Source organism: Pristiophorus japonicus, unplaced genomic scaffold (genome assembly GCF_044704955.1).
Source record: "Pristiophorus japonicus isolate sPriJap1 unplaced genomic scaffold, sPriJap1.hap1 HAP1_SCAFFOLD_389, whole genome shotgun sequence".
Taxonomy (NCBI): Eukaryota; Metazoa; Chordata; class Chondrichthyes; family Pristiophoridae; genus Pristiophorus; species Pristiophorus japonicus.
In genome coordinates, this window is record NW_027253750.1 from 520,290 (window position 1) to 649,366 (window position 129,077).

Genomic DNA, 129,077 nt, shown 5'->3' on the forward strand with positions numbered 1-129,077 from the left:
ACTCACCTTACCTATCCAAGTCACTCTGCAGCCTCATAGCATCCTCCTCGCAGCTCACACTGCCACCCAACTTAGTGTCATCCGCAAATTTGGAGATACATTTAATCCCCTTGTCTAAATCATTAATGTACAATGTAAACAGCTGGGGCCGCAGCACAGAACCTTGCGGTACCCCACTAGTCACTGTCTGCCATTCTGAAAAGTACCCATTTACTCCTACTCTTTGCTTCCTGTCTGCCAACCAGTTCTCAATCCACGTCAACATACTACCCCCAATCCCATGTGCTTTAACTTTGCACATTAATCTCTTGTGTGGGACTTTGTCGAAAGCCTTCTGAAAGTTCAAATACACCACATCAACTAGTTCTCCCTTGTCCACTCTACTGGAAACATCCTCAAAAAATTACAGAAGATTTGTCAAGCATGATTTCCCTTTCACAAATCCATGCTGACTTGGACCTATCATGTCACCTCTTTCCAAATGCGCTGCTATGACATCCTTAATAATTGATTCCATCATTTTACCCACTACCGATGTCACCTTGGGATTGGCTTGGAATTTCCCAGGTATTTTTCCCTGATTGGCCATGGGTTTTTATCTGGTTTATCCTCTTCCAGGAAAGTGTATGAACCTGGGAGGATAGGGAATATCTTAATTGTGAATAAGGCGCATGACTGTGTAGAACAGGCTGGATAGACCAGCTGGTCTTTTTCTGTCTGGTATTTTTCATATGTTCATAGAAGAACGCAGATCATAGGGCTATACAAGTGTTTAACATTATGAAAGGATGGGACAGGGTGCTGAGAAGCCGTTTGTTTCCAATAGTTGAGGGCCTAGAACGAGGGTCCATTGATACAAGATTAAATGTAAGAGACTGAGAATAGAGGGCAGGAGAAACTTCCTGGGTTAGTGGTGGAGGCAAAAACGATGTCAACATTCAAGACTAGACTGGAGCGGTGGATGAGGAAACATAGGCTGAAGGAATATGGAAACACGGTGAGTCAATGTGATTTCAAGTATTTGCTTGCATGGATGGTTAATGCCAACATGGACTGGTTGGGCCGAATGGCCCATTTCAATGTTGTAACTTCTATGTATGTATTTCTAAGTACAATGTTAAAATATAGCTTTGGAGCTGCACAGTAGTGTCAGCTCCCCTCGATCTGCTTTCAGGTCTTGAGCCTGAATTCCAGTAGCGTATCTGAGTTTAAAACACCCTCTCCTCTTGGTGCTGACCCTTGCAGGAGTACAAGCTCCACAGGCATGTCATAGAAACACAGAAATTTACAGCGCAGAAGGAGGCCATTTTGGCCCATCGTGTCCGCGTCGGCATAGTCATTCTTCATGTGTAAGCCTGTCCTTATGCAAAATGCCCACACATGCACATTCCAGCAGGGGTCACTGGATGACAAGGATGGTTTTCTCTCACGAGCCCAGCAATTGGTATTACAATGAGATTGAACATCTTTCATCCCATTATCTCTTGAATAGTGAACTTGAGTCAAGACTAAATGTCCCCATCACATGTCAAACGATAAGGTGGTGGTTTTTGGGTATCCAGATGTCATCATTGAGAACTTATTGCTGTTGTTCAAAGGTTTAGTCACTTGGATGTATCAGGCATGGCCACAAGACTGTTAAATATTTGGTGGTTTGCAAAGTATGGGACTTTTTATGAGTTTGCAGAGTTCATTCCAGTAACCCGCCTTCCAGATTTCTACCCTCCTCTCTTGAAGGTGCTGGCTTTTGCTGGGCTACGATTCCACAAGCAACTGGCAGTCTCTGCTACTTCACACGGTGACAATTATTGATATGCATAGCCTGGACACTGTCAGTTGACTATTCAACCATCGGGTCATGCCTGATCATGTCATCATCGATGTCCAGACAGGGGTCACAAGATAGTGATTTGAATTGGGAATCACTCCTGAACCCAAGGGTACTGAGGCTAATTGTAACAACCCTACGGTGACCTGGTTAAGGTCAGCTAAGGACTCAACTGTAACAACTTGCATTTATATAGTGCCCCTAACATAGCAAATGCCCAAAACACTTCACAGCAGAAAAAACGGCACCGAGCAATAATACCTCTTGTCTCTTGTACTCCATGCCCTTATTTATAAAACCCAAAATGCTACCGGTCTTTAATCTGCCATGGTTATATGGTTTTATTCAGCCATACTCAAATTTGGCTCTGGTCTTGAAGTCAGAAGGTTGTGAGTTTAAGTCCCTCTCTAGACTTGAGCACAGAATCTCAGCTGATACTTCAGTGTTGCACTGTCAGCGGCACTGTCTTTCGGATGAGACTTTAAACCGAGGTCCCATCTGTTGCTCAGGTGGAGGTGAAAGATCCCAAGGCACTATTCTCAGAACAGGTGGCCGGACCAACATTCATCCCTCAACCAACATCACCAAAACCAAATTATATGATCATTTATCTCATTGCTGTTTGTGGTACCTTCGTGTGCACAAATTGGTTGCTACATCACAACAGTGACTGGTTGTGAAGCACTTTGGGTCGCCTTGAGATGTGAAATGCACTATAAAAATACAAAATCCCTTTTCATAGAAACATAGAAAATAGGTGCAGGAGGAGGCCATTCGGCCCTTCTAGCCTGCACCGCCATTCAATGAGTTCATGGCTGAACATGCAACTTCAGTATCCCATTCCTGCTTTCTCGCCCTAGTAGTAAGGACTTCATCTAACTCCTTTTTGAATATATTTAGTGAATTGGCCTCAACAACTTTCTGTGGTAGAGAATTCCACAGGTTCACCACTCTCTGGGTGAAGAAGTTCCTCCTCATCTCGGTCCTAAATGGCTTACCCCTTATCCTTAGACTGTGTCCCCTGGTTCTGGACTTCCCCAACATTGGGAACATTCTTCCTGCATCTATCCTGTCTAACCCCGTCAGAATTTTAAACGTTTCTATGAGGTCCCCTCTCATTCTTCTGAACTCCAGTGAATACAAGCCCAGTTGATCCAGTCTTTCTTGACAGGTCAGTCCCGCCATCCCGGGAATCAGTCTGGTGAACCTTCGCTGCACTCCCTCAATAGCAAGAATGTCCTTCCTCAGGTTAGGAGACCAAAACTGTACACAATACTCCAGGTGTGGCCTCACCAAGGCCCTGTACAACTGCAGCAACACCTCCCTGCCCCTGTACTCAAATCCCCTCGCTATGAAGGCCAACATGCCATTTGCTTTCTTAACCGCCTGCTGTACTTGTACTTTCAAACAATTATATTATTTGAACCCCAGGTCCCTCTGTTCATTTGCACCCTTCCAAGTCTAGATTCTCCAAATGTAAATTGAAACTTAAATGGAAGAAAATCAAAATAGTTTTGTGCTGACAATTAGTGCAGAGGTACAGCTTGGGGCCATTAGTAGCTTGCCTCTCATTCATCTGTGGCCCTTGGCTGCTCCATGTAGCTCTGGTCTTCCTTTTATGGCCTTACTGGCCTGTGCTGTTGCCTGAGCTGGAGGATAAGTGCTGTTCTCTCTCCTTTTCATGCTCTCCAGCAAAGAAAAAACGACAGGGGAGTGTTATTCTTTCCTCTGACTGAAAAGATCTGATCACAAGTGATCTTTACAGTGAGTAAAGCTATTCTGTCTCTCTTAATATAGTCATCCAGAACAACATTAACAATTAGTTCACCTAACAGGTTTTTTAAATGATTCCAGAATTTTTGTCTCTGCCCAAGTGTTGATCACTCGCTGGGTCAAGATGAATTCCAGTCCTAAAGTTTCCCTTTACTAGTTTGAATCTGTGTCCACCTGTCCTCCTCCCACTATGTATTTTAAAGTAGTGTTCAGCATTAACCTAATCCATACCATTTACAATCTTGTATACTTCTATCAGATCACCTTTCAGATGCCTTTTTTTCTCGGCTGAAAAACCTAAGCCTCAGAACATAAGAATTAGGAACAGGAGCAGGCCATCTAGCCCCTCGAGCCTGCTCTGCCATTTAACAAGATCATGGCTGATCTGGCCGTGGACTCAGCTCCACTTACCCGCCCGCTCCCCGTAACCCTTAATTCCCTTATTGGTTAAAAATCTATCTATTTGTGACTTGAATACATTCAATGAGCTAGCCTCAACTGCTTCCTTGGGCAGAAAATTCCACAGATTCACAACCCTCTGGGAGAAGAAATTCCTTCTCAACTCGGTTTTAAATTGGCTCCCCCGTATTTTGAGGCTGTGCCCCCTAGTTCTAGTCTCCCTTACCAGTGGAAACAACCTCTCTGCCTCTATCTTATCTATCCCTTTCATTATTTTAAATGTTTCTCTAAGATCACCCCTCATCCTTCTGAACTCCAACGAGTAAAGACCCAATCTACTCAATCTATCATCATAAGGTAACCCCCTCATCTCCGGAATCAGCCTCGTGAATTGTCTCTGTACCCCCTCCAAAGCTAGTATATCCTTCCTTAAGTAAGGTGACCAAAACTGCACGCAGTACTCCAGGTGTGGCCTCACCAATACCCTGTACAGTTGCAGCAGGACCTCCCTGCTTTTGTACTCCATCAACCCCTGACCCCTGACACTTGGGGATCACCCCCATAGCTCTTCTCTGAACCATGTCCAGTGGTTGAATGTCTCCCTTGTTTCTCGGTGACCAGAACTAAACAGTGCTCAAGGTGTGGTCTGGCTAGAGCATAACTTGGTCTGCGTTGTATTTTACGGTTTTGGCTATCCAGTTCAACATTCGATTGCCTTTGGGACAGTCTGAGTGACACTGGGCTCTTTTCAATCAGCAAGAGAATGAGTGACTGCCGGATGGAATAGCAGTACAGCAGGCAGCACAAGGCTGCATTTCTCTTACAGCTGATGGCAAACATGACTTGAGCCCCACATGGCATGCTTGGCTCTGAATACCACCAGGGTAACTCGGGATGGGCAATAAATGCTGCCTCGTCAGTGTCGCACACATTCCATGCGCAAATAAAGAAAGCACACAGTTCTCCCTGCACTTTACAAAGGCGCTGATTAACCTCCTTTCAGTGTCAATTCAGACCCTTTTTTGAACTGCTGCCAGCTCTCTTTCTGGCCAGTATATGGAAAAGTAAATGGGGCCACAGATGTCAAGAACCCAGTACAGCATTACTTTCCTGAAACTGGCGCAGCAACATTAAAGTGCTTTACCTTGCTAAACAGGTAACTGCACGTGTGCTGTACCCGCTTCAGTTATACTGTGACTGACAAGGAAATGTTGGTGAGAGACCATTTTGAGATTTGTCCTTATACGTACTGACACAGGTGAGATGGTTAAGAGTCGCAGGGGCACTATTGTGCACTTCTACAGTTGGACTGAAAGAAACAGCACAGCATTCGTCCAAACCTTCACGCGAGTATCCAGCCAGTTACTCTATGACTCTAAGTGAGGGGTTGGTCTCTGCCTGATCTGTGCATCATTCATTCTGTGTGAAGGGTTGGTTCAGTCTTTGCCTGACCTGTGTGTTTCATTAACTGTGTGTGAAGGTGGTGTTACTCTACTCTATCTCCTTCGAAGTTCCTACAAACCTTGAATGCCTATTTCCAAGAATCAAGATCTGTTCTCTGGTTTCCATAATACCACATTCTCAGCTCTAAGCACTTGGTCCAAGAAATGACTGAATACAATAATCAGTATGAAGAGCTTCCTGTTTATAGTTACACACAAACAAAATATAATTTGTGAATTGATTAAATGGTTAGTTTCCGTGTTGCCAGTCCTTAAATGGATGGCGTTGAGTTTCCATCCTGACAAGGTCCAAATTCCTGGAAATGAAAATGAAAAGGGTAAAATGTACCATCAGTGTAATGTATTTGCTTTGTGGGTTCTTTGCTTAAGAATTCATAGCAACACATTGCTATTAAGAACTAGTTGGTTTATTAGCAAAAGGTTTAACAATCACACTACACATTACCGGTTCATCCACCGGGCTCACAACCACCTGCCTCATCCTCTATCTCACAGGTGCATACGTTACAATCAGCATCAGAATCTTTTTTTGGCCAATTTTCTCCCTTTCCTCTCCTGACAAAGGTTAATAGAGGCCAGGAACTTTCTGGTATCTCATTTCAGTGGCCATTCTTCATATCTGAGCCTGGACAATTAGTGTTGGCAGACTATTCCAAGGTGGGGAACATGACAGCCAATCCTGTCCTCAACTGACACGCACTTTCCAGCAGGGTTCAAGGAGATGATTATTATTTGAATGGGGAGAAACTACAACATGCTGCGGTGCAGAGGGACCTGGGGGTCCTTGTGCATGAATCCCAAAAAGTTAGTTTGCAGGTGCAGCAGGTAATCAGGAAGGCGAATGGAATGTTGGCCTTCATTGCGAGAGGGATGGAGTACAAAAGCAGGGAGGTCCTGCTGCAACTGTATAGGGTATTGGTGAGGCCGCACCTGGAGTACTGCGTGCAGTTTTGGTCACCTTACTTAAGGAAGGATATACTAGCCTTGGAGGGGGTACAGAGACGATTCACTAGGCTGATTCCGGAGATGAGGGGGTTACCTTATGATGATAGATTGAGTAGACTGGGTCTTTACTCCTTGGAGTTCAGAAGGATGAGGGGTGATCTTATAGAAACATTTAAAATAATGAAAGGGATAGACAAGATAGAGGCAGAGAGGTTGTTTCCACTAGTCGGGGAGACTAGAACTAGGGGGCACAGCCTCAAAATACGGGGGAGCCAATTTAAAACCGAGTTGAGAAGGAATTTCTTCTCCCAGAGGGTTGTGAATCTGTGGAATTCTCTGCCCAAGGAAGCAGTTGAGGCTGGCTCATTGAATGTATTCAAATCCCAGATAGATAGTTTTTTAACCAATAAGGGAATTAAGGGTTATGGGGAGCGGGCGGGTAAGTGGAGCTGAGTCCACGGCCAGATCAGCCATGATCTTTTTAAATGGCAGAGCAGGCTCGAGGGGCTAGATGGCCTACTCCTGTTCCTAATTCTTATGTTCTTATGACTCCTAACCTAGGGTTAATGAAACAAATTGTAGCACTCCAACTACTGCCCTCGCTGAGATCAGCTAACTATGCACAAACCAGGAATGGAACCATGGACCCACTGCTCTATGGCTCAGTTAACCAGCTGAGCAGATTGGAACCCTTAATGACAAATGGAGATATGTGTAGGGGAAGTGGCTATGAATGATGCAGTAATTCAAATCGCACCATTAACATTGCAAAGAGTTCCAGGGTGTTTCACAGTTGGGTGTTAGATTCGAGCAGGACTAGAAGGGAAGTCAGGGAGGTGACTAAATGCTCAGTCGATAAATTAGGTTTTAAGGAGAATTTTGAAGATGGGCAAGGAAGAAATAAGATGGGGGGGAAGAGAAGAGTTACAAAGTGCGTGGGAGAGATATCTGAGGGCTGTTACAGATGGTGATAGGTGGGCGGGATTTGATGGAGGATAGGATGTAGACAGTAGAGTTCTGGATTAATTTAAGCTCATGTGCAGCGGAACTTGGATCAAACCTTCCTCACAAGCAGTGGACAACCATCAACCGCCTCAGAACCGGTCAGTCGATGCTGCCATCTTCTCCACAGGTGGACGATTAAAGCCTCCACATCCTGCGACTGTGGAGCTCCTAATCAGACCCTGGAGCATTGAGCACTGCCCTCAAAGTGAATTTGCAGGCAGCCTACAAGATATCCATGTTGTTACACTGGAAGATTTGGCCTGGATATCCAACTTGGATATTGACGTTTGATTTGCTTTGCTACTACCAAACGAAAGAAGTGGAAGTGAGAATAGTTAAGTATGCATAGTGATGGATAGGATCGAGGGTTTGAAGTTAAGTTCTTGGGTCTAGGAGAACATTGAGGTTGTTCACCATCGACTTGAGCTTCAAGGACAGGAATGGGAATGTGTAGAGGCTCAGGGTGTGGAGTTACTGGCTGAACAGGTTAGAATCGGTCTTTCCAATGTTAACTGCAAAAAGATGTTGGACAGGATTTTCTGGTCCTTTGCGCTCTGGCTTTCGCCCTGCGGTGTGAAAGGCGGTGTTCAGGTCTCCTGCGCCCCGCTGTGATCCTCGGGTCCGGTTTTGTGGCAGCGCGGAGCAGCACCGCCGGGAAGAGCTGCACCGGGTGTGCAACGCCTCTCGTTGCGACATCGGCAGGAGTTTGGACTTTTCCCCGATCTGTCCGGCCAGAAGTGCGCCCACAATGACCCCTGGGAAATCAGTGCGGTTCAGCATAGCCGGCGGCAGAGAGGAAGGTAAAGTGCTCCGAAGGTAAGTGCCAGTGTTTGTTCTTTTAATTTTTTAGCGATTTGTGTTGTGGTGGTGTGGGCAATGTTTTGGGAATGTTTTTGTGCTTTTCTTTTTAAGGCTCCAACGCCTTCCTTGGTACTGCACACCCTTACCAAACGCAAACTATTCCCGGCCGGTAACTTTCTCGCCCCGAAAACAGAAAAGCCTAAAATCCAGCCTGTTGTTTATCCACTACTTTAGTAAGTATCGGCAATCAGACGGCACAGCGACAGTTATCGAATCGCGGCTGATGGGAAGAGGTAAAACAGTGTATCATTGGCCCATATATGAAAACTTACCTCAAGCTTAGGGGCAACATATGGATGAGAATTAAGATAAGGCCCAGGGTAGAACCGGCGCCTAGGGTAATTGTTCGCCAATATCTCTGTGACGTGGATCACTCACCTCATTTTATGCAGTCACTTTTTGCTACGTCTAAAATGAAACAGAAATATGAATTAGAGTGAACAGTTGCTGTCGGAATTTGTTAAATTAAACTTCAAAAATTTAGAAAACAGAATCAGTGTTTAGATACTGCATAATGCATAAGCCAGCATGAACACAACAGACAAGATTGGTCTTGAAAACATTGGATGCAGTTTATGTTCCTCCCGAATTAATGTTTTTAATTAAAAATTAATCCAAATGAATTCACTGCAGTCTGAATTAAAAGTAACAGAAAAGCTCAACTGCTGCTGAAGCTCGAACTGGCAGCAACTGGTGACGTGCTCCCCTCAGCTGCTGAGAAGTTAAGATTCCTTCTCTGAGTTATACTCGGAAGGTCCCAAGCTTGATCCCAATCTGTATTGAGTGAGCTGTTCTCAGCCAAGGCAGCAATTGGGTGCTACGAATGGCTTCAGCAGTTATCTTCTGCACGTGTGATTATTGGCTGAAGAGAGCATGAGGTTTGTTTGTAATCTCTTTCACAACCTCACGACGTACCAAAGCGCTTTACAGCCAATGAAGTACTTCTGAAGTGTAGTAACTTGGGTGATGTAGGAAATATGGCCCCCCAGTTGCACAAACAGCAATGTGATAATGAGTGCTCTCTCAGTACTGCACTGGCAGTGTCATCCAAGATTTTGCTGTTGGACTTGAACCCACAGCTTTCTGACTCAGAGGTGACTGTGCTGCCCCACTGAGCCACTCGCTGCCTGGATTTGTAAATGAAAAATGGCAATTCTGGTGAGGTACCCAGGAGCAGCCACTGCCCATGGTACCTTACCTCAGTAAGGGAGTGAATGCCTTCAGAATAGAAGGGGGGGAAAGGAATGACCGAAGCTGCAGATGCCTCGTTGCAGTGTCTCTGATCTCCTAATCAAAGGATAGCTTTTGCATGGAGGAAGGAACAATGGAAAAATAACCCAAATAAATAAGTAATTAAATAAATAAAGCACGCCTCATTTAGTAGCACTCCTACCAGAGTTCAGAAAGCTGTGGGTTTGAGTCTACTCCAGGAGTTTGAGCTCATAATCGTGACAGACACTCCAGTGCTATACTGACAAGAGTCCTGCAGTGTTGGAGGTGCTGTCCTTTGGAAGAGATAAAGTGAGATCCCGACTACCTGTACTGATGGTTCATGTGAGTTTAAAGGTTCCATGATACTATTCAAAGATAAGCTGGGGAGTTCTCTTGGTGTCCTGGACAACATTCCTCCCATAACCAACACCACCAAAAACAGATTAACTGATCATTCATCTCACTATTGTTTGTGGGATCTTACTGTGTGCTTAACGACTACCGCACATACAGAACAGCCACTGCAATTCATTGTATGTGAAGCACTTTGAGAATTTCTGAGAGATGTGATAAGGTGCGATATCAATGCAACTCTTTTTCTAATATACAAATGGTATGATCAGAGTATTGAAGCCGAGCTCTGAAACTGCAACTTCACATCTGTCATTTCCTCCAAGAATGTACATAATCAGTTGAGTTTGAAAAAAATTCCCATTTCCTTAGGGATCATGGCAATGCTTGCATCTTATAAATCAGACATTCCCACCTAACGTGGTGTGTACAATGTTTCTGCATAAAACTTACATTTTCTTTACAAACTTTCTCGGGCAAAAGAACCAGGCCAGTATCAGTAATATAATAATACCCACGATAACAGCTAAAATAACTGGAAAGAAAGGAAGAAAAAGGAGTTACCACAGCAGGAATTATAACTGGAGTTGTGTCAGTCCTGTGATCTATATAGCACCTGGCAGCTGCACAGTGCAGACACGTTAATAAACAACAGAATACTAAAAATACCCTTAATGAGGGGATGTTCGATTCATGAACTGTGCTTTATATACTCTACGAGTGCTACACTCCATTATGTAACAGGATTGACCCCCTTATCCTGATGGGGTGATAAGACACACAAATTTAGGCATTGGAATAAGGAAGCTGGTTTTGGTTATGTAGTCATGGGAAGATGGTTTGTACGGAGACCAGCTCCCCACTCTTAGTGTAGAAGTGAAAGAATGGGGCACGGACACACTGTCTAAAACTAGGTGACGTAAACATGCAGGTATAAATGCACACTACGTTGATGGATTGGGCCTGTATTCCAAACCTGTCTGTTGTAATCTATAACTGTATCCCTAATACATAACAGTTATGTGAAAAGAATATTCGTATTTAACTTGCCCCGGGTAGCTCACGTCCCATCAGCAACATGCAAGCAGTACTCGTGTTGGCAACAGCATGTTCTCTAATATAAAGGAGGTGAACTCTCTGAGCTTCGAACAGTATCCCAGTCCCGTCACCCTGTTGAAGAAAACGGGAGAGTTGGCACTGGGAAACTGCAGATCTCTATTTTAGTGCCACTCATCAGTAGCCCAGCTCTGCACCTTTGCATGTTAAAATTGCAAAGTGCTTGTTCCCAGGTATTTACCAATACTATCCCTTAACCAGCTCCTCTGCGTTGCTTCAGATTAAAGCTGCAACATTAGAAAGCAAGGGTAAGATCTCCTCACCACCCATGGTGCGAATTTATGGGACAGTGTGTTTGGTGATTTCTCCCATGGGATGACAGAAATTTCTAATTGTATGTGGAGACTGAATGAATCAGGAAGGGGCAGATATCTTTGAGTCCAAGATCCAATGCCAAGGTTGTGCTGAGTTTGCTAATGTCACCCAGGTCAGTGGTAGGGGAGCCACACTGTCTGTTGAAGCCCTGGGGTTAGGGAGCGGAAAGTCAGCAATGGTTCATTATACTGAGAGTGTGTGTGGAACCTGGGCGAATTCAAGATTGGGTTCGACTGTCATCTCCACCACAATCTGATGGTTTACTGACACTCGCCATCAAGGCTACACATGAAGAATGGCTACTGGGGTGAGGTCTGCTGGCGACGGGTGCCCAAAAAGGCCCAGCATCCTCAGGAGGAGGGGAGAAAATAAATAAGTTTAAACGAGGAAGAATGATCAAATACAACGCTGACACTGCAATCAGTGAACGATGTCCCTTTCCTAATGCTACTGTTTCCTCGAATATCCATTGATTATAGGAGCCATGACTGCACAAGCCAAACTGCTTACCTTTTCCAAGAATCTCACCCATTTTGTGTAGCATGTGACAAGATGCATCTAACATCTAACTTAAATGGCAAATGTAGGCTGAAGTTAGCCTCCGAGTGCCAACATGAACTCTTCCTGTAGAAATTACAATGCAGAAAGAGGCCATTTGGTCTTTTGTACCTGTGCTGGTGCTAGGTGTTCAACTGAAGCAGACAACTCTAATCCCATTTCTCTGTCCTTTTCCTGTATCCTTTCAAGTTCATCCTTTTCAAATACTTATACAATATTACCGTCTATGCCTGGGTTTCTGATAAAGGATTTCATGTTCTAATAATACTGTGTGAAAAAAAAAATCTTCTTTTACCCTTGACCTGATAAAAATAATCTTGCGCTTGTGTTTCTATTTGAGTTTTATTTATATCTGTAACCTCTCCTTCCTGGTATCATTCTATTGCGTCTTTGCTTACTCTTTCCATGGCTCTATCCCCTTCCTATAATAGGGTGCCCATAACAGCCTGTAATAGAACAGCTGTAGTACAACCAATGCTTTGTACAAGTTCAACATCACCTTCTTGCTCCTTCTATAAAGCTCAGAATCCCATTTACCTTTTCAACTTGCTCCCTCAATTTCTTCAAACTGTCAAGGACGTTGGCCTGGATTTTCCCATGGAGTGCATTGCCAGCAGGGTGGTACGTCCACCCTCCATGGAGAGGTTCCCACCCCTGGAGTCATTTGCACGTGGAAGGTGGGCAGCCGGCTCCGCTGGGGAGATGTGCCAGATTGGGGATTGACATTTGCAGCAGCAGGCCCCGGGAACTGGTGTAGTGGGAGGAACAGGCAGCCATTCAATTGCCTGCAAAAATATTTACATTTCCTTGATGATGGCTTGAGAGCATTTGCACTAGCCCGTCTTCATTGGAACCTGAGCCCTGTTAAATGACCTTACAATACTGGATGCTGGGGGGCTAACAATGTTCAATTGGAATTCAAACCTCGGTCCCGCCTGCTCTATAATGGTCAGCTACTTGCTAAATAAACATAAGCATTGGTGGAGCTGTATGGAGTGTTCATAGTTTCCAGCCACTTCACTACTCACTGATTATGATCATTCTGAAGCGTCTTTGGCCGACTATCCAATAATTATTATGCTCAATAACAGGCTCAATTACTTTATGGTTATGTGCATGATGGTGTGCATGACCAGTGTTGGTGTGGTGCTTATCAGCCTGCCTTATCTTTTCATCTTGTAGGTCTGGAAAAAAGAGAGAAAGGTTAGGTTGAACAACAATTAAAACTAGAATGACGCACTGTAATATTATCAAGCAGGTATGGGAATATGGACAAAAAGCCAAGAAAATGAAGATGGTGGATATCTGAAACAAAAACAGAAAATGCTGGAATCACGCAGCATGTGAGCATAGAGCGGTATCGACATTAACGCCTCTGTTCTCTCCACAGATGCTGTCTGACCTGCTCTGTGTTTCCAGCATTTTATGTTTTTGTTTTATGTATGTGAATACGTGTGTGCGTTTGAGTTCTGACTTACATTGAGTAAAGTCAGTGATTGGAAGATTTAGAATTTTGGGGACACTTTGATAAAATCTAACAATTTGAATACGAAACAAACCTTTTTTTTGACAAGTATCCTATCCCATACCACAGCTGACCATTTTGCAAGCAATTTTCACATCATTTTGGTAACTGAATTAGATCAAATAACAGCAGCTTCCCCCTGATAATGTATGATTTTATGTCCTCTTGTCTGCATCACTTCGATGTGTTCAGCTGATGCCCCCTGTGGGCCACAGCGCTGACCAATAAGCAGCAGGATGCCGGCACTTAATGAACCGATAAGTGGAAAATTGTGCTTGTTGTCAGCTCAAAACAATCTTTCTGTCTCTTAAATTCTTTGATCTTGGATCTCAAAGAAATGTTTTTTCTTTTTTACCCAATTTTCTCCTCTCCTGAAGGCGTTGACTAGTGATGGAGTACAGTTCCATGGGCACTTGCAGCTTTCCAGTACCTCGAACAAATTTCCTTTCTTTATGTGTGAGGCTGGACAGTGAGTGTCGGCAGGACATTTGATCAGTGGGCAGCACAGTCAAACCAGCTCCTGCTCCATACGCACACACACACACACACACACACACATTTTCTAGCAGGTGTCCCTGGATATTGATCAGAAGTGGCACCAATGCCAATAGTTGCATCCCTACTGCTGCGGAGCGGAGATTCACCAACTCAGCATAGACAAGGGATTGACCCCGAGAACATCTCATCTGTGTCACTAGCTATCACAGTGGGTACTGCATTTAGCCACTGTGCCATTGGGCGACTCAAAACCACCTGTATGTCTGTCTGGCACCCTCCCTCCACTTCCACCAACACAATGATTCGGGTCTGAATGATATGTACCTGTGATTTCCAATGATCAACTTGCAGTTCGGTTCATTTGTTTCAACTTCCTGAAGATGCCAGGAATCTAACAGCAACGTCCACTTAGTTTTTGTATAACTTGGCTGTTTTCTCTTTCATTAATACTATGCTGAGGTGCAATATTAATCAGTGAGGCAAAATGAGACACACTGGGGAGAAGAACTGCTGTACACAGAGTGATATTGTAAATATGCTCATGGTGATTTACTCTGGTTTGTACTTTTTTCTCAACACATTGACAATATCGTTGTACATAGGTCTTTCCCATTTACCCCCATGTGGTAAATATTCCATCCTGTTTATGGTATACAGGATCTCTTCCAAATAAGGCACCGAACAGCTAATTACTCAGCACTAGCCAACTGTAACAATCAGAACTCATTCCAAAAAATGACCTACTTCATAGTACTCCACGCTGTACAAGAAAGCCCACCATAACAAGACTAAAGGCTGGATTTTCGGGTGCATTGCGACCGTGTTTTCGCCGTGTTTTGACCCTCCGCGGCGAAAACCCAGTCACTAAGCCCAGTGGGGATCCCCGGTTCCTTGTTTGCGATGGCGATGGGAAGTGCCGCTGGGGAGAGCTGCGCCAGGGGTGTAACGACTCTGATTGCGTTACAGTCGGTACAGCCCTGCCAGCAGCAGTAAGATAGAAAACCTGAATAAAAAGGTAAGTTCATGTTTTTATTTTTTTTGCAGCGATTCATTAGGTAAGAGTCTTGGTAATGTTTTTTGAATGATTTTTTGAATGTTTTTTCCCCTCCCAAGGCCTTTCATGCAGCGCTCCCAACCCTGCACTAAGGTTGGCGAGGATCGCGTTTTGCGCCACAAATAAATGTGCAACGTCTTGGAGACCCCAAAGGCGGAAAGTTCGGCCCAAAATTGGTAATGCAGCGAAAACAGTAATTTTCACATATCGCTTACGTTTTCACCCAAAAACCCGAAAATCCAGCCCAAAAGCTTCCCTACTAAAAGCGCAAAAGTGGTTTACATTTTGCATAAAATAACATGAAGTTCAAACCTGCAGTTGTAGAATGCGTCAGCTGTGGCTCAGTGGGTAGCACTCTTACCACTGAATTAGAAGGTCGTGCGTTCAAGTCCCACTCCAGAAACTTGAGCACATTATCTAGGCTGACACTCGAGTGCAGTACTGAGGGAGTGCTGCATTGTTGGAGGTCTGCCCTCTCAGGTGGACTTAAAAGATCCCATAGCACTATTTCAAAGAAAAGCAGGAGACTTCTCTCTGGTGTGCTGGCCAATATTTATCCCTCAACCAACACCACTACAACACATTATCTGGTCATCATCACATTGCTGTTTGTGGGACCTTGCTATCTGCAAATTAGCTGCCACGTTTCCTACATTATAACAGTGACAACATTTCAAAAGTACTTAACTGGCTGTAAAAGTGCTTTGGGACATCCTGAGATCATGAAAGGCGCTCTATAAATGGAAGTCTTTCTTTGTTCTTAGAATATATTTATCTCTGTATGGAAGAGACGGCTGACAGTAGTATTTATTTATTCATAGGTTACGTGATTTTTTTCCCCTCTTACGGAATAAGACTGCCAGCCTATATGTGTTGATGGATGTTACACAAGGACAGAACTGGGCTTGATTGAGTAACAGCTTCCTGGCCGGTTGAGTAATTAATCTGCTGACACTTACTGTTTAGGCTCGCATATTAAGGATAGTACCAGAGATGCCTGTGGAACCATGTTCTAGTAAGGAAAGAGCCAAGAAAAGGGGAGAAAAAGGTTACTGCCAAAGGGACGATCCTACTGCAAAGGGTACAAGCCATGGGAGAACTGCAGGTTTGGGTTTGGGCTACAAAGTACCATGTGCAATTGCCCAGCCAGGAGAAAAGGCTTAAGATTATAGACCGCTGCCAATGATGCTCTATAACTGGCCATTAGGAGGAGTGTTACAGCAGTTTGCAGTGAGCCTGTTCACTGAACTTCCCTCCTCCTTTGAAAGTGCCTTATCTAATGAGTGCAATAAAATAATTTAACACTATGCTATCAACGGCTGTTACACTTTTTGGGCTAGAATTTTGGTCGTCAGCGGAAACGGTAGTTTTACGCCAAAGTGACCATTTTCTATGCGCTACCGTTTTTAGGCCTGCTCTTCGGTTTTTAATTGCATCTGTTAAAATCGGCGTTGCACGACGATTCGCGGTGCAAACCGCGAATTTCAGCAACTTTAGTCTGGGGCTGATAGCTGATAGAGGCCTTGGGAAGGGGTAAAAATACCCCTCCAAAATTTGCAAAAAACAAAAAACATTCACAAAACCCTTACCTACTAAATCGCTGAAAAATAATTTAAAAATAAAAACTTTAACTTACCTTTTTTGCAGGTCTTCATACTTGCTGCTGCTGGCAGGGCTGCACCGCAGGCTTGACCTTGTCGGTATTAGAAAATAGGTGCAGGAGTAGGCCATTCAGCCTTTCGAGCCTGCACCACCATTCAATATGATCATGGCTGATCATGCAACTTCAGTACCCCACTCCCGCCTTCTCGCCATACCTCCTGATCCCTTTAGCCGTAAGGGCCACATCTAACTCCCTTTTGAATATATTCAACGAACTGGCCTCAACAACTTTCTGTGTTGGAGAATTCCACAGGTTCACAACTCTCTGGGTGAAAAAGTTTCTCCTCATCTCAGTCCTATATGGCTGACCCCTTATCCTTAGACTGTGACCCCTGGTTCTGGACTTCCCCAACATCGGGAACATTTTTCCTGTATTTAACCTGTCTAATCCCGTCAGAATTTTATATGCTTCTATGAGATTCCCTCTCATTCTTCTAAATTCCAGTGAATATAAGCCTAGTCAATCAAGTCTTTCTTCATATGTCAGTCCTGCCATCCCAGGAATCAGTCTGGTGAATTTTCGCTGCACTCCCTCAATAGCAAGAATGTCCTTCCTCAGACTAGGAGACCAAAACTGCACACAATACTCAAGGTGTGGTCTCACCAAGGCTCTGTACAACTGCAGCAAGACCTCTCTGCTCCTATACTCAAATCCTCTCGCTATGAAGGCCAACATGCCATTGCTTTCTTAACTGCCTGCTGTACCTGCATGCCTACTTTCAATGACTGATGGAGAGAAAGCAGGAAAGGGGTACTGAGGTGATCAGCCATGATCTTATTGAATGGTGGTGCAGGCTCGAAGGGCCAAATGGCCTACTCCTGCACCTAGTTTCTATGTTACCATGACACCCAGGTCTCGTTGCACCTCGCCTTTTACTAATCTGTCACCATTCAGGACACCATACGGGTCCCCGAGAGATCCAAAATTTGATTGCAAATGCTATTTGTGAAGTTGCAAGTCAGCACTCCACTCCCCGGCAGTCATGGAAGCGTTGCTGCAAAAAGGTACCCTGAGGATCTCACCGACCGGGTTTTCGCCACGGAGGGTCAAATCACGGCGAAAACCCGGTCGCAAAGCCATCGAAATTCTAGCCCATTAGGTGAGGGTTGACAAATAGTTGTTCTCTCACTTTTCACCCAGCGGCACGTTCCATTTTATTGTCTTTCCTAAAGAATTGTGGTAATGAAATGAACAAGGGGCAATAGCACTGAGGGCCCCAAGTGCCAGACACCATCTAAAGATATCAGGCTCAATTTTCCCCAGTGATTTGTGTCGGTTTTTTTGGAACTGGTTGCTCTTTTTGGCCTAATTTGAAAAATCAGTTTCCTCAATCAATTTGCACCATTGTAACTCAGTTACGATTTTATTAGGTCAGTTTTTTTTCGGCCAAAGGGGGCGTCATCAGCCACGTACGCCAATTCTGGCCATTTCGGGAAGTTTGGCGAGCTGAGAGTTACTCCAGTTCTGCTTAGGCCAGCGTATGTGGCCTCTCCAGAAAAACCTTCTGGAGAGTTAAGGAAATTGACACAGGTATTGAAATCGGCGCAGCAGATGCCCAGACACACTAAAAGAATTGAAAAATACATAGCAGCAACTTACCTCCAACCCCGTGGTCAGGTCCCATTCTCGGTCCCCAGTTTAGACATACACAGAGCAGAGAGAGAGAGAGAGAGAGAGAGAGAGAGAGAGAGAGAGAGAGAGTGAGTGAGTCCGAGGACCTAAAATTGGACCGGACCGGGAGAATGGGGACCGAGAATGGGACCAGACCGGCAAGCCCTTCGGGGTTGGAGGTAAGTTGCTGCTATGTGTTTTTCAATTCTTTTAATGTGTTAGGAGCTGGCTGTGTGCTTCACTTTGCAGCCTCAGCTCATATTGTGACCCTGGTTACCATGGCAGATCAAGGCTCCACCCCCAAAACTAAAGGTTGGGTTACGCCACGCCAAAATGAAGAAATCATAGAAACATAGAAAATAGGTGCAGGAGTAGGCCATTCGGCCCTTCGAGCCTGCACCACCATTCAATAAGATCATGGCTGATCCTTCACCTCAGTACCCCTTTCCCACTTTCTCTCCATACTCCTTGATCCCTTTAGCCGTAAGGGCCATATCTAACTCCCTCTTGAATACATCCAATGAACTGGCATCAACAACTCTCTGCGGCAGGGAATTCCACCGGTTAACAACTCTCTGAGTGAAGAAGTTTCTCCTCATCTCAGTCCTAAATGGCCTACCCCTTATCCTAAAACTGTTTCCCCTGGTTCTGACATTTATCCACATTATACTGCATCAGCCATGCATTTGCCCACTCAACTAACCTGTCCAAGTCACCCTGCAGCCTCTTAGCATCCTCCTCACAGCTCACACTGCCACCCAGTTTAGTGTCATCTGCAAACTTGAAGATATTACACTCAATTCCTTCACCAAATCATTGATGTATATTGTAAAGAGCTGGGGTCCCAGCACTGAGTCCTGCGGCACTCCACTAGTCACTGCCTCCCATTCTGAAAAGGATCCGTTTATCCCGACTCTCTGCTTCCTGTCTGCCAACCAATTCTGTAGCCACGCCAGTAATTACTCCCAATGCCATGTGCTTTGATTTTGCACATCAATCTATTATGTGGGACCTTGTCAAAGGCCTTTTGAAAGTCCAAATACACCCCATCCACTGGTTCTCCCTTGTCCACTCTACTAGTTACATCCCAAAAAAATTCCAGAAGATTTGTCAAGCATGATTTCCCTTTCATAAATCCATGCTGACTTGGACCGATCCTGTCACTGCTTTCCAAATGCATTGCTATTTCATCCTTAATAATTGATTCCAACATTTTCCCCACTACTGATGTCAGGCTAACCGGTCTATAATTACCCGTTTCCTCTCTCCCACCTTTTTAAAAAGTGGTGTTACATTAACTACCCTCCAGTCCATAGGAACTGATCCAGAGTTGATAGACTGTTGGAAAATGATCACCAATGCATCCACTATTTCTAGGGCCACTTCCTTAAGTACTCTGGGATGCAGACAATCAGGCCCCGGGGATTTATAGGCCTTCAATCCCATCAATTTCCCCAACACAATTTCCCACCTAATTAGGATATCCTTCAATTCTCCTTCTCACTAGACCCTCGGTTCCCTAGTACATCTGGAAGGTTATTTGTGTCTTTCTTCGTGAAGACAGAACCAAAGTATTTGTTCAATTCGTCTGCCATTTCTTTGTTCCCCATTATAAATTCACCCGAGTCCGACTGCAAGGGACCTACGTTTGTCTTCACTACTCTTTTTCTCTTCACATATCTATAGAAGCTTTTGCTGTCAGTTTTTATGTTCCCGGCAAGCTTGCTCTCGTACTCTATTTTCCCCCTCCTAATTAAACCCTTGGTCCTCCTCTGCTGAATTCTAAAATTCTCCCAGTCCTCTGGTTTGCTGCTTTTTATTGGCCAATTTATATGCCTCTTCCTTGGATCTAACACTATCCTTCATTTCCCTTGTTAGCCACGGTTGAGCCACCTTCCCTGTTTTATTTTTACTCCAGACAGGGATGTACAATTGTTGAAGTTCATCCATGTGATCTATAAATGTTTGCCATTGCCTATCCACCATCAACCCTTTAAGTATCACTCGTCAGTCTATTCTAGCCAATTCACGCCTCATGCCGTCGAAGTTAGCTTTCCTTAAGTTCAGGACCCTAGTTTTTGATTTAACTGTGTCACTCTTCATCTTAATAAAGAATTCTACCATATTAGAAGTATTCCTGGGTTTCCACTTCGTACGCCAGACCTCCATCCTCAACAATCACCACACAAATCTCACATTTTAATTTTTTTTTAACTTGCTGAGAGATTTACTGTTGACTATAATTGTTTTTCACACCTGTAAACATCTCTTCAAATGACTCATAATGTGGCATTCTGTTGTAGCTTCTGCTTTCACCATTCATGTCCAATACAAGGTCTTCCGTTAGATGATTAGGACCTGAAAAGAAATATTTGATAACTGTACCATCAAGATTTGTTACACTTATCAAGGTGAGAGATCAGTTTCCTCTCACACATTGCTCCCAATGTCACTACCCAAGGGATTACTGTATTTCTCAGTACATCGAGACAAGCTGAATAGAAGAGCAGGTTACAGTCTCAACTGATGTTTGTGTTTACAGTGAGCTGGTTTGTCTTTGGCATGTCACCTGGGGCAAGGCAAACTTTCCGGGAAACAATCCCTTTGATTTCCATTTAAGTTGACTCAAGGAATGGCATGAATACTGTTTGTGGAGATGTCCACGGGCTGGATAGTTCCACTGCCGTGACCAGGACAAACAGGCATCAGGGGAAAGATATAACAGACAAAGAAAGAGAAAGATGGAGACCGAAAAGAAACTGTGTGTGTGTTATGGGGCAAGAGGTAGAAAATAGGCAGAAATAAAATGTAGAGAAAAGTCTCGTATGATGTTGTAAAATCCGTGAAAGATAATAGCAGAGTAAGACAACAGCAGCTGAACGGGTCTCACTATAGTCAACTTGTACCTTGCAACAGAGTAACCAGAAGCTAAATCCTATGGTTCAACATCTTTATGGAATGGTTTAGATCAACATCGTGAGGTTTTGTCCCCCCCCCCCCCCCCCGTCTCCTGAGAAGCATTTCATATTGACATACACGCTAGCAGCTACCTCACTAAAGTGGCCATTCTTCATGTGGGAACTTAGATAATGAGCATCAGCTGTGGTGGGCATCAGAGCCGAGTCCAATGCTGTGTTCACCTGATATATGTGCACTTTCCTGCAGTGGTCACTGGATAGCAACCAGAAACAGGGACCCTGACTCAATTTCCCCTCCTTGGCCACAGGGTGTTGAGCCTAATCGTAGTGTCCCTACTTCCACTGCACCTGAGACCATCCAGACCAGGAATCGAATGGGGCATCTTCTGGTTTGTGTGGTTCACTTACATGCTGTGCTTACCAACTGTGCTATTGAGAGTCTACCACCCAGAAGTTGACTCTGGCAGTACCTACCCAATGGTTTCAATTGCCATTATAAGATTAACATTAGCAGTACGCTGGGCCTAATTGTCTTTGTGGAGCATGAATAATGCAGTTACCACTGAGTGAAAACAATGCTACATTTTGTGATTACGTATGATATAGTGCTGCAGATCGTAAGCAAAACTATCCAATGAAGCAGACTGAAAAAAATCAGACAAACTAACTAGCTTAATAATAAGACCCGAATCACTTGATTTTTGTTAATGATTTTGGCCCATTGTTGAGGGGGACGACTCAAATTCCAAACAAAGAAATAACAGACTGTAATACGACGAGAAAGGCTTTGTCAGCAGGGAGCTTTGTATGTTCAGAGTGAACTCCTTGCAAACAATGAGGAAGATCACACTTACTGTAGACAATCTAACATTCCTTCTTCTTCTTTAAACCTTCACGTATGATCAACAGTATACCAAAGTAATGAAGGAACTGATCCGGGACTCTTTAAGACTTACATGTTCAGGCTGTTTTTAGCATAATTACTAAATACTTGATGTTCTGAGCCACCAGATAATAATGCATACAATCCAGCTGCCTTGATAGCAGCTTTCCGCATGTCAGTCCAAGAGTTGGTAGCTGCATAGTGGAATGACCCCACTTTCCTCAGTGGGGTCTGCCCTGCCAGACAGTAACACAAGGAGATGCGCTCTACTACCCAATTTGCTAACCTGCTCAATGATTAGTTTACTCAGAGAGTTTTTTTCTCCTTAGGAAACAAAATTGCTTAGATTAACATAAACTTTGAATCCATCTACATCGAAGTCAAAGGCCCGATTGTAACCCTGCACAACTGACGTGAAAGGAATGGGCAGGTGGCTAAAATAGCGGTCGAGTACTTACCGTTGCATTCCCGATTTGCTCAAACATGCTGCTATCTTAACTGCACTGTTTTCGGAGTCAGACGAGGGTCCTATAGTATACGTAGTCACCTTTAGTAATGACTCCACAAGGATACTTAAACTGTGCAGACCTGTAGTTCTTTATTTGCAGCTCCTGAGTGACGAGAAGCTGTGAGTTCCCTTTTACATTGGGTTACCTGCCGTGTGCAGGCAACCCTTAGGTCTCCTGCAGCAGCACCCTCTGGTGTACAGGCAAGGTGTGTACAGTGTAAGGGTACATTCAGTGTTGCCTAACAGTGTTACAGACATCACACAGTAAACAGGCATGCATACACAACACTACCCCACTAAGCATTTTTCATATCCTTATTGTCATGCCCAGGGGAGGTGATCAGTGGTGGGCTATGGGAGGTTGTGGTGAGGGTTGTGTGGTTGCCAGGTATGACCCCTGTGCTTGAGGCTGGCCTTGTACGTTTCCCCTCCCTCACACACAGACCATGTGGGTGTTACTGTTGTGGGATCCCTGCGGGGGGGTGGGGCGGTAACCACGGCAGCAGTGGGTGGTGTGTATACACTGTGATGTGGGTAGTTGTGGGCAGGGCCACAAGACTGGGTGGGCTCCTTGTCCACCAATTGGGATGAGGGTCAGGGCATCCCAGGGAAGCTGGAGGGTATTGGCCTCATGCTCCTGGTATTGGCCCTGGTGGCCAGGGGCTGTAGGGCTGGTCTGGTGCAGGTTGCCATTGGTGGTGGTTGGGCTGCCCATTGACCACTGTCCCTGTAGTGGGTCTGCTCCCACTGCCTGTGTGTGTGTCCTGCAAGGGGCATCACATTTGTTCCAAAGGTCTAGGCTACATGGTCAGGTAGCCTGCTGGACCTGGGGGTCTCCCACAGGGGGATTCCATTGGCATCAGCATGGTCCCTGTGGGACCCAATGTCCTTTGGCAGTGTCCTACTGGTATACATGACACCTTGGCTCTGATCACACATAGTCGAGCCTTCATTATACATTCTAGCATTCGCATCACTTTTGGGTGTCCTGGTTTCAACAGACATGGTTACATTAGGCATTTCACAGTCTCTATCATTACTGTTAAGCATAATAAACTTGTTCTTAACCTTACTGACACCTGCATTCATATCATTAGTCACATTAGTTAAACCAGCATCACAATTCATGGTTACATTGCATACATTTTCATTTTCATACTTGCACCCTTTAATTGCATCTTTAGCTTTAAAGTCCGTGCACTCAAATAGTTGAAACTTCCACTTTAAATTTTTTTGGTTACCGGTCTCCTTTAAGGGAGGCTTCAAATCAGATTGACTGCTCGATGTCACATGATGCTTCTCCATGTTCACTCGTGGCATGGCGGAGGCCATTTTGATTACAGGTTCTGCTGCTTGTGGTGCTGCAGCCATTTTCTGGTCTTGCTGCAGGTAGGCTGTAGTACTCTTTTCTTCCACAGGTTCGACTCTGGACATCGGGAATCCATTTCTTTCGATGCCATTCACCTCTTGTAGTGCTGCCCCAGCCTGGAAAGTGGAGTTTGGATCCTCAGTCTCAGAGATTTTGCAGAGGTGCTGTGGGCAGTTGAGTTGGACAGTGGAATCTCTGGATGCTGCGATGGATCCATGTTCGAGGTCGAGTGCCGGAGCCCAGAGGCCTGGGAGCAGCTTCGCTTGGACAGGCTGCTGTTGTGGTCGATTGGTGGGATTCATCCAAAGTTCTTCAAAGGTCGCTTGGCTCATCACAGATTGGCTCACCCCTGTGTCGCTCGCCATAGAAAGTGGGATCCCGTCGACGTCTACTTTCATCGCCCACGGAGAACTTTTGGTGGAGCAGGTATGAGTTCCATACTCTTCTTCCAGGGGCTGAGCAACTTCACCTTCCTCTGTGTCGGAGCCCCGGTGATCAGCCAACTCATCAGCGACGCGGTGAGTAAAGCCTTTTCTGCACATTCTCTGAAGGTGCCCTTTCTCTTTGCAGCCTTTGCATGCATAGTCTTTGTAGTGGCATTGGTGGGCCCTGTGATTTCCTCCACAGCGCCAGCACGGGGCCATCCGGTTTGCCCCATGTGGCGGACTCAGGGTTGCGGGACCCGGGGCAGCATTTCTGCCTTTAGAAGTATCCATGCAATGCACTGCGCTCACCGGTTTAGAGTCCTGGGTCAGTATTCGCCTGGAGTCGCTGGCCGAAACCATGTAGGCCTGGTTCACTTGAATTGCTTTCCGCAGGGTGACCGTGATGTCAGCCGAGAGCGATTTGTGTAGGAGGCCTTCGTGGCCGATTCCGATGACGAATATGTCTCTTAGTGCTTCATTAAGGTAGTCGCCAAAACCACACGGTGCAGCTAGTCTTCTTAAGTGTGCAGCATACTTGGCAATTTCTTTGCCCTCAGGTCGCCGGTAATTGTAGAACCAGTACCTGGCTGTGAGGATGATTTCTTTCGGTTTTAGTTGTTCCTGTATGATTGTTACAAGTTGCTCATAGCTCTTGGTGGTTGTCTTTTCCGGGGCTAGTAAGTCTCTGACGAGACCGTAGATGGTGGGCCCACAACTGCTAAGCAGGATGGCCCTGCGTTTGTTCGGTAGTGTGGCCGGTGTGTCCCCGTCCAGGTCGTTGGCTATAAAGAAGTGTTCCAATCTTTCCACAAAAGCGTCCCAATCTTCTCCCTCTGTAAATTGCTGAAAGTTGCTGAGGTTAGACATGTTGAGCGTGTAGTTCGTGACCTCGTATTCCCGTCGCCAGTTATAGTATATGTAGGCACCTTTAGTAATGACCCGATGAGGCAGGGTATGATACTTAAACTGTGCAGACCTGTAGTCCTTTATTTGCAGCTCCTGAATGACGATAACAAGCTGTGAGTTCCCTTTTATACTGGGTTACCTGCCGTGTGCAGACAACCCTTAGGTCTCCCGCAGCAGCACCCTCTGGTGTACAGGCAAGGTGTGTACAGTGTAAGGATACATTCAGTGTTGCATAACAGTGTTACAGACATCACACAGTAAACAGGCACGCATACACAACAGGTCCCACAAGAGGCAGGTGGGGGCCTCATAAATACATGTAAATAAGAGCCCTCTGATACAATTAGCTCTGCATCAGCTGTGGCTCAGTGGATAGCACTCTCGTCTTTGAGTCAAAAGGTTGTGATTTCAAGTCCCACTCCAGGGAATTGAGCACAAAAAAATGAGACATTAAATCTCGTAAAAGATCCCATGGCACTATTTTGACGAAGAGCAGGGGAGTTATACCTAGCCAATACTTATCCCTCAATCAACATAACAAAAAAAACAGGTTATCTGGTCAATATCACATTGCTGTTTGTGGGAGCTTGGCTGCCGCATTTCCCACATTACAGCAGTGACAACACTCCATAAGTACTTCATTGGCTATAAGGCGTCTGGTGGTCGTGAAAGGCGCTATATAAATCCAAGTCTTTCTTTCTTGGATGCCATTTTAATGCAACATTATGAAAGTCCCATCCAGTGCCCAACCGATCAGTAAAGTCCCTCAGTGGCACTGAAGTAGTATTTAATGGGGTACAGACTTAACAGGAAATTAGATTAGAGGATCTCTGTGCTGCCTGGATTGCTAGGGGAACTTCCAGATTACTTCTTTCTCATATTTATCACTGTATCGTACCCTCAGTAACTTTTATCTGTTCATCATGGGTACTATTACTGCCAGTTTCATTTGGAAGAGGAGCAACAATCAGCCTGAGCAACCAGCAACAGCTGTGCCTGTTATAGGACAGCAGGTGAGGGGAGCTGCTCGAAGGAGACCATAACCAGCACACATGGAGTACAGGATCTCTCTGAGGAGCAGTGCATCGGGAGGCTGCCCTTCTCCAGACAGGCCGTTTCAGACCTCTGCAGCCTCCTGCAATGTCTTCAGCAAAAGCCTTTCACAATAATCCTCTTCAGATAAGGTGCAGTTCAAAGTCGTATATCCATGAGTCTTACGTTCATATTTATACAGGTCATTCATCGACATCCCAAACCGAGGGTATAATCTTGCCTTAAGGTGAACAAAACAACTTGGAAGATGCGAAGGAAGCGAAAGGGATGGAATTTTGCAGTTTTGGAGATTCAACAATCAAAGGGAAAAAACAAATCGCCAAAAAACTGCAGGGACAGCATCATCCACTGAACCACCTTGCAAAAGATTGAGAACATGTAAAGAAATATCTCAAAACTGTAAAGAAACAAAAGAGCCTCTACTCACTCTCCTCAGAAATTGAGAGCGGGAAACAGGAAATGCCTCAAGAACTGAAAATATTATGGATGTTCCGCATGGATGGTTTACACCAGCTATATCGGGATATTTTATCCTACCATAACAGCACACAGCTTGAACAGTTAGCCAATTAAAGATTTGTTCCATTGTCAACCTGCTAACTACACTGGCCCACAACCAGTGTTGTTGGAACATCCTCCAATGCCAGTTTACTTGGAAGCTGTGCAATGGAGCAAATCATACCCTCAGACTGTACTTTGAGTCGTTTGACAAGAGCGATAATCAGTAGTGAAGTTAAACCTGTTTTTTCAACCATTGAAAATTCTAGATTTTTAAAAAATACGACCTTTTTTGTCACTTGTGCTTCTAATTCTTCAATGATGGAAAACTAGTTCCAGCTCAAATAGTATGTACTGAGAGGTGTTCTTGTATATCCTTCATTTTGAGATCCTGCGGCCCTTTTTTATTCTCTGGGTCCCCACTGCCATTTACATACATATGTAAAAGACAGCTTGCTTCTTTGCCAGCTGATTCAATGAAAAAAAATCAACTGTGCAGAGTCCAATTTCGATTAATGCCACACTTTCTGACCTTTAAGTCAACCCTGAAATATGTAATCATCATAAGCTTGGGGCAACCTCGCAAAATGCGATAAAATGTGAATTTCTAAAAAGCAACAAAAATCAAAGCTCAACACAGCAAGCTTTATTTCCCTAAATTTTGTACATCATCTTACAACAAAGGTATCACATCTTAAAGATTACAGCAAATGGGTCTCCTGGGCTTTATGTATGCTGCAGAGAATGCAGTGATTTTTTGGGGGCAACGATCAGAAGCCGTCAGCCTTTGCACTTACCCTTCCAATGCATAAAATTCATCAACTGTTTCACTGTCCTGACTCGATGAATTGAAGCAAACCACAATGAGTGCAGAATATACCTCTCTAACTTTGGGAATTTCCAGCTCTGGCAAGTCTTGATTTACATCCTCTGCAGCCTCCGTTTCAGAGAAGAAATTATTTCAGCATCAGTCATCTCTCCACGCTTTCCACACCGAGGTCTCTGGTAAGGTCATTAGCTTTAGCTTTCAACAGGCAGCCCTCGTGAGATTTTCTGAGTTCTTTTGTGATTAAAGCACCCAAGCAACGCCTCATCAATATTGGCCATCTTACCGTCACGCTTTCGTTTCCTATCCTGGATCTCATTTATTTTCCAATCCTTCAAGGTGCTGCTTTTTGTTTCAGAATTCTAGAAACCTGAGATTCCAAAATGTCATGCTTGTGTGTGACTATCTTTTGAATCCTCAAACATTCACTTGCTAGCACAGTGACAAGTCGCAATGCTTTCTTTATTGAGCCATCTAGAAAATGACTTTCACTCCTCCCTCACCCACACAACACTAACAGTGAAACCAGGTCAATCGGGGCCTGGGCACATTGACCACCAACATCAGATTGAGCGGTGAAAGTGTCCGGTTCAAAGTTGACGATGACAACTTGTATTTATATAACGCCTTTAACGTAGTGAAATGTCCCTAGGCGCTTCATAAGTCTTGTTAAAGCTGGCTTCCTGTGCGCCACCCTTGCAGATAAGCGGGAATTACAATAAAACAAACTTTTCACAATTGGAAATATAGGGGAGCAAACAGGACTTTACAAATGGTTGTGTTAAAGCGAGAATTGCAATGAAGGGATTTGCAAATATGTACATCTGTAGCTTAAAAATATATTTTTGAGATCCTAACATTCCTCTAAGATTGCACCATTTTGAAGGTTAGTGACTCATGTTAAAGTCAAGGAGATTTAGACCGTACTTCACAGCATGCATGTTTAGCATGAAATGCAGCGTAACTTATTGTTGTCAGTACTACCCCTCAATAATCAGCTTTTTTGTCTTTTACTCATCACTGGGTGGAAGTTATGCTACAGAATTGGCAAAGGAACTGTTATGTATGTAAACCTTACCAATGTGTAAGACTTGCCACCAGGGGGCGCACCTGTGGGAGACCCAAGGGTCACCTGCACACCCTGGGCAAGCAGGTATAAAAGGCAGTCTACCATGCTGCTTCCTCACTCTGGAGCCACATTAAAGAGACCAAGGTCATAACAGTTTGAGCTTACAGCATACAGTCTTGCGGAGTTATTCTGAACATAACAATTGACAACGAGTAACAGATCACAAATTTTCACGCGGTTATGGCTGCCGTTGGTATTCTTGAGAGATTTGTTGAGGGTAATGATTGGGAAGCCTTCGTTGAGCATCTTGACCAGTACTTCGTGGCCAACGAGCTGGATACGGAAGAGACCACGGTCAAGCGCAGGGCGATTCTCCTCACCGTTTGCAGGTCCACGATATATGACCTCTTCAAAAATCTGCTAGCACCAACAAAACCAACAGAGAAGACATATGAAGAATTGTGCACGCTGGTTTGGGAACACCTCAAGCCAAAGGAGAGCATCTTAATGGCCAGGTATTGCTTTTATACGCACCACCGCTCCAAGGGTCAGGACGTGGTGAGCTGTGTCGCCGACCTAAGATGCCTTGCAGGCCGTGTGTATTTGCTGGATTTTTGGGGGAAATGCGCAAGGAAGCAGTTGAGGCTAGCTCATTGAATGTATTCAAGTCACAGATAGATAGGTTTTTAACCAATAAGGGAATTAAGGGTTACGATGAGTGGGCGGGTAAGTGGAGCTGAGTCCACGGCCAGATCAGCAATGATCTTGTTGAATGGCGGAGCAGGCTCGAGGGGCTAGATGGCCTACTCCTGTCCTAATTTTTATGTTCTTATGTTGCGAGACTTTTTCGTGTTTGGAATCGGCCAAGAGGTCATTCTTCGCAAACTGCTGACTGCCGAATCCCTAGGTCTGAGCAAGGCCATCACGATAGCCCAGGCTTTTATGTCCACGAACAATAGCACTAAACAGATATCTTTGCAGCATTGAAGCTCACCGGCAAGTACTGTGCATAAAATAACGCCTTCAGCAGGCAGAACTGTATATGGCAGGACCTACACGCCTGCAGAGGTCAGACCTAGGATGACTCAAGAGTCCGCCGTGGGGTGTGAATGCGAATCCATTAACACCATGTTGGTGCTGCAGGGGTAATCATCGGGCCCAACAATGTTGATTGAAGTACTGTGTGTGCAAAGGCTGCGGAACAATGGGGCACCTCCAGTGAATGTGCAGACGTGCTGCGACTCACCACGTGGCAGAGTCGGCAGAAGATGACTGATCCGGCGCGGATCACGCTGAACGAGTAAGAGAGGCAACTCAACCCGAGGCTGAAGAGGAAGTGTATGGGGTACACACCTTCACCACCAAAAGCCCTCCGGTAATGTTAAAAGTCAAATTAAACGGCATTCCAGTTTCCATGGAATTGGACACGGGGGCGAGTCAGTCAATTATGAGGCAGAAGGCTTTTGAGAAACTGTGGGGCAACAAGGCACAAAGACGAAAACTAAGCCCGATCCACAGCAAGCTGCCCACTTACACCAAAGAGCTCATACCAGTCATTGGCAGTGCGGCAGTGAAGGTATCGTACGATGGAGCTGTGCATGATTTACCACTATGGATTGTACCAGGCGATGGCCCAACACTGTTCGGCAGAAGCTGGCTAGGAAAGATCCGATGGAACTGGGACATCAAAGCACTGTCTTCGATGGATGACGCCTTGTGCGCCCAGGTGCTAAACAAATTCCCGTCGTTATTTGAGCCAGGCATCGGCAACTTCACAGGCGCCAAAGTGCAGATCCATCTAGTCCCTGATGCACGACCCGTTCATCATAAGGCCCGTGTGGTTCCATACATGATGCGAGAGAAAGTTGAGATAGAGCTGGACAGACATCATCGAGAGGGGATCATATCGCCAGTCGAGTTCAACGAGTGGGCCAGTCCAATTGCTCCGGTGTTGAAAAGTGATGGGACGGTCAGAATCTGCAGGGACTACAAGGTAACGATCAACCGAGTCTCGTTACAGGACCAGTACCCACTACCAAAAGCAGATGACCTGTTCGCAACGTTAGCAGGGGGGAAGTCGTTCACCAAGTTGGATCTAACCTCTGCTTACATGACACAGGAACTGGCTGAACTGTCAAAAAAATTGACGAGCATCAACACGCACAAAGGATTCGCTTGGCTGCGGCCATCTTCCAGAGGAACATGGAGAGTCTTCTGAAATCAGTTCCGCGCACCGTCGTGTTTCAAGACGACATCCTGATCACTGGTCTCAACACCACTGAATATTTGCACAACCTGGAAGACGTTCTAAAGTGACTGGACAGAGTGGGACTCAGGTTGAAAAGCTCCAAGTGTGTTTTCCTGGCACCAGAGGTCGAATTTCAGGGGAGAAAGATTGCGGCGGACAGCATCAGACCCACGGACTCCAAGACAGAGGCCATCAAGAATGCACCCAGACTACAGAATGTGACGGAGCTGCGTTCGTTGCTGGGACTCCTCAACTGTTTTGGTAACTTTCTACTGGGGTTGAGCACTTTGCTGGAACCTTTGCATTTATTGCTACACAAGGGTGACGACTGGGTTTGGGGTAAATCTCAAGAGACAGCCTTTAATAAGGCCAGAAACCTGCTATGTTCCAACAAGTTACTTGTGTTGAATGACCCGTGTAAATGTTTAGTATAAGCTTGTGATGAATCCCGAAGGCAAATGGTATGTTGGCCTTCATAACTAGGGGTTTTTGAGTATAGGAGCAGGGAGGTCTTACTGCAGTTGTACAGGGCCTTAGTGAGGCCTCACCTGGAATATTGTGTTCAGTTTTGGTCTCCTAATCTGAGGAAGGACGTTCTTGCTATTGAGGGAGTGCAGCGAAGGTTCACCAGACTGATTCCTGGGATGGCTGGACTGACATATGAGGAGAGACTGGATCGACTGGGCCTTTATTCATTGGAGTTTAAAAGGATGAGAGGGGATCTCACAGAAACATATAAAATTCTGACGGGACTGGACAGGTTAGATGCAGGAAGAATGTTCCCGATGTTGGGGACACAGTCTAAGGATAAGGGGTAAGCCATTTAGGACTGAGATGAGGCGAAACTTCTTCAGAGTTGTTAACCTGTGGAATTCCCTACCGCAGAGAGTTGTTGATGCCAGTTCATTGGATATATTCAAGAGGGAGTTAAATATGGCCCTTACGGCTAAAGGGGTCAAGGGGTATGGAGAGAAAGCAGGAAAGGGGTACTGAGGTGGATGATCGGCCATGATCTTATTGAATGGTGGTGCAGGCTCGAAGGGCCAAATGGCCTGCTCCTGCACCTATTTTCTATGTTTCTATCTTCGTACGTGGTCGGTTGTGTGTTACAGCAAGCCAATGTGTCAGACAAACTGCAACCGATTGCATATGCATCCAGAAATTTATCTAAGACTGAAAGAGCCGAGAGTATGGTTGAGAAAGAAGCATTAGCATGCATATACGGGGTTAAGAAAATGCACCAATACCGATTTAGACTCCGGTTCGAGCTCGAAACCGACCACAAACCGCTCATTTCGCTGTTCTCAGAAAGCAAAGGTATTAACACCAATGCTTCGTCCCGCATCCAAAGATGGGCACTAACGTTATCTGCGTATGACTATGTAATCCGCCAAAGATCAGGCACTGAGAACTGTGCCGATGCCCTCAGTCGGCTACCATTGCCCACCACCGAGGTGGAAATGGCGCAACCCGCAGACTTGCTTCTTGCAATGGATATTTTTGAGAGCAAGGGGTCACTCGTCACGGCTCGCCAGATCAGGACCTGGTCTAGCCAGGATCCTGTGCTATCACTAGTAAAAAGCTGCATCCTCAATGGGAGCTGGTCGGCGGTTCCCGGGGAAATGCAAGATGAAATTAAGCTGTTGCACCGATGCAAGGATGAAATGTCCATTCATTCGGATTGTCTCCTATGGGGGAATCGTGTAGTTTTGCCAAAAAAAGGCAGGGAAACGTTTATACACGACCTTCACAGTACCCACCCAGGCATGGTTATATGATGAAGGCTATCACCAGGTCGCATGTTTGGTGGCCCGGCATTGACTTGGAATTGGAGTCATGTGTACACCAATGTAACAATTGCTCACAGTTGAGCAATGCACCAAGGGAGACTCCACTGAGTCTGTGGTCATGGCCCTCCAAACCGTCGTCCAGGGTCCAGGTAGATTTCGCTGGCCCCTTTCTATGAAAGATGTTCCTAGTAGCAGTGGACGCTTACTCTAAATGGATTGAATGTATAATAATGTCATCATGTACGTCCAGTGCCACTATTGAAAGCCTCCGGGCTATGTTCGCCACCCATGGTTTACCCGACGCCCTTGTTAGTGACAATGGACCATGTTTCACCAGCTTGGAATTCAACGAGTTCATGACTCGCAATGGCATCAAGCATGTCAAGTCTGCACCATTTAAGCCCGAATCCAATGGTCAAGCAGAACGGGCAGTCCAAACTATCAAGCAGAGCTTGAAACACATGTCAGAAGGTTCCCTGCAGACCCGGTTATCTCGGATTCTACTCAGCTACCCCACACACTTACTGGAGTTCCCCCTGCAGAATTGCTAATAAAGAGAGCACTCAAAACCAGGCTCTCCTTAGTCCAGCCGGATCTCAACGATCATGTAGAAACCCAGCGTCACCGGCATAACATGTACCTCGATCGTGCGGCTGTATCGCGTGGCATTGAGGTTAATAACCCTGTGTTTGTTCTTAATTGTGGTCATGGTCTCAAATGGGTTGTTGGCACTGTTTTAGCCAAGGAGGAGAATAGAGTGTTTGTTGTCAAACTTTTGAATGGACAAACGTGCAGAAAGCACTTGGATCAGACCAAACTGCGGTTCATTGACAACCAAGAACAGGATCACTGATCCACCTACACACACCCAACCAGCAATCGACCTCGCGGTCAACCACGAGGATGAACCCACCATGCCCGACCGTCTGATCAGACCAACCACGCCGCAGTGCAGCAATGATCCGACCGACTCACCCATGCCAGGACTTCAACTCAAGCGATCATCCCGGGAACGCAGAACCTCCTATTGACTCAGCTTGTAAATAACTTGTATCCAAGACTTTGGGGGCGGGGGGAGGAGTGATGTTATGTATGGAAACTTTACCAATGTGTAAGACTTACCACCAGAGGGCGCACCTGTGGGAGACCCAAGGGTCACCTGCACACCCTGGGTAAGCAGGTATAAAAGGCAGTCTACCATGCTGCTTCCTCACTCTGGAGTCACATTAAAGAGACCAAGGTCATAACAGTTTGAGCTTACAGCATACAGTCTTGTGGAGTTATTCTGAACATAACAGGAACCATAGTGCTATAAGCAGTAAATGTCTACAAACAATACCAAACACATTGCAGTTAGACATTATCTTTTGCAAAGTCCTCCATCTTCCTTTTGTGCCTTCTTTATATATAAACTTTTCAGATGCTCTGTATTTCTTCTTTGCTCTTTATTATCTCTTTCTAATTTATTCTATTGTCATCTATGTCTCCCCTTAATTTCTCATTGTTTGCTTAACTACACATCATTATGTATTGTATGTTATCCTTCCTCGCACACCTGCAATGACTCATTCTCTTTTCATATTTCAGCTCACCTCTCTCTTCCCTTTTCTCTCAGTCTCATTTGATTTAAGCCTTCAGAACGGAGACATTTCTGCTAGATTTTCTAGAACATCCATCACCCCAACTACTCATTGAATTTACTCAAAGAACTATTAGGGAGTGTAACTCAACATGTATTGATCAACCGTAAAATAAATAAAACATAGCTACTTCATTGCAATTCTACAGAGCAAACACAACTGTGTACAGAGAGGGGCTGAAGGTGGAGAACTCATTCGGCAAGGGGACCAAGCTCATTTTCCCCGCCCTAGTCAGATGATGTTGAGATCAACTGAAGTGCTCCCCTCCTCTTGCCCCATTTGAGATCAGATAAAAACATGGATTGAACTTAATATCGTCCGTATGGCTTCAGTGTCTAACTGAAAGGTGCATTTCCCTTATGAGCCCTTGGACAGTATTCCATCTGGTCCACAGTGGACGGAGGTCTGCAGAATAAACTGTCTTTAACTTGTGGCTTCATTCAGAAATTCCACAATGATGCTCACCAATAGCTCAATGAGTAAATGCACCAACTGGTGTGGTACTGAGCGATACAGACCACATGTCTCAGGTTCAATTACCATGCTGCGCTAAGTAATCTCAGCATAGTTGGGGCAACAGTAAGTACGCTACAATTGGACCTAGTGGGAATGATAATCAGGTAGGTTCCATATTGGGTAGCCGATCTGCAACAGCAGTTTTATGCCGAGGCGGTAAGCCCATGTCGCTGGGCTCAGAAGATGAAAAGCCGTCGGGGATTCTGTACCCGATCACTATCCAGTGAATTTTTCTGAAAAGTGGGTGTATTGGGGCTAACAACCGAGAACTGAATCAGGTTCAGCTGTGATATCCTTCATAATCACTGCCTGGGCTCACACATAATGATGGTCGTTAACATGAGGTATTTTAAGGCAGCTAGTATCCATGGAAAAAGTCAGCACTTTCAGGTGAGGCCGAGAAGAAATACATTGAATTCTTGTTATGAGTAACGATATATATCTTTGGGACCACCTTTCCTTTCAGTGACAAAGTCAGTCATTTCTTTTTTTCATCTTATTCAAAAATACATGTGTACATTTAAAGTTATTTCCCACCCTTTTTTAAGTCTGCATTTTCCCAAGAGCCACACACTTTTTTCTAGAAAAAGCTACAATCAGGATTTATGTTTTGGAAAGAGGCAATTTATTCATTCCCCATTTCTGCTTCATAAGAAATAGGAGCAAGAGTAGGCCATACGGCCCCTCGAGCCTGCTCTGCCACGTAATACGATCATGGCTGTTCAGGTCCACTTCCCCGCCCGCTCCCCATAATCCCTTATCGGTTAAGAAACTGTCTATCTCTGTCTTAAATTTATTCAATGTCCCAGCTTCCACAGCTCTCTGAGGCAGTGAATTCCAGAGATTTACAACCTTCAATTCCTCCTCATCTCAGTTTTCTTGCTCAGATTCCCCCTGCATCACAGGCCTGCACTGCTGAGGCCAGCATTCCCAATCCAGAGCTTGCTATCAATTTTTATCAAGTAATTTTAAAAGTTTCATTATTTAGAGGATGTTGCTTTTCAAACCTTGATATATATGTGGAGTGACTCCAAATGAAGATTCAGGAATTATAACTTCTCTGGGTCCTCCTCTGATATGTTCCTCTTCGTGATAGATAGGGTCTAAAATTAAATATTTTAAAACTCTCATCAGAACTTTTGTGCAATTTACTTATTTTTCTCCTCTATTTTGCTCTTTTATCTACAAACTAAAGGAGGGACCCAGGTGTTGACTATTAAGGTATCTGTTAGGCAATATCTGCTCAACTGCTACCTACATGCTTTTTCCAGTGAATAACAGCATGACTTCCAGCCAGCGTTCAGCTACCCAATCAGAGCTCAGCCATGATCATAGATTGGTTACAACACAGGAGGCAATTCAGCCCGTCGAGCCTGTGCTGGCTCTCTGCAAGAGAATTTCAACTAGTCCCACTCCCTCGTCTTTTCCCCGTAGTCCTGCAATTTTTTTTCCTTCAAATACTTATCCAATTCCCTTTTGAAAGCCACAATTGAATCTGCCTCCACCACCCTCTCAGGCAGTGCATTCCAGATCCTAACTACTCGGTGCATAAAAAAGTTTTTCCTCATGTCGCCTTTGGTTCTTCTGCCAATCACCTTAAATTTGTGTCCTCTGGTTCTCGACCCTTGTATCAACAGGAACAGTTTCTCTCTATCTACACTCCTCATAATTTTGAACACCTCTATCAAATCTCCTCTCAATCTTCTATGCTCTATGGAGAGCAACTCCAGCTTCTCCAGTCTAACCACTTAGCCGAATTCCCTCATCCCTGGAACCATTCTTGTAAGTCTTTTCTGCACCCTCTACAAGGCTTTCACATCCTTCCCAAAGTGTGGTGTCCAGAACTGGACACAATAATCCAGTTGAGGCCGAAACAGTGTTTTCTGAAGGTCCATTGTAACTTCCTTGCTTTTCTAATCAATGCCTCTATTTATGAAGCCCAGGATCCCATATGCTTTTTTAACCGCTTTCTCAACCAGCCCTGCCACCTTCAACGATTTGTGCATATACCCCCAGGTCTCTGTTCATGCACCCCCTTTTGAATTGTACCCGTTAGTTTATATTTCCTCTCCTTCCTTCCAAAATGTATCCCTTTGCACGTTTCTGCATTAAATTTCATCTACCACGTGTTTGTCTATTCCACCAGCCTGTCTAGGTCTTCTTGAAGTCTATCACAATCCTCACTGTTCACTATACTTCCAGGTTTTGTGTCATCTGCAAATTTTGAAAATGTGCCCTGTACACCTAAGTCTAAATCATTAATAAATATAAAGAAAAGCAGTTGTCCTAGTACCTACCCCCGGGGAACACCACTGTATATGTTCCTCCAGTCTGATGTCTCGCCCGCAGCTGTTAACGCCTCCCGCGGAAGTTAACGAAGGTGCAAACCGGCAGCGCCCCAGGCCGCTGATGATGTAATCGCCGTGCGCAGCGACTCGATTTCGCCCCGGAGTTGAAATTCGCTAATGCCGTGAGGTCGCACAGGTGATGTTCGCACCATCCTTGCTGGTTGAGAACCGGGCCGCACTCTACTTGCAGGGAGAAAATTAAAGGGGAGGTGCTTGGTGCCATTTTGTTTCGTTGGCCGACTTACCGGTCGCGGCCTTGCGTTGACGATTTCATGAGGTCTGTGCCGCCATGTTGCAGCCTGACACTCCACTTCTTGTGCCCCTTGTGGCTCCTCGGCACATTGCAGAGCTCGCAGCGTCCCCTCCCCTTTAACGGAAGGGGAGGGCCCTGCGCTCCCATCAGCGCTACCCAGGGCTCTGCATAGTGCTGGAAAATTCCCGCTCTTAGTGTCCCGGTCCCGCTGAGAATGGAGCGGCTGACATTGCCCTGCACCTTCTCTCGGGGGCGGTAACCCCAATTTCGTGCCGGGCGCAGGAAGCCCCGCCTTGCCTTGGTTATCGCCCACCGAATTTAGGCCCCTAAGAGTCTTAAAAGTCAGGCTTTATCTCCAGCCGCTCTCTTAATCAAGTGATTATTTACAGATATATTAATTTGTTTATCTAGTTACATTAGAGCCATTAAACATCACATCACAGGCGGTCCCTCGAAACGAGGATGATTTGCTTCCACGCCAAAAAGGGATGAGTTCACAGGTGTTTCAATGAAGGACCTAATATTCCAGATCCCGAACTACATCCTGAAGGGTGGAAGATGCCTGTGCGTGGATATTTTTAACGTGTGGTGACCGTTGCACACCAGCCACCACACGGGCTTGACAGAGCTAGGTCTTGGCAAGGATTACCCAAGACGACTGGAGACCAGTTCTGCTGCACGGACCCAGTGCGCACATATATCGCAGTGTGGGCTGGCCCGTGCTGCCACTGGGCCCTTGGCTCCGAACTCACGCCTCACCTGGGCCCCATTCATGTCCCTCTACAATCTCTCGCCACTCCTTCGCTGGGGCATATAACTCATTGCTGTGTGTGGGATCTTGCTCTACCTGACATGTTTGCAGAGAGCCGGGAGAAGGGCCTCACCTGAGAACGCTGCAGCTGTCGCCGCAACGGCAGACGTCGAGGGATGCCCCGCCACCCAAAGCATGGCTGACGTCAGCGGGGGAGGGAGCGAACATGCCGGGGTGGTGCGGGTGGGAGGAGGGCCGCAAGGCCGGGGCGAAGCTGTGGCTGGTCAGGGTCAGTGGGAGAGACGACGCTCATACTCTCCCTCCTAAAACAAGCTGGTATATTACACAGCAAAGTCAACTTCGGTCATCTGAGCCATGTAATGTTATTACTTTTCAGCAATGTCTCTACTTGCTCCAAAAATGAACCTCCATTTTATAAGTATCTCGAACAGTTTTACCCACAGTAAGAAAGCAAAGCCTAAAATAACACATCAGCTGAGCTTGTGCACGATTTCCTGCATTAAAGACCACACCCATCAGTTTCAAATTAATGGCTGAGTTTCCAAAAATTGTAATGATCCTGCCAATAAGAAATACATTTCAATAATTTTTGATAAACAATATTACTTGTAGTATGCTCAGCGATATTGTAAATTGTAAAAAAGTTTGCATTACACAGGGTGGTGAGACCTACTACTGCCTACGGACCCCGATCTCAATTTTCCTAACCCCGATAAAATTGTCAGATAAAATTTAATTTTCAGCTTTGTTAATCTTTAATGCCAGGAATACAGCAAGCCTCTTCCCTGCCTGCCACATTTCTTTGGTACCATTGGCGTGCTCCTTCTTGGCGGTGGGAATAATGCTACATTTAGGACATGAGCTGCAGATTACTGCAGTAGTTTAATGCTTATGACCAGAGTGGTCCTTTATTGTAGCAGTGTGGCAGCCTATTTATATGAACAGGTAGGTTGAATGAATGCTCTTGGTTTTGACTCAATGTTGAATGTTAATCAGCAATACATTTAAGTTTATATACAGTCGTGTATGTAAGAGCCATTAAAACGCTAATACTCACTCACCAATCACCTACCTGCAGTCCTGTGATGTCATGCCTTGCTTTTGCTGTTCTTTTGGAATTGGGTGGATTTGTGTATGCCGCCTCTGCTGCCTCGTACTCTTTATCCTGTACTGCCGACTCCTTTATAGCTTGCTCTAGGTTTATAACAATTCAGCTGACATTGTCCATCTAGGTGTTTAAATAAGCTCACTGTATTTAATTCTTTGCTATGAACTCATGTGGATTGGTTAGAGTTAAAGAATAATCTGAGGGATATCCTACTAGTAAGTATAGATATATAATTTGCTTATACTTAATAAAACCAACAAGTTTATTTATATCTGCCTTCTGAACCTATACTCTGTATTCCAGCTGAAATGCCATCTACATTGTATCCAGAATGAAGTACATGTGGTGCAACAGTGCCATCTACTGTGGGGTAGCATCTGACACACAAGGATCACTTGACAATAATCTCAGAATTGATAGGTTCAGATGTTGCTTCGAAACTGTTCCTCGAAATGTACACGTTTAGTAGTTTTTTGCTATTCCGCATTGAGAACTCACCTAGATTGATTAGTAATTCACAGGTCTCGATAGTTAGCCTACATGTAAGTATATAGACTTGCTGCACTTTCTGTTGATATTAATAAAGCCATCAAGTTGATTTATCATGGCATCCAAATCTATATAATTTGGATTAATCTATTCGGTTGATCAATGTCCCTTCGACATGAATGGCATTATATAAATGCAAGATCTTGCTTTCTTTCTTGCACTTATGCCCCACAAGTTAGTGAATTAATAATACAATGGGCATTCACAAATTACGAAGAATGTCGCATTTGCACAGGTTGCAAAATATTGAAGTTGAGGAGAGTTCAGCATGTCCACTGTTATGGGAAAAAGAGAGTTGAAAGAGAATTCCTGTGGGTTTGGGAACGAAGAAACATGCCTGTAGATCTTTAAAAAAAAATTATTTGTTCATGGAATGTGGGCGTCGCTGGCAAGGCCGGCATTTATTGCGCATTCCTAATTACCCTTGAGAAGGTGGTGGTGAGCTGCTTTCTGGAACCGCTGCAGTCCTTGTGTACTCCCACAGTGCTGACTTTGTCGGCAGTAGTAGGCAGAGCACAAGTCTGTGGGTGTGGGAAGAAAAGGGAGTATATCTGTGGGTTTAGAAGTAAGTGTTAATATGTCTGCTGGTTCAGGTGAGAGGCAGAGTATATTTGGCCTGTACTTGTTTCCTGACAGTTTCCTGTTGATTTCTTCCCATATGATAGAACTTCCCAATTGTGCTTCATAGCCCCATTACACATAAGTGTTTTTAGAAACAATTTTGAAATAAGGCAAGTAACCATGAGTGACAAAGTTACATAGAATGTACAGCACAGAAACAGGCCATTCGGCCCAACTGGTCTATTCCGGTCTTTACACCTCCTCCCACCCTCTTCGTCTAGCCCTATCAGCACAACCTTCTATTCCTTTCTTCAAGATGCAGAGAATGTTTACAAGAATGATACAAGGGATGGGACTTCAGTTACATGGAGAGGCTAGAGAAGCTGGAGTTGTTCTCCTTGGAGTAGAGAAGGTTATGGGGAGATTTAATAGAGGTGTTAAAAATTATGAAGCGTTTTGATAAGAGTAAATAAGGAGAAACAGTTTCCAGTGGCAGTAGGGTTGGTAACAAGAGGACAAAGATTTAAGATGATTGGCAAAAGAACCAGAGGCGAGATGAAAATAATTTTTTGTATGCAGCCAGTTGTTGAGCTGGAATGCGCTGCCTGAAAGGGTGGTGGAAGCAAATTTGATCATAACTTTCAAAAGGAAATTGGATAAATACTGGAAGGGGAAAATTTTGTAGGGCTATGGGAAAAGGGTAGGGGAATGGGACGAATTGGACAGTTCTTTCTAATGACCACCTTTTGTGCTGTATAATTCTATGTTTTATATATATGGCCCCCAGTTTTGGTCTCCCCCACAAGTGGAAACATTTCTCCGTCTACCTTAGCAAACCCTTTCATAATATTAAAGACCTCTATCAGGTGTCTCCTCGTTCTCTTTTCTAGTTATATTAGAAAAGCATGCCACCTCAGTACCTTACAGGCCTAGAATAAGATACTCCTCCACAAACATACACACAACTACAAAAGTCTCTGTATTGTACATTTTAACCCAGTGGTTTGTTTAAAGTTTCATTACTGAAATCCTGTAACTTTTTTCACACCTTCATAAAAATGTGGATGCATTCTAGATGGAGGTCTGGGCAAATAAAACTCTTTGTGTCCAGCCATTGCGTCTTCATCTATTATCACTTCTTCATCACCTACAGGGTCTGCAAAGAGATATTTTAAAACAGTAACATCAGCGTGTGCTAAACTCATCAAGTTGAGGTTTTACACTGTTATTTTTCCTCTCTCTTTGCATTGCATCCATTTTAATGTCTATTTTGATATTTCAGAACAATGAAATGTTCAACAGGGGCTACAAATTCACAGTACAGAATGCAAGGTGAGTGGCCATACTGCAGGAAAATACCAAGGTTGAACATATTAAAATGATGAGGTGAATCAAGAAGTAGCAGATAGGTGCTGGCACGATGCTTCAATCTCCGTGCTGTTCCCACAATCCCCGTGCTGTTCCCACAATCCCCGCACTGTTCCCACAATCCCCGAGCTGTCCCCACAATCCCCGCGCTGTCCCCACAATCCCCGCGCTGTCCCCACAATCCCCGCGCTGTCCCCACAATCCCCGCGCTGTCCCCACAATCCCCGCGCTGTCCCCACAATCCCCGCGCTGTCCCCACAATCCCCGCGCTGTTTCCACAATCCCCGCGCTGTTTCCACAATCCCCGCGCTGTTCCCACAATTCCCGTGCTGTCCCCACAATCTCCGTGCTGTCCCCACAATCCCCGTGCTGTCCCCACAATCCCCGCGCTGTCCCCACAATTCCCGTGCTGTTCCCACAATCCTCGCGCTGTTCCCACAATCCCCGTGCTGTTCCCACAATTCCCGTGTAGTCACTGTAATTTCTATCAATGTTAAGTGTGTAATTGGCCTGCGACAGAAGTGCATAATTGCCAGGTTTTTTTTTCCCATTGACTTCAGTAGAAAGGAGAATCACTGATTCTCTAACACCCATTTTGTGCTACCTCTGATGACCTTTTTATCTTTATAATCAGTTTTTCTGGCTCTTTACTAATGGTCATTGTTTTGTCTCTGCAATCCCTCCTGCGCTCTACCTATGATCCATGACAGTTAATATAAACCTTTTAAACTTTATAGTGTCTTTATAATCACAATGCTGTCGCTACCATCATTCAGCATCCCAGTCCTACTGCTTTGCTTGTAAATCACGACAACCCCACCTCAATATTGCTCAGCAAAAGATGATCTCTTCATAGATGCACTGGTAACATGCTCTGTTTAATTTATGTTTCACATGATAAATGCTCCATTTGGGATACTGTACTACTCACATAAAATGCGGGAACCTCGTCGTCTACGCCTGAGCTGCATTGGGTTATATTGCTGCTGCTCTGCTTCGCGAAATGGGGGCACTTTCTTTGGGCGGCCTGAAATAAGAGAAACGTTAGTTTAAAAGAAATCACTAATCCTGCAGAAACAACCAGATGATGTGACACTCAGCTAACTGCGAGTAACTATCTTGCTCTTTGCATGACTTTCCCATTCCGACTGTTACTTTCAAGATAGATTTTGTCTGTTTTGACCGTGAAAATGGCATTTTATAGCAAACAGTAACACAAAAGAAAAGGAAACACGACACACACATTTCAGCCATTTCTTCTATCAGAATGACACTACTAAATATTGAGCCGGAAAAAAAATAATTAGAAGCAGATAACACGGATTTCAGAAAGGAAGATGATGATTGACAAAACTGAGAGTTCTTTGAGGAGATGGTTGTGTACATAGACTTTCAGAGAATCTTTGACAGGGTGCTACACAGGAAGTAAGGAATTAGGGGCAGGTTAGCGACTTGGATTAAACACCGGTTAGAAGGGAGTTGAGGTACGTTTCTCCGTGTGGTTGGAATTGCGAGCGGTGTCCGAGAGGGTACTGTTCTGTGAATGCTTTTGTTCACTGTATACAGAAATCATTAGGATATTGGACTAGAGGGGGTGGTATCCCCAACTTTACAGATGACGCTAAAAGAGGAGACAAAGTAAATAATTCCGAGGACCAAGAAAATCTGCAAGGGGATATTAATAAGCATGAAGAAGAAAGTGGTGGATGAAAGTCAATGTCAATAAATGTTGGGTAGTAGATTTTCATTAAAAGGAAAGTTATAATTATACTTTGAATGGGGGAAGAGTTGGCTAGTGTGAAAGTGCAGAAGTATATGGGGGTTCAGCAGACATTAAAAGCAGCATCTCAAGTGGATAAAGCTATAAAAAAGCTAATGGGATATTATTTTTTATGGCAAAAGGTATAGAATATAAAAGTCGTGATGTAAAGGTGAATCTATATAAAACCTTACTAAGCACTGTCTGCATTTTTGGCTCCACAGTACAGGAAAGGTGTTCAGGCAATGGAGGATAGAGCACAGATTCACTCGGATTTTGCCTGCTACGAGGAAATATAAATATGAAGAAAGACTCAAAAGACAAGACTCATGAATGAAGAATTGCAATTTTGATGAGGTACCAGAAGGCTAAAGGAACCATACCGCAACAAATATCAGCTCTTTCATGACCGAGGAGGAAAGCTGGGAGGGAACATTCATGATAGGCAGTCCCCTTGCTTCCACTCTTAAAATGAGTCCTTAGGTGGCTGAACAGTCCAATATGAGAACCAGTCCCTGTCACAGGTGGGACAGATAGTCGTTGAGGGAAGGGGTGGGTAGGACTGGTTTGCTGTGCGCTCTTTCCGCTGCCTGCGCTTGATTTCTGCATGTTCTCGGCGATGAGACTCGAGGTGCTCAGCACCTTCCTGGATGCACTTCCTCCACTTAGGGCGGTCTTTGGCCAGGGACTCCCAGGTGTCGGTGGGGATGTTGCACTTTTTCAGGGAGGCTTTGAGGGTGTCCCTGTAATGTTTCCTCTGCAAACCTTTGGTTCGTTTACAGTGAAGGAATTCCGAGTAAAGCGCTTGCTTTGGGAGTCTCGTGTCTGGCATGCGAACGATGTGGCCTGCCCAGCGGAGCTGATCAAGTGTGGTCAGTGCTTCAATTCTGGAGATGTTGGTCTGGTCGAGGACGATAATGTTGGTGCGTCTGTCCACCCAGGGGATTTGTAGGATCTTGTGGAGGCATCGTTGGTGGTATTTTTCCAGCGACTTGAGGGGTCTGCTGTACATGGTCCATGTCTCTGAGCCATACAGGAGAGCGGGTATTACTACAGCTCTGTAGACCATGAGCTTGGTGGAACACTGCCCCATTAAGCACACTCAAGGTGTCAGTCATGTTCAGTGGTAGCACTCGCCTCTGAGTCAAAAGGTTGTGGGTTCAAGTCCTACTGCAGAGACTTTAGCACATAATCTAGGCTGGCACTTTAATGCAGTACTGAGGGAGTGCCACACTGTCAGAGGGGCAGTGCTAAGGGTGCGCTGCACTGTCGGAGGGGCAGTGCTGAGGGTGCGCCGCACTGTCGGAGGGGCAGTGCTGAGGGAACGCTGCACAGTCGGAGGGGCAGTACTGAGGGAGCGCTGCATAGTCGAAGGGGCAGTATTGAACGAGCGCTGCAGTGTTGGAGAGGCAGTGCTGAAGGAGCGCTGCACTGTTAGAGGGGCAGTACTGAGGGAGTGCTGCATAGTCGGAGGGGCAGTGCTGAAGGAGCGCTGCACTGTTGGAGGGGCAGTACTGAGGGAACGCTGCACAGTCGGAGGGGCAGTACTGAGGGAGCGCTGCATAGTCGAAGGGGCAGTATTGAACGAGCGCTGCAGTGTTGGAGAGGCAGTGCTGAAGGAGCGCTGCACTGTTAGAGGGGCAGTACTGAGGGAGTGCTGCATAGTCGGAGGGGCAGTGCTGAGGGAGCGCTGCACTGTTGGAGGGGCAGTACTGAGGAAGTGCTGCAATGTCGGAGGGGCAGTACTGAGGGAGCGCTGCATAGTCGGAGGGGCAGTGCTGAAGGAGCGCTGCACTGTTGGAGGGGCAGTACTGAGGAAGCGCTGCAATGTCGGAGGGGCAGTACTGAGGGAGTGCTGCAGTGTTGGTGATGTCGTCATTTGGATGAGACATTAAACCAAGACCCTGACTGCTCTCTCTAGTGGACGTAAAAGATCCCATGGCACTATTTCAAAGAAGAGCAGGGGAGTTATCCCTGGTGTCCTAACCAATATTTATCCCTCAAGCAACATAACAAAAACAGATTATCTGGTCATTATCACATTGCTGTTTGTGGGAGTTTGCCGTGCACTAATTGGCTGCCGTGTTTCCCACATTACAACAGTGACTACACTTCAAAATGTACTTCATTGGCTGTAAAGTGCTTTGAGACATCTGCTAGTTGTGAAAGGCGCTATATAAATGCAAGTATTTCTCTTTCTTTCAAATAACATCACTAAAACAGATTATTTGGTTATTATCTCATTACGGTTTGTGGGACCTTACTGTGTGCAAATTGGCTGCCGTATTTCCTATATTACAACCGTGCCTACAGTTTAACAAAAGTATTTAATTGTGATGAGGTCATGAAAGGCATCATATAAATGCAAGTTCTTTCTCTCTCTCTCTAAGATTCAGCATAACATGGGTTAAATTCAGCGTACTTTCTCAATACTGCCTTGAACCTGACACCCAATGTGACACGGGCACAATGGGCCGAACAGCCTCCTTCTGTGTCGTCATTTTTCTATGATTCTATGAAAGTGTGCCAGCTTACAATGTACCCAATCTGTGACACATTTAAAGTTTCACTCACTATTGTTTGTAGTGGTTTTCCTCACCTCCATGCAATCTGGGAGGGTGTTCAGTTCTAGATTCTATTATGGAGACCTGACTCGGTTGTTGTTGATGGCCTGCTTCACTTATAACGCTCCCTTCAGGTAGACGAGCAAGCTCTGAAATGAAGAGCACCACTGGGAGTATTATAAATGTGGAAGTGTGGGGTGATAAACTTCTGTTCTCTCACTTTACAGCTACCATTATCATCACTTTGATATTTTTTCAATGAATCAAGCTAAACAATTATCTCCAACAAAACATGGCATAGCCACCATCAAAAAACTGGAAAGCTCAAACACCAGCCTGTAATTTTCTTGTTCCTCCTTGCAAGAGCCATCACGTGCAGAAATACAGAGGAGCACAATTGGCAAAAAAAAATGCCAAGTTTCATTAATGTTATAATGCCAATTGTGTGGTGCCTGTATATCCTGAAGCTGCTGACTCATGCTAGGGGACATGTCTATGAGTGCCAAAGTAGTCATTTACGTGTGAGCCCATGCAATGAGTATCGGCAGGCTGTTGATTATTGAAGGGGCATTACAGTCAATGCCAAGCGAGTGGTCATCCAGCACCAACAAATGAACAGTCCAGTCCGAATCACTGATAGTTACCCAGAGTGGGAAGCGCGCCTGATAGTTCCCTTCCTTGCCTGCGAGTGATGTGGCCAAGTGTAGCATCCCAACTGTTGCCCGAGCTGAGATCAGCTAACTTAGCAGACGGGAATCAAACCCGAGACCTTCTGGTCTATATTGCTTTGTGCTACACCCGATAGTATCTTTACTCAGTGAATAAGCAACGATTTGGAAAACAGATTACTGTTAGCTGCTGTGCATAATGACAAGTTCTTTATTAGTAGCAATGTTGCTTCTGAGTCAGAAGAATGTAGGTTCAAACCTACTTTAGGATGATCTAAGGTGACACTTCAGTTGAATGTTGAGGGAAACTCACATTGTAGGAGGAACTGTAAATTGGATGAGATATTAAACTGAGGCCCCATCTGTCTGTTCAGAAGGATGTGAAAGATCCCATGAAAGTATTTGAAGAAACATAGAAAATAGGTGCAGCAGTAGGCCATTCGGCCCTTCGAGCCTGCACCACGATTCAATAAGATCATGGCCGATCATTCCCTTTCTTTTCTCTCCATACCCCTTGATCCCTTTAGCTGTAAGGGCCATATCTAACTCCCTCTTGAATATATCCAATGAACTGGCATCAACAACTCTCAGCGGTAGAGAATTCCACAGGTTAACAACTCTCTGAGTGAAGAAGTTTCTCCTCATCTCAGTCCTAAATGGCTTACCCCTTATCCTTGACTGTGTCCCCCGGTTCTGGACTTCCCCAACATTGGGAACATTCTTCCTGCATCTAACCTGTTCAGTCCCTTCAGAATTTTATATATTTCTATGAGATTCCCTATCATTCTTCTAAACTCCAGTGAATACAGGCCCAATCGATCCAGTCTCTCCTCGTATGTCAATCCTGCCATCCTGGGAATCAGTCTGATGAACCTTCGCTGCACTCCCTCAATAGCAAGAACGTCCTTCCTTAGATTAAGAGACCAAAACTGAACACAATATTCCAGGTGAGGCCTCACCAAAGCCCTGTACAACTGTAGTAAGACCTCCCTGCTCCTATACTCAAATCCCTTAGCTATTAAGGCCAACATACCATTTGCCGCCTGCTGTACCTGTATGCCAACTTTCAATGACTGATGAACCATGACACCCAGGTCTCGTTGCACCGTCCCTTTTCCTAATCTGTCACCATTCAGATAATATTCTGCCTTTGTGTTTTTGCCACCAAAGTGGATAACCTCACATTTATCTACATTATACTGCATCTGCCATGTATTTGCCCACTCACCTAACCTGTCAAAGTCACCCTGCAGCCTCTTAGCGTCCTCCTCACAGCTCACACCACCACCCAGTTTAGTGTCATCTGCAAACGTAGAGATATTACATTCAATTCCTTCATCTAAATCATTGATGTAAATTGTAAAGAGCTGGGGTCCCAGCACTGAGCCCTGCGGCACCCCACTAGTCACTGCCTGCCATTCTGAAAAGGACCCATTTATCCCGACTCTCTGCTTCCTGTCTGCCAACCAGTTCTCTATCCACGTCAGTATATTACTCCCAATACCATGTGCTTTGATTTTGCACACCAATCTCTTGTGTGGGACCTTATCAAAAGCCTTTTGAAAGTCCAAATACAGCACATACACTGGTTCTCCCTTGTCCACTCTACCAGTTACATCCTCAAAAAATTCTAGATTTGTCAAGCATGATTTCCCTTTCATAAATCCATGCTGACTTGGAATGGATTTATCTCTCAACCAATACAGATAATGTGCTCATTTATCTCTTTGCTGTTGCTGGACCTTGCTGTGTGCATATTGCTTGCCAAGTTTTCCTATGTATATGGCAGGCGTTACGGGCGTGTCGTCAGGGGGCGCGCGTGGCCAAGGGGGTCTAACATTAACGGCGTCGACCTCTGTGAAGAACTTGACTATCTTCAAAGTCTGTTTCCAACGAACTGTGGTGCTATGCTCCAGAAAAGCAAACTTCAAGGAGGTAAAATTGCCCTTATTATAGCCCCGTTAGCACCTCCGGGGAGTGGGGGGGTGTAAAAGTTCCTACGGCACTATTTTAAAGAGCAGGGGAGTTCTCCCGGTGTCTTGGCCAATATTTATCCCTCAATCAACATTACTAAAAACAGATTATTTGGTTGCTGGTTGTGGGATCTTGCTGTGCGCAAAATGGCTGCTGTTTCCTACGTTACAAGTGACTACACTTCAAAAAGTACTTCATTGGCTGTAAAGCGCTTTGAGACGAGCGGTGGTGGTGAGAGGTGCAAGTCTTTCTTTTTCTCTTTGGTGGTATGACTGCGACAGGTCTTCATTCATTGGTGAATGGCCATATATCGGATGATTGCGCCCCATTCGGCGGTGGACTCTTTATTGAAAGCGAATATTTTCCTCTCCTTTGACTGGAGCCGGCAAGCCCCGCGGGGTGGGTGTGTGTGTGTGTGTGTGAGGTTACTCACCCAGCGGGACGTTGGCCAGGATGCAGCCGAGGAGCAGCAGGTAGCCGCGCGCCGCCATCTTGTGCCGGCCGGCCGGGTGTGAGGCGCCGCCACGCGCTTCCCGCCCAACACAGGCCGCATTGTGGCGTCACCGCGGCGGGGGGGGGGGGCAGCCAATCACAGCGCAGCAGCCCGCAGAACGTGCACGCGACAGAGACTGGAGCCGACTCTGTGTGTGTGTGTGCGCGCGCACGCGCCCGCCTTCCCGCCCGAGGCTCGAGCGCCATTTCGCGCCTTCGGGAAGGAGGAGAAGGAGGCCCTCATTGTAAGCGTCAGCTACCATCTCCTCAAGGGCAGCTGCTGGCGTTCGAGATGTTTACTTTGCTGCTGATGGAAATGTGTTCAAGCCATCATCTAATCAATACCCAACTGATAAGGAAATAACTAATTAATCACCAGGCACTGAGCCACAGGTTATGTTCAATAATAGACTTTTGCCATTTTGTTCCACATTTTCGCACCTGCCAACATTTCCATGCCCCATGCCCTGGTGGGGCAATGGGCAACGGGTAATGAACTCGCTCCAGAATCCTCGGAAACAGTGCGTATGCCCAGAGCGATAATGCACACTAGGTTATGGTCAGTTTAAGGGCAGACCTTTTGAGACGTTGGGCAAACAGCACATTTTTAAAGGTGCTAAAACATACTGTCTGCGTAAAGTGTGGACGATCGACATGCATTTGCAAAAATGTGGGCAGCTTGCCCCAAATTCAGCCCCACGCGGAACAGGTGGAAAATCTCGGTGCCACGAGCGAGTGACAATTGCTGGTTTTGCTTTCAAAACACAACCTGTTTTGAAGCATTATTCTGTAAGCTCCATGTGTACAAATGGGTTTACAGTCTGTACCAGCTCTTTGCTAATCATACATGTCATCCCAATGTTACAGATCTGGGTAACACAGCTCCACTGAAAGTGAGAGAGCATTCAAGAAGTCTGGACATCACTGAAAACTGAAGCCAGGTAAGCAGCATGGAAGCTGAAGAGCAGAAGGAAAGCTTATTTTTGTAATCTTTCCTGTAACTACTTGCGAAACAGTACCAGCAGAAGTGTGAAATCAGATTACCCATGTGGTCAGTAGAAAAGCAACATTTATATATTTTTTCCACAGGAAGAGAGATTGGGGTTGTATTGTATTTGCTTCATGGGTTCTTTGCTTAAGAATTCACAGCTACACATTTGCTGTAAGGAACTAGCTGGTTTATTAACAAAAGTTTCACAATCAAACTGAACCCTACCATTTCATTCACCAGGTTCACAACTGCATGCCTCATCGTGGAGAACTTGAACTTAATTAACTAGGGTTTTATTGAGTCTTGTTAACATCTGGATATCAAGAAAGACTGGATCAACTGGGCTTGTATTCACTGGAGTTCAGAAGAATGAGAGGGGACCTCATAGAAATGTTTAAAATTCTGACGGGTTTAGACAGGTTAGATGCAGGAAGAATGTTCCCAATGTTGGGGAAGTCCAGAACCAGAGGTCACAGTCTAAGGATAAGAGGGAAGCCATTTAGGACCGAGATGAGGAGAAACTTCTTCACCCAGAGAGTGGTGAACCTGGGGAATTCTCTACCACAGGAAGTTGTTGAGGCCAATTCATAAATATATTCAAAAAGGAGTTAGATGTAGTCCTTGCTACTAGGGGGATCAAGGGGTATGGCAAGAAAGCAGGAATGGGGTACTGAAGTTGCATGTTCAGCCATGAACTCATTGAATGGCGGTGCAGGCTAGAAGGGCCGAATGGCCTGCTCCTGCACCTATTTTCTATGTTTCTATATCACATGACTGGCTTAGCCACTCACAGTGCAACAACTCCACAACTATTTTAATAGAACATTAACTCAAGTGCCCCCTTTTGGTAAAGGCACTAGAGCCCACAAATTTCCAAATAAAACTTTAATAACGGAAAATTAAATCAAATTAACATTTGGTTGCTGGTGGTGATGATGTGCAACAGCACCACAACTCTTTTGGGGGGGGAACAAAACAAACATTAGATCAAGTGCCCCCTCGATCTAGGGGACACTCCAGACACTTTTAACTGCACTCTTTTTTCATACTTTTTTTGTTTTTCTTTGTTTTACAGCTCCACAAACCCATGAGCATGCTCACAGGTGTATACATTACAGGGGTAAATTTGCTTCTTTTGTGCTCCTGGGAGGAAGCCTCACGAGTTAGGAGTGGATATTGGGGAAATTTCATACCAGCCACCCCTGATTTTCCATCTATTAAAATGAATGTGAATGTGTGATTTCCACGCAGCAGCTGAGGCTTCTTGCCGGCAGTAAAAAAAAGAAAAAATTTACCCTATCATTTCTTCCCCCTCTCTTTCTTTACTGTGTCAAAAGAAACTTTCTTCATGGAAGAATTCTGTGTGACATAGAAACATAGAAATTTACAGCGCAGAAGGGGGCCATTTTGGCCCATTGTGTCCGCGCCGGCTGACAAAGAGCCACACGGCCCTCGGTCAGCAGTCCTGAAGGTTACATATAAACCTATGAACAATGGCGGAAAGGTAAAGAGCAACCGGCCCAACCAGTCCGCCCCACACAACTGCGATACCCCATGCACCGCAACATTTTACACTCCACCCCATGCGATCTCCTGGGAGAGGAAAAAAAACAGATAATAACCCAGGCCAATTGGGGAATAAAATCTGGGAAAATTCCTCTTCGACCCATCCAGGCGATTGAAACTAGTCCAGGAGATCACTCTGGCCGTATTAGATTCCCTAGTGACATAGTTTGTAGACTAGAGAGTCTGATTTGGAGATGTGTTTCCATTCTAGTACCACTTCATATCAACAGAAAGCAATAACGGAAAGCCTGTCACAGAACACACACAAACAATATACACGTGTAATTACTTTATTGAAATAAAATGAAGTATTTCATGATTGCTTGCATTTCTATATTCTATTCAATATTAAGATATATAGAAAACCAGATTCAATAATGATGCAAAATATAATAAAAAAGCAACCTTGCATGTTCCCCACACTTAAAGAAATGAAACTTTAAACTTAGTAACGCGGTTTTGGGGAAAAACTGAAACTAATCTGTCAGTGAGGTGTTCATATTTTCTTTCCAATATTTCAGATGTGCATCTGAAAGGACAACATAACAGCATCTTGAATAGATTACAGTCAAGGTTGAAATTTGCAGAACACTTCCATAGTCTGAGGTATGGTGGCATAAGTAATTATCCATTAAAGCCTGACAAACCAGGAATTAAAGTATGAACATGTACTATGTTGAAATGCCACAGTACTCAATTATTGTTTCAGGACACCTCAAGGGCAGTTTTGTGGTCCATTACTAACTAGTGGCAGAGCTTGAGTATTGGAAAAGTACAAGACTGAAACATTTGAATAAATAATTATTTAATGTCACTTTTACTCTTTAGAAGCCATATCAGCGCAATTAATTTAGCTCCTGTTTTCGATGGTCATACCTGGAGCTCAGTCTGTGGCTCTGGACCAAAACATCCTTAAAAAAAAAAATTCTAACCTCCAATTGCAGTTGGAGTTGCACATTTGTGAGGTAACCTTTTGTGCCATGAAGTGTTTGGGTACAGGTTTGTCACACAGTGAGCAGGCCATCCAAGGGTTAGAGAGGATGGGTTGGGCATTCTTGCATGTATTCTAGTAGCTGATTATAAATCAGTTTTTCCAATGCCTGAAGGGTGTTCATGTAGCCAATTATCAGCTGTGAGTTATGGCATTGAATCGGCAAGAAAGGGACAGAACTGCAGAAGGGGAGCCAATTTTTTAATTTCTAGTAGTTGAGTATCAATACTTGCCTGAATTAGGATAGCAGTTGACTGAACGAACAAAACACTTATGTTGAAGAGGAGGCTCCATATTGTGGTTCCTTCCCAGTCCAACCTTGCCACCTGAATACTGGAATTAATGACCAATGTGTTTTTGAAGCAGACAAAGAGTATGTCATTAGATATGATCCCTCGATTCAGACAGATAATAATCGCATGTTTCGTTCTATGAAGCTAAAATCTAAAAGCTATGGTTACAGATATTGAATTGTAAGTCTCATGGAAAGTTCTTCAGTTGGTCTTTTTTGGTGAGATTAGGGGGCTGCGGTTGGACATGCTGGAGTTCCTTCTGCGATATACCATACTTCATTGTGCCGATCAACTAATGTCATCGGACTACATGAAAAAGAAATAAAGGTTGATCTTAATAGCATCCATTTTTATTGAAGTGAATACTTGCAAGTGAATATACATAATGCTCATTACAGAATGGGACATTGCCCCTGCTGTTTTTCTTCAACTTCCACCTCTTCTGAGCTAATGTGGGGGAGACAAAAAAAAACAAGGAAGATAGATGCAATCTGCCTCCAGAGCAAGCCACTATTAAGGGTATGCACACACTGAATCTGTTTTCCTTCAGGTGGGAGGCATCTTGTCTTTGCTTGGCTTCTCTTGACAGTGGAATCGACAAGATTCCACTTTCATCATATGAGGAATCACAGCTGCACACCTATTTCCAATTGCCCCATGTTGGAGCACTAATTCATACCAACACTGCATTGCTCTTGAGGTCACTGTTTATATAGCTTTATAAAAGTATTCCCTTCCCTTCACCTTTCTTGGATCTCACTCACATCATCTGCACCTGAGAGCATGGAGAGTCACCCTGCTCCCAGATCTCATGCAAGCCATGATCCAGACCAACGGATCCACCACAGACCAAATCAGCATCCGGACTGGGGTCAAGTAAGGCTGCGTCATCGCGCCAATCCTCTTCTCGATCTTCCTCGCTGCAATACTCCACCTCACATTCACAAGCTCCCCGCTGGAGTGGAACCAAACTATAGAACCAGTGGGAACCTGTTCAACCTTTGTCGCCTCCAGGCCAGATCCAAGACTGTCCCATCCTCTGTTGCTGAATTACAGTACGCGGACGATGCTTGCGTCTGCGCGCATTCAGAGGCTGAACTCCAAGTCATCATCAACATCTTCACCGAAGCATATAAAAGCATGGGCCTTACACCAACATCCGTAAGGCAAAGGTCCTGTACCAACCTGACCCCGCCACACAGCACTGCCCCCCAGTCATCAAGATCCACGACGCGGCCCTGGACAACGTGGACCACTTTCCATACCTCGGGAGCCTATTATCAGCAAGGGCAGACATTGACGATGAGGTTCAATACCGCCTTCAGTGCGCCAGCGCAGCCTTCGGCCGCCTGAGGAATAGAGTGTTCGAAGATCAGGCCCTCAAATCTGGCACCAAGCTTATGGTCTACAGGGCTGGAGTGATACCCGCCCTCCTGTATGGCTCAGAGACGCGAACCATATACAGTAGACACCTCAAATCGCTGGAGAAATACCACCAATAATGTCTCCGCAAGATCCTGCAAATCCCCTGGGAGGACAGATGCACCAACGTCAGTGTTCTCGATCAGGCCAACATCCCCAGCATCGAAGCACTGACCACACTCGACCAGTTCCGTTCGGCGGGCCGCATTGTTCGCATGCCCAACATAAGACTACCAAAGCAAGCGCTCAACTCGGCAAGCGAGCCCCAGGTGGACAGAGGAAACTTTTCAAGGAACTCTCAAAGCCTCCTTGATTAAGTGCAACATCCCCACTGACACCTGTGAGTCCCTGGCCAAAGACCACCCTAAGTGGAGGAAGAGCATCCAGGAGGGTGCTGAGCACCTCGAGTCTCGTTGCCGAGAGCATGCAGAAAACAAGCGCAGGCAGCGGAAGGAGCGTGCGGCAAACCAGACGCCACACCCACCCTTTCCTCCAATGACTGTCTGTCCCACCTTTGAGAGACTGTAATTCCCGTATTGGACTGTTTAGTCACCTGAGAATGCACTACCTATGATGATGATGATGAAATCTCCATCTGTGCTACGATGACATTGGCCATCTGGAGTTGGTGTCTCCCCATTTCAGCATGGTTAAATTTGTGAACTATATAGAAAGGATTGCAGATGGGCATTCTGTTCACTCCATTATCCAGCTAACCATTGAATTAAAGCAACAGTCTTCTAAACTTGCTCTATGTCTTTACCTGTTGTAGCAAGCACCATAGTAATAACTGGAATCAAAGAGCTGGGAAGCATTATTCAGCTGTTGTTTCAGTTTTGAGGAATAGATTTCTGAACTCAATGTCAATAACCAACCACCAAAGGATTTCACATAAGCGTTCATCTCTGGGAAGTCAATGAAATAAACCTGTTTCATATAAAAGAAAAAATTAATTATATGTCAGTAGATAGAAATTGGAAAAGTAGACTCAACATCCAGGGGTATTCAACATTCAGGAAGGATAGAATAAAAGGAAAAGGAGGTGGGGTAGCATTGCTGGTTAAGGAGGAGATTAATGCAATAGTTAGGAAGGACATTAGCTTGGATGATGTGGAATCTATATGGGTAGAGCTGCAGAACACCAAAGGGCAAAAAACGTTAGTGGGAGTTGTGTACAGACCTCCAAACAGTAGTAGTGATGTTGGGGAGGGCATCAAACAGGAAATTAGGTGTGCATGCAATAAAGGTGCAGCAGTTATAATGGGTGACTTTAATATGCACATAGATTGGGCTAACCAAACTGGAAGCAATACGGTGGAGGAGGATTTCCTGGAGTGCATAAGGGATGGTTTTCTAGACCAATATGTCGAGGAACCAACTAGGTGGGAGGCCATCTTAGACTGGGTGTTGTGTAATGAGAGAGGATTAATTAGCAATCTCGTTGTGCGAGGCCCCTTGGGGAAGAGTGACCATAATGTGGTGGAATTCTGCATTAGGATGGAGAATGAAACAGTTAATTCAGAGACCATGGTCCAGAACTTAAAGAAGGCTAACTTTGAAGGTATGAGGCGTGAATTGGCTAGGATAGATTGGCGAATGATACTTAAGGGGTTGACTGTGGATGGGCAATGGCAGACATTTAGAGACCGCATGGATGAACTACAACAATTGTACATTCCTGTCTGGCGTAAAAATAAAAAAGGGAAGGTGGCTCAACCGTGGCTATCAAGGGAAATCAGGGATAGTATTAAAGCCAAGGAAGTGGCATACAAATTGGCCAGAAATAGCAGCGAACCCGGGGACTGGGAGAAATTTAGAACTCAGCAGAGGAGGACAAAGGGTTTGATTAGGGCAGGGAAAATGGAGTACGAGAAGAAGCTTGCAGGGAACATTAAGACGGATTGCAAAAGTTTCTATAGGTATGTAAAGAGAAAAAGGTTTGTAAAGACAAACGTAGGTCCCCTGCAGTCAGAATCAGGGGAAGTCATAATGGGGAACAAAGAAATGGCGGACCAATTGAACAAGTACTTTGGTTCGGTATTCACTAAGGAGGACACAAACAACCTTCCGGATATAAAAGGGATCAGCGGGTCTCGTAAGGAGGAGGAACTGAGGGAAATCCTTATTAGTCGGGAAATTGTGTTGGGGAAATCGATGGGATTGAAGGCCGATAAATCCCCAGGGCCTGATGGACTGCATCCCAGAGTACTTAAGGAGGTGGCCTTGGAAATAGTGGATGCATTGACAGTCATTTTCCAACATTCCATTGACTCTGGATCAGTTCCTATCGAGTGGAGGGTAGTCAATGTAACCCCACTTTTTAAAAAAGGAGGGAGAGAGAAAACAGGGAATTATAGACCGGTCAGCCTGACATCGGTAGTGGGTAAAATGATGGAATCAATTATTAAGGATGTCATAGCAGCGCATTTGGAAAGAGGTGACATGATAGGTCCAAGTCAGCATGGATTTGTGAAAGGGAAATCATGCTTGACAAATCTTCTGGAATTTTTTGAGGATGTTTCCAGTAGAGTGGACAAGGGAGAACCAGTTGATGTGGTATATTTGGACTTTCAGAAGGCTTTCGACAAGGTCCCACACAAGAGATTAATGTGCAAAGTTAAAGCACATGGGATTGGGGGTAGTGTGCTGACATGGATTGAGAACTATATTATATTCCAGTGAAAAAGAAGGGCGGCAAGAGAAGAGATAACCAGCCCTGGATAACCAAGGAAATAAAGGAAAGTATCAAATCAAAGACCAATGCGTATAAGGTGGCCAAGGTTAGTGGGAAACTAGAGGATTGGGAAAATTTTAAGCAACAGCAAAGAATGACTAAAAAAAGCAATAAAGAAAGGGAAGATAGATTACGAAGGTAAACTTGCGCAAAACATAAAAACAGATAGTAAAAGCTTTTACAGATATATAAAACGGAAAAGAATGACTAAAGTAAATGTTGGTCCCTTAGAAGATGAAAAGGGGGATTTAATAATGGGAAATGTGGAAATGGCTGAGACCTCAAACAATTATTTTGCTTCCGTCTTCACAGTGGAAGACACAAAAACCATGCCAAAAATTGCTGGTCATAGGAATGTGGGAAGGGAGGACCTTGAGATGATCACTATCACTAGGGAGGTAGTGCTGGACAGACTAATGGGACTGAAGGTAGACAAGTCCCCTGGTCCTGATGAAATGCATCCCAGGGTATTAAAAGAGATGGCGGAAGTTATAGCAGATGCATTTGTTATAATCTACCAAAATTCTCTGGACTCTGGGGAGGTACCCGCGGATTGGAAAGCAGCTAATGTAACGCCTCTGTTTAAAAAAGGGGGCAGGCAAAAGGCAGGTAACTATAGGCCGGTTAGTTTAACATATGTAATGGGGAAAATGCTTGAAACTATCATTAAGGAAGAAATAGCGGGACATCTGGATAGGAATAGTGCAATCAAGCAGACGCAGCATGGATTCATGAAAGGAAAATCATGTTTAACTAACTTACTGGAATTCTTTGAGGATATAACGAGCATGGTGGATAGAGGTGTACCGGTGGATGTGGTGTATTTAGATTTCCAAAAGGCATTCGATAAGGTGCCACACAAAAGGTTACTGCAGAAGATAAAGGTACGCGGAGTCAGAGGAAATGTATTAGCATGGATAGAGAATTGGCTGGCGAACAGAAAGCAGAGAGTCGGGATAAATGGGTCCTTTTCCGGTTGGAAATCAGTGGTTAGTGGTGTGCCACAGGGATCAGTACTGGGGACCACAACTGTTTACAATATACATAGATGACCTAGAAGAGGGGACAGAGTGTAGTGCAACAAAATTTGCAGATGACACTAATATTAGTGGGAAAGCGGGTTGTGTAGAGGACTCAGGCTGCAAGGAGATTTGGATAGGTTAAGCGAATGGGCTAAGGTTTGGCAGATGGAATACAATGTCGGAAAGTGTGAGGTCATCCACCTTGGGAAAAAAAACAGTAAAAGGGAATATTATTTGAATGGGGAGAAATTACAACATGCTGAGGTGCAGAGGGACCTGGGGGTCCTTGTGCATGAATCCCAAAAGGTTAGTTTCCAGGTGCAGCAGGTAATCAGGAAGGCAAATGGAATGTTGGCCTTCATTGCGAAAGGGATGGAGTACAAAAGCAGAGAGGTGTTGCTGCAACTGTATAAGGTATTGGTGAGGCCGCACCTGGAGTACTGCGTGCAGTTTTGGTCACCTTACTTAAGGAAGGATATACTAGCTTTGGAAGGGGTACAGAGACGATTCACTAGGCTGATTCGAGAAATGAGGGGGTTACCTTATGATGATAGATTGAGTAGACTGGGTCTTTACTCCTTGGAGTTCAGAAGGATGAGGGGTGATCTTATAGAAACATTTAAAATCATGAAAGGGATACACAAGATAGAGGCAGAAAGGCTGTTTCCATTGGTGGGGGAGACTAGAACTAGGGGGCACAGCCTCAAAATACGGAGGAGCCAATTTAAAACCGATTTGAGAAAGAATTTCTTCTCCCAGAGGGTTGTGAATCTGTGGAATTCTCTGCCCAAGGAAGCAGTTGAGGCTGGCTCATTGAATGTTTTCAAGTCAAAGATAGATAGATAAGGGAATTAAGGGTTACGGGGAGAGGGCGGGTAAGTGGAGCTGAGTCCACGACCAGATCAGCCATGATCTTATTGAATGGCGGAGCAGGCTCGAGAGGCTAGATGGCCTACTCCTGTTCCTAATTCTTATGTTCTTATATTCTTAACTGGTTGTCAGACAGGAAGCAAAGAGTAGGAGTAAATGGGGACTTTTCAGAATGGCAGACAGTGACTAGTGGGGTACCGCAAGGTTCTGTGCTGGGGCCCCAGCTGTTTACACTGTACATTAATGATTTAGACGAGGGGATTAAATGTAGTATCTCCAAATTTGCGGATGACACTAAGTTGGGTGGCAGTGTGAGTTGCGAGGAGGATGCTATGAGGCTGCAGAGTGACTTGGATAGGTTAGGTGAGTGGGCAAATGCATGGCAGATGAAGTATAATGTGGATAAATGTGAGGTTATCCACTTTGGTGGTAAAAACAGAGAGACAGACTATTATCTGAATGGTGACAGATTAGGAAAAGGGGAGGTGCAAGGAGACCTGGGTGTCATGGTACATCAGTCATTGAAGGTTGGCATGCAGGTACAGCAGGCGGTTAAGAAAGCAAATGGCATGTTGGCCTTCATAGCGAGGGGATTTGAGTACAGGGGCAGGGAGGTGTTGCTACAGTTGTACAGGGCCTTGGTGAGGCCACACCTGGAGTATTGTGTACAGTTTTGGTCTCCTAACCTGAGGAAGGACATTCTTGCTATTGAGGGAGTGCAGCGAAGGTTCACCAGACTGATTCCCGGGATGGCGGGACTGACCTATCAAGAAAGACTGGATCAACTGGGCTTGTATTCACTGGATTTCAGAAGAATGAGAGGGGACCTCATAGAAACGTTTAAAATTCTGATGGGTTTAGACAGGTTAGATGCAGGAATAATGTTCCCAATGTTGGGGAAGTCCAGAACCAGGGGTCACAGCCTAAGGATAAGGGGTAAGCCATTTAGGACCGAGATGAGGAGAAACTTCTTCACCCAGAGAGTGGTGAACCTGTGGAATTCTCTACCACAGAAAGTTGTTGAGGCCAATTCACTAAATATATTCAAAAGGGAGTTAGATGAAGTCCTTATTACTCGGGGGATCAAGGAGTATGGCGAGAAAGCAGGAATGGGGTACTGAATTTGCATGTTCAGCCATGAACTCATTGAATGGCGGTGCAGGCTAGAAGGGCCGAATGGCCTCCTCCTGCACCTATTTTCTATGTTTCTATGTTTCTAGACAGTGTACAGGAATCGGTTGCTTAATGTGATAAGAGAAATCCCTACATTAAAACTTGATTTTTTTAGTAGTAATCTGGTGCCATAAAATGGTATATTGTCGGTTTGTGCCTCTAATTCAGCATGTGTTTGACAGGTGTTAAGCAGAGACATGATGCTACCCCTCAAGGCAGAAAATCAGAGGACAAATGAGCTGTCCTATGCCTTTCCTGTACATTGACAAGTAATGCTGCTGGATGTTTGGGAGTCAGTGAAATCATTGACCTCTGGTGCATGGTGATGGGAGATGTTAAGATGAGAAACATTTAAATAGGGAACAAATATACATAAAACTTCCTTGTTTGAGGTAACAGAAACAGAGTGGCTGCCTGGAGAGATACAACTGCAGTTGTGACTCCCCAGCGACAGCTACATAAGAAAATAGTTTACAGACATTGTGATGCAGTGCATTTATGTTCTAATATGCTGAGTCATGAAGTAATAGAGAAGAATCAAGTGATTGTTGCCAATCTGGGTTAATGAACCGGATCAAATGACGCACTCTTTTTCTGCTTCGGTAGCACAATGGTCATTAAGTCCAGTTTTAGGACGGCAAGTTTGAATATGTAGGAAATAACTCCCCCCTTCTTTTGATTTCCCACTCGCAGAGCTCCTGATCTGCAACACAGCATCAGGGATTATTCTGAGTGGCCAGCTGTATTCCTCACATGGAGGGAGTGAAATTAGAGAGTGATTCACTCTGTCGAGTTGTGTACCATTTGATGGCCGTATGAAGAGTGGCAATCATCAAAGTTCTGGAGCTGGTTGTCTGTCCCACCCTTTATCCAGAGAATGATATATATTACAGGGGGAAATTAAAGGGGCAGGAAATGAAAGAAATGAGGCAAACAAAACTCTGGTCCAAAGTACATTTTATAAGTTGTGAACTATCGAGCTACTTACATCAGTGTCAATGGGTGCAAGGGGGCTCTGCTGATACTCAGCTGGCAGCAAAAAGTGGATGATGTAGTTCTTGAATCCTATTCCTTCACTTTGAGGTATCTTGAGCAGAACAGGAGTTGTCATATCGATTTGCTTGCCTGTGTTGAAAGAACACTGTTAATATTTGTTCACAATGGGGTGGAATATCCGTAGAGACTCCCGATCTGCCGCTGTAACTTTGGGGGAGGATTGGCAGAAATCCTGGAAAAACGGAGTAAACGCTGAAGTTACCGTGAAAGACTGGGAGAAATCCCGCCTATATTCCAGACAAAAATCCATATACCCTGTTAATATACTGACCTTTGTCTGCAAAAACTAGATGGTAGATGGAGGTGCAAGGCACTACCGAGTTTAATAGAAGACAAGATAAGATTAATCAAGCAATGTGGGTGACTGTGTCCTGCATTAAGTACTGCTCACTCATCACCCTTGTGCTCGCTGGCCTATATTGGCTCCGTGTCCCCTAATGCCTTAAATTTAAAATCTTAGTCCTCATCGTTTACTCTCACCACATCCTCGCCCCACCTTATCTCTGCAACCTGCTCCAGCTCTTCATTCCTACCCCCAAACACCCTGCTCCTCTGATTCCGACTTTTTGTGTATTCCCCCTTGGCTCACCATTGGTGATAAAGCCTTCAACAGCCTTGCTCCTACTCAGTGGAATTTCTTTCTTAAATCTCTTCACTTTTCTACCTCTGTCTCTTTAAAAATCTTCTCAAAACGATTTGACCTTGAGCTGAACTTTCAATCCCACGTCTAATTCTTTACCAAGACTGTCATCTTTCACCTGCAATGCCTGTATTCTCTATTTCACCCCACTGCAGCTGAAACCCTCACCCATCTTCACAATCTCAAGGATCGATATCTCTGGTACATTCTCTGGTACTGTAATCATAGTGCATTATGTATAGAAATACATAGTAGCTACAACACAGGAACAAGGTGGGTAAATGTGAATAGAACTATTTGGCTCATGTGGAAGGCTTCATGACCTGTTTATGTGTTGTAACTTTTCTGTATTTCTATGTATCACCTTCAGAGTTCCCCAAGGTTCCAACCTTGATCACTTCTTCCTCGTCAATCTGTTGTCCTTGGTTACATTTTCTGATCAAATTCCACATATACACCGACAACACCTAGCTGTACCTCTTAATCACCTTCCTTGATCCCTCCATTGCCTCTGTGTTGATGGTGTTTGTCTGACATGCAGTCTTCGCTAAACTGTAAATTCTTCCAGGTAAGTATGCGGAAGACTGATGCCACTGTATTCAGTCCCCACTGCTGATTTCTTCCACTTGTCACTGGATCCATTCCCTTCCCCGGCCACCGTTTCAGCCTTAATCAGACTATTTGCATCCTTGGAGATCTGTTCGATCTGAGCTAAGTTTCTGTCTCCAAATCCTCGCTGTTACTTTCCAACCATTTCATCTGTGGCCTTGCCTCTGTAAGATCCGACAGCCCCTCCCAAGATATCTTTTACTATGACTCCAGCCAGTTGTGAATTGCTTTCTCCTGTTGCCCAACTATTGCGGCCAGTCTCCTAGGTCCCATTCTTTGGAATTCCTTCCCCTAAACCGAGATGCCTCTACACCTTACTCTGCTTCTTTAACTTCCTCTTGAAAACTCACCTCTTTGCTTCATTAGGTAATTGTGCAATGTGCTTTTAATGGGCTATCAGAAAAAACGACTTTCCATAAAAATGGTTTTGATTATTTTTTAGGATGGTGTTACCCCTCCAACTTGCCTGCGTGCTCTTGTGCCACACATGGTCCCTGGTTGAGAGGACGAGTAGATGGACAGCCTTCTCTCAGGCTTTATCTGCTCTGAAAGCAGTTGCTTGGAAGCAGTGCAAGAACAACCTTGGGTGAGTGCCCTTTAATTTTTCCTCCCTCTCTGTGGGGAGGTGCCTGCATTCCACCAATCTCTTCTCCAAAGCAGCACTACATAGACGTAAGTTGGAATGCATTTTTCAAATATTAAGCAATTGGATGTGGTGTATTTGGACTTTCAAAAGGCTTTTGACAAGGTCCCACACAAAAGATTGGTGTGCAAAATTAAAGCACATGGTATTGGTGGTAATGTATTGACGTGGATAGAGAACTGGTTGTCAGACAGGAAGCAGAGAATCGGGATAAACGGGTCCTTTTCAGAATGGCAGGCAGTGACTAGTGGGGTGGCGCAGGGCTCAGTGCTGGAACCCCAGCTATTTACAATTTACATTAATGATTTAGATGAAGGAATTGAGTGTAATATCTCCAAGTTTGCAGATGACTCTAAGCTGGGTGGCGGTGTGAGCTGTGAGAAGGACGCTAAGAGGCTGCAGGGTGACTTGGACAGGTTAGGTGAGTGGGCAAATGCATGACAGATGCAGTATAATGTGGATAAATGTGAGGTTATCCACTTTGGTGGCAAAAACATGAAGGCAGAATATTATCTGAATGGCAATAGATTAGGAAAAGGGGAGGTGCAACGAGACCTGGGTGTCATGGTTCATCAGTCATTGAAAGTTGGCATGCAGGTACAGCAGGCGGTGAAGAAGGCAAATGGTATGTTGGCCTTAATAGCTAGGGGATTTGAGTATAGGAGCAGGGAGGTCTTACTGCAGTTCTACAGGGCCTTGGTGAGGCCTCATCTGCAATATTGGTCTCCTAATCTGAGGAAGGACGCTGTTGCTATTGAGAGAGTGTAGCGAAGGTTCACCAGACTGATTCCCGGGATGGCAGGACTGACATATGAGGAGAGACTGGATCGACTGGACCTGTATTCACTGGAGTTTAGAAGGATGATAGGGGATCTCATAGAAATATATAAAATTCTGACGGGACTGGACAGATTAGATGCAGGAAGAATGTTCCCGATGTTGGAGAAGTCCAGAACCAGGGGACACAGTCTAAGGATAAGGGGTAAGCCATTTAGGACTGAGATGAGGAGAAACTTCTTCACTCAGAGAGTTATTAACCTGTGGAATTCTCTCCCGCAGAGAGTTGTTGATGCCAGTTCATTGGATATACTCAAGAGGGAGTAAGATGTGGCCCTTATGGCTAAAGGATCAAGGGATATGGAGAGAAAGCAGGAAAGGGGTACTGAGGTGAATGATCAGCCATGATCTTATTGAATGGCGGTGCAGGCTCGAAGGGCCGAATGGCCTACTCCTGCACCTATTTTCTATGTTTTTCTATGTTTCTATGATTGTCGCTGTTATATTTAATTTTTGTTGTCTTTTTTGTACCTTCTTCATTTTTGCCCTGGATGTACTTAAAGAGCTTCATGAATCCTTGATAGCTAGCGAATTCCATAAAAAGGGATGTAACGTTGGTCGCAGCCCACTTTGAAGCATTATAATGACGAACCTGCATGTGAAACAGCAAAGAAAATCAGTGGTTAAACACGACGCAGCCTGTTCACTGCCAAACCAGCTGAATTTCCAACAACTTAGTCCGAACAAAACATATCTTAACTCCAACTTCAAAAGAGAACCCCCACGACACCCTTGCGATTTCCTCCCATTTCTCACACTGACTATCTGGATCTCTTAGTGTGAGTGTTGGTTTGGACCAAGTGGGACGTGTTGTCTGGATCCATACCCACTAGAAGCAAGGCTGAGACTGAGACGGCCCCACCTCATTCCGTGTGGGTAGCTTCCAACTGGCATAGAAAAAAAAATTTTGTTTGTCAGCCTGGTCTGGATCAAATCCAAATCCTGTCCAATGGTGAAAAGACAGTGTCTTTACCCATTGTATCAATCAATTGCTATTTTAATACCATGAATTGCTCTTTTAAGTGCCATTAATTATTTAGTAGGGATTAAATACATTCTCCAGCAATCCTTTATTGGCTGTATTATACAGTGCTGTTTTGTCTTGAAGACCTAATGAAAGAACTACTGACAGAATCCAACGCTTTTTCAATTTCTACTCATCCAGAATAAACAACAAGCAAAAAGGAAACCCATTTCATATGGGGTGTATAAACATCCCATCTTCTTAAAAGATATGCATTATATCTGTTTATTCCACAAATGAAAATTAGGTCTGCGCTCTGCATCTCACCTCATAATCTGGGTTTTCACAAACAAGATCATAATTGAAACATTCCTTCCCTTCTCTGCAGTGAGCTGGTTCAGTATAACTGCTCAGAGAAAAATAAAAGAACAATTAGGAGCGAAGATTAGCCAAACCATTCTTGACCACTGTTTCTTACTTAAAGAAGGGTAACTTAAAGAAGGGTAACTTTGAAGGTATGAGGCGTGAATTGGCTAGGATAGATTGGCGAATGATACTGAAGGGGTTGACTGTGGATGGGCAATGGCAGACATTTAGAGACCACATGGATGAACTACAACAATTGTACATTCCTGTCTGGCGTAAAAATAAAAAAGGGAAGGTGGCTCAACCGTGGCTATCAAGGGAAATCAGGGATAGCATTAAAGCCAAGGAAGTGGCATACAAATTGGCCAGAAATAGCAGCGAACCCGGGGACTGGGAGAAATTTAGAACTCAGCAGAGGAGGACAAAGGGTTTGATTAGGGCAGGGAAAATGGAGTACGAGAAGAAGCTTGCAGGGAACATTGAGACGGATTGCAAAAGTTTCTATAGATATGTAAAGAGAAAAAGGTTAGTAAAGACAAACGTAGGTCCCCTGCAGTCAGAATCAGGGGAAGTCATAACGGGGAACAAAGAAATGGCGGACCAATTGAACAAGTACTTTGGTTCGGTATTCACTGAGGAGGACACAAACAACCTTCCGGATATAAAAGGGGTCGGAGGGTCTAGTAAGGAGGAGGAACTGAGGGAAATCCTTATTAGTCGGGAAATTGTGTTGGGGAAATCGATGGGATTGAAGGCCGATAAATCCCCAGGGCCTGATGGACTGCATCCCAGAGTACTTAAGGAGGTGGCCTTGGAAATAGTGGATGCATTGACAGTCATTTTCCAACATTCCATTGACTCTGGATCAGTTCCTATGGAGTGGAGGGTAGCCAATGTAACCCCACTTTTTAAAAAAGGAGGGAGAGAGAAAACAGGGAATTATAGACCGGTCAGCCTGACATCGGTAGTTAGTAAAATGATGGAATCAGTTATTAAGGATGTCATAGCAGTGCATTTGGAAAGAGGTAATATGATAGGTCCAAGTCAGCATGGATTTGTGAAAGGGAAATCATGCTTGACAAATCTTCTGGAATTTTTTGAGGATGTTTCCAGTAGAGTGGACAAGGGAGAACCAGTTGATGTGGTATATTTGGACTTTCAGAAGGCTTTCGACAAGGTCCCACACAAGAGATTAATGTGCAAAGTTAAAGCACATGGGATTGGGGGTAGTGTGCTGACATGGATTGAGAACTGGTTGTCAGACAGGAAGCAAAGAGTAGGAGTAAATGGGGACTTTTCAGAATGGCAGGCAGTGACTAGTGGGGTACCGCAAGGTTCTGTGCTGGGGCCCCAGCTGTTTACACTGTACATTAATGATTTAGACGAGGGGATTAAATGTAGTATCTCCAAATTTGCGGATGACACTAAGTTGGGTGGCAATGTGAGCTGCGAGGAGGATGCTATGAGGCTGCAGAGCGACTTGGATAGGTTAGGTGAGTGGGCAAATGCATGGCAGATGAAGTATAATGTGGATAAATGTGAGGTTATCCACTTTGGTGGTAAAAACAGAGAGACAGACTATTATCTGAATGGTGACAGATTAGGAAAAGGGGAGGTGCAACGAGACCTGGGTGTCATGGTACATCAGTCATTGAAGGTTGGCATGCAGGTACAGCAGGCGGTTAAGAAAGCAAATGGCATGTTGGCCTTCATAGCGAGGGGATTTGAGTACAGGGGCAGGGAGGTGTTGCTACAATTGTACAGGGCCTTGGTGAGGCCACACCTGGAGTATTGTGTACAGTTTTGGTCTCCTAACCTGAGGAAGGACATTCTTGCTATTGAGGGAGTGCAGCGAAGGTTCACCAGACTGATTCCCGGGATGGCGGGACTGACCTATCAAGAAAGACTGGATCAACTGGGCTTGTATTCACTGGAGTTCAGAAGAATGAGAGGGGACCTCATAGAAACGTTTAAAATTCTGACGGGGTTAGACAGGTTAGATGCAGGAAGAATGTTCCCAATGTTGGGGAAGTCCAGAACCAGGGGGCACAGTCTAAGGATAAGGGGGAAGCCATTTAGGACCGAGATGAGGAGGAATTTCTTCACCCAGAGAGTGGTGAACCTGTGGAATTCTCTACCACAGAAAGTTGTTGAGGCCAATTCACTAAATATATTCAAAAGGGAGTTAGATGAAGTCCTTACTACTCGGGGGATCAAGGGGTATGGCGAGAAAGCAGGAATGGGGTACTGAATTTGCATGTTCAGCCATGAACTCATTGAATGGCGGTGCAGGCTAGAAGGGCCGAATGGCCTCCTCCTGCACCTAGTTTCTATGTTTCTATGTTTCCATTCAACATTATATGCTGTATTAAGTGATGGTTACACTTTATGTTCTTAAAGATATAGGGCTAGAACCTCCACTTTTTTTGCCTGCTTAACGCCCATTTTACCACTGAAATGACGTATAACGCTCAGATATCGGCCGTTTTGGCACAAAATGGAAACTGGCGGGCATTTTTCGGAAACATATCGCCGAGCGTTACTTTCCCCATGTGCTTAACGCTGAGAAAAAATATTACTGCCCGCCCACTTTTTTGGGGCGGAATCAACAGAATGGGCGAATTCAATACCCATAATATCGCCCAGCGTTACTTTCCGCACGGAATTAACACCGAGATTCAATATTAACGCCCACCCTCTGTTTTTTGTCATAAAAAGCATATTTACCAAAACTAGCCGCCATGGAGATCGCCCATCGTCAATTTCACCACCTCGCACACATATTGCCCACAATATTGCTCGCCCAAAAAACCGCCCACAAAAAGTGGAACTAACCGGAACGAATCACAGCGTTATGGACGGCATGTTCTCGATCACATGTCGCGTCCTTTAAAAGGCTGCTGTGCTTCAACCTCGGCGGAGTTCGGATGTACTCTGCAGGTCGTTGGAGTTGATGTGAACATCTGTAAAAACATCTTGACCACACTATGACCGATTGGCATTGAAGAGGTGTCTTCGTCGGGACATTCCTTGTTTGTGAGCAATCGGTGGCAAACAGAGAGCTACTGCAATGGGGCCTGTCCTTTCTCACCCTCTCTTCTTGACCAATTACATGCAGCAGACTCGACATCGCCGAAGGAATGCTCCACTGCATTATGTGCCCAATGTTAGAAGTGACAGACAGATGAGGAGGACCAGATATTACACCACCCGCAAGTACAAGGAGAAGCATTCTTACCTCGACTTGCCCGACACTACCTGCCTTCGGAGACTGCGCTTCCACAAAGAGGTTATCACTGAGGTATGCCAGCTGATAAAGGCAGATCTGCAGCCTGCCAGCACCATCAGTACTGCATTGTCTGTCGAGGTCAAAGTCACCGCGGCACTGTCGTTCTACGCCTCGGGTTCTTTTCAGGCCACAGCTGGCGACATTTGCGGACTTTCTCAGCATGCCACACACCGCTGCATTTGACAGGTCACTGAAGCCCTGTACTCACGCAGGAGGGACTTCTATGACCAGGGAGGCACAGAGTGAGAGGGCTCTAGGGTTCTCCAGAATTGCAAACTTCCCAAGGAGCAGGGAGCAATAGACTGTACGCACATCGCAGGATGCTGAGATTTTCAGGAACTACAAGGGATTCCACTCCCCGAATGTCTAATTGGTTGTCAACCACCAACAAATTATACTGGCAGTGAATGCTCAATTTCCGGGCAGCATCCATGATGCTCACATCCTGCGTGAGAGCACAGTATCTGACTTGTTTAACAATGAGCCACAAGATCAATGCTGGATGCTTGGGGACAAAGGATATGGCTTCGCCATCTGGCTGATGACTCCTCTGCGTGACACCCACACCGAGGCCAAGAGGCGATACTACGAGAGCCACAGAGCAACTCGCAATATCGTGGAGAAAACCATTGGCGTGCTGAAGCAGCGCTTTAGATGCCTGGACCACTCAGGAGGCGAGCTTCAATACCATCCTGTGCAGGTCGCTCAATTCGTGATGGTGTGCTCCATGCTACATAACTTGGCTATCAGGAGGGGACAAGAATTGCCTGATGAGTCTGACAGTCCACCTCACCAAGGAGAGGAAGAGGAGGACGAGGAGGTGGACGTTGACATGGCCCGGATAATCAGGCTGACACTGAAGCCATGCCCCTGCACCCCTGTAGACCGCATGAAAGGGCCCGTGATGGTATGATAGCTGCAAGGGCCTTACGTCAGGAGCTCATCAATGATCCCTTTGCCTGAAAGAACGTTGGTGTTATTTACAAGGCTGACACACTACTAGGTGTGCAGGTCATACATCAATGGTGGGCATCACCTTGGTGACAGTTAAAGTTTAAGTTGATTGAAGTTAATTGTGATTATACCCTTTGATGTTAAGGAATCACCAGTGTGTAATGGTGCAGCCAACTGAGCCAATGTGCTACAAGGTTTTGTTAAATAAAAAACATTTAAACCGAACATTAATCTGAAATCATCAATATTTCTGTACAAACCAACTCTTTCACATCCCCCCCCCCCCACTCCCGCCCGCTACTGCCTCCCCACCTCTACCCCTTCCCCCCCGACTCCAAGCCGCCTGGCTGAGGAGGTCCTCAGGCGATGCTTCATTGGGGGGGGCGGGCGGGTGACGGCTGAAGCGCTGCTTGGACGGATATGGGAGAGGACGATCCCGAGGTGGGAACGTGCTCCGAGCCAGAATGGGGGTGCATCACCTTGGGGTGCAGTGTGGCGCTCCGGGACCATTAGAAGCCCTCTGTCACCAGTGCTCTTGGCTACCAGCTCCAGGACCTCCTGCATCCCTTCCATGTCTTATTTGTTGGACAAAACCTCGGTGTCAACTATGTTCTTGGTGCTTAGTAGGCTTTTTGCTACTGGTGAATCTCCGTCGTACCTCCCACAACAGCCAGACAAGCACACACCACAGCCACACACGCTTTCAGTGCCTCTGAGCTCCCTCTCTGTCTCCTCTTCTGCGCATGGCATGATGACCCTTGACCTCTTGAATCGCGGGAATCGACCATGATGTTGCTAAGGACGGCCACACTTTACAGCAGAAGGTCAAAAAAATTTAACACTACCGCCCATTTGATATCGCTCGCGGTAACGCCTATTTTCAAAAATGGAAACTAGGTGTTTTGAGAATGGGCGAGAAGCTGGCGATCAGAAAACCCTTTTTTACCGCCCACGCTGGAAATAACGCCCATTTTTGGCGATAAGCACAAAAGTGGAGGTTCTAGCCCATAGGGCCCAAAATTGGTGAACTTACTGTCCGCTGTCACCGAGTATTCTCGGTGGTCTCCTTGGTTTCTGGGTGGTCTCCCCTCCAAGCCCCTGGGTCGACTAAGCCTGTATTCATTAGAGTTTAGAAGAATGAGAGGGGATCTCATTGAAGCGTATAAAATTAAGTTGGATAGACTGGATGCGGGGGGGATGTTTTCCCTGGCTGGGAAGTCTAGAACAAGGGCTCACAGTCTGAGGATACGGGGTAGGAAATTTAGAACTGAGATGAGAAATTTTTTCACTCAGAGGGTGGTGAACGTGTGAAATTTTCTACCACAGAAGGCTGTGGAGGCAAAGTCACTGAATATATTTAAGAGAGAAATAGATAGATTTCTAGAAACAAAAAGCATCAAGGGGTATGGGGAAAAAGTGGGAATATGGTGTTAAGATAGAGGATCAGCCATGATCATATTGAATGGCGATGCAGACTTGAAGGGCCGAATGGCCTACTACTGCTCCTATTTTCTCTGTTTCTACAAGCGAGTTTGGTGGAGTCCTCCCGCTGGCGGGGAGAGAAGACCGCTGGGTACCGTCCGCTGACGTGTACCGGTGTGCAACGCCCAGAAGAGTCCTCCTGCCCGCTGCGTTGCCAGTTTGGTCCGGGCGGCCCTCCGCTCCAGCAGGCAAAAAGACCGCCGCGAGGAGGCAGGTCTTATCTCAATGGTAAGTATGAAGACCTGCAAAAAGAGGTTAGTCCTCTTTTCTTTATTTTTTATGCAGGGGTTTAGGTGGATGGGGTCTCCTGAAGGAATTCTGGTGGGTTCTTTTATGTTTTGAAAAATTTTATTATCAGTTTCCTCCTCCCTGCTTTGCCGAGGATTGCATTTGCCGCCGAGCTGCCACCCAGAATTGGCGTGCAAGGCCCATTTTTGCCGCCGGGCAGTTTTTCCCAGATATTTTCATGAAACTTCCGCCCAAAGTACCGCCAGGATCAGTCCTTTAGACAGAACTTGGGCGGAACTTAGCTTTCACCAAATCCGGGCCCATAATAGCCTGACCATTGAGATATAACTTAAGCATGGAAATGGCCCTTTCCAGTCCTGTACTGTCCTATGTTCCTAAGGACATTTGGACATATAAGGATGTGTTGGGGTATGTGTGGGGATGGTGGGGGCAGGGGGGAGATGGTCGAGGGGGTTAGGATGGTGTGCGAATGTGATGGGGGAATGGGATGGGATAATTGGGGGTGGGGGGGTGGGATGGTATGGGGGGGGGTTGTGTAAAGGGGGATGGTGGAGGGGGTTGGGATAGTGTGGGGGGGGGGGGATGGTGGAGGCAGCGGGGTGGGGGGTGGGGAGACAACTAAGTCTAGTGATGCGTCATGGGTGGCCATGGTCTCCCGGAGCCTGATTGAATGCTTATAGGGATCTAGGGGGAATTTCCTGTGTGTGGCTACCGTATTTCTCTCTGTTTTTTGCCTCTCCCAGGAATTGACATAATTAGCAATTGGGAAAAGCCGTGCACCAGATTGCACCGTCTAATGGACAGGACGAGCATTGTTGGGCAATATGGTCTTATTTCAGAAGGCAATTTTAATGAGGGACATCGCAGCAGAACACAATCACTTCAGTATCTGCAATGGCATTACTCAGCAAGGGTTGTTGGGTAAGAATCAGCAGGGGGAGGGGAGCCCTGGACACTTTTTGTTCTTCCCTAACTCGGACACTGAGGCCAATTGTAGCACTGGCCTGGCTGAGATCAGCTGACCTAGAGGCCAGGGACCTTCCTGACCTGTATGGCTGAGCTACTTACTGAACCATTTGAGCACATGTTTAAGTGATCTTCAAGTCCCAAAACTGCTGTTGTTCTTGTCTAAATGCAGTATTTTCCTTTGTGTGTTATAGTTATCGCACTGCAGAAAACACAGCCTAAATCTTCCTCTCTGTTAGTAATTCATGGCTATTTCTGTTTCATAGAAGGGTGAATGTTATTCCACGGCTATCACCAATGCCACTCTGCGATTAGTCATGGGGAGAGGTAGTAAAACAGCCTGCTCACATAACATCAGGTTTTCTGCCATCCACAAGACAGAGTGCCTCACTTTATGGAGCAATCCATTTTGTACTTGCACAAAAGCTGACTGCATTGTGCTTTTTTGTTAATTTTCTTCCCTATTCTCCTCTCCTGAAGGCACTGACTTTTCTTGAGGTATGCTTCTGAGGTAAGTGGCCAAGTGGCCATTCTTTAAGTGTGAGTCTAAATAGTAGGAGTGTTGGCAGGCTATTTGACTGTAGGGGCATCATGCTTGAACCCAATCACTCAACATCAACATGTTTCAGCAGAGGTCAGTGGATAGTGATCAGATGCTTATTAATAATTCAGCACAAGGAGAAGTCCAGATATAAACACACATCCTAATTCTCTGGCGCAGTATGTTGGTGATCCAGTCTATGCCATCAGACTTTCTAAATTTCACTCTCCTGCTATAGGTACACTATCAGTTTTCTGACCTGGTCCCAGCTTCTGTCAGACCCAGGAACACGAAGATAATCAGTCCAGACCAGTACCTGGGGCGGGTGGGGGGGAAAGCAAATGGAACAAATTAAAACAACGTAGATAGAGTTCTGCATTTCCAGTTTTCATTTTTCAAAGACATTTCAAAAATGAGTAAATAGAAATCAAGTAAAAAGTATAAAAGTCTAATGTTTGGTGGGAAACAAATCAAGTAGTTGGGGAAGACCAAAAGGCCGTTCTACCCACCAGTCCCATTCCAGCCGGAAACAGGCATGATTATTCGATCATGGATGTTTGCCTCCTCCAACCCACCAATGTAAAAATAGATTATCGCTCCTTAAGTTACTTCTTAGTTTTATTATTCAAACAAAATAAAACAAAAAACTGATAAAAAATAATATTTCATCGTTTTTTAAAATCTTTTCTACTCATTCAAATTAGAAGCAGCCCTCTGAGTACATATATATTCTACATATATAAAATCTACATAGATTTAAATCGGCATTTGTCAGTGAAAGTGGAAAATACAAGTTGCCTGTCACTAGATGGCATTAGAAGAAGTCAGTAAATGCAAACTGGGGTACAATGGGCATTTCATTTTTGTTATCACTGTTTCTGCTTTGAGAAATAGTTCCAAATTTCTCCCATTACTCTCCTCAAGGCTCTGGCACGTGCTGGTGTTTGGTTCCATGGCTGCATGCAGCCTCTGCTACCTCACTCACACATGGCCATTTTACATGTGGGAGCCAAGAGAATTGGTGTTGTCATACTATTCGATCGTGAGGGTCAGTGTAGCTGAGTTTGATGCTGTGCTCATGCTTAGACATTTGCAGCAGGAGTCACTGGGTTGGGATCAGAAGCAGGAACCCTGGCTCATTCTCTCCTCCCTAAGCAACAGTACTGAGGCCAATTATAGCTCCCCTGCTGCTGCTCCACTTGACATTGCGTAACTCAACAGAGCCAGTGCATTTGTTTATTATGTATGGTTTTATTCTCATGTCGCACCCTTATTTATTATTGTTATTCTTATTAATTCCATGATTATTCACTTATTTCAATCCTTTCAATCTCTCTTTTCTTTCTTTATTTCAATCCCCTTTTTTGGGCTATCTTTGGACATCCTTTTGCCAGAAGCATCAATGTGTGGTCAGCAGATGTGACACCGCCATTCAAAATTCAGCTATGACCAATCAACATTTTGTTCCAGGGATTTTACCCAGTCCTCCTGCTGATAACCTGATTATTTTGGGCAGCCTTTTCAGTTTTAATTAGCTTTGTTACTGCTTCAGCACTATAAATAAAAACTAAAGAACCCCAAACCCTTTTAACTCCACATGCCTCTGCACTCACTGCTTTCAGCTGGAGCTGTAATATTACATTGATTCAGATTACACACTTTGTTATTGAAGCATCACACTCTCTAGTGTGCTTTCTGGTTCTATTCTTCTTAGGAGGTCCCTCGTATCGAGTTCTATTATTACACAGTAGCTGCTATACAAGGCCAGTTTTTTCCCTTTATAATGCAATTCTTGGAGAAAATAGAACAAGTAGCTTAACTTTTTGTTCATACATTTTTATTTGAAGTGTGCTAAGGATAGCTTTTCATAGCCACTGAAACAATGTTTTGGTGAGAAAATATAAACTACAAAGCCTAACATCTGTGAGCTGCAAACCCGGTGGTTATGTTCCAACACTGACCCCTACCCCAGAGTTTGTTGGATCAGCAAGAGGGCACCTCACTCGCATGGGGCTGGCAGATACCTGCACCACCCTGGGGGCATTTCCAGTGCTGCCTGCCATGCAGCTGGAAAGTCCATTGCCTGGAGTTGGGAGTGGGGTGGGGGAGGGAGGGGTGCGGCTGCAGCATTGCCCAAGGCACCATCAAAACCCCAACCATCTCCCTTTGCCCCCCCCCCCCCGCCACCCTACCGTGTAAGGGGGCTGTCACAATTTTAAAATAAAAATAAAAATACTTCAGGGTTCCAGACCACTACCCTCTCTCAGTACTACGCTGGCCCCTTCTGAGCCAGGAAAGGAGCTCCTGTCCGGTTGGCTCCATTCGCCTTTTAAGGGCAGGTGGAGGTTACAGGAGTACCGCGGTGAGCACCCCTTATAACAAGGACCAGAGATTCTGCAGGAATCAAGTAACCACTTGCGTAAATTCAGGGCCAACTAGTTTTTCACATGTCACTGGTGTTACCATTTTGAGTCACACTTATTGTTTCCTTCACAACCGTGTCAAGTGTCGATGTTATGTTTGGGTGTTACTTTTAACTTATAAAGTAAAATAGACTATAAAGTCAGTACACTTACCTTTCAATCCTCCTAACCCTAGGTGGCATTGCTGCTCCTCTCAACACAGAGATGGTGGTGCAGATCACAGGAGACAGAATCAGGAGAACAGTATGCCTCGATGGGACATACGAGGTAAGCCTCAGCATACAGTATTCACTCTTCAAGTGTTTAAAAAAAAACTAAAAACCTTTTCCAGAATCAGTGTTCTAAACAGAGTTTTACTTTCTAAACACAGGGTGGGGAAGAGGGATCAGGGTCCATAAAGGGCGACACAAGAGGTCGTAGTGAGATAAATGGGTGGGATGAGGGGAAAGGTAAGTGGAAAGAATGGAAGGGATTGTGAGGCAGATGGGGATGTGGGGATCAGTGCACAACATGTTGCTGGAAATCAGCTTTCAATTTGAACAGTTTGTGGCGAACTTGTGGCGATTGAACCTCATTTAGTGTAAAACAAATTATTTACTTTACAGAAAAGAAAGACGCATTTATGCAGCTCCTTACTTATCACACCTCTCAGAAACATTTCAAAGTACTTCACCTACAATGAGTTACTCCTTTTTTAAATACAGTGACTGTTATGTAAATCGAGAGAACACTATATTTGAGAAAACTCACATTGTGATTGGCTTGGCTTTTCTCCCTGTTCTCTGCCGATGACTGTTTATTTTGTGCTGAGCAAATCAAGAACAGCTCTCCTTTTATGTAACTTTTACATTGAGGTTGGGCCACATAAATCACATTTCAGGCTATTCAACGATGAAACTGCAAGAATAGCCTCCAGCTGTTTTGTAACCATGGTTTTATGCCAAGGTTTCCCAATGCACACGAAACATAGAAAGTATGGGCCCAAGTTTCCACACGCGCCTAGAACGGCGCAGTCCCGACCTGGACGCCCGTTTTTCACGCCACAAAGTGCGCCTAAAAAAATCCTCCGTATTCTCCACCTCCCTGCAGGTCCTCTGGCCCTCGGCGCAGCGCAGAACGAGCTGTGGGGGGGGCGGAGCCAGGTGCCTGCGCTGAAAACAGTGCCGGGACCTCTGCACATGCGCGCTACAGTGAGCACGCAAGTGCAGTAGCTGCAGGCGCCCGTAACTGTGGGAGGGGCCCGAAGCACGCAGCCCCTAGCCCTGGCCGAATGGACTCACTGGGGCTGCGTGAATAAGGTTCCTCCCACGGCCAGCTCCTGCTTCCCTCCCGCCCCCGACCAGACCCGACACCCGCTCCCCCCCCCCCCGCCTCCGGACCCGACCCGACTCCCGCTCCTGCTCCGCCCCCCCCTGACAGGACCCGACCCGACCCGACCTGACCCCCCCCCCCCACCACCACCACTGGACCCGACCTGACTCCCGCTCCCGCTCCCCCCCCGACTGGACCCGACCCGACCCGCGCCCCGGACCCGACCCGACCGCCACCCCCCCCCCCCCCGACTTGTCCCGACCCAACCCGACCCCCGCTCCCGCTCCACACCCCTCCCCGCCACCCTACCGTGTAAGGGGGCTGTCACAATTTTAAAATAAAAATAAAAATACTTCAGGGTTCCAGACCACTACCCTCTCTCAGTACTACGCTGGCCCCTTCTGAGCCAGGAAAGGAGCTCCTGTCCGGTTGGCTCCATTCGCCTTTTAAGGGCAGGTGGAGGTTACAGGAGTACCGCGGTGAGCACCCCTTATAACAAGGACCAGAGATTCTGCAGGAATCAAGTAACCACTTGCGTAAATTCAGGGCCAACTAGTTTTTCACATGTCACTGGTGTTACCATTTTGAGTCACACTTATTGTTTCCTTCACAACCGTGTCAAGTGTCGATGTTATGTTTGGGTGTTACTTTTAACTTATAAAGTAAAATAGACTATAAAGTCAGTACACTTACCTTTCAATCCTCCTAACCCTAGGTGGCATTGCTGCTCCTCTCAACACAGAGATGGTGGTGCAGATCACAGGAGACAGAATCAGGAGAACAGTATGCCTCGATGGGACATACGAGGTAAGCCTCAGCATACAGTATTCACTCTTCAAGTGTTTAAAAAAAAACTAAAAACCTTTTCCAGAATCAGTGTTCTAAACAGAGTTTTACTTTCTAAACACAGGGTGGGGAAGAGGGATCAGGGTCCATAAAGGGCGACACAAGAGGTCGTAGTGAGATAAATGGGTGGGATGAGGGGAAAGGTAAGTGGAAAGAATGGAAGGGATTGTGAGGCAGATGGGGATGTGGGGATCAGTGCACAACATGTTGCTGGAAATCAGCTTTCAATTTGAACAGTTTGTGGCGAACTTGTGGCGATTGAACCTCATTTAGTGTAAAACAAATTATTTACTTTACAGAAAAGAAAGACGCATTTATGCAGCTCCTTACTTATCACACCTCTCAGAAACATTTCAAAGTACTTCACCTACAATGAGTTACTCCTTTTTTAAATACAGTGACTGTTATGTAAATCGAGAGAACACTATATTTGAGAAAACTCACATTGTGATTGGCTTGGCTTTTCTCCCTGTTCTCTGCCGATGACTGTTTATTTTGTGCTGAGCAAATCAAGAACAGCTCTCCTTTTATGTAACTTTTACATTGAGGTTGGGCCACATAAATCACATTTCAGGCTATTCAACGATGAAACTGCAAGAATAGCCTCCAGCTGTTTTGTAACCATGGTTTTATGCCAAGGTTTCCCAATGCACACGAAACATAGAAAGTATGGGCCCAAGTTTCCACACGCGCCTAGAACGGCGCAGTCCCGACCTGGACGCCCGTTTTTCACGCCACAAAGTGCGCCTAAAAAAATCCTCCGTATTCTCCACCTCCCTGCAGGTCCTCTGGCCCTCGGCGCAGCGCAGAACGAGCTGTGGGGGGGGGCGGAGCCAGGTGCCTGCGCTGAAAACAGTGCCGGGACCTCTGCACATGCGCGCTACAGTGAGCACGCAAGTGCAGTAGCTGCAGGCGCCCGAAACTGTGGGAGGGGCCCGAAGCACGCAGCCCCTAGCCCTGGCCGAATGGACTCACTGGGGCTGCGTGAATAAGGTTCCTCCCACGGCCAGCTCCTGCTTCCCTCCCGCCCCCGACCAGACCCGACACCCCCCCCCCCCCCCCGCCTCCGGACCCGACCCGACTCCCGCTCCTGCTCCGCCGCCCCCTGACAGGACCCGACCCGACCCGACCTGACCCCCCCCCCCACCACCACCACTGGACCCGACCTGACTCCCGCTCCCGCTCCCCCCCCGACTGGACCCGACCCGACCCGCGCCCCGGACCCGACCCGACCCCCGCTCCCGCTCCACACACCCCCCCCCCCCCCCCCCCCCGACTGGACCCGACCCGACCCGCGCTCCTGCTCCTGCTCCCCCCGCCCCCACCCCACCCCGCGACTGGACCCGACCCAACACGCGCTCCTGCTCCCCGCTCCCCGCCCCCCGACTGGACCCGACCCACGCTCCTGCTCCCGCTCCCCTCCCCCCCCGGCCCCCGGACTGGATCTGACCTGACCTCCCCCTCCCCGACCTGACCTCCCCGCCCCTGACCTGACCTCCCCCTCCCTCCCTACCCCCCCTCTCTCTCCCCCCCACCCCTCTCTCCCCCCCCCCTCTCTCTACCCCCCCCTCTCTCTCCCCACCTCTCCCTCCCTCCCCTCTCTCTCCCTCCCTCCCCCCCTCTCTCTCCCTCCCTCCCCCTCTCTCTCCCTCCCTCCCCCTCTCTCTCCCTCCCTCCCCCCTCTCTCTCCCTCCCTCCCCCCGACCCGAACCGAACCGAACCGACCCGACCCAACGCCACCTACCTGTAAATCTGGTGCTGGGGACGGGCCCTGCCCGAAGTCTCGGGCCAGCCCGTTCAGCCTTCGGTCCCGAAAGGCCTGCCTGAAGCACTTTCACACAGGTAGGAAGATCGTTCATTTAATCTTTTCTTTGCTTATAAATGTTTATTCAGGTTGGATTTATTTGTATAATATTTGTATAAGTATAAATAAGGATTTATTATAGAATTTAATGACTTCGCTTCCCCCCCCTCCCCCCCCACCTCGTTCTGGACGCCTAATTTGTAACCTGCGTCTTGATTTTTTAATGTGTAGAACAGGTTTTTTCAGTTCTACAAAAATCTTCACTTGCTCCATTCTAAGTTAGTTTGGAGTACGTTTTCACTGTGGAAACTTTGAAATCAGGCGTCAGTAGCCGGACACGCCCCCTTTTGAAGAAAAAATTCTGTTCCAAAATGGAACTGTTCTACCTGACTAGAACTGCAGAAAAAAAAATGTGGAGAATTGCGATTTCCAAGATAGTCCGTCCTCCACCAGTTGCTCCTAAAAATCAGGCGCAAATCGTGTGGAAACTTGGGCCCATAGAAACATAGAAAATTAGTGCAGGAGTAGGCCGTTCGGCCCTTCTAGCCTGCACCGCCATTCAGTGAGTTCATGGCTGAACATGCAACTTCAGTACCCCATTCCTGCTTTCTCGCCATACCCCTTGATCCCCCGAGTAGTAAGGACTTCATCTAATTCCTTTTTGAATATATTTAGTGAATTGGCCTCAACAACTTTCTGTGGTAGAAAATTCCACAGGTTCACCACTCTCTGGGTGAAGAAGTTTCTCCTCATCTCGGTCCTAAATGGCTTACCCCTTATCCTTAGACTGTGTCCCCTGGTTCTGGACTTCCCCAACATTGGGAACATTCTTCCTGCATCTAACCTGTCTAACCCCGTCAGAATTTTAAACGTTTCTATGAGGTCCCCTCTCATTCTTCTGAACTCCAGTGAATACAAGCCCAGTTGATCCAGTCTTTCTTGATAGGTCAGTACCACCATCCCGGGAATCAGTCTGGTGAACCTTCGCTGCACTCCCTCAATAGCAAGAATGTCCTTCCTCAAGTTAGGAGACCAAAACTGTACACAATACTCCAGGTGTGGCCTCACCAAGGCCCTGTACAACTGTAGCAACACCTCCCTGTCCCTGTACTCAAATCCCCTCGCTATGAAGGCCAACATGCCATTTGCTTTCTTAACCGCCTGCTGTACCTGCATGCCAACCTTCAATGACTGATGTACCATGACACCCAGGTCTCGTTGCACCTCCCCTTTTCCTAATCTGTCACCATTCAGATAATAGTCTGTCTCTCTGTTTTTACCACCAAAGTGGATAACCTCACATTTATCCACATTATACTTCATCTGCCATGCATTTGCCCACTCACCTAACCTATCCAAGTCGCTCTGCAGCCTCATAGCATCCTCCTCGCAGCTCACATTGCCACCCAACTTAGTGTCATCCGCAAATTTGGAGATACTACATTTAATCCCCTCGTCTAAATCATTAATGTACAGTGTAAACAGCTGGGGCCCCAGCACAGAACCTTGCGGTACCCCACTAGTCACTGCCTGCCATTCTGAAAAGTCCCCATTTACTCCTACTCTTTGCTTCCTGTCTGACAACCAGTTCTCAATCCATGTCAGCACACTACCCCCAATTCCATGTGCTTTAACTTTGCACATTAATCTCTTGTGTGGGACCTTGTCGAAAGCCTTCTGAAAGTCCAAATATACCACATCAACTGGTTCTCCCTTGTCCACTCTACTGGAAACATCCTCAAAAAATTCCAGAAGATTTGTCAAGCATGATTTCCCTTTCACAAATCCATGCTGACTTGGACCTATCATGTCACCTCTTTCCAAATGCACTGCTATGACATCCTTAATAATTGATTCCATCATTTTACCCACTACCGATGTCAGGCTGACCGGTCTGTAATTCCCTGTTTTCGCTCTCCTTTTTTAAAAAGTGGGGTTACATTGGCTACCCTCCACTCGATAGGAACTGATCCAGAGTCAATGGAATGTTGGAAAATGACTGTCAATGCATCCGCTATTTCCAAGGCCACCTCCTTAAGTACTCTGGGATGCAGTCTATCAGGCCCTGGGGATTTATCGGCCTTCAATCCCATCGATTTCCCCAACACAATTTCCCGACTAATAAGGATTTCCCTCAGTTCCTCCTCCTTACGAGACCCTCTGATCCCTTTTATATCCGGAAGGTTGTTTGTGTCCTCCTTAGTGAATACCGAACCAAAGTACTTGTTCAATTGGTCCGCCATTTCTTTGTTCCCCATTATGACTTCCCCTGATTCTGACTGCAGGGGACCTACGTTTGTCTTTACAAACCTTTTTCTCTTTACATATCTATAGAAACTTTTGCAATCCGTCTTAATGTTCCCTGCAAGCTTCTTCTCGTACTCCATTTTCCCTGCCCTAATCAAACCCTTTGTCCTCCTCTGCTGAGTTCTAAATTTCTCCCAGTCCCCGGGTTCGCTGCTATTTCTGGCCAATTTGTATGCCACTTCCTTGGCTTTAATACTTTCCCTGATTTCCTTTGATAGCCACGGTTGAGCCACCTTCCCTTTTTTATTTTTACGCCAGACAGGAATGTACAATTGTTGTAGTTCATCCATGCGGTCTCTAAATGTCTGCCATTGCCCATCCACAGTCAACCCCTTAAGTATCATTCGCCAATCTATCCTAGCCAATTCACGCCTCATACCTTCAAAGTTAGCCTTCTTTAAGTTCTGGACCATGGTCTCTGAATTAACTGTTTCATTCTCCATCCTAATGCAGAATTCCACCACATTATGGTCACTCTTCCCCAAGGGGCCTCGCACAATGAGATTGCTAATTAATCCTCTCTCATTACACAACACCCAGTCTAAGATGGCCTCCCCCCTAGTTGGTTCCTCGACATTTTGGTCTAGAAAACCATCCCTTATGCACTCCAGGAAATCCTCCTCCACCGTATTGCTTCCAGTTTGGTTAGCCCAATCTATGTGCATATTAAAGTCACCCATTATAACTGCTGCACCTTTATTGCATGCACACCTAATTTCCTGTTTGATGCCCTCCCCAACATCACTACTACTGTTTGGAGGTCTGTACACAACTCCCACTAACGTTTTTTGCCCTTTGGTGTTCTGCAGCTCTACCCATATAGATTCCACATCATCCAAGCTAATGTCCTTCCTAACTATTGCATTAATCTCCTCTTAACCAGCAATGCTACCCCACCTCCTTTTCCTTTTATTCTATCCTTCCTGAATGTTGAATACCCCTGGATGTTGAGTTCCCAGCCCTGATCATCCTGGAGCCACGTCTCTGCAATCCCAATCACATCATATTTGTTAACATCTCTTTGCACAGTTAATTCATCCACCTTATTACGGATACTCCTTGCATTAAGACACAAAGCCTTCAGGCTTGTTTTTTTAACACCCTTTGTCCTTTTAGAATTTTGCTGTACAGTGGCCCTTTTTGTTCTTTGCCTTGCGTTTCTCTGCCCTCCACTTTTCTTCATCTCCTTTCTGTCTTTTGCTTTTGTCTCCTTTTTGTTTCCCTCTGTCTCCCTGCATTGGTTCCCATCCCCCTGCCATATTAGTTTAACTCCTCCCCAACAGCACTAGCAAACACTCCCCCGAGGACATTGGTTCCGGTCCTGCCCAGGTGCAGACCGTCCAGTTTGTACTGGTCCCACCTCCCCCAGAACCGGTTCCAATGCCCCAGGAATTTGAATCCCTCCTTGCTGCACCACTGCTCAAGCCACGTATTCACCTGCGCTATCCTGCGATTCCTACTCTGACTCGCACGTGGCACTGGTAGCAATCCCGAGATTACTACTTTTGAGGTCCTACTTTTTAATTTAGCTCCTAGCTCCTTAAATTCGTTTCGTAGGACCTCATCCCGTTTTTTACCTATGTCGTTGGTGCCGATGTGCACCACGACAACTGGCTGTTCTCCCTCCCTTTGAGAATGTCCTGCACCCGCTCCGAGACATCCTGGACCCTTGCACCAGGGAGGCAACATACCACCCTGGAGTCTCGGTTGCGGCTGCAGAAACGCCTGTCTATTCCCCTTACAATTGAATCCCCTATCACTATCGCTCTCCCACTCTTTTTCCTGCCCTCCTGTGCAACAGAGCCAGCCACGGTGCCATGAACTTGGCTGCTGCTGCCCTCCCCTGATGAGTCATCCCCCCCAACAGTACCCAAAGCAGTGTATCTTGGTACCTCTTGGTACCAGAGCTGACCCGTTGTTTATAGTCAGATTCCAAAGTGACAGTGCATGTGTTGACTAATAACTATGACAGGTTAAGAGCTGCTCTTCATTTTATCAACCACAACTAAATGAACACACAATAGTGTGATAATTACAAAATGTATGAAGGCAGAAATCTTGAAGTTATCTGAATTTTAAAGAAAACAAAACTGCCCCTAATTTGGCATTAAGGGGCTGAAACCACATTCTTGTTTGCTAAGGTCGCAGGGCACAGAGGGGACAGAAACCAGGGGTCAGTGTGCTATCACGTGTGTACTGGCCCCAGGTATTTCATGGGGCTGGGCTGGCAGCAATCACGTTTAGCCGAGATTTGTCTTCTCCGTGCACAGCCACCAGAAGAACCTTTAAATGTGCACACCTTAACCTTAGATTTGAGTTTGCTGAATTTTCTTTTCCTCCATTTTGACAATGGAATCTTTTTGCCTTCCGATCTGCTGTGAAATTGGTCTTCTGTTTCATTTTGAGTGGAAAATCAATTTGAGTTTTTCTTTGGACTTCTGCACTTCATACCAGACCATGCTCATATCATTGGCTATTCTGCTGTCTTCAGGAGATGGAGTATGTGGAGGAGCAGGAGCAGAAACAGTATGCCTGCATCACAGGAGGGTGCAGTGCACAGTGTTTTATTCCAAGAGACATGTTCCGTGGAATGCCTGAGAGGCTGTGTCGCAGAAGGCTATGGTTCTTCAGGGAAACAGCTGATCCATGTCAGCTCCTGCAAGATCTCCAAACCACCTCCAGGACTAGCATTGCTTTACTAGTAAATGTGACGACTGTGTTAAACATTTACGCTACGCTTTACTTTCAATGTGTCACAGGGAACAACTGTCATTTAAGTCAATATGCAGTACACAGTGCACCCAGCAGGTAACTAAAGCATTGTTCGCAGTGGCAAATGATTACATTATTTGGTTAAAACAAGAGTTTTATACAGTAGACATCTCAAATCACTGGAGAAATACCACCAGCATTGTCTCCGCAAGATCCTGCAAATCCCCTGGGAGGACAGACGCACTAACGTTAGTGTCCTCGATCAGGCCAACATCCCCAGCATCGAAGCACTGACCACACTCGACCAGCTCCATTGGGTGGGCCACATTGTTCGCATGTCTGACACAAGACTCCCAAAGCAAGCGCCCTAGTCGGAACTCCTACACAGCAAGTGAGCCCCAGGTGTGCAGAGGAAACGTTTCAAGGACACCCTCAAAGCCTCCTTGATAAAATGCAACATCCCCACCGACACCTGGGAATCCCTGGCCAAAGACTGCCCTAAGTAGAGGAAGAGCATCTGGGAGGGCGCTGAGCACCTCAAGTCTCGTCGCAGAGAGCATTCAGAAAACAAGCGCAGGCAGTGGAAGGAGCTTGTGGCAAACCAGACTCCCCAGCCACCCTTTCCTTCAACCACTGTCTACCCCACCTGTGACAGAGACTGTAATTCCCATATTGGACTGTTTAGTCACCTGAGAACTCACTTTTAGAGTGGAAGCAAGTTCCTTGATTTCGAGGGACTGCCTATGATGATGAAAACAAGAGTAGCAGGAGAGAGCTCAGTAGGGACTGTGAGCGAGCAGAGGATGTGTTAAGATGATACAGTGTAAGGGGATTTATAGGGCATGGGGCTACCAGTGAGGGTGTAGAGGGACGTGATCAGGGCCCAGAAGAGATGAGGGCCCAGGGACAGCACAGGCCAGCCCACACTGCGATATGTGTGCGCACTAGGTCCATGCAGCAGAGCAGGTCTCCAGTCGTCTTGGTTAATCCTTGCTACTGGACCAAGACCTAGCTCTGTCAAGCCCGTGATGGCTGGTGTGCAACGGTCACCACACGCTAAAAAAATCCAAGCACAGGCATCTTCCACCCTTCAAGATTTAGTTCAGACCTGGAATTTTAGGTCCATCATTGACACACCTGTGAACTTTTTGACGTGGAAGCAAGTCATCCTCGGTTCGAGGGACTGCCGATGATGATGATGACAGAGAATAGGAAGAGGGCCTATTGCTCACTATGGTGCAACCTGCCCAAACCATTAGACCTCTCACCTGATTGTCGTGTTTCCTACTACTTTCCGAGCACTGGGCCAAGAAATTGGGACTAGCTCCTTTCAAACCACAGATACAGTAAAAGTGCTTTAAAAAATGAAAGTAATTCTGTTCTTACCTTAAGCAGTTTCTATAGGCCCAAGTTTCGGGTGGAGTTGCTCCTAGTTTTTTGGAGCAACTAGTTTAGTTTGGAGTATGTTAGAAATTGCAATTCTCGGATAATAGTTTGCTCCAGTTCTAGTGAGTTAGTTTAGGTTGGCTTTAGGTAAGGTATTTTTTTTTCAAAAGGGGGTGTATCCAGCCACTCAGGCCTGTTTTGCAAATTTCGACAGTGAAAACTTACTACAAACTAACTTAGGATGGAGTAAGTATCCACTTTTGTAAGTTCTGAAAAACCTTACCTCGAGTTAAGTTTAGTGCAGGCACAGCCAGAGACGTGGGGGGGAAGCATTAAACACAAAGGACACATCAACATCACAACAGGGGGGGAGGGAAGTTAGAGGATTTTCCATAAACACCTTCATAACAACATTAAAGAAGCAAAATACATTTAAAGCAGTAAGCACAAAACAAAGCAGTACATTTACGAAGCACAAAAAGTAATAAGCAATTAATTACTAAAAAATAGAAGGAACCCTGCACCTAAAGCTCCAAGACCAAAGTAATAAGCAACCAATCAATAAAAAATAAAAAAATAGAAGTCCTACCTTTATGTGAAGGGAAGGTGTTTCTGTCAGTGTCTCTCTCTCTCTCTGTATCTGGCAGTGAGGGGTGGGGGGTGTGTGGGGGCATTGGGGGGGGGTAGGGTGCGTGTGGGGGGGGGGCGGTGGTCTGGGGGGGGTGGGAGGGTGTGTTTGTGGGGGTGTTTGGTGGGGGTGTGGGGGGGGGGTGGGAGAGTGTGGGTGTGTGGGGGTGGTGGGGGTGTGGTGGCGGGAATGGTGTGAGATGAGGGGGTGTGGTGGGAGTGTGTGGGGGGACGGTATGCGGGGGGGGGGGTGTGGCTGAACGCGGGGGGGAGGGGGAGGCTGGACAGAGGCACCCCTGCTCTCTCCTCCGGCCCTTCGATCATTTCGAGTGCCCTCCAACCCACACTCCTCCATCCCTTGCCTCGCTCCTCCATCCCTTGCCACGCTTCTCCATCCCTTGCCTCGCTCCTCCATCCCTTGCCTCGCTCCTCCATCCCTTGCCTCGCTCCTCCATCCCTTCCCATGCTTCTCCAGCCCTTCCCATGTTTCTCCCCCACCGATCACCTCCCCATGATTCTTCCCCACCGATCACCTCCCCATGATTCTCCCCCACCGATCACCTCCCCATGATTCTCTCCCACCGATCACCTCCCCAGTGCCCTCTTTCTACGCTCCTCCATCCCTCCCCGGTACCCACACCATTCTGAAACAGACTGGGGAAAAACGCCCTGCTGAGCCATTGCGCAGGCGTGCACGTTGCAACGCACACGTGCAACAAAGCCGGCAGTCTTCAGACACGCAGGGGCTTAGCCCCGCCCACCTGCAGCTTGCTCCGCCCCAGAAAGACTGCGCTGCGCCACGCCACGGTCCAGGAGGACCGGAGAATTGCAGCAAAATATACGGCGCACCTTCGAGCCCAGGCAGGTCACGTAAGTCTCGGAGGTGCGCCGTTTTCACCTGATGCCGAAACTTGGGCCCTAAATCATTAGTGCACTATTAGCACAGCTGTGTTCCGGCCACCACTGATACAGTTTCAGCAGAGATAAGTTCTGCATTTCCGGCAGCCCTGGACCTGGCATTTCCTGGGTCTCAGGAGTGACCCCCCTCCCCTCCCCGAGAGTGCAAAACACGGTGCTGCCCACAAGTGTTCCCAACAGGAAATGGTGTCATGTTGGCAAATCAAAAAAAATGAGCTGGCGAGGTTTCCCTTCAAGCACTGCACTCCCAGTCTCCCAACATCGAGATTGTGACCATTAAAAACACATGGATGACAGCTCTTTTTTTAAAGTTAATAATCTTAAATAATGAAGTTTAGGATAGTTCCGAGTGAAGTTTCTACTGTGGAGACTCTGGAACTGAGCAAGCAAGAAGGTACTGATCTACACAGACCCATTTCTGTTCGACACCCAACAAATTATCACTGCTGACGCACCCACATTGTCCGTATCAGACTAGAAATTACATGCTTGTGTGGAAATTAAGTTTTATTAAATATACTCCAAGCTCAACAGAACTCCACAGAAAAGTCTTGGGGTAAAAGGAACTTGCACCCCAGGATGCAGCAGCCAGGTCACTGGTAGGTTTGAACAAATGGCACAGTAACACCAGTTTTACATATAAAACCACTTGTTTCAAAATAACTTAGTTTGTGCATCGCAGTAAAGTTTTGATGCATTCTTATTAAGTATACCGCAGATCAGTACCCAAAACGTTGCTGGATATGAACTTTGCATTTGAATAGTTGTGTAGAACTCGAACCACATTTAGTGTAAGACAGATTATTCACTTTATAGAAAAGAAAGATTTGCATTTATGCAGCTCCTTATCACACCTCTCAGAAACATTTCAAAGTACTTCATCTACAATGAGTTACTCTTTTTTAAAAGTAGTGTCTGATATGTAAATCGAGAGAATGCTATATTTAAAAAAACTCACATTGTTGCTGCCTAGGGTTTTCTATCGGCTCTTCTTCTGTTGTCTGTCGATGACTATTTATTTTGTGCTGAGTAAATCAAGAACAGCTCTTTTTATGTAACTTTTACATTGAGGGCGGGGTGTGATTATAAAATGATGATTATTCACCACTGAATGACAGAGAAGGCTCTGTAACAATTAGCTGCAGAAGGTCACGTGCACTGCATGTAAAGTAACTGTAGGTCACGTTACAGGTTATTCAACGATGAAACTGCAAGAATAGCCTCCGGTTGTTTTGTAATCATGTCATGTGCATGGTTTTATGCCACGGTTTGCCAATGAACACAAAACCTCATAGTACCAGAACTGTCCCATTGTTTATAGTCAGATTCCGAAGTGACAGTGCATGTGTTGACTAATAACTATTCATTTCATCAACCGCAACCAAATGAGCTCACACTATAGTGTAATAATTACAAAATGTATGAAGGCAGAAATCTTTAAGTTATCTGAATTTTAAAGAAAACAAAACTGCCCCTAATTTGGCATTAAGGGGCTGAAACCACACTTTGCTAGGGTCGCAGGGCACAGAGGGGACAGAAACCAGGGGTCAGTGTGCTATCACCTGTGTACTGGCCCCAGGTTTTTTCATGGGCCTGGGCTAGCAGCAGGGCACGTTTAGCCAAGATTTGTCTTCTCAGTGCACAGCCACCAGAAGCACCTTTAAATGTGCACACTTAACCTTAGATTTGAGTTTGCTGAATTTTCTTTTCCTCCATTTTGACGATGTAATTTTTTTGCCTTCCGATCTGCTGTGAAATTCTGTTTCATTTTGAGTGGAGAATCAACTGGTTAAATCATTTGGTCAGAACAAGAACCTTTTCATTCAAGGAAGCAAACTTAAGAGTTGACTTGCCGGAGACAAGGGATACCCACTTCAAACTTGGCTCTTGACACCAATGAGGCGCAAGAGTGCTACAATGACCATTAGATGTGTCATAGAGCAAGCCATCAGAATGTTCAAGATGTGCTTCAGGCGCCTAGAGCAAGTTATTATTTAAATGGCGAAAAATTGCAAAGTGCTGCGGTACAGCGGGACCTGGGTGTACTTGTACATGAAACACAAAAATATAGTATGCAGGTACAGCAAGTGATCAGGAAGGCCAATGGAATCTTGGCCTTTATTGCAAAGGGGATGGAGTATAAAAGCAAGGAAGTCTTGCTACAGTTATACAGGTGAGGTCACACCTGGAATACTGTGTGCAGTTTTGGTTTCCATATTTAAGAAAGGATATACTTGCTTTGGAGGCAGTTCAGAGAAGGTTCACTAGGTTGATTCCGGAGATGAGGGGTTTGACATATGAGGAAAGGTTGAGGAGGTTGGGCCTCTACTCATTGGAATTCAGAAGAACGAGAGGTGATCTTATCGAAACGTACACGATTATGACGGGGCTTGACAAGGTGGATACAGAGTGGATATTTCCACTAATAGGGGAGTCTAGAACTAGAGGGCATAATCTTAGAATAAGATAACATTTAAAACTAAGATGAGGAGGGTTGTAAATCTGTGGAATTTGCTGCCTCAGAGAGCCGTGAAAGCTGGGACATTGAATAAATTTAGGATAAAGATAGACAGTTTCTTAACCGATAAGGGAATAAGGGGTTATGGGGAGCGGGCCGGGAAGTGGACCTGAGTCTATGATCGGATCAGCCATGATCTTATTAAATGGCGGAGCAGGCTCGAGGGGCCGTATGGCCTACTCTTACTCCTGCTCCTATTTCTTATGTTCTTATAGGTCTGGATGCAGCCTTCAGTACTTGCCCGCCAGGGTCCCATGAATAACAGTGTGCTGCGGCCAGCACAACATTGTGTAGCAGAAAGGATTGCAGGTGGAGGAAGCCGAAGGAGCTCATCACTCACCTTTGGACATAGAGGAGGTGTATGATGAAGGTGGGGCACCCATTGTCAGACCAGCCACTTACATTGCTGCCAAAGATGTTCTAATATCGCAAAGGTTCACAGGTGTAAAACATCAATGAAATACTGCAGTCTGCTCCTACCACCAGGAGCCCCCTCCCTTTGCGCTAAACAGTCCTTGAAGCAGTCATCCATCCATTGCCTCTAGGCAACATCATCGCCAGACATAGGATCAGCTACCACATGTATGCTCACCACACCCAGCTCTGCCTCTCTAGACTCCTTCACTACTTCTGTGTTGTCAAACTGTTTGAGCTACAATTTCCTCCAGTTAAACGTTGGGAAGACCAAAGCCATCGTCTTCAGCCCCTTCAGATTCCGTACCCTTGCTACTGATTCCATCCTCCTCCCTCATCCGTTCCATCTTGAGCTGAGCTTCTGACCCAAAATCCAAATACCACCTACTTCCATCCACACAAGCTTATCTGCCACTGCAACACTAATCCATGCTTTTGTCACCCCGAGTCCCAACTATTCCAGTGCACTCTTGGCTGGCCTCCCATCCTCCACCCTTTGTAACCTTTAGTTCATCCAAAACTTTGCTGCTGTATCCTATCCTGTATCAAATCCCGCACCCATCACCCTTGTCCTTGCTTCCCATTCCACGCTCCCCCCCCCGCCCCCCCCCCCCCGAGTGCCTCAAAAGTGAAACATTTTTATCCATATGCTTAAATCTCTCTATGGCCTTGCCCACCCTATCTCTGTAACCTTCTCTAGCACTACAACTTCTCGAGCTGTCTGTTCTTCCAACTCTGGCCTCCCAGTGCTCCACCATTCATGGCCGTGCCTTTAGCCACCTAGGCTTCACGCTCTGGATTTTTGTCCCTAATCTCTGCTGCCTCTCCACCACTTACCCCTCCTAATATCTCCTTCTTTGACTCACTGCCAAGTTGTTTTCTGAATATGCTTCTATCGAATGTCTTGGGATATTTTTCTATGTTCAAGGTGTTATACAAATGCTAGTTGTTATTGTAGGTTATAAATCATGCCATGTGTCTAAAGCTGCAATTTTACACAAGATTTAGATGGTCAAGGAAAATATTTGGATGTAGATGTGTCTGGAATTTAGACACCAGACTTGGCAAAGGAAACTTGCATTTGAAGCACCAGCTTATGGTTTCAAGGATCGATTTCACTGAACATTGTGCAGAACACAAAAAGAGGTTCAGTAACATGCAAGGATTCGTCACTCCTGCCTGTCTGAAAAAACCGAAGAAGAATATTAGAAAAAATCTTTGGCTCATGTGCTGAAGAATTCCACAAATATGTGGTTCCTGCTCTGCTTGCCCTAATCCCTGCGAAACCCACATGCCTAACCTCACCACTACCCTTTGGATTGTGTAGACTGTACATTGCGTGTTGTTTGTTGGATCTTAACTATCAATGTGCTTTTCTGTCTTCTGTCGTATTATTTAACATAGTCCAGAAGACTGCCTTTGTGTCGTAAAGTTTGACATCAAATTGAGTACTTGTGATTGTTACAGAGATAGGGCTCAATTTTCCCCAAGCCCGTTTTCTGGCATAGTGCCAGAGTTACGCCCATTTTTCTAGGCCAGAAATGTGCCGGAAGTAATTTGCCAAAGTTTCCCCGATGTATAATTCAAATTTGGCGCCGCACATCGTGGCCAATCGCCTCGGCGGGGAGGGGGGGGGGACAGGTGGAGCCTGCTGTCTGGGCCGAAGAAAGATGCTGCATCTTCTGCACATGTGTGGGGGGAAAAAGTTATGTTTTTGATGTTCCAATGGACGCGGATGCTCAGTACAGACCGAGTTGGCAATCAGCCATTTTTAAAAGCACCAGTTGTGTGTGTGAGAACGTTGGGTGCTGTGTGAGAGCATTGGAAAAATCGTAGCTGCAGCAGTACAAGATGCAACGCGGTGCAAGGACCAAGAATTTCTTACAGGAAGAAGTGGAGGCACTAGTTACTGTGATTGAGAACAGATGGCAGGAGCTGGACACCAGCAGAGGTCACATAAAAGTTCCACCCAAAGAAATGAAGAAACGCTGGAACCAAGTTACTGAAGATTACTGTACAATGGTGACCACCACGAGATCTGGAGGCCAGTGTAAAAAGTAGTGGCAAGACCTTGGTCAAGTAGTTATTTTGTAAGTAATATTTTCATTTATTCAATGCATTTGTAAATATGACCAGCTGTATGTGTCCCACCGAGCATGAAGACACCCTCTCTAAAATGTTGCATTTTCATCTTTGCAGAGGAAAGTGGCACACAACAAAAGGGAAAGAACTCGAACAGGAGGAGGCCCGGCAAATCTGCACCCACTGACACCCTTGGAAGGGAGGGTCGCTGCTTTGATGGGTCCTGCCTGGAAAAAAGCTGGGCCCACACTCGAGGGAGAGGGTACGTCCTGCAAATTCATCATGATCCTTCAAATCAGTCTGCTGCCTAGCCTGCGATGTGTGAGCCTATTCCTGCCACCCCCCTCTGCTGCGAACCATTTGACTGTTCTGTTATATTTTGCATAACTTGAGGCCAACCCTGACGATGTAGAAGAAGATTCAGACGCGGACGAGCCTGAAGAGGAGAACATCTTCCAATCCAATCCTTCAGACCAAGAACATGAGGATGAGGGAGGGTGAGGGGATGGAGCTGGATGAAACTCCCACTGTTGTACTGACTTTGGAGGAGGTGCCGCTCATTGAGGTGACAGCCCGTTCCGTGATTAGCGGTTTGAATGCTGGTGGGACATTCCATGGTTTCCCACCTTCCGAGATTGCGGGTCCCAGTGGTGTGGTGCAGCAAGGCACACCCAGGGCCCCACCGTCCCAGGCTGCGGGCCCCAATGGCAGGGTGCAGCGAGGCACACCCAGGGCCCCACCTTCCGAAGTTGCAGGTCCCATTGGTGTGGTGCAGCGAGGCACACCTAGGGCCCCACCGTCCCAGGCTGTGGGCCCCAGTGGCGGGATGCAAGCCACACCCGTAGGGAGGAGGGGGAGGAGAGCTCGGCCGCACACTCCTGAGGTGCAGGATCTAACAGATGTGGTTCAGATGTTGTCATTGAGTGCGGAGAGCATTGTTCTTACCTGATCACTCCTGGACGCCATCAGTGAGTGATGAGGTACCGGGACTGTCGGGAGAAGTAACTGCAATGACACGAGAAATGGGAACGATATCCGGGACCATCAGTGAGGGAATAGTGGCCATGAGGGAGGGAATGTCAGAAGTAGTGCAAACCATGTCACTGACCATAAGGGAGAGAATGTTGCAGGTCGTTGAGACGCTGTCAGGGCGCATGAGGGACGGCATGTTGGAGTTAGCTGCTGCAATAAGGGAACACGCTCAGACCCTGCGCCCATTGACAGAATCAACTGTCAATCCCGCTCCAATCCCCACACCAGCCTCTGACGAGCCCAAAGCCGGGCCCTCCAACTTGCCGACGCCCCCCATCCTCAAGAGGTGCGCAGTACCCGAGATGTTAGAAAGAATAAGCTTGGTACCAAGCCCAGAAACACTGTGCCACCGCCTGCAGGCAGGGTTAGTGGAATGTCCAAGACAAGTGCAGCGGGCGGTCTTAGAGTAAGGAGGAGGAGAGATGCGTGGGTGCAGCCTTTCTTTGTATTGTTACTATTATTGTTGTTACTGTTCTAACTTCTCAAATTAAAAGTTTTTTGGTAAGTTATGTAAGTTTACAAGTTTAAAAGTTCGTGAGCGATCTTAAAGTTTTTAAGTGATCTTTAAGAGTGATAAAGTTTGATACAAGAATAATTAATTTAAAGTGAAGTTAAGTACAAAAGAACTGTTTGTTAAACTTTTGAATAAAATATATTTTATATTAAAACTGAATCATGTTTCATTAACATAACACAACATTACGGAACAGGTCCAAACAGTAAACATGGTCCATGTGGAATATTTGTCGCTGAGCCCTCAGGGAACAGCGAAGCGTTCACAGATGAACTGCTGGTGCAAGGCTCGAGCAATCATTAAAGGGGCATGATGGCCCACCCTGTTCTGCTGTCGTGCTCCGGCCTCAGGCACTTGCACGACTTCCTCATCCTCATCGTCCTCCTCCTGCTCTTCATCTGCATCTTCCACATCATTATCATCAGCGACTCTCACCGCATGTGGGTCTTCCACTACCAGGTGCTGCTGCCTCATGATGGCTAAGTTATGCAACATGCAGTACACAACAATGAACTGACCGACAATCTCAAGGGAGTACAGCAAGTAGCCTCCGGAAACGCTGTTTCAAGATGCCAATGGTCCTCTCTATGATGCTGCGCGTCGCAATGTGCGACATGTTGTATTCCCGGTCAGCTTCTGTCTGGGTTACGTGTAGGGGCGTCATGAGCCAGTGGCGAGGCCGTACCCTTTGTCACCCAGTAGCCAGCTCTGCCCTTCTGGCTGCTGCTGCTGAAACATGGCAGATATAACGCTGTCGCCGAGGATGAACGCATTATGGGTGCTCCCAGGGTATCTTGCATCGACTGACATGATCTGATGCATGTCGTCACACACGAGCTGTACATTAATGGAGTGGAAGCCTTTTCTGTTCCTGTACATCTCGGAATTATCCAAAGGTGTTCGCAAAGCGATGTGGGTACAATCAATGCAGCCCTGTACCTTTGTGAAGCCAGCAGTCCTGGAGAACCCCACAGCCTTGTCGTGGATTGCTTGGGCGATCATGGGGAACTTTATAAAGTCATTCCTCCGCGAATACAGTGCAGCCGACACCTGGCGAATGCAGACATGTGTTGCATGTTGAGAGATGGCACACACATCCCCAGTTGTAGCTTGAAATGAGCCGGAGGCATAGAATGAAAGTGCAGCTGTAACCTTCATTTCAACTGACAAAGCAGTCCTCCTGACGCCTCTAGGTCACAGGTCTGCTTTGACCAACTCTCAGATCTCAGTTACAGATTCTTTGCGGAAATGCAGCCTTCTGACACAGTCTGCATCACTCAGGTGATGGTACGAGCGCCTGTCTTGATATACCCGAGGTGGGTAAGGCCTCCTGCCCAACACTCGATGGGCTCTGATGTTCCTGATGCGATGACGTTTAATCATTTGTCTCCTATGTAGCAACACAAGGTATGGTATTGTCAGTATTGCCCACATACTTAAATTTAAACCTTTGAAAGAAGCTCAAAACGGCAGGAAAGCAGCCAGGACAGGTTCGCAGTTTTCTCTCTCCTCAAGGTCTGTATGGATGGACCACACCCAAGGTCTTGTGACTTCTCTCTCGCTCCCCGCCCCCCCCCCCAACTAATTGCAGTCTTGTGACTTCTCCCCTTCTCTATCACTGGCCCCCACTCATTGCAGTCTTTAGAAGCCTTCCGATCGACACGTCGCTCCCCGGCTTCAGTGTAGAAGGCTTCTGATCGGCACCTCGCTCCCCAGGCTTGAAGCTTTCCGATCGGCACCTCGCTCTCTCTCCTCCCGCGTCCCCCCCCCACCCCACGGCTTGTTTTCAAGCCGAGCTCCTGTGTCCGGGCGTGGGGCCTATTCTGCTGGCCAAAGCTACGACCCTCCAGCCCTGCTTCAAGATGTTCGGTAGTGGCGTGTGAGTGAGTAAAAAAATGAGAAAACTTCTGAAATCCAACAAATTTATATTTACTATGTTGACAGGTAAAAAAAATTGAACTTTATTACTGATTTTGACAGTGTTCTTGACTCCCTCCAAAATCTTTGATTTAAAAACAATGGTGTCTTTCAGCACTGATTTCTCAATGTGCGCTGGCTTTCTTAAGTGCCCAGAAGGTTTTTCGGGAGTGGCCAGATACGCCGACCTAGGAGGAAAAAATGTCCAAACTGCAAAAAAATTTTAAAACTGCCGCAGACATGACGGAAAGCCCCTATGACATTAAAAAAAACTGGCCTAGAAAAATCATAACTGTCAGTTAACCTGGCGCAGATCGCACGGAGAAACTTGGAAAAAAAAAACACGGCAAAATACGCAGAGCAAAGGGCTGATGGGTGAACGGGACTTGGTGCGTGTTAGGATACGGACAAGAGAGTTTTTGATGAGCTCAAGTTTATGGAGGGTGGAAGGCCGACCAGGAGAACATTGGAATAATCAAGTCTGGACGTACCAACATGGATGAGGGTTTCAGCAGCAGTTGAGCTGAGGCGGGGTGGAGATGGATGATGTTACGGAAATAGGTGGCCTTGGAGTAGATATGTGGTTGGTAGCTCATCCTAAGTTCAAATACAAAACCAAGGTTGCCAGTGGTCTTCTTCAGCCTCAGACAGTTTCCAGGGAGAGGGATGGAGTCAGTGGCTAAGGAACGGAGTTTGTGGCAGGAACTGAAGACAATGACTGGTCTTCCGAGTACTTAGAAGAAATTTCTGTTCATCCAGTACTGGATGTCGGACAAACAGTCTGACAAATCAAAGACAGTGGAGAGGTTGAGAGAGATGGTGGTGAGGTAGACCTGAGTGTTGTCAGTGTACATATGGAACCTGACATTGTGTTTTTGGATGATATTGCCGAGAGACAGCATGTAGGTGTTGTGTATGGAGAAAGAGTCAGACTGAACACTGTGAGCTCAAAGTAAAGTGTGACCGTAGTCTTTTATTGCAGGTCTCCAGAGTGCCTCTCCAACCTGTGAAGCCTCCTTAAATACCTATGCTCCCAAGGGATTATGGGATCCCTTGGGACTCCAGTGAATGAGCCCTCTGGTGGCTGTACAGAGTAAATACAAGTTCACATACATACCAACAGGGGTCCAACAATAGATCCTTAGGGGTCTCCAGAGGTACCAATGCGGAAGGGGGATGAGCAGCCACTATAAATGATTTTCTGGCTATGACTGGATCGATAAGAATGGAACTAGGTGTAGAAATGCACTGCACAATAGAATGAAACTGTAGACTGGGAACAATTCAAAGTGATGTCCCTGGCAGGCACATCCACAGATGTGGTTGTCCAGACAACCCTTTTCATTGACCCAAATGATGAATATTAATGCACAGCATGATGCTTTGATACTTGGAGCTAGAACTGAGATCCCATTGAGGGATCACATCTATACCATTTAAATCCTGTAGCTCAGCAACAAAGTGACATTCGTTCAATAAAATAATTTCCAAAGTTTCCTGCTTCTGAGCTGAAATATATAGATGCTTGCTTTAGCCCACTCGTCTGCCCTTGGAGAAGAATTCAAACCTGGACTCCCATCTATTTTATTTAGAGCTTACACGGTCGGAATTGACTGGCCAAGCCAGGAGCGTTGTGCATTGTGCAGTTTGAATGTGTTGCTGAACTGAATTGTTTGACGATCTTCTACAGTTCTGATTGCGAGACGGTAGGTTTTCTTTTTATCCCTCACTGACTGTCTTGGTCCCGAGTTAATTATACCATTGTAATTAAAAAGCTTGAAGTAAACATAATTTTTTTATTTGGCCTGATTTCATTGCCACAACAGACTTTCAGGCATTTCCCAGCGATTGGAAGAACCTGCGACCTGTGCTCAGATTCTATTAGCTGTGCCTTTACTTTGACGTCACTTCTGGCACCAGTATGATTGCAGTTTTAACTTCTTGCCTGAGCTTTCACATTCAGCTGATTTATGTCAACACTGCGTTGGCAGCATCATCATATCAGTTTGTTCCCTGGCCCAATGTTTAAGCAGGAAAAGAGGTCCTGGACAACAGACACAGGAAGTATTAATACAAAAGCAAAATACTACGGATGCTAGAATCTGAAATAAAACAGAAAATGCTGGAAATCTCAGCGGGTCAGGCAGCATCTGTGGAGAGAGAAAAATTTGAGCTCGAGGAACAGCACCTCATCTTTTGTTTAGGCACTTTACAGCCTTCCGGACTCAACATCGAGTTCAACAATTTCAGACCATAACCTCTGCCCACATTTTGTTTCCTTTCCTCACCTTTTTTTTACAAAAACTTCCTTTTTATTTTTATATTGTTTCTCTCTATTTCCCATGGCAGCTGGCAATTCATCCTCCTCAGTCGCCATCTCCCTGTGGCTGAAGAGCTCTTTCCAGAGTTGTAATACGGATTCTGCCCACCAAGGGGCACAATGGACATGATCTTCACTGCGCGGCAAATCCAAGAGAAATACAGGGAACAGGGTACATGGCCTTCTTTGACCTCACAAAGGCCTTTAACACTGTCAACCATGAGAGATTATGGAGAGTCCTCTTCAGATTTGGCTGCCCTCAAAACTTCGTCACCATACGTCGCCTGCTTCACGATGCCATGCAAGCCGTGATCCTGACCAACAGATCCACCACAAACCCAATTCATGTTCGGACCGGGGTCAAGCAAGGCTGTGTCATCGCACCAACGTTCTTCTCAACCTTCCTTGCTGCAATGCTCCATCTCTCCCTCAGTAAGCTCCCCGCTGGAGTGGAGCTAACCTACAAAACAAACAGCGAATTGTTCAACCTCTGCCAGCTCCAGGACAGATTCAAGGTCTTGAATTACAGTAAGCAGACGACGCTTGCGTCTGCGCACGCTCGGAGGCCGAACTGCAAGCCATCGTCAACACCTTCACGAAGAGTACGAGAGCATAGGCCTTACTCTAAACATCCGTAAGACAAAGATCCTCCACCAATCTGCCCCCGCCACACAGCACTGCACCCCCGATTATCAAAATCCATGACGAGGCCTTGGATAACATGGACCATTTTCCATTCCTCAGGAGCCTGCTGTCAACAAAGGCAGACGTCGATGAAGTCCAGCACCACCTTTAGTGTGCCAGTGCAGACTTCAGTCGCCTGAGGAAGAGAGTGTTTGAAGACCAGGACCTCAAACCCAGCACCAAGCTCATTGTCTACAGAGCAGTAGTGATACCCACATCCCCTATATGGTTCAGAGACATGGACTATGTACAGCAGGCACCTCAAAATGCTGAAGAAGTACCACCAACGCTGCCTCCGCAAGATCCTGTAAATCCATTGGCAGGATAGGCGCATCAATGTCAGTGTTCATGCTCAGGCCAATATCGCCAGCATCGAAGCACTGACCACGCTTGATCAGTTCCGTTGGACGGACCACATCGTCCACATGCCCGATACGAGACTCCCAAAACAAGCGCTCTACTCGGAGCTCCGACACGGAAAGCGAGCCCCAGGTGGGCAGAGGAAACGCTTCAAGGACACCCTCAAAGCCTCCTTGAAAAAGTGCAACATCCCCACCGTCACCTGGGAATCCCTGGCCCAAGACGCTCAAAGTGGAGGAAAAGCACCTGGGAAGGCGCCGAGCACCTTGAGTCTCTTCGTCGGGAGCAAGCTGAAGCCAAGCGTAAACAGCGGAAGGTGCATACGGCAACCCAAGCACCACACCACACGTTCCTTCAACCACTGTCTGCCCCACCTGTGACAGACTGTGGGTCCCGTATCGGACTCATCAGTCACCTGAGAACTCATTTTTAGTGTGGAAGCAAGCTTAGAAGAAGAAGATTCACACCCTATCTAGACTGATCTTTTATTTCCTAACTTGTGCTATTACCATCTCAGTTCGGCCCATCATCCCCTTTGTCTCTCAAATCTCTTCTGCTGTCCAACCATCACAGACCTTCCCTTTTGTTCTTTCCACCTCCCCCTCTCAGAGCCCCAGCACTTCCTTAAGAATCTGTTAAATTTTGAACTATTGGCAATTCTGACAAAGGGTAATGAACCTGAAACATTAACTCTGTTTCTCTCTCCACAGATGCCGCCTGACCCACAGGAAGAACTAGGTACAGTGACACCAGGGTATTGGTGAGGCCACATCTAGAGTACTGTGTACAGTTTTGATCTCCGTATTTAAGGAAGGATATACTTGCATTGGAAGCAGTTCAGAGAAGGTTCACTAGGTTGATTCCGGAGATGCGGGGGTTGACTTATGAAGATAGGTTGAGGAGGTTGGGCCTATATTCATTGGAGTTTAGAAGGATGAGTGGTGATCTTATCGATAAGATAATGAGGTGGATGTAGGGAATATATTTCCACTCATAGGGGAAACTAGAACTAGTGGGCATAGTCTCAGAATAAGGGGCTGCCCATTTAAAACTGAGATGAGGAATTTCTTCTCAGGGTTGTAAACCTATTGCATTCTGTGCCCCAGAGAACTGGAGGCTGGGTCATTGAATATATTTAAGGTGGAGATAGACAGATTTTTGAGCAATAAGTGAATAAAGGGTTATGGGGAACTGGCAGGGAAGTGGAGCTGAATCCATGATCAGATTAGCCATGATCTTATTGAATGGCGGAGCAGGCTCGAGGGGTCAAATGGCCGACTCCTGCTCCTATTTCTTATGTTCTTATGTCGCCACAATAAGCAGAGAAAATATCATGCAATCCAAGTAACAAAATAAAGCATTGCGAAATGCACAGCACTGAAACAGCTAATTTATTCCACACCCTGCCCTGCCCCCAATTTTCTTTCCTCTTCTTCCGGAGGCACTGACTCATGCTTGGCTGTGGATCCATGGGCACTGTCCTGTCACCTGCTACTGGATCAATCATCTTTGGCTGATGGCCCTTGTCAGGTTCTTTGTGTGGGTTAGGTTACACAGGCAGAAATCATTTTGTAAAGCTTGCCTATTCCTTTGCCATATCATAGAAACTCTACCTTTCCCAGAATAGAAAGAAGAAACCATTATCAGAATCACACAAAGAGAGCAGTTTCCAAACCTGAATTGTGTCCTACTCAAGTCACAGTCAAGATGGTCACTGTAACAATAGTCTCAATTGTGCTTTTCAAAAGTTAATAAAGTTGAATCGTGCAACCCTTATGAATTGGTTTCAAGGGCATGTAATGCGTTCAGAATTGTTGCTAACAGATCTGGGCAGAGGGACAGCTGATCATATTTCTGGGTGTCTTAATTCAGCTGGTCATTATTCTCCCTTTGGGCTCCTTAGTGCCACGAACCATTTCCTAAAGAAGTGAAGTGGCTCAGTAACCTGCCTCCTCCTCCTCCATGTGAGGGGTCTAGATGCTGCAGTGGATTAGACATTGGCTTTTAATTTCTGTGCCCCTGCTCCCCCGGGCTTCAAATCTAACCCTGATGGATAGTCTGATGGCCATCTTCCAGTTTGGACAGTTAGGTTTCCCTAATTCTGTGCTCATCGTACTCAGATAAGGTACCCATATTTGACAAACATAAATGTACACAACACAAGACTAATAGTGCTCCTAACAACATTAGTTTTGTACATCTTTATGGGAAGAGCTGTGAGGTATGGGGTAGGTTGATCAGACATTCAGACTGAGAGTGCATACAGGCAGTGAGATGTGTTTGAACTTGTATGTTTAAATGCCCTAATGGGGTGCCCTTTCTCATTTTTAAATTCCAGTGGTAACAGCAAATTCACCGTGAGCTTTAGGAATTTCTCAGCGAGAGATTTGCTCAAGTGCGTGGGCAAACTGGGACCTGAGCTTCCAGATAGGTCATAGCTAGCAGACAACCAGTCTCGTCGCCGAGAGCATGCAGGCATCAAGCGCAGACAGCAGAAGGAGCTTGCGGCAAACCAGGCTCCCCACCCACCCTGTCCTTCAACCACTGTCTGCCCCACCTGTGAGAGACTGCAATTCCCGTATTGGATTGTTTAGTCACCTGCGAACTCACTTTAGAGTGGAAGCAAGTCTTCCTCGATTCCCAGGGACTGCCTATGATGGATGGATTGGGAAAGTATGCGGTCATACTAATTATTACAAAACACAACAATTAACTTAATTTGAATTTTTGGGAGTTCATGCAATATGTGGAGCATTGGAATTTGTTACAAACAATTCACAGCACCAAGCTGAAATGTGACTGCTTACACTGTGTTATGATCAAATTGCACCAGATACATTGCAGCTTGACCAAATTACACTTAAGAAATGCATCGTGCATGTTAAATGTGGGCAGATGCATGAGAAATGCATTGGCCATTTTTTAAATTAATTACAACAGCATCAGTTATTCTCTGTCCAACAGCAAGGAAGTTGCTAAACATTTATAAAACACTGGTAAGGCCTCAGCTGGAGTATTGTGTTCAATTCTGGGCACCACACTTTAGGAAGGATGCTAAGACCTTGGAGAAGGTGCAAAAAAGATTTCCTAAAATGGTTCTAGGGATGACAGACTTCAGGGATGAGCGATTTCAGCTATCTGGAGAGGCTGGGGTTGTTCTCCTTATAGCAGAGAAGGTTAAGAGGAGATTTGATAGAGGTGTTCAAAATCATGAACGGTTTTGATGGAGTAAATAAAGCAAAACGGTTTGCAATGGTCGGTAACCAGAGGCTCCGCCGAGTTGCTAACAGTTTTGGGTGCAACTTCAATGTCTTCCCCATACCCCACTATTTCATCGAATGATATAGCACAGAAGTAGGCCATTCGGTCCATCGTGCCTATGCTGGCTCTTTGGTAGAGTGATCCAATTGAAGCACTGACCACACTTCGTTCGCATGCCAGACATGAGACTCCCAAAGCAAGTGCTCTACTCGTAACTCCTTCACGGCAAACGAGCCAAAGGTGGGCAGTGGAAAGGTTGCAAGGACAGCCTCAAAGCCTCCCTGATAAAGTGCGACATCCCCACTGACACCTGGGAGTCCCTGGCCAAAGACTGCTCTAAGTGGAGGAAGTGCATCCGGGACGGCGCTGAGCACTCGAGTCTCGTCGCTGAGAGCATGCAGAAATCAAGCGCAGACAGCGGAAAGAGCGTGCGGCAAACAGTCCCACCCACCCTTTCCTTCAACCACTGTCTGTCCCACCTGTGACAGAGACTGGTTCTCGTATTGGACTGTACAGCCACCTGAGAACTCATGTTAAGAGTGGAAGCACATCTTTCTCGATTTCGAGGGACTGCCTATGATGAAATTATATGATGATGGTAGAGCTATCCAATTAAACCCACTCCCCTGCTCTTTTCCCATAGCACAGTATATCTTTCACCTTCAAGTATTTATCCAATTCCCTTTTGAAAGTTACTATTGAATCTGCTTCCACTGCCCTTTCAGGCAGTGCATTACAGATCACAACAACTCGCTGTGCAAAAAAATGTTTCCTTATGTCACCTTTTGCTAATCACTAAATCTGTGTCCTCTGGCCTGAGCCAAATTCAGCAGTGGGCCTCATTTAAATTAAGCCGGCAAGCTGCGGCGACAAACGGGCATTCCGATGCAGCTCCCTGATTGGGTCCTGACTAATTCCGGCCGGCTCCGACACCTAGCCGTCCTGTGGGGGGTGGGGGCGCGGGGGGAGCGGAGTGGTGCCAACCTGGCCTCAGCACTCCCCCTCCTGGTTCTGCATAAATGTAACTTTTTAAAAGTTTCATGGCCATTTCTTGAGTGGCCTCCAGGGGCCCGAATTTTGCATTGGGACTTTAGACTTTAAGGCCCCAGTCGGCCCCAAATCTGTACTCCTCCCACTCCACAAGCTCTTATCTGAAATATTCTGTTTCAGCACATTGCAGATTAACCCATATGGAACTAAGCTGTTGTAACTGCACACTATACATAGCTCGCAATGTAGCACTGCTCAGGAGGATGTGCACGTGTAACCTGCTAGATTTCCATTGTTATCTGTGTATAAGCACTTGGCCTCAACTCTGCTTTCCCACCGAAGCCATAGCCAAGATCAGGAGATTCCTGTGCAGGGTGCTGCGAGCATAAACCCTTGCCCTATCACCCCATCGGAGCACTGGTCTATTAATCTATTTATATTTAAGTAACTGCTTGCAGTAAAAGATGATATTTGTACTTCAAGGAATCATTAGTTAGTTTTGATGTTTGTGAGATGGGTTAAAGATTTAATTTCCAGTGTTAAATTTTTGGGTCTTTTACTTAGATATTTCTCTGAGCTCATTGCTCCCTACAAACCAAACTGTACCTTTGTACACCCTATATCTGATTATAATCAGGGGTTGAACAGAAACCATTAGCACTATATTGAGCTTACTGGTGGATTCTTAGACTTCGAAATGTGAATTAACATTTATGATGGAATGCCTTAGACTATAAACAATGGAATAGGTTTATTAAAAATAACAGATAAGCAGCAGAAATAGACAATACAGAAGATTACAGTAGTTTATAGAGCATACCTAATCCTCAAACACAGAAAATAATAAACAAATATGACCCTTTGCTAATGCTCTCAGCACCATAGAACCTGAGATAGCACCTGTAAACATAACTTTACATGAGATTCTTTGTGGTGAAATTCTGCGGGAGTTCACCCGCTGCCAGAGGAGCCACAGAAATCCCAGAAAAACAGCATAAATGGCATACCAGCCTCCTCAAGGGCGCATGTGGGCCCTGCTTCTGGTACTGCCCCATAACAAGTGGACAATGCTACATTTATCTATATTAAAAGATATTGGTAGATTTTTGTTATGCAAGGTTATTAAGGGATATGGAACCAAGGGGTAATAGAATAGAATCATTAAATATTACGGCACAGTAAATGGAATTAAGGTACAGATCAGCTATGATCTAATTGAATGGCGGAATAGGCTCAAGGGGCTGAATGGACTCCTTCTGTTCCTATGCCTGACATGGTCCCATTTGCCTATCCCATCTAGAGCTGGTGCAATCTTTCTAATTTAGGGACCTTACACCCACACAATTCTTTATAACTTCTGCGAACTTAAGGACAGTTCCACCGACACCTTCATCCAAATTCAAAAGCAAGAAATAAATCACACTGCAGTCAAAATGAAATGGTACGGTGCATGGTCCTCCAAAACAGATATAAACATAGTCTTTAAACATTTCAATCTGTACAACTTGAAATAATCTAATTCAATTGAGACTTATGTTGAAGAGCAACGGCCACACCAGTGATCCTTGTGGGATTCCCCACACAAAACCACTGCCATTAATAACTATATTCTGTTTACAGGCATGCAGCCAATTCCTTATTCAACGCAAGACCTGACTACCAATCCCACAAACTCTGCCTTACTTAGCAGTATTTCATGCAACACTTTTCAAAGGCATTTTGAAAATCAAGATGCAAAATGTTGACCGGTCTTCTGACATCCGGCAACTTAGTAACTTCCTCAAAAAATGCGATCAGGTTAGTGAGACAGGATCTTCTTTTCCAGAAGCAATGTTGAGACTTTTGAATAACTCCATCTCAGTCAAGGTGATCGTACAGTGTATCTCCAATGATCCCTTTATCAACTTGCCTATACTCAAATGAGCCTGTAATAAATATCGCAGTTCTGAGTTACTGCTCATTTTACCACATCAGCCTCTCTCCAGTTCATGGGAACAATCGGTAACCCCCAGCAAGCTCTTAAATTTCTGAGCAAGAGACTTACACAGCACAACCCCCATTCATTAGTGCAGCCTCGGGAGAATGCTGTCAGGACCAGCAGTCTGAGTGGTGGTGAGATCTCTTATTCTAGCCAGGAATGTATCAGCATCCACTTTGATACTTTCATTTTTAACATCAATTCTATATTTTATTATTGGTAAGGCAGCATCATCTTCAGTAGTGAAGAATGGTGCAAAGTAGCCATTTGACACTTCTGCCATATCCTGGGAGCCCAAAGATGGACTTTTCTTGAGTAAGGGCGTGTTGGACAGTTAAGAGGAGTATAGGCCCACATTCATTGTGAGTGGGCACCGCACCAAAGATCACTGATCAGCTGCAGCACATGCTGCAGATTGCTCCTATAGCTTTTCACATATTTGCTGATCAACTTTATTTTTGTTTCCCATAAAAATCCTTCTTTACTGGAGGAGTGGGGCTGAGGTAATTATCTACTTGAAAGGTTATGCAAATTCAGTCAGTGTGTCATCACATTTGAAATAAAGAGTCAAAGAGGTTTATCACAGGATAACAGAGGGAAACCCTCTGAACTGTAATTATGTTATCACCAGTCTCAGCACCAGGTGGGAGAAATAAAAGAAGTGAACTTGGGAAATAACAGAGCCTATTCACTGTAAAGCTGCTAATTGCCATCTCGTTCCATTTCAGTAAAACCGCACATTAAATCTTTCAGGCTTATTTGATGTGCTTTTCCTGCACTTTTTAAATATTTCTGTAAGCTCCATGTGTACAAATGGGTTTACAGTCTGTACCAGCTCTTTGCTAATCATACATGTCATCCCAATGTTACAGATCTGGGTAACACAGCTCCACTGAAAGTGAGAGAGCATTCAAGAAGTCTGGACATCACTGAAAACTGAAGCCAGGTAAGCAGCATGGAAGCTGAAGAGCAGAAGGAAAGCTTATTTTTGTAATCTTTCCTGTAACTACTTGCGAAACAGTACCAGCAGAAGTGTGAAATCAGATTACCCATGTGGTCAGTAGAAAAGCAACATTTATATATTTTTTCCACAGGAAGAGAGATTGGGGTTGTATTGTATTTGCTTCATGGGTTCTTTGCTTAAGAATTCACAGCTACACATTTGCTGTAAGGAACTAGCTGGTTTATTAACAAAAGTTTCACAATCAAACTGAACCCTACCATTTCATTCACCAGGTTCACAACTGCATGCCTCATCGTGGAGAACTTGAACTTAATTAACTAGGGTTTTATTGAGTCTTGTTAACATCTGGATATCAAGAAAGACTGGATCAACTGGGCTTGTATTCACTGGAGTTCAGAAGAATGAGAGGGGACCTCATAGAAATGTTTAAAATTCTGACGGGTTTAGACAGGTTAGATGCAGGAAGAATGTTCCCAATGTTGGGGAAGTCCAGAACCAGAGGTCACAGTCTAAGGATAAGAGGGAAGCCATTTAGGACCGAGATGAGGAGAAACTTCTTCACCCAGAGAGTGGTGAACCTGGGGAATTCTCTACCACAGGAAGTTGTTGAGGCCAATTCATAAATATATTCAAAAAGGAGTTAGATGTAGTCCTTGCTACTAGGGGGATCAAGGGGTATGGCAAGAAAGCAGTAATGGGGTACTGAAGTTGCATGTTCAGCCATGAACTCATTGAATGGCGGTGCAGGCTAGAAGGGCCGAATGGCCTGCTCCTGCACCTATTTTCTATGTTTCTATATCACATGACTGGCTTAGCCACTCACAGTGCAACAACTCCACAACTATTTTAATAGAACATTAACTCAAGTGCCCCCTTTTGGTAAAGGCACTAGAGCCCACAAATTTCCAAATAAAACTTTAATAACGGAAAATTAAATCAAATTAACATTTGGTTGCTGGTGGTGATGATGTGCAACAGCACCACAACTCTTTTGGGGGGGGAACAAAACAAACATTAGATCAAGTGCCCCCTCGATCTAGGGGACACTCCAGACACTTTTAACTGCACTCTTTTTTCATACTTTTTTTGTTTTTCTTTGTTTTACAGCTCCACAAACCCATGAGCATGCTCACAGGTGTATACATTACAGGGGTAAATTTGCTTCTTTTGTGCTCCTGGGAGGAAGCCTCACGAGTTAGGAGTGGATATTGGGGAAATTTCATACCAGCCACCCCTGATTTTCCATCTATTAAAATGAATGTGAATGTGTGATTTCCACGCAGCAGCTGAGGCTTCTTGCCGGCAGTAAAAAAAAGAAAAAATTTACCCTATCATTTCTTCCCCCTCTCTTTCTTTACTGTGTCAAAAGAAACTTTCTTCATGGAAGAATTCTGTGTGACATAGAAACATAGAAATTTACAGCGCAGAAGGGGGCCATTTTGGCCCATTGTGTCCGCGCCGGCTGACAAAGAGCCACACGGCCCTCGGTCAGCAGTCCTGAAGGTTACATATAAACCTATGAACAATGGCGGAAAGGTAAAGAGCAACCGGCCCAACCAGTCCGCCCCACACAACTGCGATACCCCATGCACCGCAACATTTTACACTCCACCCCATGCGATCTCCTGGGAGAGGAAAAAAAACAGATAATAACCCAGGCCAATTGGGGAATAAAATCTGGGAAAATTCCTCTTCGACCCATCCAGGCGATTGAAACTAGTCCAGGAGATCACTCTGGCCGTATTAGATTCCCTAGTGACATAGTTTGTAGACTAGAGAGTCTGATTTGGAGATGTGTTTCCATTCTAGTACCACTTCATATCAACAGAAAGCAATAACGGAAAGCCTGTCACAGAACACACACAAACAATATACACGTGTAATTACTTTATTGAAATAAAATGAAGTATTTCATGATTGCTTGCATTTCTATATTCTATTCAATATTAAGATATATAGAAAACCAGATTCAATAATGATGCAAAATATAATAAAAAAGCAACCTTGCATGTTCCCCACACTTCTTCCTAGAGCCTATTAAAGAAATGAAACTTTAAACTTAGTAACGCGGTTTTGGGGAAAAACTGAAACTAATCTGTCAGTGAGGTGTTCATATTTTCTTTCCAATATTTCAGATGTGCATCTGAAAGGACAACATAACAGCATCTTGAATAGATTACAGTCAAGGTTGAAATTTGCAGAACACTTCCATAGTCTGAGGTATGGTGGCATAAGTAATTATCCATTAAAGCCTGACAAACCAGGAATTAAAGTATGAACATGTACTATGTTGAAATGCCACAGTACTCAATTATTGTTTCAGGACACCTCAAGGGCAGTTTTGTGGTCCATTACTAACTAGTGGCAGAGCTTGAGTATTGGAAAAGTACAAGACTGAAACATTTGAATAAATAATTATTTAATGTCACTTTTACTCTTTAGAAGCCATATCAGCGCAATTAATTTAGCTCCTGTTTTCGATGGTCATACCTGGAGCTCAGTCTGTGGCTCTGGACCAAAACATCCTTAAAAGAAAAAATTCTAACCTCCAATTGCAGTTGGAGTTGCACATTGGTGAGGTAACCTTTTGTGCCATGAAGTGTTTGGGTACAGGTTTGTCACACAGTGAGCAGGCCATCCAAGGGTTAGAGAGGATGGGTTGGGCATTCTTGCATGTATTCTAGTAGCTGATTATAAATCAGTTTTTCCAATGCCTGAAGGGTGTTCATGTAGCCAATTATCAGCTGTGAGTTATGGCATTGAATCGGCAAGAAAGGGACAGAACTGCAGAAGGGGAGCCAATTTTTTAATTTCTAGTAGTTGAGTATCAATACTTGCCTGAATTAGGATAGCAGTTGACTGAACGAACAAAACACTTATGTTGAAGAGGAGGCTCCATATTGTGGTTCCTTCCCAGTCCAACCTTGCCACCTGAATACTGGAATTAATGACCAATGTGTTTTTGAAGCAGACAAAGAGTATGTCATTAGATATGATCCCTCGATTCAGACAGATAATAATCGCATGTTTCGTTCTATGAAGCTAAAATCTAAAAGCTATGGTTACAGATATTGAATTGTAAGTCTCATGGAAAGTTCTTCAGTTGGTCTTTTTTGGTGAGATTAGGGGGCTGCGGTTGGACATGCTGGAGTTCCTTCTGCGATATACCATACTTCATTGTGCCGATCAACTAATGTCATCGGTCTACATGAAAAAGAAATAAAGGTTGATCTTAATAGCATCCATTTTTATTGAAGTGAATACTTGCAAGTGAATATACATAATGCTCATTACAGAATGGGACATTGCCCCTGCTGTTTTTCTTCAACTTCCACCTCTTCTGAGCTAATGTGGGGGAGACAAAAAAAACCAAGGAAGATAGATGCAATCTGCCTCCAGAGCAAGCCACTATTAAGGGTATGCACACACTGAATCTGTTTTCCTTCAGGTGGGAGGCATCTTGTCTTTGCTTGGCTTCTCTTGACAGTGGAATCGACAAGATTCCACTTTCATCATATGAGGAATCACAGCTGCACACCCATTTCCAATTGCCCCATGTTGGAGCACTAATTCATACCAACACTGCATTGCTCTTGAGGTCACTGTTTATATAGCTTTATAAAAGTATTCCCTTCCCTTCACCTTTCTTGGATCTCACTCACATCATCTGCACCTGAGAGCATGGAGAGTCACCCTGCTCCCAGATCTCATGCAAGCCATGATCCAGACCAACGGATCCACCACAGACCAAATCAGCATCCGGACTGGGGTCAAGTAAGGCTGCGTCATTGCGCCAATCCTCTTCTCGATCTTCCTCGCTGCAATGCTCCACCTCACATTCACAAGCTCCCCGCTGGAGTGGAACCAAACTATAGAACCAGTGGGAACCTGTTCAACCTTTGTCGCCTCCAGGCCAGATCCAAGACTGTCCCATCCTCTGTTGCTGAATTACAGTACGCGGACGATGCTTGCGTCTGCGCGCATTCAGAGGCTGAACTCCAAGTCATCATCAACATCTTCACCGAAGCATATAAAAGCATGGGCCTTACACTAACATCCGTAAGGCAAAGGTCCTGTACCAACCTGACCCCGCCACACAGCACTGCCCCCCAGTCATCAAGATCCACGGCGCGGCCCTGGACAACGTGGACCACTTTCCATACCTCGGGAGCCTATTATCAGCAAGGGCAGACATTGACGATGAGGTTCAATACCGCCTTCAGTGCGCCAGCGCAGCCTTCGGCCGCCTGAGGAATAGAGTGTTCGAAGATCAGGCCCTCAAATCTGGCACCAAGCTTATGGTCTACAGGGCTGGAGTGATACCCGCCCTCCTGTATGGCTCAGAGACGCGAACCATATACAGTAGACACCTCAAATCGCTGGAGAAATACCACCAATAATGTCTCCGCAAGATCCTGCAAATCCCCTGGGAGGACAGATGCACCAACGTCAGTGTTCTCGATCAGGCCAACATCCCCAGCATCGAAGCACTGACCACACTCGACCAGTTCCGTTCGGCGGGCCGCATTGTTCGCATGCCCAACATAAGACTACCAAAGCAAGCGCTCAACTCGGCAAGCGAGCCCCAGGTGGACAGAGGAAACTTTTCAAGGAACTCTCAAAGCCTCCTTGATTAAGTGCAACATCCCCACTGACACCTGTGAGTCCCTGGCCAAAGACCACCCTAAGTGGAGGAAGAGCATCCAGGAGGGTGCTGAGCACCTCGAGTCTCGTTGCCGAGAGCATGCAGAAAACAAGCGCAGGCAGCGGAAGGAGCGTGCGGCAAACCAGACGCCACACCCACCCTTTCCTCCAATGACTGTCTGTCCCACCTTTGAGAGACTGTAATTCCCGTATTGGACTGTTTAGTCACCTGAGAATGCACTACCTATGATGATGATGATGAAATCTCCATCTGTGCTACGATGACATTGGCCATCTGGAGTTGGTGTCTCCCCATTTCAGCATGGTTAAATTTGTGAACTATATAGAAAGGATTGCAGATGGGCATTCTGTTCACTCCATTATCCAGCTAACCATTGAATTAAAGCAACAGTCTCCTAAACTTGCTCTATGTCTTTACCTGTTGTAGCAAGCACCATAGTAATAACTGGAATCAAAGAGCTGGGAAGCATTATTCAGCTGTTGTTTCAGTTTTGAGGAATAGAGTTCTGAACTCAATGTCAATAACCAACCACCAAAGGATTTCACATAAGCGTTCATCTCTGGGAAGTCAATGAAATAAACCTGTTTCATATAAAAGAAAAAATTAATTATATGTCAGTAGATAGAAATTGGAAAAGTAGACTCAACATCCAGGGGTATTCAACATTCAGGAAGGATAGAATAAAAGGAAAAGGAGGTGGTGTAGCATTGCTGGTTAAGGAGGAGATTAATGCAATAGTTAGGAAGGACATTAGCTTGGATGATGTGGAATCTATATGGGTAGAGCTGCAGAACACCAAAGGGCAAAAAACGTTAGTGGGAGTTGTGTACAGACCTCCAAACAGTAGTAGTGATGTTGGGGAGGGCATCAAACAGGAAATTAGGTGTGCATGCAATAAAGGTGCAGCAATTATAATGGGTGACTTTAATATGCACATAGATTGGGCTAACCAAACTGGAAGCAATACGGTGGAGGAGGATTTCCTGGCGTGCATAAGGGATGGTTTTCTAGACCAATATGTCGAGGAACCAACTAGGGGGGAGGCCATCTTAGACTGGGTGTTGTGCAATGAGAGAGGATTAATTAGCAATCTCGTTGTGCGAGGCCCCTTGGGGAAGAGTGACCATAATGTGGTGGAATTCTGCATTAGGATGGAGAATGAAACAGTTAATTCAGAGACCATGGTCCAGAACTTAAAGAAGGCTAACTTTGAAGGTATGAGGCGTGAATTGGCTAGGATAGATTGGCGAATGATACTTAAGGGGTTGACTGTGGATGGGCAATGGCAGACATTTAGAGACCGCATGAATGAACTACAACAATTGTACATTCCTGTCTGGCGTAAAAATAAAAAAGGGAAGGTGGCTCAACCGTGGCTATCAAGGGAAATCAGGGATAGTATTAAAGCCAAGGAAGTGGCATACAAATTGGCCAGAAATAGCAACGAACCCGGGGACTGGGAGAAATTTAGAACTCAGCAGAGGAGGACAAAGGGTTTGATTAGGGCAGGAAAAATGGAGTACGAGAAGAAGCTTGCAGGGAACATTAAGACGGATTGCAAAAGTTTCTATAGATATGTAAAGAGAAAAAGGTTTGTAAAGACAAACGTAGGTCCCCTGCAGTCAGAATCAGGGGAAGTCATAATGGGGAACAAAGAAATGGCGGACCAATTGAACAAGTACTTTGGTTCGGTATTCACTAAGGAGGACACAAACAACCTTCCGGATATAAAAGGGATCAGAGGGTCTCGTAAGGAGGAGGAACTGAGGGAAATCCTTATTAGTCGGGAAATTGTGTTGGGGAAATCGATGGGATTGAAGGCCGATAAATCCCCAGGGCCTGATAGACTGCATCCCAGAGTACTCTAGGAGGTGGCCTTGGAAATAGCGGATGCATTGACAGTCATTTTCCAACATTCCATTGACTCTGGATCAGTTCCTATGGAGTGGAGGGTAGTCAATGTAACCCCACTTTTTAAAAAAGGAGGGAGAGAGAAAACAGGGAATTATAGACCGGTCAGCCTGACATCGGTAGTGGGTAAAATGATGGAATCAATTATTAAGGATGTCATAGCAGCGCATTTGGAAAGAGGTGACATGATAGGTCCAAGTCAGCATGGATTTGTGAAAGGGAAATCATGCTTGACAAATCTTCTGGAATTTTTTGAGGATGTTTCCAGTAGAGTGGACAAGGGAGAACCAGTTGATGTGGTATATTTGGACTTTCAGAAGGCTTTCGACAAGGTCCCACACAAGAGATTAATGTGCAAAGTTAAAGCACATGGGATTGGGGGTAGTGTGCTGACATGGATTGAGAACTATATTATATTCCAGTGAAAAAGAAGGGCGGCAAGAGAAGAGATAACCAGCCCTGGATAACCAAGGAAATAAAGGAAAGTATCAAATCAAAGACCAATGCGTATAAGGTGGCCAAGGTTAGTGGGAAACTAGAGGATTGGGAAAATTTTAAGCAACAGCAAAGAATGACTAAAAAAAGCAATAAAGAAAGGGAAGATAGATTACGAAGGTAAACTTGCGCAAAACATAAAAACAGATAGTAAAAGCTTTTACAGATATATAAAACGGAAAAGAATGACTAAAGTAAATGTTGGTCCCTTAGAAGATGAAAAGGGGGATTTAATAATGGGAAATGTGGAAATGGCTGAGACCTCAAACAATTATTTTGCTTCCGTCTTCACAGTGGAAGACACAAAAACCATGCCAAAAATTGCTGGTCATAGGAATGTGGGAAGGGAGGACCTTGAGATGATCACTATCACTAGGGAGGTAGTGCTGGACAGACTAATGGGACTGAAGGTAGACAAGTCCCCTGGTCCTGATGAAATGCATCCCAGGATATTAAAAGAGATGGCGGAAGTTATAGCAGATGCATTTGTTATAATCTACCAAAATTCTCTGGACTCTGGGGAGGTACCCGCGGATTGGAAAGCAGCTAATGTAACGCCTCTGTTTAAAAAAGGGGGCAGGCAAAAGGCAGGTAACTATAGGCCGGTTAGTTTAACATATGTAATGGGGAAAATGCTTGAAACTATCATTAAGGAAGAAATAGCGGGACATCTGGATAGGAATAGTGCAATCAAGCAGACACAGCATGGATTCATGAAAGGAAAATCATGTTTAACTAACTTACTGGAATTCTTTGAGGATATAACGAGCATGGTGGATAGAGGTGTACCGGTGGATGTGGTGTATTTAGATTTCCAAAAGGCATTCGATAAGGTGCCACACAAAAGGTTACTGCAGAAGATAAAGGTACGCGGAGTCAGAGGAAATGTATTAGCATGGATAGAGAATTGGCTGGCGAACAGAAAGCAGAGAGTCGGGATAAATGGGTCCTTTTCCGGTTGGAAATCAGTGGTTAGTGGTGTGCCACAGGGATCAGTACTGGGACCACAACTGTTTACAATATACATAGATGACCTAGAAGAGGGGACAGAGTGTAGTGCAACAAAATTTGCAGATGACACTAATATTAGTGGGAAAGCGGGTTGTGTAGAGGACTCAAGCTGCAAGGAGATTTGGATAGGTTAAGCGAATGGGCTAAGGTTTGGCAGATGGAATACAATGTCGGAAAGTGTGAGGTCATCCACCTTGGGAAAAAAAACAGTAAAAGGGAATATTATTTGAATGGGGAGAAATTACAACATGCTGAGGTGCAGAGGGACCTGGGGGTCCTTGTGCATGAATCCCAAAAGGTTAGTTTGCAGGTGCAGCAGGTAATCAGGAAGGCAAATGGAATGTTGGCCTTCATTGCGAAAGGGATGGAGTACAAAAGCAGAGAGGTGTTGCTGCAACTGTATAAGGTATTGGTGAGGCCGCACCTGGAGTACTGCGTGCAGTTTTGGTCACCTTACTTAAGGAAAGATATACTAGCTTTGGAAGGGGTACAGAGACGATTCACTAGGCTGATTCGAGAAATGAGGGGGTTACCTTATGATGATAGATTGAGTAGACTGGGTCTTTACTCCTTGGAGTTCAGAAGGATGAGGGGTGATCTTATAGAAACATTTAAAATCATGAAAGGGATAGACAAGATAGAGGCAGAGAGGCTGTTTCCATTGGTGGGGGAGACTAGAACTAGGGGGCACAGCCTCAAAATACGGGGGAGCCAATTTAAAACCGATTTGAGAAAGAATTTCTTCTCCCAGAGGGTTGTGAATCTGTGGAATTCTCTGCCCAAGGAAGCAGTTGAGGCTGGCTCATTGAATGTTTTCAAGTCAAAGATAGATAGATAAGGGAATTAAGGGTTACGGGGAGAGGGCGGGTAAGTGGAGCTGAGTCCACGACCAGATCAGCCATGATCTTATTGAATGGCGGAGCAGGCTCGAGAGGCTAGATGGCCTACTCCTGTTCCTAATTCTTATGTTCTTATATTCTTAACTGGTTGTCAGACAGGAAGCAAAGAGTAGGAGTAAATGGGGACTTTTCAGAATGGCAGACAGTGACTAGTGGGGTACCGCAAGGTTCTGTGCTGGGGCCCCAGCTGTTTACACTGTACATTAATGATTTAGACGAGGAGATTAAATGTAGTATCTCCAAATTTGCGGATGACACTAAGTTGGGTGGCAGTGTGAGTTGCGAGGAGGATGCTATGAGGCTGCAGAGTGACTTGGATAGGTTAGGTGAGTGGGCAAATGCATGGCAGATGAAGTATAATGTGGATAAATGTGAGGTTATCCACTTTGGTGGTAAAAACAGAGAGACAGACTATTATCTGAATGGTGACAGATTAGGAAAAGGGGAGGTGCAACGAGACCTGGGTGTCATGGTACATCAGTCATTGAAGGTTGGCATGCAGGTACAGCAGGCGGTTAAGAAAGCAAATGGCATGTTGGCCTTCATAGCGAGGGGATTTGAGTACAGGGGCAGGGAGGTGTTGCTACAGTTGTACAGGGCCTTGGTGAGGCCACACCTGAAGTATTGTGTACAGTTTTGGTCTCCTAACCTGAGGAAGGACATTCTTGCTATTGAGGGAGTGCAGCGAAGGTTCGCCAGACTGATTCCCGGGATGGCGGGACTGACCTATCAAGAAAGACTGGATCAACTGGGCTTGTATTCACTGGATTTCAGAAGAATGAGAGGGGACCTCATAGAAACGTTTAAAATTCTGATGGGTTTAGACAGGTTAGATGCAGGAATAATGTTCCCAATGTTGGGGAAGTCCAGAACCAGGGGTCACAGCCTAAGGATAAGGGGTAAGCCATTTAGGACCGAGATGAGGAGAAACTTCTTCACCCAGAGAGTGGTGAACCTGTGGAATTCTCTACCACAGAAAGTTGTTGAGGCCAATTCACTAAATATATTCAAAAGGGAGTTAGATGAAGTCCTTATTACTCGGGGGATCAAGGAGTATGGCGAGAAAGCAGGAATGGGGTACTGAATTTGCATGTTCAGCCATGAACTCATTGAATGGCGGTGCAGGCTAGAAGGGCTGAATGGCCTCCTCCTGCACCTATTTTCTATGTTTCTATGTTTCTAGACAGTGTACAGGAATCGGTTGCTTAATGTGATAAGAGAAATCCCTACATTAAAACTTGATTTTTTTAGTAGTAATCTGGTGCCATAAAATGGTATATTGTCGGTTTGTGCCTCTAATTCAGCATGTGTTTGACAGGTGTTAAGCAGAGACATGATGCTACCCCTCAAGGCAGAAAATCAGAGGACAAATGAGCTGTCCTATGCCTTTCCTGTACATTGACAAGTAATGCTGCTGGATGTTTGGGAGTCAGTGAAATCATTGACCTCTGGTGCATGGTGATGGGAGATGTTAAGATGAGAAACATTTAAATAGGGAACAAATATACATAAAACTTCCTTGTTTGAGGTAACAGAAACAGAGTGGCTGCCTGGAGAGATACAACTGCAGTTGTGACTCCCCAGCGACAGCTACATAAGAAAATAGTTTACAGACATTGTGATGCAGTGCATTTATGTTCTAATATGCTGAGTCATGAAGTAATAGAGAAGAATCAAGTGATTGTTGCCAATCTGGGTTAATGAACCGGATCAAATGACGCACTCTTTTTCTGCTTCGGTAGCACAATGGTCATTAAGTCCAGTTTTAGGACGGCAAGTTTGAATATGTAGGAAATAACTCCCCCCTTCTTTTGATTTCCCACTCGCAGAGCTCCTGATCTGCAACACAGCATCAGGGATTATTCTGAGTGGCCAGCTGTATTCCTCACATGGAGGGAGTGAAATTAAAGAGTGATTCACTCTGTCGAGTTGTGTACCATTTGATGGCCGTATGAAGAGTGGCAATCATCAAAGTCTTGGAGCTGGTTGTCTGTCCCACCCTTTATCCAGAGAATGATATATATTACAGGGGGAAATTAAAGGGGCAGGAAATGAAAGAAATGAGGCAAACAAAACTCTGGTCCAAAGTACATTTTATAAGTTGTGAACTATCGAGCTACTTACATCAGTGTCAATGGGTGCAAGGGGGCTCTGCTGATACTCAGCTGGCAGCAAAAAGTGGATGATGTAGTTCTTGAATCCTATTCCTTCACTTTGAGGTATCTTGAGCAGAACAGGAGTTGTCATATCGATTTGCTTGCCTGTGTTGAAAGAACACTGTTAATATTTGTTCACAATGGGGTGGAATATCCGTAGAGACTCCCGATCTGCCGCTGTAACTTTGGGGGAGGATTGGCAGAAATCCTGGAAAAACGGAGTAAACGCTGAAGTTACCGTGAAAGACTGGGAGAAATCCCGCCTATATTCCAGACAAAAATCCATATACCCTGTTAATATACTGACCTTTGTCTGCAAAAACTAGATGGTAGATGGAGGTGCAAGGCACTACCGAGTTTAATAGAAGACAAGATAAGATTAATCAAGCAATGTGGGTGACTGTGTCCTGCATTAAGTACTGCTCACTCATCACCCTTGTGCTTGCTGGCCTATATTGGCTCCGTGTCCCCTAATGCCTTAAATTTAAAATCTTAGTCCTCATCGTTTACTCTCACCACATCCTCGCCCCACCTTATCTCTGCAACCTGCTCCAGCTCTTCATTCCTACCCCCAAACACCCTGCTCCTCTGATTCCGACTTTTTGTGTATTCCCCCTTGGCTCACCATTGGTGATAAAGCCTTCAACAGCCTTGCTCCTACTCAGTGGAATTTCTTTCTTAAATCTCTTCACTTTTCTACCTCTGTCTCTTTAAAAATCTTCTCAAAACGATTTGACCTTGAACTGAACTTTCAATCCCACGTCTAATTCTTTACCAAGACTGTCATCTTTCACCTGCAATGCCTGTATTCTCTATTTCACCCCACTGCAGCTGAAACCCTCACCCATCTTCACAATCTCAAGGATCGATATCTCTGGTACATTCTCTGGTACTGTAATCATAGTGCATTATGTATAGAAATACATAGTAGCTACAACACAGGAACAGGGTGGGTAAATGTGAATAGAACTATTTGGCTCATGTGGAAGGCTTCATGACCTGTTTATGTGTTGTAACTTTTCTGTATTTCTATGTATCATCTTCAGAGTTCCCCAAGGTTCCAACCTTGATCACTTCTTCCTCGTCAATCTGTTGTCCTTGGTTACATTTTCTGATCAAATTCCACATATACACCGACAACACCTAGCTGTACCTCTTAATCACCTTCCTTGATCCCTCCATTGCCTCTGTGCTGATGGTGTTTGTCTGACATGCAGTCTTCGCTAAACTGTAAATTCTTCCAGGTAAGTATGCGGAAGACTGATGCCACTGTATTCAGTCCCCACTGCTGATTTCTTCCACTTGTCACTGGATCCATTCCCTTCCCCGGCCACCGTTTCAGCCTTAATCAGACTATTTGCATCCTTGGAGATCTGTTCGATCTGAACTAAGTTTCTGTCTCCATATCCTCGCTGTTACTTTCCAACCATTTCATCTGTGGCCTTGCCTCTGTAAGATCCGACAGCCCCTCCCAAGATATCTTTTACTATGACTCCAGCCAGTTGTGAATTGCTTTCTCTTGTTGCCCAACTATTGCGGCCAGTCTCCTAGGTCCCATTCTTTGGAATTCCTTCCCCTAAACCGAGATGCCTCTACACCTTACTCTGCTTCTTTAACTTCCTCTTGAAAACTCACCTCTTTGCTTCATTAGGTAATTGTGCAATGTGCTTTTAATGGGCTATCAGAAAAAACGACTTTCCATAAAAATGGTTTTGATTATTTTTTAGGATGGTGTTACCCCTCCAAGTTGCCTGCGTGCTCTTGTGCCACACATGGTCCCTGGTTGAGAGGACGAGTAGATGGACAGCCTTCTCTCAGGCTTTATCTGCTCTGAAAGCAGTTGCTTGGAAGCAGTGCAAGAACAACCTTGGGTGAGTGCCCTTTAATTTTTCCTCCCTCTCTGTGGGGAGGTGCCTGCATTCCACCAATCTCTTCTCCAAAGCAGCACTACATAGACGTAAGTTGGAATGCATTTTTCAAATATTAAGCAATTGGATGTGGTGTATTTGGACTTTCAAAAGGCTTTTGACAAGGTCCCACACAAAAGATTGGTGTGCAAAATTAAAGCACATGGTATTGGGGGTAATGTACTGACGTGGATAGAGAACTGGTTGGCAGACAGGAAGCAGAGAGTCGGGATAAACGGGTCCTTTTCAGAATGGCAGGCAGTGACTAGTGGGGTGGCGCAGGGCTCAGTGCTGGAACCCCAGCTATTTACAATTTACATTAATGATTTAGATGAAGGAATTGAGTGTAATATCTCCAAGTTTGCAGATGACTCTAAGCTGGGTGGCGGTGTGAGCTGTGAGAAGAACGCTAAGAGGCTGCAGGGTGACTTGGACAGGTTAGGTGAGTGGGCAAATGCATGACAGATGCAGTATAATGTGGATAAATGTGAGGTTATCCACTTTGGTGGCAAAAACATGAAGGCAGAATATTATCTGAATGGCAGTAGATTAGGAAAAGGGGAGGTGCAACGAGACCTGGGTGTCATGGTTCATCAGTCATTGAAAGTTGGCATGCAGGTACAGCAGGTGGTGAAGAAGGCAAATGGTATGTTGGCCTTAATAGCTAGGGGATTTGAGTATAGGAGCAGGGAGGTCTTACTGCAGTTCTACAGGGCCTTGGTGAGGCCTCATCTGCAATATTGTGTTCAGTTTTGGTCTCCTAATCTGAGGAAGGACGCTGTTGCTATTGAGGGAGTGTAGCGAAGGTTCACCAGACTGATTCCCGGGATGGCAGGACTGACATATGAGGAGAGACTGGATCGACTGGACCTGTATTCACTGGAGTTTAGAAGGATGATAGGGGATCTCATAGAAATACATAAAATTCTGACGAGACTGGACAGATTAGATGCAGGAAGAATGTTCCCGATGTTGGAGAAGTCCAGAACCAGGGGACACAGTCTAAGGATAAGGGGTAAGCCATTTAGGACTGAGATGAGGAGAAACTTCTTCACTCAGAGAGTTATTAACCTGTGGAATTCTCTCCCGCAGAGAGTTGTTGATGCCAGTTCATTGGATATACTCAAGAGGGAGTAAGATGTGGCCCTTATGGCTAAAGGATCAAGGGGTATGGAGAGAAAGCAGGAAAGGGGTACTGAGGTGAATGATCAGCCATGATCTTATTGAATGGCGGTGCAGGCTCGAAGGGCCGAATGGCCTACTCCTGCACCTATTTTCTATGTTTTTCTATGTTTCTATGATTGTCGCTGTTATATTTAATTTTTGTTGTCTTTTTTGTACCTTCTTCATTTTTGCCCTGGATGTACTTAAAGAGCTTCATGAATCCTTGATAGCTAGCGAATTCCATAAAAAGGGATGTAACGTTGGTCGCAGCCCACTTTGAAGCATTATAATGACGAACCTGCATGTGAAACAGCAAAGAAAATCAGTGGTTAAACACGACGCAGCCTGTTCACTGCCAAACCAGCTGAATTTCTAACAACTTAGTCCAAACAAAACATATCTTAACTCCAACTTCAAAAGAGAACCCCCACGACACCCTTGCGATTTCCTCCCATTTCTCACACTGACTATCTGGATCTCTTAGTGTGAGTGTTGGTTTGGACCAAGTGGGACGTGTTGTCTGGATCCATACCCACTAGAAGCAAGGCTGAGACTGAGACGGCCCCACCTCATTCCGTGTGGGTAGCTTCCAACTGGCATAGAAAAAAAAATTTTGTTTGTCAGCCTGGTCTGGATCAAATCCAAATCCTGTCCAATGGTGAAAAGACAGTGTCTTTACCCATTGTATCAATCAATTGCTATTTTAATACCATGAATTGCTCTTTTAAGTGCCATTAATTATTTAGTAGGGATTAAATACATTCTCCAGCAATCCTTTATTGGCTGTATTATACAGTGCTGTTTTGTCTTGAAGACCTAATGAAAGAACTACTGACAGAATCCAACGCTTCTTTTTCAATTTCTACTCATCCAGAATAAACAACAAGCAAAAAGGAAACCCATTTCATATGGGGTGTATAAACATCCCATCTTCTTAAAAGATATGCATTTTATCTGTTTATTCCACAAATGAAAATTAGGTCTGCGCTCTGCATCTCACCTCATAATCTGGGTTTTCACAAACAAGATCATAATTGATACATTCCTTCCCTTCTCTGCAGTGAGCTGGTTCAGTATAACTGCTCAGAGAAAAATAAAAGAACAATTAGGAGCGAAGATTAGCCAAACCATTCTTGACCACTGTTTCTTACTTAAAGAAGGGTAACTTAAAGAAGGGTAACTTTGAAGGTATGAGGCGTGAATTGGCTAGGATAGATTGGCGAATGATACTGAAGGGGTTGACTGTGGATGGGCAATGGCAGACATTTAGAGACCGCATGGATGAACTACAACAATTGTACATTCCTATCTGGCGTAAAAATAAAAAAGGGAAGGTGGCTCAACCGTGGCTATCAAGGGAAATCAGGGATAGCATTAAAGCCAAGGAAGTGGCATACAAATTGGCCAGAAATAGCAGCGAACCCGGGGACTGGGAGAAATTTAGAACTCAGCAGAGGAGGACAAAGGGTTTGATTAGGGCAGGGAAAATGGAGTACGAGAAGAAGCTTGCAGGGAACATTGAGACGGATTGCAAAAGTTTCTATAGATATGTAAAGAGAAAAAGGTTAGTAAAGACAAACGTAGATCCCCTGCAGTCAGAATCGGGAAGTCATAACGGGGAACAAAGAAATGGTGGACCAATTGAACAAGTACTTTGGTTCGGTATTCACTGAGGAGGACACAAACAACCTTCCGGATATAAAAGGGGTCGGAGGGTCTAGTAAGGAGGAGGAACTGAGGGAAATCCTTATTAGTCGGGAAATTGTGTTGGGGAAATCGATGGGATTGAAGGCCGATAAATCCCCAGGGCCTGATGGACTGCATCCCAGAGTACTTAAGGAGGTGGCCTTGGAAATAGTGGATGCATTGACAGTCATTTTCCAACATTCCATTGACTCTGGATCCGTTCCTATGGAATGGAGGGTAGCCAATGTAACCCCACTTTTTAAAAAAGGAGGGAGAGAGAAAACAGGGAATTATAGACCGGTCAGCCTGACATCGGTAGTGGGTAAAATGATGGAATCAGTTATTAAGGATGTCATAGCAGTGCATTTGGAAAGAGGTAATATGATAGGTCCAAGTCAGCATGGATTTGTGAAAGGGAAATCATGCTTGACAAATCTTCTGGAATTTTTTGAGGATGTTTCCAGTAGAGTGGACAAGGGAGAACCAGTTGATGTGGTATATTTGGACTTTCAGAAGGCTTTCGACAAGGTCCCACACAAGAGATTAATGTGCAAAGTTAAAGCACATGGGATTGGGGGTAGTGTGCTGACATGGATTGAGAACTGGTTGTCAGACAGGAAGCAAAGAGTAGGAGTAAATGGGGACTTTTCAGAATGGCAGGCAGTGACTAGTGGGGTACCGCAAGGTTCTGTGCTGGGGCCCCAGCTGTTTACACTGTACATTAATGATTTAGACGAGGGGATTAAATGTAGTATCTCCAAATTTGCGGATGACACTAAGTTGGGTGGCAGTGTGAGCTGCGAGGAGGATGCTATGAGGCTGCAGAGCGACTTGGATAGGTTAGGTGAGTGGGCAAATGCATGGCAGATGAAGTATAATGTGGATAAATGTGAGGTTATCCACTTTGGTGGTAAAAACAGAGAGACAGACTATTATCTGAATGGTGACAGATTAGGAAAAGGGGAGGTGCAAAGAGACCTGGGTGTCATGGTACATCAGTCATTGAAGGTTGGCATGCAGGTACAGCAGGCGGTTAAGAAAGCAAATGGCATGTTGGCCTTCATAGCGAGGGGATTTGAGTACAGGGGCAGGGAGGTGTTGCTACAATTGTACAGGGCCTTGGTGAGGCCACACCTGGAGTATTGTGTACAGTTTTGGTCTCCTAACCTGAGGAAGGACATTCTTGCTATTGAGGGAGTGCAGCGAAGGTTCACCAGACTGATTCCCGGGATGGCGGGACTGACATATCAAGAAAGACTGGATCAACTGGGCTTGTATTCACTGGAGTTCAGAAGAATGAGAGGGGACCTCATAGAAACGTTTAAAATTCTGACGGGGTTAGACAGGTTAGATGCAGGAAGAATGTTCCCAATGTTGGGGAAGTCCAGAACCAGGGGGCACAGTCTAAGGATAAGGGGGAAGCCATTTAGGACCGAGATGAGGAGGAATTTCTTCACCCAGAGAGTGGTGAACCTGTGGAATTCTCTACCACAGAAAGTTGTTGAGGCCAATTCACTAAATATATTCAAAAGGGAGTTAGATGAAGTCCTTACTACTCGGGGGATCAAGGGGTATGGCGAGAAAGCAGGAATGGGGTACTGAATTTGCATGTTCAGCCATGAACTCATTGAATGGCGGTGCAGGCTAGAAGGGCCGAATGGCCTCCTCCTGCACCTAGTTTCTATGTTTCTATGTTTCCATTCAACATTATATGCTGTATTAAGTGATGGTTACACTTTATGTTCTTAAAGATATAGGGCTAGAACCTCCACTTTTTTTGCCTGCTTAACGCCCATTTTACCACTGAAATGACGTATAACGCTCAGATATCGGCCGTTTTGGCACAAAATGGAAACTGGCGGGCATTTTTCGGAAACATATCGCCGAGCGTTACTTTCCCCATGTGCTTAACGCTGAGAAAAAATATTACTGCCCGCCCACTTTTTTGGGGCGGAATCAACAGAATGGGCGAATTCAATACCCATAATATCGCCCAGCGTTACTTTCCGCACGGAATTAACACCGAGATTCAATATTAACGCCCACCCTCTGTTTTTTGTCATAAAAAGCATATTTACCAAAACTAGCCGCCATGGAGATCGCCCATCATCAATTTCACCACCTCGCACACATATTGCCCACAATATTGCTCGCCCAAAAAACCGCCCACAAAAAGTGGAACTAACCGGAACGAATCACAGCGTTATGGACGGCATGTTCTCGATCACATGTCGCGTCCTTTAAAAGGCTGCTGTGCTTCAACCTCGGCGGAGTTCGGATGTACTCTGCAGGTCGTTGGAGTTGATGTGAACATCTGTAAAAACATCTTGACCACACTATGACCGATTGGCATTGAAGAGGTGTCTTCGTCGGGACATTCCTTGTTTGTGAGCAATCGGTGGCAAACAGAGAGCTACTGCAATGGGGCCTGTCCTTTCTCACCCTCTCTTCTTGACCAATTACATGCAGCAGACTCGACATCGCCGAAGGAATGCTCCACTGCATTATGTGCCCAATGTAAGAAGTGACAGACAGATGAGGAGGACCAGATATTACACCACCCGCAAGTACAAGGAGAAGCATTCTTACCTCGACTTGCCCGACACTACCTGCCTTCAGAGACTGCGCTTCCACAAAGAGGTTATCACTGAGGTATGCCAGCTGATAAAGGCAGATCTGCAGCCTGCCAGCACCATCAGTACTGCATTGTCTGTCGAGGTCAAAGTCACCGCGGCACTGTCGTTCTACGCCTCGGGTTCTTTTCAGGCCACAGCTGGCGACATTTGCGGACTTTCTCAGCATGCCACACACCGCTGCATTTGACAGGTCACTGAAGCCCTGTACTCACGCAGGAGGGACTTCTATGACCAGGGAGGCACAGAGTGAGAGGGCTCTAGGGTTCTCCAGAATTGCAAACTTCCCAAGGAGCAGGGAGCAATAGACTGTACGCACATCGCAGGATGCTGAGATTTTCAGGAACTACAAGGGATTCCACTCCCCGAATGTCTAATTGGTTGTCAACCACCAACAAATTATACTGGCAGTGAATGCTCAATTTCCGGGCAGCATCCATGATGCTCACATCCTGCGTGAGAGCACAGTATCTGACTTGTTTAACAATGAGCCACAAGATCAATGCTGGATGCTTGGGGACAAAGGATATGGCTTCGCCATCTGGCTGATGACTCCTCTGCGTGACACCCACACCGAGGCCGAGAGGCGATACTACGAGAGCCACAGAGCAACTCGCAATATCGTGGAGAAAACCATTGGCGTGCTGAAGCAGCGCTTTAGATGCCTGGACCACTCAGGAGGCGAGCTTCAATACCATCCTGTGCAGGTCGCTCAATTCGTGATGGTGTGCTCCATGCTACATAACTTGGCTATCAGGAGGGGACAAGAATTGCCTGATGAGTCTGACAGTCCACCTCACCAAGGAGAGGAAGAGGAGGACGAGGAGGTGGACGTTGACATGGCCCGGATAATCAGGCTGACACTGAAGCCATGCCCCTGCACCCCTGTAGACCGCATGAAAGGGCCCGTGATGGTATGATAGCTGCAAGGGCCTTACGTCAGGAGCTCATCAATGATCCCTTTGCCTGAAAGAACGTTGGTGTTATTTACAAGGCTGACACACTACTAGGTGTGCAGGTCATACATCAATGGTGGGCATCACCTTGGTGACAGTTAAAGTTTAAGTTGATTGAAGTTAATTGTGATTATACCCTTTGATGTTAAGGAATCACCAGTGTGTAATGGTGCAGCCAACTGAGCCAATGTGCTACAAGGTTTTGTTAAATAAAAAACATTTAAACCGAACATTAATCTGAAATCATCAATATTTCTGTACAAACCAACTCTTTCACATCCCCCCCCCCCCCACTCCCGCCCGCTACTGCCTCCCCACCTCTACCCCTTCCCCCCCGACTCCAAGCCGCCTGGCTGAGGAGGTCCTCAGGCGATGCTTCATTGGGGGGGGCGGGCGGGTGACGGCTGAAGCGCTGCTTGGACGGATATGGGAGAGGACGATCCCGAGGTGGGAACGTGCTCCGAGCCAGAATGGGGGTGCATCACCTTGGGGTGCAGTGTGGCGCTCCGGGACCATTAGAAGCCCTCTGTCACCAGTGCTCTTGGCTACCAGCTCCAGGACCTCCTGCATCCCTTCCATGTCTTATTTGTTGGACAAAACCTCGGTGTCAACTATGTTCTTGGTGCTTAGTAGGCTTTTTGCTACTGGTGAATCTCCGTCGTACCTCCCACAACAGCCAGACAAGCACACACCACAGCCACACACGCTTTCAGTGCCTCTGAGCTCCCTCTCTGTCTCCTCTTCTGCGCATGGCATGATGACCCTTGACCTCTTGAATCGCGGGAATCGACCATGATGTTGCTAAGGACGGCCACACTTTACAGCAGAAGGTCAAAAAAATTTAACACTACCGCCCATTTGATATCGCTCGCGGTAACGCCTATTTTCAAAAATGGAAACTAGGTGTTTTGAGAATGGGCGAGAAGCTGGCGATCAGAAAACCCTTTTTTACCGCCCACGCTGGAAATAACGCCCATTTTTGGCGATAAGCACAAAAGTGGAGGTTCTAGCCCATAGGGCCCAAAATTGGTGAACTTACTGTCCGCTGTCACCGAGTATTCTCGGTGGTCTCCTTGGTTTCTGGGTGGTCTCCCCTCCAAGCCCCTGGGTCGACTAAGCCTGTATTCATTAGAGTTTAGAAGAATGAGAGGGGATCTCATTGAAGCGTATAAAATTAAGTTGGATAGACTGGATGCGGGGGGGATGTTTTCCCTGGCTGGGAAGTCTAGAACAAGGGCTCACAGTCTGAGGATACGGGGTAGGAAATTTAGAACTGAGATGAGAAATTTTTTCACTCAGAGGGTGGTGAACGTGTGAAATTTTCTACCACAGAAGGCTGTGGAGGCAAAGTCACTGAATATATTTAAGAGAGAAATAGATAGATTTCTAGAAACAAAAAGCATCAAGGGGTATGGGGAAAAAGTGGGAATATGGTGTTAAGATAGAGGATCAGCCATGATCATATTGAATGGCGATGCAGACTTGAAGGGCCGAATGGCCTACTACTGCTCCTATTTTCTCTGTTTCTACAAGCGAGTTTGGTGGAGTCCTCCCGCTGGCGGGGAGAGAAGACCGCTGGGTACCGTCCGCTGACGTGTACCGGTGTGCAACGCCCAGAAGAGTCCTCCTGCCCGCTGCGTTGCCAGTTTGGTCCGGGCGGCCCTCCGCTCCAGCAGGCAAAAAGACCGCCGCGAGGAGGCAGGTCTTATCTCAATGGTAAGTATGAAGACCTGCAAAAAGAGGTTAGTCCTCTTTTCTTTATTTTTTATGCAGGGGTTTAGGTGGATGGGGTCTCCTGAAGGAATTCTGGTGGGTTCTTTTATGTTTTGAAAAATTTTATTATCAGTTTCCTCCTCCCTGCTTTGCCGAGGATTGCATTTGCCGCCGAGCTGCCACCCAGAATTGGCGTGCAAGGCCCATTTTTGCCGCCGGGCGGTTTTTCCCAGATATTTTCATGAAACTTCCGCCCAAAGTACCGCCAGGATCAGTCCTTTAGACAGAACTTGGGCGGAACTTAGCTTTCACCAAATCCGGGCCCATAATAGCCTGACCATTGAGATATAACTTAAGCATGGAAATGGCCCTTTCCAGTCCTGTACTGTCCTATGTTCCTAAGGACATTTGGACATATAAGGATGTGTTGGGGTATGTGTGGGGATGGTGGGGGCAGGGGGGAGATGGTCGAGGGGGTTAGGATGGTGTGCGAATGTGATGGGGGAATGGGATGGGATAATTGGGGGTGGGGGGGTGGGATGGTATGGGGGGGGGTTGTGTAAAGGGGGATGGTGGAGGGGGTTGGGATAGTGTGGGGGGGGGGGGATGGTGGAGGCAGCGGGGTGGGGGGTGGGGAGACAACTAAGTCTAGTGATGCGTCATGGGTGGCCATGGTCTCCCGGAGCCTGATTGAATGCTTATAGGGATCTAGGGGGAATTTCCTGTGTGTGGCTACCGTATTTCTCTCTGTTTTTTGCCTCTCCCAGGAATTGACATAATTAGCAATTGGGAAAAGCCGTGCACCAGATTGCACCGTCTAATGGACAGGACGAGCATTGTTGGGCAATATGGTCTTATTTCAGAAGGCAATTTTAATGAGGGACATCGCAGCAGAACACAATCACTTCAGTATCTGCAATGGCATTACTCAGCAAGGGTTGTTGGGTAAGAATCAGCAGGGGGAGGGGAGCCCTGGACACTTTTTGTTCTTCCCTAACTCGGACACTGAGGCCAATTGTAGCACTGGCCTGGCTGAGATCAGCTGACCTAGAGGCCAGGGACCTTCCTGACCTGTATGGCTGAGCTACTTACTGAACCATTTGAGCACATGTTTAAGTGATCTTCAAGTCCCAAAACTGCTGTTGTTCTTGTCTAAATGCAGTATTTTCCTTTGTGTGTTATAGTTATCGCACTGCAGAAAACACAGCCTAAATCTTCCTCTCTGTTAGTAATTCATGGCTATTTCTGTTTCATAGAAGGGTGAATGTTATTCCACGGCTATCACCAATGCCACTCTGCGATTAGTCATGGGGAGAGGTAGTAAAACAGCCTGCTCACATAACATCAGGTTTTCTGCCATCCACAAGACAGAGTGCCTCACTTTATGGAGCAATCCATTTTGTACTTGCACAAAAGCTGACTGCATTGTGCTTTTTTGTTAATTTTCTTCCCTATTCTCCTCTCCTGAAGGCACTGACTTTTCTTGAGGTATGCTTCTGAGGTAAGTGGCCAAGTGGCCATTCTTTAAGTGTGAGTCTAAATAGTAGGAGTGTTGGCAGGCTATTTGACTGTAGGGGCATCATGCTTGAACCCAATCACTCAACATCAACAT

At 45.6% G+C, this 129,077-nt stretch overlaps 3 protein-coding genes and 1 long non-coding RNA gene across 13 annotated transcripts; 1 reads left to right on the forward strand and 3 right to left on the reverse strand.

Moving 5' to 3' along the window:
* Nucleotides 1-5,624: 5,624 nt before the first annotated feature.
* On the reverse strand, nt 5,625-49,304 carry LOC139250550 (uncharacterized). Of its 8 annotated transcripts, XM_070872928.1 has the most exons (11): nt 49,184-49,304; nt 48,005-48,079; nt 46,144-46,257; nt 42,717-42,812; nt 41,466-41,573; nt 35,834-35,929; nt 20,434-20,535; nt 12,855-13,010; nt 10,291-10,372; nt 8,653-8,682; nt 5,625-5,759 (listed from the first exon to the last, which is right to left on the reverse strand). In XM_070872928.1, exons 1-10 carry the CDS (start codon nt 49,239-49,241, stop codon nt 8,667-8,669), a joined length of 903 nt encoding a protein of 300 aa, XP_070729029.1. In that variant the 5' UTR covers nt 49,242-49,304; the 3' UTR covers nt 5,625-5,759; nt 8,653-8,666. The 8 variants fall into 8 exon arrangements, 7 of the variants coding, with proteins under 7 accessions (XP_070729029.1, XP_070729031.1, XP_070729032.1 ...); XM_070872930.1 differs by lacking the exon at nt 48,005-48,079; XM_070872931.1 differs by lacking the exon at nt 35,834-35,929.
* Nucleotides 49,305-49,466: 162 nt separating this feature from the next.
* LOC139250549 (uncharacterized) lies at nt 49,467-89,975 on the forward strand. The gene is made up of 9 exons (XR_011591327.1): nt 49,467-49,635; nt 50,110-50,183; nt 52,321-52,405; nt 63,052-63,195; nt 71,190-71,372; nt 72,137-72,314; nt 75,499-75,590; nt 77,350-77,441; nt 89,910-89,975. It is a non-coding gene; the product is annotated as an uncharacterized lncRNA (long non-coding RNA).
* LOC139250548 (heme-binding protein 2-like) lies at nt 52,126-88,247 on the reverse strand. Of its 3 annotated transcripts, none has more exons than XM_070872926.1 (7): nt 88,193-88,247; nt 73,160-73,216; nt 65,381-65,459; nt 64,561-64,681; nt 61,293-61,429; nt 55,269-55,432; nt 52,126-53,389 (listed from the first exon to the last, which is right to left on the reverse strand). In XM_070872926.1, coding segments are annotated over exons 1-7 (642 nt in total). In that variant the 5' UTR covers nt 88,195-88,247; the 3' UTR covers nt 52,126-53,307. The 3 variants fall into 3 exon arrangements, with proteins under 3 accessions (XP_070729027.1, XP_070729028.1, XP_070729026.1); XM_070872927.1 differs by lacking the exon at nt 88,193-88,247 and adding an exon at nt 76,074-76,102; XM_070872925.1 differs by lacking the exon at nt 88,193-88,247 and adding an exon at nt 75,477-75,888.
* An 18,185-nt stretch (nt 89,976-108,160) lies between the features above and the next one.
* LOC139250554 (heme-binding protein 2-like) lies at nt 108,161-121,567 on the reverse strand (the record flags this gene model as incomplete). Its single annotated transcript, XM_070872943.1, has 5 exons — nt 108,161-109,472; nt 111,352-111,515; nt 117,375-117,511; nt 120,655-120,775; nt 121,478-121,567. Coding segments are annotated over 5 exons (594 nt in total), but the record flags the coding sequence as incomplete, so codon positions are not given.
* Nucleotides 121,568-129,077: the final 7,510 nt, after the last annotated feature.

Coding starts and splice junctions, on each gene's coding strand:
- LOC139250550 (XM_070872928.1), bottom strand. CDS start 49,241: ATGGCGGCGCGCGGCTACCTGCTGCTCCTCGGCTGCATCCTGGCCAAC. Junction 46,258..48,004: donor GGGTGACTTTGACAGGTTAG/GTGAGTGGGCAA, acceptor TCTTCATTTCAG/AGCTTGCTCGTCTACCTGAA. Junction 13,011..20,433: donor ATTTGAAGAGATGTTTACAG/GTGTGAAAAACA, acceptor TCTTTTTTCCAG/ACCTACAAGATGAAAAGATA.
- LOC139250548 (XM_070872925.1), bottom strand. CDS start 75,604: ATGCTGAGGCTTACCTCGTATGTCCCATCGAGGCATACTGTTCTCCTG. Junction 65,460..73,159: donor CTGACAGAAGCTGGGACCAG/GTCAGAAAACTG, acceptor TTCTCTGAGCAG/TTATACTGAACCAGCTCACT. Junction 64,682..65,380: donor GTGAAAACCCAGATTATGAG/GTGAGATGCAGA, acceptor TTTCACATGCAG/GTTCGTCATTATAATGCTTC.